Raw genomic sequence first — 144,179 nt, 5'->3', positions numbered from 1 at the left:
GCATATGACAACTGTTACACAAGGGACAGGAAGGAGGTGTAAATGGACTTATAAAGTTCTAAGATTTCCATATTTTATGTGAAGAGCTACAATATTAAATTTAAATAGATTATGAAAACACAAAGGTTGATATTATAATCCCTAGAATAGCCACTAAAAAATGATGCAAAGAGGTGTAACTGAATTTTTTTTTTGAGACAGGGTCTCACTCTGTCACCCAGGCTGGAATGCAGTGGCAGGATCTTGGCTCACTGCAACCTCTGCCTCCCAGGCTGAAGTGATCCTCCCACCTCAGCCTCCTGAGTAGCTGGGACTACAGGCACATGCCATCACCCCAGCTAATTTTTTGTATTTTTCGTAGAGACAGTGTCTCACCATGTTGCCCAGGCTGGTCTCAAACTCCTGAACTCAGATGATCCACCTACTTTGGCCTCCCAAAGTGCTGGGATTATAGGTGTGAGCCACCATGCCCAGCCAGAAAATAGAATTATAACAATATTCAAATAACCCAAAATAAGGCAGAAAGGGAAGAAAAAGAGGAACAAAATCACAGAGAACAAACAAAAATCAAATAATAAAATAGCAGACGTAACTACAAACATTATCAATAATTCCACTAGATGTTACTAGACTAAATGTCTTCCACTTCCACCTGTGATGGAGTGTCAGGACAGATTTTGCCTCCTGCTTTAAGCAACAACAATGAAAACCGAGACAAACTACAAGAAACATTGGTTTCCAGGCAGGGCGCAGTGGCTCATGCCTGTAATCCCAGCACTTTGGGAGGCGGAGGTGGGTGGATCACGAGGTCAGGAGATTGAGACCATCCTGGCCAACATGGTGAAACCTCGTCTCTACTAAAAATACAAAAATTACCTGGGCGTGGTTGCACGTGCCTGTAGTCCTAGCTACTCAGGAGGCTGAGGCGGGAGAATCGCTTGAACCCGGGAGGCGGAGCTTGCAGTGAGCAGAGATTGCGCCATTGCACTCCAGCCTGGCGACAGAGCGAGACTCTGTCTCAAAAAAAAAAAAAAAGAGAGAGAAACATTGGTTTCCAAACACCAGAAAACAGGAAGTGCAGAACCGTGATTTGAGTCCTGCAGCTCTCCAGCTGCTGCCTGGACAGAGCTTGCAGGCTGCAGTACGAGGCCAGGCAGCCCAGTGCAGGGCACCTGAGATTCCCCAGCTTTGACGCTGGTCCTGGGAACTCCTCAGTCCTGGTTAAACTGGGAAGGTTGGCCACTCTCCCAGACAGAGACCAACACGTTCCATGAGTTGAGAATGTAGGGAGGTAACGGTGGCTAGGATTCACAGGACAAATGACCAAAGAGAGCTGCACAGAGACTGCATTTCAGAAATCTGCCACTGATCCCCTCAAGGCTTTTTGCTTACAGGCCAGTGTAGGTTGACATGTCGTGGAGGCTGCAAGTTAAGTTTTTACTGAAACTACATGAGGCAGGGGAAATAACTGCCAGAAAAAAGCAGATGGAACAGTTCCTGGAGCTTGTAGGGCTAGAAATAGTTCACATTCCGAACAGCCAGAGTGGAGACACCTGGTGATACATATAGGTCATCAGGAAGGGGGCTCAGGAGGGTGTTGCCTTAGTAGTGGGAGCAAAGTAGCCCTAGAATAAGGCTGATCTACCTGGTCATTCCTTATAAAGCATAAAAGCTTAAAAGGAACAAACTGCTTCCAGTAACTTACCTGTGATCCAGAACAAAGCCTCTCAAACGTTTAAGGAACACAAAACCAAAATATTTTTCAAAGAGAAAGAAGGGGATGGGAAGGAGAAGCACCAAACAAGGTAAAAATTTCAGTGTCTAGCATCCAATCAAAACTTACCAAGCCTGCAAAGAAACAGAAATACGCAACCTATAAAGAAGAGAAAATTCAATCAGCAGAAACAGACCTCAAAGTGAAATGCGGGACACAGATTTAGTAGTCAAGGGCACTAAAATGGCTACTGTAAATACATTCTGTCTGTTCAAAAAGCTAGAGGAGAGATTGAACATGTTCAGTAGAAACATGGTAGATATAAAAAACAAACAAAAATGAACAGAGCTGAAGGACAACTTCAAGCAACCTAATTACATGGAATTACGGTCTCTGTAGGAGAACAAGTAGAGCCAAGTATCCAAGGCATTCCAAACATACAAGTTTTCCAAAACTGAATCAAGAATCAGTTTCTCAATTTCAATTTCAATTAACTAAAATTAAATAAAATTAAACATTCAGTTCCTCAATCATGCTAGTCAGATTTGAAGTGCTCAGCAGCCACATGTGGCTAGCAACTACTATATCAGACATGACAGATGTGAAAACATTTGCATATCTTTTTTTTTTTTTTTGAGATGGAGTTTCACTCTCGTTGCCCAGGCTGGAGTGCAGTGGTGCGATCTCGGTTCACCGCAACCTCTGCCTCCCGGATTCAAGCGAGTCTCCTGCCTCAGCCTCCCGAGTAGCTAGGATTATAGGCATGTGCCACCATGCCCGGCTAATTATGTATTTTTAGTAGAGACGAGGTTTCTCCATGTTGGTCAGGCAGGTCTCAAACTCCCAACCTTAGGTGATCCACCCACCTTGGCCTCCCAAAGTGCTGGGATTACAGGCGTGAGCCACCGTGCCTGGCCCCAAATATTTGCATTTTTTTTTTTTTTTTTTGAGACAGAGTCACACTCTGTCTCCCAGGCTGGAGTGCAGTGGCCCAATCTCGGCTCACTGCAAGCTCTGCCTCCCGGGTTCATGCCATTCTCCTGCCTCAGCGTCCCGAGTAGCTGGGACTACAGGCACCCACCACCACGCCTGGCTAATTTTTTTTTTTTTTGTATTTTTAGTAGAGACGGGGTTTCACCATGTTAGCCAGGATGGTCTGGATTTCCTGACCTCGTGATCCACCCGCCTCGGCCTCCCACAGTGCTGGGATTGCAGGTATGAGCCACCGCGCTGGGCCAACATTTGCATATCTTAAGAGCGTGTCAGCTTGGGTGGGTGGACAGAAGGGATAGGTCACATGCACGACTGATCCAGAGACCTGAGCCATGTGGCCACTCCCCACTTGAAGTTATGGGATCACTGACATAATAACCATAGCTAGTGGTCAGCTCAGTCCCTCTAGTTCTCAAAGCAGAACCCAGGCAGAGCTCAGTTCATAGTTGGGATCAACCTCAGCCACACAGACTGCAAACGGCCTGGGTCCTTCCAGTTGTCAGATGAAGATGTAAAGCAAAGTCACCGACTTTGGCTTTGGATCCCAGGCAGTCCTCTGCAGGGAGGCTGTGGGGCTTTCCATGCAGGTTCTGGGTGATCCTTCAAAACCTCTCTTCTGGCTGGGTGCGTTGGCTCACGCCTGTAATCCCAGCACTTTGGGAAGCCGAGGATGGCGGATCACTTGAGGTCAAGAGTTCAAGACCAGCCTGGCCAACCTGGTGAAACCCTGTCTCTACAAAAAAATTAGCTGGGTGTGGTGGCGGGCACCTGTAGTCCCAACTACTCGGGAGGCTGAGGTGGGAGAATCGCTTGAACTCAGGAGGCAGAGGCTGCAGTGAGCTGAGATCTTACCACTGCACTCCAGCCTGGGCGACAGAGTGAGACTCTAGCTCAAAACAAAACAAAACCTCTCTTCTAGTCCAATTTCTTTTCACGTTACTAAGGGCCTGCCAGGCCAACCCTGGATCCCACAGCAACACATCCTTTCCCATTGGAAATCCAGAGGACAGTGACTGCTTTCCACCACAAAGGCCAGCTGTGAAAATCCCTGGACCCCCCTTCACCATACAGTGCAACCTCACCATATGTGGGTTCGTGCAGCTCATTATGAGAATTACCCACTCATGGACACCCCATACAACCTCACCAACACTACCATCGCCATGGGAGAGCCTGGCTTGTCTATCAACACAGACACCACTTAAGATTGAGAGCCTTGAAGGGTAAACAGGGTACCCGGAGGCATCCAGACTGAAGGAGTGAGGGCCACACTGTGAAGGGAGGTGTGAGGATGACCCTAGGACCACAGCTTGAACTGGATCCCAAAATGCCCTGGGCACAGTGCCACCTACAGCTTCAGAACCATCTTTATCTTATCCTGTCCACCTGGGAGTCCTCCTTCCCCGTCTCACCGTGACGACCTGCAGGAGTGTCTCTTAGCCACAGTCCTCCTCTGTGATTGTCAACCTATAGAAACTGTAAACTATAGATTTTAGAGAACCTTGTTCTGTAAAATCACGGACTGTCAGAAACTTTGCTGTTTGAAACCATGTTAGTGAGACTGGAACATTCTTTGACACAAAGAAGCAGCCTCAATTTCCAGCTGAAACAGGATTTTTCTCTTCTTTCTTTCTTTTTTTTTTTTTTTTTTTTTTTTTTTTTTAGAAAAGAGCTTTTTAACTTTGGGAGGCTGAAGGGGGCGGATCACAAGGTCAGGAGATCAAGACCATTCCGGCTAACACGGTGAAACCCCTTCTCTACTAAAAATACAAAAAGTTAGCCAGGTGTGGTGGCGGGCGCCTGTAGTCCCAGCTACTCAGGAGGCTGAGGCAGGAGAATGGTGGGAACCCAGGAGGCGGAGCTGGTAGTGAGCTGAGATGGCACCACTGCACTCCAGCCTGGGCAACAGAGCAAGACTCCGTCTCAAAAACAAACAAACAAACAAACAAAGGAGCTTTTTAAGCACAACATCCTACATTTATTTTAACTTTGTAGTTTCTAAGGGAACAGGACCCTGGGTCGGCTTCTGATGTTAACCCCTTTATAGCTTTACACACATAATCCTGCTTGCTTCACGCCTATCCACAACACTGCTTCATTTATATTGTACCTAACCTCCACCCTCCTCCAGATCCTGTAAGAACCCTGCCTCTACGTGGCCAGGTGCAGTGGCTCATGCCTGTAATCCCAGCACTTTGGGAGGCTGAGGCGGGTGGATCATGAGGTCAGGAGATCGAGACCATCCTGGCTAACATGGTGAAACCCCTCTACTAAAATACAAAAAATTAGCCGGGAATGGTGGCGGGCGCCTGTAGTCCCAGCTACTCGGGAGGCTGAGGCAGGAGAATGGCGTGAGCCCAGGAGGCGAAGCTTGCAGTGAGCAGAGATCGTACCACTGCACTCCAGCCTGGGAGACAGAGCTAGACTCTGTCTCAAAAAAAAAAAAAAAAAAAAACAAACCCTTCCTCTACCTTTGTTTGAGGAGGACACCAGGTTCCTCAGGTAAGTGATCGCTCTTGCTGCAAGGATGCTAAGAAATCCATTGTTTTGGGACTACAGGTTTGTCCCTGTTAGGTTGTATTACCGTCCTGGAAATGGTACATTTATAGCCTAACAAATATACAGGAATGGATTTTTACATCCACAGAGTAGAGAACAAAGAGAAAAATTGCCCCTCTGTCATCACAGAACTTTACATCATGTATTCTAAAAGTTTAAAACTCAAAAATGTGGCCGGGCACGGTGGCTCACACCTGTAATCCTAGCACTTTGGGAGACTGAGGCAGGTGGATTGCCTGAGCTCAGGAGTTCGAGACCAGCCTGGACAACACAGTGAAATCCCACCTCTACTAAAAATACAAAAAAATTAGCCAGGCATGGTGGCGTGTGCTTGTAATCCCAGCTACTTGGGAGGCTGAGGCAGGAGAATTGCTTGAACCCGGAGGGCAGAGGCTGTAGTGAGCCGAGATCGTGCCACTGCACTCCAGCCTGTGTGACAGAGTGAAACACCATCTCCAAAAAAAAAAAAAACCTCAAAAATGTTCCCTAATGTGTTATTCCCGTGAATAACTCATGTGACTCCTGTAGAGACATTCAGTAACACCCTCCCCTTTGAACTTTTGAACTGATGCTGAAGGAGAGCCCCCTTATTATAAAAATGCACGTTTAGATCTCTTTTCAGATGTGCAGCCTTTTTTTTTTTTTTTTTTTGAGACGGAGTCTTGCTCTGTCGCCCAAGCTGGAGTGCAGTGGCGCGATCTTGGCTCACTGCAAGCTCTGCCTCCCGGGTTCACGCCAGTCTCCTGCCTCAGCCTCCCAAGTAGCTGGGACTACAGGCACCCGCCACCATGCCTGGCTAATTTTTTGTATATTTAGTAGAGACGGGGTTTCACCGTGTTAGCCAGGATGGTCTCGATCTCCTGACCTCGTGATCCGCCCACCTCGGCCTCCCAAAGTACTGGGATTACAGGCGTGAGCCACCGTGCCCAGCCCAGATGTGCAGCCTTTAAAAAACTGTTCTATGGAATGTTAGAATGAATATCACACTGAAGCCTCAAATAAGCACCAGCCACCCAACTGAAAGGGTGACCAACTTATGGTCATCTTGTCAGAAATTGCATCCTCTCAGCTGAACCCACAGCTAGGGTTGCGGCAAGGATGTTCCCTCAAGGGACTACCCCAGACCAGCCCTGGATGGGATTCCAGAGAAAGAAGCACTAAACGCCAGGGTGACCAGTGCAAAGCATGCATTAGGGCGCTTACATACATAGGGCTGTCACAGGCCTCAGGTGGCCTTCAGGGAAATGGGTGCCCCCCGGAGAGGAGCCCTTGGAGAGGGGCGTGGGGAAGGTGTCAGTTGCTACATGTTTAGCAAGATGTTTGATCTTGAAGTGTTTTGGACAACAACGTAAGCAAGTTTATCAGTGCCTGGGAATGTTCAGGGCCCCAGCTCAGGTTCCAGCCCACAGGGGAAGCATGCAGCCAGCCAGATCACAGAGTGGCCAAGGTGCTCTCTGTGTCTCAGAAAGAAAGTGGGAGAAACTGGGAGACCCTACACATATAAGCTTCTAACCAAACTCCCCAATTCTACTTTATTTTTGACTATTTTCTAACCTAAAGAAAAGTCATAAGAATTATGCAGTGAGCACCCATAGACACTTCATCTAGATTCTCTAGTTAGCGATACGTTTTTAATCCAGTTTTCTTACCACTTTACCTTATCTCTCCACATATATTTTTAATTTAAATTTTGTGTTTGAGTTACTTACAGACACACTTTGATTTACTTGCAGACAAGCTAGAAGAACTAGTTTCTTCTGCAAAACCATGGTGCAATGATCATATACTGGAAATTTAACTTCAATACAATACATTCCACTATACGCATTGCCTCATATACAATGCATTTCATAATCCATATTCAGATTTCCCCCTAATTGTACCAAAGGGTCGCCTATAGCTGTTATTAGTTTCCATTCAAAATCCAACCAAGGCTCTCACATTGCATTTGGTTTCGTGTCAATTGTGACAGCCTTGTGAAATTTCTTTATTATTTGTTTATTTATTTTTGAGACAAGATCTCACTCCTTCACCAAAGCTGGAGTGCAGTGGCGCAATCACAGCTCACTCCAGCCTCGACCTCCCAGGCTCAAGTGATCCTCTTGCCTCAGCCTCCTGAGTAGCTTGAACCACAAACCACAGCCACCACACCTGGCTTTTTTTGTTTGTTTTTTGAGAGACGAGACCTTGCTGTGTTGCCCATGCTATTCAAACACCAGGACTCAAGTTGAGCCATTGTGCCTGGCCTGAAATTTCTTTACTTTGTGTGCACAGGGCCCTCTCTTCCCTGCAGATCCCAAAGTGATTTCTGGTAGATATCTTGGGTATATTCAGATGTAAAAGAAAGTTTGTCATTTTGATGTGTTAAAGAACTTGCGGGGTCAAACAGTCCCAGACTGCCCAGTGAGCATTCTCTTTCTTCCTTCTTGCAATGCAGCAACAAAGTCTTGTTTTAAAATTATATACCTCTGGCTGTCTTTTTCCCACAAGGGGAGCTGCAGACAGAAGCTGAAGGAGCTGTGAGTCATGCGGTCAGGATAGGGCTCTCCAGGCCCCCAGGGAGGGAGGCAAAAGTGAGGAGATGCATGTTCTCTGCAGTTGCCAAGAACCTGGTGGACCAGGGTACCGAGAGGCAAGCCCTAAGCCACATGCCAGTCAAACACAGCAGAGAGGTGGCCCCCAGACCTCATTTCTACTAAAGCAGACATTGCTTAGACATGATATAATCCTTATTGCCTGACTGTCTTTCCACATAAATTATCCTGAATTTTGTAATGACATGCAGGAGAATGCCATATCAAGTAGATTCTTTTTTATTTGTATCGGTCAAAGTTTGCAGTAAGAAATAGTAAGAAATATGTTCTTGAGCCAAGCATGGTGGCTCATGTCTGTAATCCCAGCACTTTGGGAGGCCGAGGCGGGTGGATCACCTGAGGTTGGGAGTTCGAGACCAGCCTGGCCAACGTGGTGAAACCCCATCTCTACTAAAAATACAAAAATTAAGCCGGGCACAGTGGCTCATGCCTGTAATCCCAGCAGCTCACACCTGTAATCCCAGCACTTTGAGAGGTCGAGGCAGGCAGATCACGAGGTCAAGACCATCCTGGCCAACATGATGAAACCCCGTCTCTACTAAAAATACAAAAATTAGCTGAGCATGGCAGCACACACCTGTAGTCCCAGCTACTTGGGAGGCTGAGCCAGGCGAATTGCTTGAACCAGGGAGGCAGAGGTTGCAGTGAGCCGAGATTGTGCCACTGCACTCCAGCCTGGGCCACAGAGCAAGACTCCGTCTAAAAAAAAAAATTAGCTGGGCGTGGTGGTGGGCACCTATTATCCCAGCTACTCGGGAGGCTGAGGCAGGAGAATCACTTGAACCCAGGAGATGGAGGTTTCAGTGAGCCAAGATTGTGCCACTGTACTCTAGCCTGGGTGACAGAGTGAAACTCCATCTCAAAAAAAGAAAGAAGAAAGAAAGAAAGAAAGAAAGAAAGAAAGAAAGAAAGAAAGAAAGAAAGAAAAGAAAGAAAGAAATATGCTTTTGTTTAAGCAGAAAAGGACACCATTGCTGGGTGCAGTGACTCATGCCTATAATCCCAATATTACAGGATCCTTGAGTGTCACTTCAGCAGCCAGAAACCTCTGTGGCCAGTGGCACCTTTGTCCAAGTTTTGCTCTGGCCTGTTTGGGCTCATTCTGCCCACTCGGCCTGGCAGGCTGTGCTCATCTTGCGCTACTGGCTTAGATCTCATACTTGCCAAGGGTGAGCCAGGTGAGGAGCGGCAAGGGGTGTGTGAGCAAGCGTGGGGCCCGGCCACTGTGCACAGCCAGGCACGCCGGTTATGGCCAGGCAGGCAGTTCTAGGCATCTGTACAGGCACCAGCTTCCCACGAGGCCGTGGCTAGACCAGGCATACCATAAGCAACTTCCACAGCTGACACTGAGGAACACAGTGGTGCCTGGAAGCTTGGAGACACCAGGAACCACAGAGCCATAAAGGGGGAGGCACAACCCTGGCTCAGGGAGCTCCTAGGTCTGGGCTCCCCAAAGGGCCACAGCTCTTCTCTCCTCTCTTTTTTTCTCCTTGTCACCCATAACATGGCAAGCAAGGGGTGTGTTTCAGCCCTGTTTGTGTTACAGCTCTCTTAGCCCTGCAATTTAGCAGGTCCTGAGTTCTTGTCCTGTGTCCGGGAAGAATGAAGTACTCAGATAAGTGAAGGGTGAGCAAGATGAAGAGGAGCTTTATTGAGCAATGGAACAGCTCAGAGGAGAGCCACAGTGAGTAGCTCCTCTCCGTAGCCAGGGTGTCCCAATGAGAGTTCAGCCCTTAATAGAGAGGGTAGCTCCTCTCTGCTAGGCAGGTTGTCCCGATGAGTATTTAGCTCTCAGCAGAGAGGGTAGCTCCCCTGCAGAGAAGGTTGTCCTGTCATTTCCCTGCTCTCAGCAGAGAGGAGACATTAGAGTGGGTAGCTCCTCTCTGCTAGGCAGGTTGTCCCGATGAGTATTTAGCTCTCAGCAGAGAGGGTAGCTCCCCTGCAGAGAAGGTTGTCCTGTCATTTCCCTGCTCTCAGCAGAGAGGAGACCTTAGAGTGGGTAGCTCCTCTCCACAGCTGGCAGTCCCGACATCTCTTCTGGTCTGGCTAAGTCCAGGGTTTTTATGGGCCTCAGAAGGGAGGAAGCACATGCCAATTGGTCCATGGGCAGCCATGGGTAGGCCCAGAAAAAGCACCACAAGTTCCCATTCCAGTCCACAGGACCGGCAGCCCAGCCCCCCAGCTTCAGGCCCTCCCTAGCTTGAAGTTGGGGCTTCACTGGGGACCCGTCGCCTTCCACCCTGGGGCCTGTATGCCTCCTGCTGCCGTTCATGAAGCCTAGGCTGTTCATGCCAAAGGGTGCCTGCAGACCAGCACCAAGCTGCCCTCAGCCCACTGTCAGCCTCCTTCCCATGCTCATCAGTGCCCAAGTCCAGAGGGGGCTGAGGTGGCAGGGGGCTGGTATGTCAGTGCTGCCCTGAGTGTGTGCACACCTGGCTGGTCTGTGACAGTGCCCAGGCTCAGCCCCATCCTTGCTTCAAGATTGTAGTGGGTGCCAGGAGCAGGGAGAGGCCAGATAGTGGGAGCAGACCCTCCCAGCATGTGGGAGGAAGGGGGGCCATCCTGGCCCCCAAGAGTGCAGAGATGCCTGGGTCCTCAGCCACGGCTTGGGCAGCTGCAGCTGCCCCCAGGAGGGTAGGGCTCCTGCCTGCTTCCAGCCCCCAAGAGTACAGGGAGGCCAGGGTCCCTAGCTGTGACTTGGGCTGCTGCAGCTGTGCTTGGGAGGGTGGGGCTCTTCTGCTTCTGGCTCCTGCCAGTACCACGGAGCATGGCACTGCCCTGGGTCCAGCTCCGCCTAGGAGCCCCTTTGCCCGTCCCTCCGTGCTCTACCGTGCTGCTCCCCCACTGGCAGGCAACTCAGCCTGGCCCCATCTTGGTGGCTCCCAGGGTGGCCGGCTCTGGAGGGCTCCCAGGGGTGGGCTCCAAGGACTGCTCACCTCCTCTCTGTGTTTTCCCTGCAGTGGTGGCAGGTGAGGTGCAGGTGGCAGGGTGACCCTGGCCAACCCGCACAAATGAACCTGATGCTCTCAGGGCTGGCCCTGAAAGCCCCAGCTGTGCCTTTGGCTCGGTGCTCACGGGCTCCTGGGATGTGGTTGGGAGCGAGGTTGAAGCCACAGCAGAGGCTCTGGGCCTGGGAGAGCGTCCTGCCTGGCTATGTGAGGGTGGGGATGATGCCATTGGCTGCCTCTGAGATGGGGCACAGGGCACCCACCACTGCCACTGCTGCTCCTGCAGCCACTCCTGCCTCCTGCCACCACTGCCTGTACCTCCCTGCTGCAGCTGGCATGATGGCAGTGGCCACTCCGGATGTCCCACCGCTGCCATCAACAACACTTTGGGAGGCCAAGGCAGGAGGAGCACTTGAGGTCACGAGTTTGAGACCAGCCTGGGCAACACAACAAGACTTCATCTCTAAAATAAATAAATGAAAAGACAAAGAAACCACCCAAATTCTAGGAGGCCACAGAGTGAGAACCCCTCCAGTTACCTCCACCAGAAAATGGGCCTGGGAAGCATGTTTGCACTGTCTCCTGCGGTCCCTCCCAGGCACGCCCATGTGGTGGATCCTGATCATGTGTTGTACCCTTGAGGAAATGGAGTCTGCGAAAGTGAATTTCTGGCCTTCCCATCCTGAAGATGAGAGACCCTTGATGTGGAACGTTCCCCAAACAGAGGGTGGCTGTTCACTAGGTGCTGGGAGGCCACTGGAGTGTGACAGAGGCCCTGTCGGCAGCCACCAGGAAGCACAACCAGAAACAGAAACTCAGTGCATTTCCCTTAGTGTTGGTGTCAGAGTCTAATTTTCAAAATGTTAAAAACATAATTCTCATAAAAACGAGTAGTGAGCACGGCATGAAAATTGTGTTTAACTCATTAGTGAGGGAACCAGCAGGAAGACATAGACAAGACAAAAGATGATATGAGGAAAAGGGAATTTTATAATCAGTAATGGGAGACGGAATACTGAGATAATATTTGCTCATCAGCTGGAAAATGTTAATGCTCTACCGTGATCCTTCTCAAACCAGAGCACACAACAGAAGCAGCTTGGGGTGCCTGGCTGCACCCCGAGTTTGTGATTTTGTAGGTCCAGAGCGGGGCCTGAGAATCCACATTCCCAAGTGCTGCTGCTGGCCCAGCACCACGCTCTGAGAATCATATTCTCCAGGGAAATGCAGCTCTGGAGTGGGCTTTTCTGCTGGTGACAAAGGAAAATCACCACACCTTATTGGTTGTCTGCTCATTAATCTTTAAGTTTAGAGAGTTGTAAATGTCTGGGTTCTAATCAAGAGTAAATGGTAGGCTAGGCAGAGGCATATCCCTCAAAGCTGTAATGTCTAGCAGGAAATTAAAAATCAGTTTGCCTTATTTTCAAGCTTTGGATAAGTTTTCTTAACAGTGGTGCTGATGACACAAATGTCTTCCTTTTTTTCTTTGAGACGGAGTCCTGCTCTGTCACCCAGGCTGGAGTGCAATGGTGCAATCTTGGCTCACTGCAACCTCTGCCTCCTGGGTTCAAGTGATTCTCCTGCCTCAGCCTCCTGAGTAGCTGGAATTACAGGTGTGTGCCACCACACCTGGCTAATTTTGGTATTTTTAGTAGAGACGGGGTTTCACCATGTTGGCCAGGAAGCTCTCAAACTCCTGACGTCACGATCTGCCCACCTCGGCCTCCCAAAGTGCTGGGATTACAGGCGTGAGCCACTGTGCCCAGCCCACAAATGTCTTAATAGATTATTTATTTTGCATTAATTCCTCCAAACTGCCAAAGCAGAGATTGCCATATATCATGTTGGGTAATATTTTCCACTAAGAAGAAGAAAAAAAGAGTAGAGAAGAAAAATACCATTACCATCCATGTGCATGACTCTTTGTAGGTTTTTGTTGTTGCTGTTGTTGTTGTTGTTTCTGAGACGGAGTTTCACTCTTGCAGCCCAGGCTGGAGTGCAGTGGTGCAATCTCAGCTCACTGAAACCTCCGCCACCTGGGTTCAGGCAATTCTTCTGCCTCAGCCTTCCGAGCAGTTGAAACTACAGGTGTGCGCCACCACACCCGGCTAATTTTTGTATTTTCAGTAGAGACAGAGTTTCACCATTTTAATCAGGCTAGTCTCAAACTCTTGACTTCAGGTGATCTGCCTGCCTCAGCCTCCCAAAATGTGTGGATTACAGGCGTGAGCCACTGCGCCCGGCCTCTTTGTAGGTGTTAAAGGGCTTTTCCACATCTGATCTCTTGTGACCCTTGCCATAATCCTGTGAGGTGTGTGCTTTCATCCCATTCTTGTGGACAGGTAAACGGAGCCTCTGGGAACTCAAATCACCTCCCCAAGGTGACAGTGGATACAAGCATCAGAGGGTATCGTCCCCACAGAATGCAGGAGACTACATCCTGAAGTCAGTGGAATGTGGGCTTTGGCCACAGTCCTTGTCTCAGTCTCATTCATCTTCATCATTTGGTTGTTTTGCTCCTAATTCATCTTTACTTAATGAGAGAACCTTGCATATTCACTCAATGAAAGGCCCTAGCACACGAGGGCCTGTTGAAATAGTTTGGCTATTAGAATTCTCCTCTGTATAAAAAAGCACAGAAGACATAATTTCTAAAATAGCTAGGAATATGGAATACATGCCTCTAAGGGGACAAAGTAAAGCATCTTGTGTCACAATTAAAGTCAGAAAGTGGCTGGACATGGCTTCAGGCCCTGTAGTAATTATTAAAGGCTAATGCCTGTAATCCCAGCACTTTGGGAGGCTGAGGAGGGTGGATCACTTAAGGTCAGGAGTTCGAGACTAGCCTGGCCAACATGGCGAAACCCCATCTCTACTAAAAATACAAAAATTAGCCAGGCATGGTGGTGCATGTCTGTAATTCCAGCTATTCAGGAGGCTGAGGCACGAGAATAGTTTGAACCCAGTAAGCAGAGGTTGCAGTGAGCCAAGATCACGCCACTGCATCCCTGCTTGGGCAATAGAGCGAGACTTAGTCTCAAAATTGCGCCACTGCACCCCAGCCTGGGTGACAGAGCAAGACTTAATCAAAAAAAAAAAAAAAAAAGAGCCTAGGTCTGGGACCAGACTGCCTAGGTTCCAATTCTGTCTGCAGTGCTTACAGGCATGTGACTTTGAGCAAGTTGCTGCCTCAGTTTCCTAATTTGTAACATGGGGTAATGACAATATCCACATTATGGGGCTGTTATAAAGATTAAATGAGTTTCAAAGAGTAAAGAATTTAGGGCAGGCTGGGTGTGGTGGCTCATGCCTGTAATCCCAGCACTTTGGGAGGCTGAGGCGGGTGGATCACTTGAGCCTAGGAGTTTGAGACCAGCCTGAGCAAGATGGCGAAACCCATCTCTACAAAAATAAAAATTAATAAATTAGCCAGGCATGGTGGCATGCCCCTGTAGTCCCAGCTACTTGGGAGGCTGAGGCAGGAGAACAGCTTGAACCCAGAGGCAGAGGTTGCAGTGAGCCAACATCATGCCACTGCACTCCAGCCTAGACCATAGAGTGAGACTCTGCCTCCAAAAAACAAACAAACAAACAAAAAGAGAATTTAGGGCAATCTGGCACATGGTAACATGAGTCATACTGCAGCAGGAAGAGCCACAGACAAAACCCCTCAGACACCGAGTTAAAGAAGGAAGGGGTTTATTCAGCCAGGAGCATTGACAAGACTCCTATCTCAAGAGCTGAGCTCTCTGAGTGAGCAATTCCTGTCCCTTTTAAGGGCTCACAACTCTAAGGGGGTCCGCGTGAGAGGGTCGTGATCAATTGAGCAAGCAGGGGGTACGTGACTGGGGGTTGCATACACCGGTAATTAGAACAGAACAGAACAGGACAGGGGTCTTCACAGTGCTTTTCTTATGCAAATAACCGATTAGGTCAGGAGTCCATCTGTAACTACCAGGCCCACGGTGTGGCGCCGGGCTGTCTGCTTGTGGATTTCATTTTTGCCTTTCAGTTTTTACTTCTTTCTTTGGAGGCAAAAATTGGGCATAAGACAATATGAGGGGTGGTCTCCTCCCTTAATACATTTGTCCCAGTCATCACATGCACCACAAGATGCAGAAGTCCATGGACACAAGCTGGGAGGAATCCTATGGACACCAGCATCCAGGACCTCAGCACCGTGACAGCATGGACTGAGCGAGCACTGTGTGCCAGGCATCATGTCGGGCGTGCGAGATGCAGCATTCCACAGGGCGGGGGGCGGTCATTAACCCCACTTTACAGACGAGGAGATCTGGGCCAGGCAAATCAGACAACCTGTCCAAGCTCATACAATGTCACATCCCCAACACCAGTTCTTCCCAGTGTGCCTGCTGCTCTGCCACACAGTGGGCCAGAGATGGGTTCTTTCTGATTTTCATACTTCCTGTTAATGTCATATTTGTCTCATAATAAAGATAAACTGCCTATGGAAGGTAACCCCAAAAGCCTCAGGCAAGACAGGGAGGGGAGCTGAGTAGCTGCCTCCTAACCCAGGAGTAGGGAAAGCATCTGTCAAGGCCAAACTTGGCCAACTTCACACTTCCCGGGGCTCTAGCACCAGAGTTGTCCATACTGGGGCTTTGGAGGGGCCAAGAAGTCAGATCCCCAGAAATTTCCAGCCCCCTTCTGCCAGGCATTCTCAATATGTGCTTGACACTTGGCTATTCAGACACTGAAAGTCTTGCTCTGTGAGGAGCAAGAACCAGACAGCACGCCACTCCTTGGTGTTTCCAAGGCACCAGTGGCCTCAGATGTGCCACCAGGGTGAAGGGGCAGCTCTTACTCTCTTCTGCCAGGGAACCACAGAGGTAAAGCCCTACATTGGGTGCCTTGCTCTCTGGCATCAGGATGCCTGAGGCCCAAGGGTGATGGCAGCTGAACAGACGCATGCTGTGTCATGAGTTTCCAGGGTCTACCCAGCTCGGGGCAGCTTTGTGGTGCAGAGGAGAGAGGAGGGAGAGGTCTGGCCACCAGTCTTAGGCCAGACGACTCAGCTGATCTCCAGAATGGAGATGGAGCACTTGGCTTTCATTTCTATCCTCCGGATGTGCCTTGCAGGTCACAGATTTTTCCTGTTCACATGATAAAGGGCTCTGTTTTCCATTCTCCCTTGGTTGCACCCTCCTCTGCACCCAGATGGCACCCCAGCAGATTAAGGAGCTGGCAGGACAGTAAGCAGAGCCGGCCACAGAGTGGAGGGGCTGGCAGAGCATGCAGGAGGCTCTCCCTACAGGTGTCTGTGTTGCCCACCAGCTAATCCCAGTGCATCTTGAAATAGATCCAGCACCCTCGCTGCTGCCATGCTGGGCCAAGCCACCTTTATCTGTTACCTAGATGACTACTCTAAACCCTAACAGATCTCCTTCCCTTTCTCTTCTTCACTTCAGCCAGGTCCTGTCCCCTCCCTGTTCAGAACCCTGCAATGTCCCCTACCTCACTCAGCATCAAAGCAAAGTCCTTACAACAACCCAGGCCGGGTGCGGTGGCTCACGCCTGTAATCCCAGCACTTTGGGAGGCCAAGGTGGGCAGATCACCTGAGGTCCAGAGTTCCAGACCAGCCTGATCAACATGGAGAAACCCCGTCTCTACTAAAAATACAAAATTAGCCGGGCGTGGTGGCGCATGCCTGTAATCCCAGCTACTCCAGAGGCTGAGGCAGGAGAATTGCTTGAACCTGGGAGGGGGAGGTTGCAGTGAGCCAAGATCGCACCACTGCACTCCAGCCTGGGCAACAAGAGTGAAACGCCATCTAAAAAAAAAAAAAAAAACCAAACATCTGTCAACAGATGAATGGATCAGCAAAATGTGGTATATCCATAAAACAGAATATCATTCTGCCATAAAAAGGAATGAAGTACTGATGCCTGCTACGACATGGATGAACCTCGAAAACATGATGCTGAGTGAAAGAAGCCAGACAGAAGGCCACACATTGTACAATTCCACGTATATGACACGTCCAGAATAGGAAGTAAATTAGTAGTTGTCAGGGACCAGGGGGAGGAGCAAAGGGGCAGTCACTGCTTAATGGGAACAAGATTTCCTTATGGGGTGATGAAAGTGTCTGGATAGAGGTGGTGACTGCATAACATTATGGATGCACTTAATGTCGCTGAATTGTACACTTTAAAATGGTTAATTTTATATTCTGTGAATTTCACCTCAATAAAAAAAGTTTTAAAGTATTGCATTAAAATTATAAAAAGTGGGGCGGGGCGCAGTGGCTCACGCCTGTAATCCCAGCACTTTGGAAGGCTGAGGTGGGCAGATTACGAGGTCAGGAGTTCGAGACCAGCTTGGCCAACATGGTGAAACCCTGTCTCTACTAAAGATACAAAAAATTAGCCAGGCATGGTGGCACATGCCTGTAATCCCAGCTACTCAGGATGCTGAGGCAGGAGAAGCGCCTGAACGCGGGAGGTGGAGGTTGCAGTGAGCCAAGATCACACCATTGCACTCCAGACTGGGTGACAGGGTGAGACTCTGTCTCAAAAAAAAAAAATTATAAAAAGTGGTTTAAATGATAAACATATTATGTTTTGCATATTTTACCATACACACACACACACACACACACACACACACACACACACACACACAACCCAGGCCCTTACAACCAGCCATTCCTCCATGGCCATCTCCTCCACTGTCCCCTTTCTGGTCCACTCCAGCCACACTCCCACTCCTTCCAGCTCCTCCAAAACACCAGGAACATTCCTGCCCCAGGACCTTTGCACCTGATGCCTGTGGTCTGGAAGGCTCTTCCCTGGATACAGCATGCTCCCTTGCCAAGTTGCTCAAAGGTCCCTTTCTCGGTGAGCTCTTCTTGACCATCCTATTAAACTTGCACCACCTCCTCATTCAGCATTCAAATTCCCTTTAACCTGCTTTCTATTTGTCCACATCAAATTACTTTTATCATGTTTGTTTTCTCTCTCCCTTTATAGGCAGGTGCCTGCCCCTCAGTAAATACTTGTAACTGCTTCCCCTTTAGCCCCTCACACGGTTCTCTCTGCCCTAGGAGCTCTCCCGGCTTTCATACATTTATTTCTTCTTATCCATCACCAAGTCCTGATCATTCCTCCCCCAGAGAATATCTACTTCCTTTCCTCTCCACATCCATTGCCAGGTCCACAGACAGTGACCCTGCCTCCTCCTCTGGTCCCCTGAATCCAGAGTCATCTTTTCTCTTGTGGTTTTTTTTTTTTTTTTTTTTGAGGTAGGGTCTTGCTCTGTTGCCCAGGCTGGAATCAGTGGCCTTATCGCAGCTCACTGCAGTCTCAAACTCCCAGGTTCCAGTGGTCCTTCTACCTCAGCCTCCTAAGAATCTGGGACTACACAATGTGTGCCACCATGCCCAGCTAATCTTTTTTTTTTTTTTTTTTGGTAGAGTTCTAGAGATAGGGTCTTGTTATGTTACCCAGGCTAATCTCAAACTCCTGGCCTCAACGATCCTCCCGCCTCGGCCTCCCAAACCATTGGGATAACAGGTGTGAGCCACTGCCCCCAGCATCATTTCATTTCACTTAGTTAAATGATAGATGTTAATATTTCTGCTTCCTTTTTGAGGAAGGAGTTCAGACAGCAGGATTGGTAAGGGGCAGAGCAAAAGTTCTCCCCCAGTTCCTGGAATTCCAAAGCCCTCCAAAGTGGCAGGCTGAATAATGGTTACGGAAGGACCACATCCTAATCCCCAGGACCTGTGGATTACAGGCGTGAGCCACTGTGCCTGTATGGGAGATGACCCTGGACCAACCAGGTGGGTTCAGTGTAATCACAGGGCCTCATAAGAGGGGGGCAGAAGGAGCAGCAGCAGGAGACGTGACAACAGAGGGGATGTAGTGACGTGAGAATAGGGCTTGGTTAGGAACACAGGTGGCCACTGGAAGCTGAAAGACACAAGGACACTTGTTCTCCCCTCGAGCCTCTGGAAGGAACCAGCTCTGCCCACACCCTGACTTTTGCCCTGTGAAGCTGATTTCAGCTTCTGACTTCCAGAAAATTCTCCTGAGATTAAATGTGTTAAGCCACTAAGCTTGTGGTAGTTTGTTACAGCAGCCACAGGAAACGATCACATGTTCCTTCCGGACCAGCCAGCCAGCAGAAGGCCAGGTGGGACCCCGCAGAGACACTAGCCAGATGGACTAGCCACCAAATGCAAGGGAGCAAGGGCACCCGGCGGTTGTTCACCAACTCTTTGTCATTCTGTTCCCTCGAGAGTGACTGACTGCAAATGACCAAGAGAAGCAAACAGAATGAATGAATTCGGGAGGCTACGAGTGGGCCTGGGTGATGCTTTTGGGCAAGGCCCTGGAATAAGCCCCAAGGGCACAGACCGCCCACAGCCTGGTCATGGGGCCTCAGGAGGGGAGGAGGGAGTGGCTGTGTGCATGAGGACAGCAAATGCGCTGTGTTGCTAATGCCACAGGTCAGGACCAAGAACATGGACAGCAGCCACTGCAGGGCTGGAGTGGGAAAGGCCTCCAGAGAGGGCTTCGAGCAGGGCCTCAGGACACAGATCTCTTCTTGGCTGTGCTAGGCCCTCAACTCCTGGGCTGGGAAAATCTCTTCCCTTGTCTGGGCCTCCTATGAAACAAGGGGTTTGACGAGTGAGCCCTCTAAGCCTCCAGGTCAAACCCAAATTCAAAATGTTGCAGCAGAGGGCATTAGGTCAATTGGGTTAACATCAATACAAACCTTTGATCCCAAACCTAGAGTTGTAGTTTTAGATAAATGTATTTTGCATTCTTAGTCTCTAGAGGGGAAATGCTGTTCCCTATCTGCTTCAGGTGTAACTGACAATGATAATAATAATACTTCTTCCCCACAAGTTTTAAGTCCAATAAATGTAATACTAATTACTATTACTGTGATTGGTAATGATAATGAGAAGGAAGCAGAAGACAGGCTAACTATGTGCCACATCCCATGCTGAGCACTTTGCAGATTTTTTTGTTTTAAAAGGAGTCTCTCTCTGTTGCCCAGGCTGGATGGAGTGCAGTGGCAGTGATCTCAGCTCACTGCAAGCTCTGCCTCCCGGGTTCACACCATTCTCCTGCCTCAGCCTCCCAAGTAGCTGGGACTACAGGCACCCGCCACCACGCTGGGCTAACTTTTTGCATTTTTAGTAGAGATGGGGTTTCACCATGTTAGCCAGGATGGTCTCGATCTCCTGACCTCGTGATCCACCCACCCCAGCCTCCCAAAGTGCTGGGATTATAGGCATAAGCCACCATGCCCGGCCATTTTATTTATTTTTTATTATTGTTTTTTGTTTGAGATGGAGTCTCCCTCTGTTATCAGGCTGGACTGCAGTGGCACGATTTCGGCTCACTGCAACCTCCGACTCCCGGTTCAAGCAATTATCCTGCCTCAGCCTCCCAAATAGCTGTGATTACAGGCGCGCACTACCATGCCCAGCTAATTTTTGTATTTTTAGTAGAGACAGTGTTTCACCACGTTGGCCAGTATGGTCTCAATCTTTTCACCTCGTGATCCACCTGTCTCGGCTTCCCAAAGTGTTGGGATTACAGGCGTGAGCCACCGCCCCCCGATCTGCAGATGTTTTTTCATCCATTCCTCAGTAATTAATGCCACAAAGTAGGTACTCTGATTATCCCATGATGCAGACGAAGAAATCAAGACCTGGAGAGGTCCAATGCCGAAAACTGACAGGTGCAGTGCTGGGATTTGTATGCAGGAGGGCATGTCCTTACTCCTGTGAATACATCTGTTCTTTGATGAGGGCTACACTTCTGGGGAAGTCAAGCATTTGGTTTAGTTGCACATCAGTGGCTTCCACTGTTGGCCCAGATCTGTAGAAAGGAATACATTTTCTTTCTTTTTTTTTTTTTGAGACAGAGTTTCACTCTTGTTGCCCAGGCTGGAGTGCAATGGCATGATCTCAACTCACCACAAGCTCTGCCCCCCAAAGTTCAAGCGATTCTCCTGCCTCAGCCTCCCGAGTAGCTGGAATTATAGACATGTGCCACCACACCCGGCTAATTTTGTATTTTTAGTGGAGGCAGGGTTTCTCCATGTTGGTCAGGCTGGTTGCGAACTCCTGACCTCAGGTGAACCGCCCGCCTCGGCCTCCCAAGCTGGGATTACAGGCGTGACCCATCGTGCCTGGCCAGGAATACATTTTCTTAGCAACATGGTACACACATACGTGCACACACGTGCACACATTTACATGCACACATATACCCACATACACACACGAGTGTGCTGCTGTCCCTTGAAATCCGTTGGAAATTGGTTCCAGGACCCCTGCACATGCCTAAATCTGGGAGGCTCAAGTCCCTGATATAAAATGGCATAGTATTTGCATATAACTCATGCACATCCTTCTGTGTAGTTTTGTTTGTTTGTTTTGTTGTGTTTTGTTTTTGATATGGAGTCTCACTCTGTCCCCCAAGCTGGAGTACAGTGGCACAATCTCGGCTCACTGCAACCTCTGCCTCCTGGGTTCAAGCGATTCTCCTGCCTCAGCCTCCCGAGTAGCTGGGACTACAGGCTGCTCCACCATGCCTGGCTAATTTTTGTATTTTTAGTGGAGATGGGGTTTCGTGATGTTGGCCAGGCCGGTCTCGAATTCCTGACCTAAGGTGATTTGCCCACCTCGGCTTCCCAAAGTATTGGGATTACAAGTGTGAGCCACCATGCCCGGCTTCTCGTGTCCTTTAAATCATCTCTAGGTTACCTACAGTACCTCATACAGTGTAAATGATGTGGAAATAGTTGTTATACTGTATTTTTATTTGTATTATTTTTTATTGTTGAAATGTTATTTTTTATTATTGTCGTTTTCAAAGGTTTTCCATCTGCCCTTGGTTGAATCCGAGGATGTGGAAGTCATGGATAAAGAGGGCCGACTGCATACAACTGAAATAATGATGTCACCAAGCAATGCTTATGCCTGCTAGGTATAATACTCTCTGGTATCTTCTCCTCTATTTCACTAAAATTTGTCTCTAAATTCATTTCCTGACTCATTGCTGAGTGCTGACTTGTGGTTTGAAAAACAGGACCTCAGGACCTGTGGGGCCCTAGGACTGATGCAGGGTGGCAGGGCAACCTGAGATCCAGGCCCGAGGCACCCCTGCTCCCAGCTCCTGTCCCACTCAGCCCAAGAACTGTGTCTAGGCCCACAGCTAAGGCCACTCCGGCAGCTCCTGCGGCCGTCCCTTCCATGTGACCGATGCCTGGGCTCCAAGCCCGCCCTGCCTGCCCCGCCCACCTCAGCTGAGCTCCCCCACCCACCACACCCCCTACTCCCTAGGCCATCTGGCCTGGATTTCACACCCCAATTCCAGGTCTCTACATATGTTAGAATATAGCTTTGGCCACGTGTAATAGCAACACAAAACAAGAGAGCTTGAACAAGACAGATGCTTATTTCAGAGCCGCCTTGGGTATAAGAAGTCTGGCGTCAGGGAGGCAGCGCCGGTGCCCAGAACTCAGGCCGCCTCCATCATCCCTGCAGTACGGCCAGGTCGGCATGGTGTCCCTGCACACTGCCACCTCCAGCCACAGCCACCAGGAAGAGAGAAGGGGGAAGGGCAGGGAAGGTACCAACCTGCCCCTAAAAGGATATGCACTTAAAAGGAACACAGGATACTTGTGCTCAAATCTTCACTGGTCAGAATTTAGTCACGTGGCAGCATCCAGCCACAAGAGACACTGATAGTTACCTGGATTTTTTTTTTTTAGATGAGGTCTTGCTCTGTCACCCAGGCTGGAGTGCAGTGGTACAATCACAGCTCGCTGCAGCCTCAATCTCCAGGGCTTAAGTCATCCTCCCACCTCAGCCTCCCAAGTAGCTGGGACTGTAAGTGTGTAACACCATGCCCGGCTAATTTTTACAACTTTTTGTAGAGATGGGGTCTTGCTATTTTGCCCAGGCTGGTGTCAAACTTCTGGCCTCAATCAATCCTCCTACCTCGGCCTGTCAAAGTGCTGGGATTACAGGTGTGAGCCACCATGCCCGGCCTCATTTTCATCTGTGAGCCACAGCAGTTTGTGGCACCCCAGGACCAAGGCTCTTTAGGACTGAGACCTTTGCCTTGCCTTTTTTTTTTTTTGAGACGGAGTCCCCCTCTGTCGCCCAGGCTGGAGGGCAGTGGCGTGATCTCGGCTCTCGGCTCACCGCAACCTCTGCCTCCCAGGTTCAAGCAATTGTCCTGCCTCAGCCTCCTGAGTAGCTGGGATTACAGGTGTGCATCACCACGCCTGGCTAATTTTTTTGTACTTTTAGGAGAGACAGGGTTACACCATAATGGCCAGGCTGGTCCCAAACTCCTGACCTTGTGGTCTGCCCTCCTTGGCCTTCCAAAGTGCTGGGATTACAGGCGTGAGCCACCATGCCCGGCCTGCCTTGCTCTTATAAGTTCTTATCTAAGAACTTCCATCTGTGGGGTCAAGCATGACTCTTTTAAATACTAATCCACTATGCCACTTCTGACTAACTCTTGAGTCCAGGAATGCCTCCAAAATGTGGGGTTGACATATTGCTTTTTACGTAGAAACACCTAGTCACTGTAAGATTCACCTTTCTTCCAAAACAACCCTGGATGTTGTTGCATACATCATAGGCTGTGATGCCCATAGCCACCTACACACTCCTTCCAGAGCACTATGCTTCTTCCTCAAGACATAAGACCTGGATCTGGGGGATTGCAACGTGAGGATCTACCTGTCTTGTGGCCACCCAAGACCACGCTTCTGTCTATAAATGCCCCTAATAAATCACCCTATACCGACAACTGAATGTCTGCCCCATTCTTTGGTTTTTTGGCCCCTTTGGCATTTGGGGGCCACTTTGCACATACAGCCCTTTTGGGGAACAGCCTCCTGCATGCTGGCCCCTGCTGGAGCCTGGCCTCCCACTGACAACCCTTTCACACTGACCACTGGAGTAGTTTCCTGTGGCTGCCATAGCAAATCAACACAAAGTTGGTGGCTTAAAACAACAGGACTTCAACAGATCTTTTTGAGAGATATGAATCTACCCACAATAGTCTACCCTCTGGCTCCCATAAATTCATGTTCTTCCCACTTGCAATGTATAGTCACCCTATTCCAACACCCCTAAAAGTCTGAACCCATTCCATTATCAACTCGTTACAAAATCTCATCTAAATACTGCCAACCCCAAAAGTCCCAAATTTCTTTCTTTCTCTCTCTTTCTTTCTTTCCTCCCTCCTTCCCTCCCGGCTTTTCTTTCTTTCCTTCCTTCCTTCCTTCCTTCCTGCCTTCCTTCCTTCTTTCCTCCCTCCCTCCCTCTCTCTTTCTTTCTGATGAAGTTTCACTCTTGTTGCCCAGGCTGGAGTGCAATGGTGCAATCTTGGCTCACCACAACCTCTGCCTCCCAGATTCAAGCGATTCTCCTGCCTCAGCCTCCTAAATAGCTGGGATTACAGGTATGCGCCACCACACCTGGCTAATTCTGTATTTTTAGGAGGGATGGGGTTTCGCCATTTTCTCCACGTTGGTCAGGCTGGTCTCGAACTTCCGACCTCAGGTGATCCACTTGCCTCGGCCTCCCAAAGTGCTGGGATTACAGGCGTGAGGCACCGTGCCCGGCCGATGCAGTTCTTATAAACAGCAAAGTCTTGCTTTTGAATTACGAGTCTGTAGCCTCTTTTCTCCGCAACATTGAGCCTCTGCCAACCTTGTTAAAACTCAAGGATTCTTTTGTTATAACACTAAGAGTTGAAGGGGAGAATGGATATGGGCTACAGCTAGCCTTTTCTGCCACAATTCCACTTGTCACAGACATGTTAGTTCCCATTTGAAATCTTTCTGCACCATACAAAATTTCATCCTCAGGCCCATGTGGTCTGTGGGTGGGTCTTGTTCAGCCCCAACAAATGAAAGAAGATTAATTAACAGAAGCAGCTGCAGCTGGGCCTGGAGGCAGTGGCTCTACAGCAGCAGTGAGAGCCGAGCTGTGGCAGACACATGCTCTTCCCCTGACTCACGGCTGCCCAGTTCCCTCCAGCGAGGCTGCTGACCTATTTTTCTATTAGGAACAACCAGCCAATGTGATAACGAGGAAAATGTATACTGGCCCCTATGAAGTTTAGTGAAGCCCGAATGAAGTGGAGGAGGCCACGGAGATGCACGAGGAAGAGCATTCCAGGCAGAGGGAACAGCGAGGACAAAAGCCCCCGGGCAGGAATGGGTGTGCAAGCCTGAGATCCAACATGGCGGAGAGCAAGCCGGAAGTGCTGCGCGGGGATCCTAAGGGAGCACTGAACAGGACAAGCTCAGTTTTGTCTCTCAAACCTCCACAATCAGGTAAGTCAGTCGGCCTCGCATAAGATATATGTTTTCCCCACCAATCTCCATTCTGAGGAGTGGAGTAGAAACTCCCTCTCCTCTCATGAAATGTTGAGTATCAGGGAGTAAGTGTGTGCTAAAAAGGGTTACCTCGGTGGAACTGGGTTGCTCAAATCCTGAACATTCCGAAGGAAGGACTGGCCCCTGACCAGCTCTGGGGAGCTAACTTCTGGGTCTTTGGAATATGCCTGAGGAGAGCACCTTTGTGACCTGAGACTTCAGCCCTGCCTACACCTTATGCTAACAGTGTGGTTTATGGGGAAGACCTGTTTTTATTTGCTGGGAGCCCTGGGCCATGCTGTATCTCTTTGACTTCTGGATGGGTGGGGAACTGAGGAATAAATTGCTAAGGCCAGTCATGCAGATGCTCCATGCCTATATGACTGACCTCCAATAAAAATCCTGGCACCAAGACTTGGGTAAGCTTTCCTCATTGACAGTAATTGGTGTGTATTGTCACACGTTGTTGCTGGGAGGATTAAGTGTTGTCCATGTGACTCCGCAGAGAACTCCTGGAAGTTCACCCCTGGTTTCTCCTGAACTCTGCCCTATTGTCCCTTTTTCCTATGCTGATTTTAATCTGTATTCTTTTTATCCCCAAGTTCTGGCAAGTCTTTGATGTATTCTTTTCCCATAATAAACTGTAACTGTGAGCATAACAGTTTTTCCAAATTCTGTGAGCCCTCCTAGCGAATCATCAAACCTGAGAGTGGCCTGGGGGACCACAAAACAAAGTTGAATTCATCCCGTCTATTTTTCCATCATCTTGCTACTCTACCTAGGTGTCAAAGCCCTAGTAGGAAGAGTCTGATTGGCTAACTTGAGTCACCCAGCCCATCTTGGCCAGGGGAGGACAGGCACCTTGACAAGCAGGCCCCACACAGCTGCACTGAGTGGGAAGGAGGATGCCCAAAATTACTTGTATCAGGAAGAGAGAGTTGGGGCCAGTGTGGTGGCTTACACCTGTAATCCCAGTGCTTTGAGAGGCTGAGGCAAGAGGATTACTTGAGCCCAGGAGGTTGAGGTGGCAGTGAGCTGTGATCACTCTTCTACTCTCCAGCCTGGGTGACAAGACCCTGTCTCAACAAAAGCCAAAACAAAACAGGAGAGTTGGGAGCTGGGATTCTGGTCAGGTCAAATAGTTAATATATGCACCAGGCAGGGAAATGGGAGTCCACGTTAGCAGGAAAAAGTTGGAGTCTTCTGGAGATACTGACCAAAAAACCATGTGGTATCTGGGTTTGTATCCATCCAACTGTTGGCATCAAGAAATCACAACAGTCCTTGGAGAGTGTCAGCTGCAGGATGCAGCAGAATGTCAAAGATCCAGAGATTTTTGTTGTGGGTTGAATTATGTCCACTCCCGCCAAAATATGTTAAAGTCCTAACCTCTGGTACTTATTTGAAAATAGAGTCTTTGCAGATGTAATGAGGTTAAGATGAGGTCATACGGGATGAGGATGGGCCCTAAATCCAATGGCTGATTCCTCACAAAGAGAGATTCGATGACAAACAGGTGCACAGAAAGAAGGCCATGTAAAGACGGAGGCAGAGGTTGGGGTGATTCAACCCAAGGAACACCAAGGATTGCTGGCAGCCAGCAGAATCAGGAAGGGGCAACAGTGGATTCTTCATGGAGCTGTCAGAGCATAACCCTGCCAAAACCTTGATTTCAAACTTCTGGCCTCAAGGACCATGAGACAATCAATTTCTGTTGTTTTAAGCCACCAAGTGTGTGGCAATTTATTATGGAAGCCCTAGGAAACGTTACAGATTTTGCCACTGGAAAGGGAGTGCTGCTTCTAAAAATACGGGTTGAATTGTCCACGCGGACGGCCAGTGCTGTAGAAAAATGATTGAAATGTCCACTCCTGTATCTACCAATCCTTTACATTTCTTTCCCTGAATAGTTATTTCACAGGTAGGACGTTTATCAGTAATTTGATTTAGCCAATAAGCTGCTTTGCCTTGTTTATTTGTGCTTCCAAATCCTCCTGTTCATTTAATTTTACTTTTCCCCATTTCCATATACGGCACAACAAGGAGCTATGCTGTATGCTCTCCTGGCTCTGCTTTCCAGGGAACAGAAGTAGTTATAACAATTTGAATTTCCCCATTGTAATCTTAATGACTCCTATATGTACTTGCACTCCTTTTAAATTTAAACTAGACCTGCCTAGAAGTAATCCTACCATCCCTGCTGGCAAGGGTCCACAGACGCCTGTTAGCACTTTTTGCAGGGGTTCCCCAGGCAGAAGGCTCACAGCTTTTGTGCAGCATAAATCTACTGCGGCACTACCGGCTGTAGCAGGGGACAGACATTGTACAGGGGTGAGGGAATGGCCTGAGCTGGAAATGCCCTGGTTTAGAACGGGGCCCAGGACAGGCCCCTCATGGCATTTCCCGAAATCAGGTTCCCATCTTTATCAAACTTAGAGTGACATTTGTTAGCCCAGTGTTTTCCTTTTTTACATTTTGGACATATTTCAGGCTCAGCAGTTTTCTTTTTTCCTCCATCTGGCAGCCTGACTCGCTGATTCTTTCTACATTCATTTTAATATGACCATGCTTCCCATGGTTAAAACAAGCTCCAGGAAACAGAGTATTTCCTTTACCCACTCTCAGTCCTGCCATAGCTTGTGCCAACAAAGTAGCTTTATGCAGATTACCTCCAATACTGCCACAGGCCTTAATATAATCAACTAAATGTGCTTTCCCTCTAACAGGTCACAGAGCGGCTTGGCACTCAGGATTGGCATTGTTGAAAGCTAGTAACCGCAACACTATATCCTGAGCAGCCGAATCTGCAATCACCTTTTTAAGAGACTCCTGTAACCCAACTATAAAATCTGCATATGGTTCTTTTGGTCCCTATTTTATAGCACTAAAGGAAGGGTATTGTTCTCCTCCTGAAGTGATTTTTCCCATGCTCTAATGCACACTCCTCTAAGCTGCTCTATGGCATCATCCTGCATTACCACTTATGCATCTAAACCAACCCAGCTGCCGACCCCCAAAAGTTGGTCTGCAGTTATATTAATTTGAGGTTGGGCCTGGGCGTTGCAAGCAGCCTGAATGGAAGCTTCACCTGCCCACCAAGTTTTAAATCGTAAGAACTGAGCAGAGTCAGGCAAGCTCGAGTAAAAGCGTCCCAGTCAGTAGAAATCATCCCACTGGAGACAGCAACATTCTTTAACTGTCACATCACAAAAGGAGAAACTGGTCCATATTGATTAATAGCTTGTTAAATTATTTAAGTACTTTAAAAGGAAAAGGCCCAAATGTAGCTATAATATTCCCCTGTTGATCAGGTGGGTGTATTCTAACAGGGAACTGCCAAGCATTCATATCACCCTCTCGTCTAGCTTGCTGGATTCCTGCCTGAATAGAACTGAGAGTGGTCACTCGAGGCGCTGCTCGAACAGTCACTGGGGCAACTGCTTTTCGTCCAGTGTCCTCTGGAAAAGAAAGATCCGAGGGTCAGGCCACTCTTTTTCTTCAAAATAATGAGGTGGTGTAGAGGGGTAGGGACAAACCTCTCCCTCCTTTGCCGCTTTAGCTGGCAAGCAAACCTGCTCTGTCACCTCTTCTGTTACTTCCTTATACTCTCCTTCTTCCTCTGATTCCTCCTCCTTGTCATCTGTGTGAAAAGGCTCCAAGGTGGAACGAACCAGAGCCCACACTGACCAGACATTTATAGGAATATCCTCAGCACTATCCTTAGATGCCTTTTTCAGTGAGCTGCTACCTTCTCCCAGACCTCTACATTCATAGTTCCTCAGTCCAGAAACCAGGGGCAATATTTCTCTACTGCACTAAAAAGCTGCATAAGTCGGCTAGTGCTAACCTTCACTCCTCCTTTTCTGAGCAGCTGCCGAAACAGACTCATATAAGCCTCCTGCCTGCTGGACCCTTGTCCCATTGTTACCCGGATGCTTCCGAGCTCCCCTTACTCACCACAGGGATTGCTTAAGAGTACTCGGGTGTCCTCCAGTGTAGGTCCACATTCTCCAACCATTGCTCCGGCAGCCCTTCAACCCGGGTTCGAGCCTCACATTTGGGCGCCACTTACCAAGGCCAGCTCTGTTGTGGAGACCTCAACCCAGCAGTGCTAGAGGAATGAAGACAAAGACACAGAAATAGAGTGCAAAGTGGATGGGGGGCTGACAGCCTTCAGAGCTGAGAGCCACGAACAGAGTTTGACCCACATATTTATTGACAGCAAGACAGTGAAAAGGATTATTTCTATAGATTATAGATTAGCTAAAAGCATTCCTTATGGGAAACAAAGGGACAGACTCTGGCTTGTTATCTGCAGCAGGAACATATTCTTAAGGCACAGATCGCTCATGCTATTGTTTGTGGTTTAGGAACGCCTTGAGTGGTTTTCTGCCCTGGGCGGACCAGGTGTTCCTTGCCCTCATTCCAGTAAACCAACAACTTCCAGCGTGAGTGTCATAGCCATCACAAGCATGTCACAGTGCTGCAGAGATTTTGTTTATGGCCAGTTTCTCATGGCCTGTTTATGGCCAGATTTGGGGGGCCTGTTCCCAGCAACATTTTTCACAGGAATATAAAAAATGATGGTAAAATTCATATGGAACCAGATCGGGCACAGTGGCTCTCACCTGTAATCCCAGCACTTTGGGAGGCCAAGGCAGGTGGATCACCTGAGGTCAGGAGTTTGAGACCAGCCAGGTCAACATGGTGAAACCCTGTCTCTACTAAAAATACAAAAAATTAGTCAGGCATGGTGGCAGGTGCCTGTAGTCCCAGCTACTTGGGAGGTTGAGGCAGGCGAATCTCTTGAACCCAGGAGGCGGAGTGCAACCATTGCAGTGAGCCAAGATTGTGCCATTGCACTCCAGCCTGGGCAACAAGAGCGAAACTCCATCTTGAAAAAAAAAATTCATATGGAAACACAAAAGACACTGCATGGTCAAAACAATCTTGAGCAACAAAACCAAAGCTGGAGGCATCACACTAGTTGGCTTCAAAATATATCACAAAGCTTAGTAATCCAAATAGCATGGTACTGGCATAAAAACAGACACATAGACCAATGGAATGGATTAGAAAGCCGAGAAATAAATTCATGCAGTTATAACCAGTTGATTTTTGGTGAAGGTACCAAGAACACACAATGGAGAAAGGACATCTCTTCAACAAATGGTGTGGGGAAAACTGGATGTCCACAAGCAAAAGAATAAAATTAGATCTTTATTTCACTCCATATACAAAAATCAAAATGGATTAAAGACTTAAATATATCTGAAACTGTATAACTACTAGAAGAAAACAGAGGGGAAAAGCTCCATGAGCTCCACTGGTCTGGGCAATAACTTTTTGGCTATGACCCCAAAAACATAGGCAACAAAAGCAAAAGATGTAGATGAGATTACATGAAAATGAAACACTTCTGCACAGCAAAGGAAACAATCAACTGAGTGAAGTGACAACCTGTAGAATGGAGAAAATATTTTCAAACCATACATCTGATAATGGGTTAATATCCAAAATATATAAAGAACCCAACTCAATAGCAAGAAAACAACCCAATTAAAAAATAGGGGAAGGATATGAATAGACACTTCTTAAAGAAGACACACAAACGGCCAATGGGTAAATGAAAAAAAAATTATCATCACTAATCATGGGGAAAATACAAATTAAAATCACAATGAGATATCACCTCACACCTGTTAGAATGGCTGTTATCAGAAAGACAAGGGGTAACAGGTGTTGACAAGGATGTGGAGAAAAGGGAACCATTTTCCCTTTTGTTGGTGGGAATGTGAATTAGTACAGCATTATGGAAAACAGTATGGAGGTTCCTCAAAAAACTAAAAATAAACTAACATATAATCCAGCAATTCCACTACTGGGTATGAGGCAGGGGAATAGGGTCTGGAGGCAGGGAACCTAAGGCTGATTAGCACAGACTCCCTAGAGCTGAATCAAAAGGAAAATCCCACCTCTCCACACCAAAGTAACAGAAGGATCAGAGGCTACTCTGTTTGCACTACTTTGCAGATGAAAAATGGAAAGTACCTCTGATTGGTCGCCTCCCAAAACCAATCAAACTGGTCATGGGCCTAACCTTCATATGCACAGGGGTGTAACTTTGTTACTTCACCTCAGCCTCTGATTGGTAGCCTTCCCCAGACAATCAGACTGGTCGTGGGCCATTCCTTCATTTACATAGGGTGTAACCAGGTAACCAATGGGAAACCTCTAGAAGGTATTTAAACCCCAGAAAATTCTGTAACCAGTGCTCTTGAGCTGCTTGCTCAAGCCTGCTCCCAACTCTGTGGAGTGTACTTTCATTTCAATAAATCTGTGCCTTCGTTGCTTCATTCTTTCATTGCTTTGTTTGTGCATTTTGACCCAGTCTTGTTCAAAACATCAAGAACCTGGATGACTTGTAGTCAAGACCCTCGACTGGTAATACTAGTCCTTTTTCACACATGTTTTTTTGCATATTCCCCCCACCCCCGTGTGGCTTGCCGAATTATTTTCTTAATAGTTTTTGATGTGCAGTTTTAATTTAGTAAAGTTTATCAGAACTTACTTTATTATTATTTTCTGACCTAAGAAACTTTTGTCTACCACCCCCACACCCCGCTTCCACCAATTCCTGAAGGCATAATCCTGTTTTCACCCTTTTATGTTTAGGTCTATCGTTCATCTTGACTGAATTTTGAATTTTGTATGAGATTAACGTTCATTTATTACCCCATAATGACATATAGTAATTCCAGAGCCATGTATTGAAAAGACTTTTTTTTTTTTGAGACGGCATTTCACTCTTGTTGCTCAGGCTGGAGTGCAATGCTGCGATCTCGGCTCATCGCAACCTCCACCTTCTGGTTTCAAGTGATTTTCCTGCCTCAGTCTCCTGAGTAGCTGGGATTACAGGCGCCCACCAACACACCTAGCTAATTTTTGTATTTTTAGTAGAGATGGGGTTTCACCATGATGGCCAGGCTGGTCGAGAACTCCTGACCTCGTGATCCACCCGCCTCGGCCTCCCAAAGTGCTAGGATTACAGGAGTGAGCCACCGCACCCAGTATTTTTTTTCTTTTTAAAATTGATATGGGGTTGCCCAGGCTGGAGTGCAGTGGCTCAATCACAGCTTACGGCAGCCTCAATCTCCCAGGCTCAAGCTATCCTCCAACCACAGCAGGGACTACCAGTGCATGCCACCATGCCCAGCTAATTTTTGTACATATTTTTTGGTAGAAACAGGGTCTCACTATGTTGCCCAGGCTGGAATCAAACTCCTAGGCTCAAGTGATCCTCTCACCTCAGCCTCCCAAAGTGCTGGGATTAGAGGCATGAGCTGCCATGCCTGGCTGACTTTACTTTCTTCATTGGATTGCTTTGGGCCTTTGTCAAAAATTAAATAATATAAATATGGATTTATTTATTGGCTTTCTATTCTGTTCCATTGATCTGTTTATCCTTTTACCAGTACCATACTGGCTTGATTACTGTAGTTTTACAGTAAGCCCCTTTTTTTTTTGAGACAGGGTTTCACTCTGTCATCCAGGCTTGAGTGCAGTGGTGTAGTCATAGATCACTGCAGGCTTGACCCCCCAGGTTCAAGCAATTCTCCTGCCTCAGCTTCCTGGGTAGCTGTGACTACAGTCGTGCACCACCACACCCAGCTTTTTTTTTTTTTTTTTCTGTTTGTTGTAGAGATAGGGCCTCCCTATGTTCCCCAGGCTGGTCTCAAACTCCTGGATGCAAGTAATCCTCCCACCTCAGCCTCCCAAAGTGCTAGAATTACAGCCATGAGCCTCCATGCCTGGCCTTGACACTCTATTTTTTCCTAAAGTTCTGGTTTTCATCTAGTATTCTTTCCCCTTGGCTGAATAATTTCTTTTAGGATTTTTGCAGTGCAGGTATACTAGTGATGAATTCTTTTAATTTTTAAAAGTATAATTTTAATTTTTTATAGTATAATTTTCAATTTTTAAAATCTGTAAATCTATTTTTCTGTTTTTGAGATGGAGTCTCACTCTGTCACCCAGGCTGGAGTGCAGTGGGGTGATCTCAGCTCACTGCAACCTCTGCCTTCTGGGTTCAAGTGATTCTCCTTCCTCAGCCTCCTGAATAGCTGGGACTACAGGTGTGCACCACCACACCTGGCTAATTTTTGTATTTTTAGTAGAGATGGAGTTTCACCATGTTGGCCAGGTTAGTATTGAACTCGTGACCTCAGGTGATCAGCCTGCCTCAGCCTCCCAAAGTGCTGGGATTACAGACATGAACCACCACACCCGGCCTGTACATTCATTTAATGTTCATTCTTGAAAAATCTTCTGGCTGGGTGCAGTGGCTTACACCTGTAATCCCAGCATTTTGGGAGGCCAAGGCAGGCGGATTGCCCGAGGTCAGGAGTTTGAGACCAGTATGGCCAACATGGTCCAACCCTGTTTCTACTAAAAATACAAAAAAAAAATTAGCCTGGCTTGGTGGCATGCTCCTGTAATCCCAGCTACTTGGGAGGCTGAGGCAGGGGAATTGCTTGAACTAGGGAGGTGGAGGTTGCAGTGAGCCAAGGTTGCACCACTGCACTCCAGCCTGAGTGACAGAGCAAGACTCCCTCTCAAAAAAGAAAAAGAAAAACAAATCTTTTTTGTTGGAAATAGAATCTGGGTTAGAATTTTTTTCTTTTGGCACTTCAAAGATGTTTCCAGTGTCTTCAAGCCCCCTCATTTCTGATGAGAAGTTAGCAGCCATTCCAGGCTTTTCCTTCTGTGTCTGGAACTGGTGGGTTCTTGGTCTCATTGACTTCAAGAATGAAGCCGTGGACCCTTGCGGTGAGTGTTACAATTTTTAAAGATGGTGTGTCCGGAGTTTGTTCCTTATGTTCAGACACGTTCGGAGTTTGTTCCTTCTGGTGGGTTCGTGGTGTCGCTGGCTTCAGGTGTGAAGCTACAGACCTTGGCGGTGAGTGTTACAGCTCCTAAAGCTGCACATCTGGAGTTGTTCGTCCCTCCCGGTGGGTTCCTGGTCTCGCTGGCCTCAGAAATGAAGCTGCACACCTTCGCAGTAAGTGTTACAGGTCACAAAGGCAGCACAGACCCAAAGAGTGAGCAGCAGCAAAATTTATGGCAAAGAGGAAAAGAACACGGCTTCCACAGCATAGAAGGGAACCCCAGCAGGTCTTCCGTTGCTGGTTCGGGTGGCCTGCGTTTATTCCCTTATCTGGCCCCACCCGCATCCTGCTGATTGGTCCATTTTACAGAGAGCTGATTAGTCCATTTTACAGAGAGCTGATTGGTCCATTTTGACAGAGCGCTGATTGGTGCATTTACAAACCTTTAGTTAGACACAGAGCACTGATTGGTGCATTTACAATCCTTTAGCTAGACACAAAAAGTTCTCCAAGTCCCCTACCCTATTAGCTAGACACAGAGCGCTGATTGGTGTGTTTACAAACCTTTAGCTAGACACAGAGTGCTGATTGGTGTATTTACAAACCTTTAGCTAGACACAGAGTGCTGATTGGTACATTTACAAACCTTTAGCCAGACACAAAAGTTCTTCAGGTCCCCACCCAACCCAGAAGCCCAGCCGACTTCACCTCTCAATGGCACTCACCTCAGGACTTTGCAGCACCTAGCCCGTGCACTCCAGCATCCCAGAGGGAGCTTGTCCCCCGATCAAGCCTAGCAGGTGCCGGCCGGCCGCCCGCGGAGCCCACGCCCAACCGGAACCCGCGCCGTCCAGCGAGTACCGCTCGCAGCCCCGGCTCCCACCTGTGCCTGTACCTCCACATCTCCCCGCCAACAGAGGGAGCCGGCTCCGCCTCGACCAGCCCCAGAGAGGGGCCCCCACAGCGCAGCGGCAGGCTGAAGGGCTCCTCGAACGCCGAGGCCGAGGAGGCGCCGAGAGCGAGGGCTGCTAGCGAGATGTCACCTCTCACTTCCATGTGTGATAAACTGCTTTCCTCTTGCTGCTGTTGGGAGACAATTTTCCACGATTCTCCGTTTCCTCACATCTAGGCATTAACAGCAAATTTCCTCAGATATATTACATTCCAGGATAGTAAAAATAAAAGAAGGGTTTTTTTTTTTGAGACAAGGTCTCTCTCTGTTGCCCAGGCTAGAGTGCAGTGGCGCCATCTCGGCTCACTGCAACCTCCGCCTCCTGGGTTCATGTGATTCTACCACCTCAGCCTCCTGAGTAGCTGAGATTACAGGCACATGCCACCATAGCCTGGCTAATTTTTGTACTTTTAGGAGAGATGGATTTTCACCATATTGGTCCGGCTGGTCTTGAACTCCCGACCTCAGGTGATTCGTCTGCCTTGGCCTCCCAAAGTGTTGGGATCACAGGCGTGAGGCACCGTGCCTGGCCAGAGTTTCCACTCAGTCTCCGCAGAAAGGTCCATTCCCGTAGGTACTTACTCTGCCACACAGAACCAGAACCTCCATGAGTCTCTGCTAGTGGCGTTCACTCTGTTTTTTCCCTTCCTTGTAATTTATTTATTTTTTAAAAACTGGGTGCCTTCGTCCTGTAGGGGTTCCACCTTTGTGTATTTTGCTGTTGCATCCCCATTATGTCATTTTATTTTAAAAATATTTCACCATATTTGCTTCAGGTCTCTCTTTTTAAAGAAAATCTTACCAACAGTCCTGTGTTTGTTCCTTTTGTGTCTTTACAGTGAGTGGATGTTCTATAATGTATCTATCAGCCTGCTACTAATTGTTTCCATCTTTTGTTCTTGTAAACAATAGCAGGTGAAATTGACCTGTAATCTCTTCCTTTGTGCAAACTGTAACCAATTACAAATTGCCCTCCAAGAATGTATGCTAATTTACCCTGGCAGGGTCCTTCCTCCCCAAAGATTTTTGCTATATAATTATTTTTTAAAGTATGTGTATTCGTTTCCAAGGACTGCCATAACAAATGACCACAAATGGAGTATCTTGAAACAATATAAATCTGGCCAGGCGTGGTGTTGTGCACCTGTAATCCCAGCTACTCGGGAGGCTGAGGCATGAGAATCATGTGAACCTGGAAGGTGGAGGTTGCAGTGAGCTGAGATGGCACCACTGCATTCCAGCCTAGGTGACAGAGTGAAACTCTGTCTCAAAAAATAAATAAATAAATAAATAAATAAATAAATAAAAGAGAGAGAGAGAAAGAGAAAGAAAAGAAAAGACAATATAAATCTCAGTTCTGAAAACTGGAAGCCTGAAATCGAAGTGTCCCAGGGTTGGTTTCTCTCCCCAGTTCTGGAGGCTGCCATGCCCCTTGGTGTCCCTGGCTTGTAGGTAGCTCTCACCCTGTCTCTGCCTCCATCCTCATATGGCATTCTCCTTTGTCTGTCTCTGTGTCTCTAGGGCTGTTTTCTCCTCCAGCAAGGGCTGTTTTCTTATTCTATCCAAGCTGTTTCTGCTGAGATGGTTGGTTGGATCCCAGTGTTGGCAGGTCTCATCTCTCCAACAAGGGTTTGGCCACCACATCTTTGGTGGTTTATTTTATTTTTAAAAATTCCTATTTTGGCTGGGTGCAGTGACTCATGCCTGTAATCCCAGCACTTTGGGAGGCCGAGGCAGGCAGATTGCTTGAGGCCAGGAGTTCAGGACCAGCCTGGGCAACCTGACGAAACCCTGTCTCTACAAAAAACACAAAAACTAGCCAGAATATGGTCGTCTATACCTGTAGTCCCAGCTACCTGGGAGGCTGAGGTGGGAGGATCTCTTGAGTCTGGGGGGTTGGAAGCTGCAGTGAGCCAGGATTGTGCCACTGCACTCCAGTTTGGGTGACAGAGCAAAACGCTGCCTCAAAAAATAAATATTTCTTATTTATTTGTGGGAGGGAATCAATCAGAAGTACTTTCCATTTTTCATCTTCAAGGCAGTGCAAAGGGAGTAGCCTTTGATCCTTCTGTTACTTTGCTGTGGAGAGGTTTTCCTTTTGATTCAGTTCTAGGAAGTCAGTGCTAATTGCCTTTAGGTTCCTTGCCTCCAGACCCTATTCTCGTGCCTCACTAGTACCCATCGTGTACTTTTAAAGTTCCTGCAACTCAATAATAAAACCCCAATAACTAAATTTAAAAATGGGTAAAAGATTCCCATGGATGAACCTGGAGGATACATTATGTGAAAAACGTGAGGTACTGAAAGATAAATACTGCATAGTCTCACTTATGTGTGGAATCTAAAAAAGGTCGAACTTGGCCAGGTGCAGTGGCTCATGCCTGTAATCCTAGCACTTTGGGAGGCTGAGGCAAGGGGATCACTTGAGGCCACGAGTTAGAAACCAGCCTGGCCAATATGGCAAAACCCCCATCTCTACTAAAAATGCAAAAATTAGCCAGCGTGGTGGCATGTGCCTGTAGTCCCAGTTGCTCAGGAGGCTGAAGTGGGAGGATTGCTTGAGTCTGGGAGGTTGAGGCTGCAGTGAACAGAGATTATGCCACTACACTCCTGCCTGGGCGATAGGGTGAGACCCTGTCTCCAAAAAAAAAAAAATTGATGAAACTCATAGAAGCAGAGTCAGATATGGTTACCAGGGGCTGGAGAGATGGGGTGATGTTGATCAAAGGATACCAAATTTCAGTTAGACAGCAGGAATAAGTTCAAGAGGCCTATTGTAAAACATGGTGACTACAGTTAATTACAATGTATTGTATTCTTGATAAAAAAATAAGTAAAAGATTAGAACAGGCACTTTGTGAAGAAGACACATATGAGTAGCCAATTAACCCATGAAAATGTTCAATATTGTTAGTCATCAGGGAAATGTAAATTAAAAGTACATTTCACATCCATCACACACCATTTTATACCCTCAAAATTGCTAAAATTAAAATAACCCATAAAGTCAAATATTTGTGAGGATGTAGAACAACCAGAGCTCTCACACATTACTGGTCCAATCACTTTCGGAAAAGGCCTGGGAGTTTGTCTTTTCTTCCTCTTCTTTTTTTTTTTTTGAGATGGAGTCTCACTCTGTCACCCAGGCTGGAGTGGAGTGGTATGATCTTGGTTCACTGCAACCTAGGCCTGGGAGTTTCTTGTAAAACTAAACATGCATCTACTCTCTGACCCAGTGTCCCACCCTTTGGTGTGCACCAAGAGGAATGAAATATATTTTCACCAAAAGACTTGTACTATAATGTACGTTTCTGGTTTACTCACAGTAATCCCAAACAGGAAGCAGCCCTAGCAGCCATCCATAGGAAAATGCTCAACTGTAGTAAATTCATTCATTCGAACACTACTCAGTAATAAAAAGGAATGAGTCACTGCTACCCACAACATAGATGAATCTCAAAAGCATTTTGCTGAGTGACAGAAGCCTTAAAGGAAGCATGCTCTATGGTTCCATTTAAACAAAGTTCTAGAAGAGGCTAAATAAATCCATGTTGGAAAAAAATCAGGACAGTGAATTGCTTTGGGAGATTGTCAATGAAGACTGACCAGAAGGGGCATGAGGACACTTTCTGGGGTTATGGTAGTGTTCTGCAAGAACTCCATGAGCCAGTCTCTGGTAGCCTCTAATCTGCTTTCTGTCAAATTCACAGAGACAGAAAATCAGATTAGGATACAAATCTACAAATTTTGTAGAGTTCTTGCCATTTATCTATTTGTTTTCTGTATGTCTTATATGGTTTTTGGTTCCTCAATTCCTCCATTACTGCCTTTTTTGTATTTAGTTGATTTTTTGTAATGTTTCATTTTGATTTCTTTCTTCTTTCCTTTTCTGTCTTTTTTTAGTAATCGCCTAAGTGGTTGCCTTGTAAATTACATATAACATCTTAAACTTGTAACAACCTAGTTTGAAAAATACCACCTTAGTTTAAGTAGTACATAAACACTCTCGTCCTATGTCCAACAGTAAAAGTTAATGGAAGATTATAGCAACCCACTAAAAATGAGATCACTAAGGCCTCAGATCCTTCAGGAATAAAATTTTAGGTTATTCCTCCAGATACAGAACCCTGATCAGCTGAGAGGGTGGCTGAGGGCAAAGGTAGCAATGAAACAGTTAGTGAAAGAAGGAAGTTATAAATATTAATGATGGTCTCTGACTAGTTATAGTAAAGAAGACTGTAGTAAATATGCATACTTTAGTCTGTTCGTATTTGTATATATGAATCAATTTCAGTTTTATTTCTCTTTTCTCCAGCTATTTTACATAAGGAAAGTGGGTGGTGATTAACCTCAGAGTCTCCAGGGACAGACTATCCAGGACTGTGCCTGAAATAGAAGAGGAATTAACATCATACAGAACTGAATACGGTGACTGAGGGGAGTTTGTGTCTCCCCTTTTAGGAAAGAAGATGAGAATAAGTATGAAGGAGAGTCATGTACTGTACATTAAGCAAAAGCATGATGCTGTTATTTGAAATGTTAATTAGAGGTGCCCACTAAAAACTGCTCAGCAATTTTCTTGGAGACCTCAGTGCTCATGTTATTCTTTCCTCTATCTTATGTTTTCCTCTCTCCTGCCCTTTTCAGAAACAGTCTACAGCAGAAGCCATTGACCCTGTTCAAATTACAGAAGAGCCCTTTTTGAATTTATGAAAATCCTGAAATATTAAAATTTATTATTTTAATATTAATATATTAAATTAATATATTAATCTACCCGCCTCGGCCTCCCAAAGTGCTGGTATTACGGGCATGAGCCACCGAACCCAGCCTCATGTTATGACTTTCCAACCAGAATTTAGTGTTAACAAAGTAATCACAAAAGTAATATATTAGTTTGAAATTAGTAATGCCCACCAGATTCAATCACTAAAAAATGTGATGTCATTAAAAACCATTTTTCTACATGGTAACAAGAACCAACTTCTGTCCCAAGCAGGTTGAATTATCACAATTTCCTGATAAGCAGAGTCCAGCTTCCTAATTCAAACTCTCAAACTCATTGTTAAATAAGCCCAGAGGAGTTGGACATTTTCCATCACGCATGTGGGAAGAAAGAAGGCCAACGATGCTCTTCAGATTTAACAAGTAAACCTTAAAAGTATCTGTTAAGAATACAGAGATGCCCATGACAACTCTATCACCAGAGCAACAACTATCAACTAAGGTAACCATGTAGAAATAATGTCCTTTTCGTAGGTCTTCTTTTCTTCCTTTTTGTTTTTCTTCTTTTCCTTTTTTTTTGGTGCAAGACATGGCAACAATTTCTAAAGTCTATGTTCACATTATACTCGCAAGAAAAGGCTTATTTTAATCACAGCACAAGTGGGTAACTGTTACAGATATTCACATGACTCTGCACTTCCCATTTGACAGCAGAGGGCAGGATTGTGGTGACCGCTCTCAAGTTACCATCATCACAAATCAGCTTATTTAAAACAGTTTATTATGATTATAAATAATCTAAAATATTTTATTTAAAATAGATTATTTAGAATAAATTATTTTAAATACTTTGTGATGTGGAACATTCTCTCTGGCCGGGTGTGGTGGTTCACGCCTATAATCCCAGCACTTTGGGAGGCCAAGATGGGAGGATTGCTTGAGCCCAGGAGTTTGAGACCAGCCTAAACAACATAGCGAGACTCCGTCTCTACTGAAAATACATAAATGAGCTGGGTGTAGTAGCTTGCATCTGTAGCCCCAGCTACTCAGGAGGCTGAGGTGGGAGGATCACTCAAGCCCAGGAGGTTGAGGCTGCAGGGCTGTGATCGCACCACTGCATTCCAGCCTGGGTGACAGAATGAGACTGTCTCAAAAAAAAAAAAAAAAAAAAAAGGGCCAGGCGTAGTGGCTCACACCTGTAATCCCAGCACTTTGGGAGGCCGAGGCAGGCGGATCACTTGAGGTCAGGAGTTCAAGACCAGCCTGGCCAACATGTGAAACCCCGTCTCTACCAAAAAATACAAAAATTAGCTGGGTGTGGTGGCACGTGCCTGTGATCCCAGATACTTGGGAGGCTGAGGTGGGAGGATTGCTTAAACTAGAGGCGGAGGTTGCAATGAGATGAGATCACACCACTGCACTCCAGCCTGGGTGACAGAGTGAGACTGTCTCAAAAATAAAATAAATAAGTAACATTTTTTTCTGACCTTCCCTGTTCTTTCTGAGACCCCCTTGTTAAATTTTAAGACTTGCAGTTTCTGAGGCCTGGTTCTGAAGTGAACTACTCAGCATTACTTGCAAAGGACAGACCTGCAAAGTGACGTTTTGCTGGCAGAAATGGAGAAGGAGCTGAGTACAGATTTCATGTAATAAAAGTGAAATGAAAATGAAGTGCACGTGGAAATGTTCTCTGAAACGAATTAGGCTATCCTGTATTTAGCTGTTATGGGGAAAACATTCAATATTAATATCTCTTATGCTTCTTGAAACCACCCCCACCACCTTCTTCTTCTTTTTTTTTTTTTTGAGACAGAGTCTCTCTCTTGTCACCCAGGCTGGGATACAGTGGCATGATCGTGGCTCACTGCAACCTCCACCTCCCAGGTTCACGTGATTCTCCTGCCTCAGCCTCCCAAGTAGCTGAGATTACAGGCGTGTGCCACCACACCCAGCTAATTTTTTTTTTTTTTTTTTTGAGACAGAGTCTTGCTCTTGTTGCCCAGGCTGGAGTGCAGTGGCATGATCTTGGCTCACTGCAACCTCCGCCTCCCAGGTTCAAGCTATTCTCATGCCTCAGCATCCTGAGTAGCTGGGATTACAGGTGCCCGCCACCACGCCTGGCTAATTTTTGTACTTTTAGTAGAGACGGGGTTTCACCATGTTGGCCAGGCTGGTCTCAAACTCCTGACCCAGGTGATCCACCCACCTTGGCGTCCCAAAGTGCTGGGATTACAGGCTTGAGTCACTGCATCCAGCCTTTTTTTTTTTTTTTTTTTTTGTATTTTTTTAGTAGGGACGGGGTTTCACCATGTTGGCCAGGCTGGTTTCGAACTCCTGACCTCATGCAATCTGCCCGCCTTGGCCTCTCAAAGTGCTGGAAGTACAGGCATGAGCCACTGCACTCGGCCACCCCTTTTTCATCTATGTTTGTGTGGTCTTTACAACTGCCCCATGAAGCAGGCATCAATTTCCATTTCACCCACAAGGGACTGCGGCTCAGAGGCCCAAATTCACACAGTTTTAGTGGTGGCTGAGGATGTGAAGCTGGCTTTCTGAGGCCTTGATAAGCTTCAGCAATAACAAGGCTGACTGATACTTATTAAGTAGTTACTATGTACCAAGACCTGTTCTATTGCGATACATAGATCCATCCATCCACCCATCCATCCATCCATATACAGTTGACCTTGAACAATCGGTGGGCGGGGGGGTGGTGGGGTGTTAGGAACACCAACCCCCTACACAGTTGAAAAACTGCATATAACATTGGATTCCCCCAAAGCTTAACTACCAACAGCTTACTGTTGATGGGAAGCCTTACTGATAACATAAAGTTGATTAGCACATTTTTTTAATGTTATATATATTCTACTCTGTATTCTTAACAATAAAGTAAGCTAGAGAAAAGAAACCATTATTTAGAAAACCAGGCTGGGCATGCTGGTGCACACCTGTAGTCCCAGCTACTTGGGAAGCTGAAGCAGGATGATCGCTTGAGCCCAGGAGGTTGAGGTTGCAGTGAGCCGAGATCCCGCCACTGCACTCCAACCTGGGTGACAGAGAGAGACCCTATCTCAAAAAAAAGAAAGAAAAAAAAGGAAAAGAAAAGAAAAGAAAATCAGGCCGGGTGCAGTGGCTCACACCTGTAATCCCAGCACTTTGGGGGGCCAAGGCAGGAGGATCACTTGAGTCCATGAGTTTGAAACCAGCCTGGGCAACATAGTGAATTCCTGTCTCTACAAAAAATACAAAAATTAGCCAGGAGTAGTGGTGCACACCTGTGGTCCCAGATACTCAGAGGCCGAGGTGGGAGGATCACTTGAGCCTGGAGGTCAAGGCTGCAGTGAGCTGAGATTGTGCCACTGCACTCCAGCATGGGTGACAGAGCAAGACACTGTCTCAGAAAAAAAGAGAAAATAAAATTATAAGGAAGAAAATATATTTAGTGGATCGTCATAAAAGTCTTCATCCTCATCATCTTCATGTTGAGTAGGCTAAGGCAGAAGAGGATGAGGGGGAGAAAGAGGAGGAGGGAGAGGGGGAGGAGGGGTTGGTGTTGGTGTGTCAGGAGTGGTAAAGAAGTGGTGGAGGAGATGGAAGGGGAGACAGAAGAGGCAGGCACATTTTATTTTTTTTAATCCATTTATAAATAGACTCGTCCAGTTCAAACCTGTATTGTTCAAAGGTCAACTGTATGTATAATTTAAACCTCATAACAACCCAATGAGGTAGTTGAGACTGGCTCTGTCTGATGTTGATTCATTAGACTCTTCAACCCAGAACATATTTACACTTCAAAAAGTAAAAAGGAAGGCCAGCCGTGGTGGCTTACATTTGTAATCCCAGGGCTTTGGGAGGCCAAGATGGGAGGATTGCTTGAGGCTAGGAATTCAACATCAGCCTGGGCAACATAGCAAGACCCTGTCACCACCAAAAAAAAAAAATTAGCCAAGCATAGTGGTGCGCACCTGTAGTGCCAGCTACTCGGGAGGCTATGGCGGGGGGAACCCTTCAACTCAGGAGTTTGAGTCTGCAGTGAGCTATGATCACACCACTGCACTCCAGCACGGGTGACAGAGTGAAAGCCTGTCTCTCAAAATAAAATAAAATAAAAACAAAAAGCTTTCAATTTCTAAAAACCTTGCATTCTGAGACAGGTCATGAATATAGAAGCTTCCAGGAAGCCTTGAAATACACCAAAAGCTTAGCATCTTATATAAACCATATCTTGTTTTTAATTAATCAAAGACAGAAATTTCTGGTTTTTATCAAAAGAAGACAAGCAACCTCCAATGACAATTGATGACATCTATATAATAATTTGAACGATAAGCACCACCTTCTCTCTCTCTTTTTTTTTTTTTTTTTGAGACGGAGTCTTGCTCTGTCGCCCAGGCTGGAGTGCAGTGGTGTGATCTCAGCTCACTGCAAACTCCGCCTCCTGGGTTCATGCCATTCTCCCGCCTCAGCCTCCCAAGTAGCTCGTACTACAGGCGCCTGCCACCATGCCCAGCTAATTTTGTTTTTGTATTTTTAGTAGAGATGAGGTTTCACCATGTTAGCCAGGATGGTCTGGATCTCCTGACCTTGTGATCTGCCCATCTTGGCCTCCCAAAGTGCTGGGACTACAGGCGTAAGCCACCACGCTCGGCCACCACCTTCTCTTTTTATCCGTCTGTTGTTAGTTGGTTTTCTGAGAGCTAGAATCCTTTGTAATGAAACTTGTACATTAGACTTTTCTCTTTGGGAGTACCATTCTCATTCCCATTATTTCAGAAACTGGGACACAGAGAAGTTCAGTAACTTGTCTAATGATAGGGATAGAAGAGGTCAGAGAGAATGTTCGAGTCTCACAATGTTGCCCAGGCTGGAGTGAAGCTGGGATAGGGAACCAGGCAGCCTGTCCCCATAAGCCCTGCTCTGACTTGCCCAGCCAGTGCTTGACTTGTAAGCACCAGCTTTGCTGAAGTTGTTCCCTCCGTATACTTTACTAGCCCTTACTTTTTTTCTTTTTTTTTCTAGCTCTGTCCTAGCTACTGAGAATACAGATTTATTTTAAAAATGCAGTCACTGCTCACGGGAGTTTAAACTTTTAAATGAGGGCATCAGACAAGTAAACAGGCAGTGATAATAGGGCATGGTAGAGCCATGATAGAGGGATGCAAAGGACTGTGAGAGCCTGGAGGAAGCACCTCACTCAGCCCTAAAGGTCAGGGAAGGCCACCTACAGGTAGGACACTGGAGCAGTCTTGAACATCAGACTGTCTCAAAAAGAAAGAAAATCAAGTACGGGGCTGGGCGCAGTGGCTGATGCCTATAATCTCAGCTCTTTAGGAGGCTAAGGCAGGCAGACTGCTAGAGCTCAGGAGTTCAAGACCAACGTGGGTAACATAGCGAAACTCCATTTCTACAAAAATAAAAATTAGCCAGGCGTGGTGGTGTGTGGCTATGGTCCCAGCTACTTGGGAGGCAGAACGGGGAGGATGACTTGAGACCAGGAAGCAGTGGTTGCAATGAACCGTGACTGTGCCATTGCCACTGCACTCTAGCCTGGGCAACTGTCTCAAAAAAAAAAAAAAGAAAAGAAAAGAAAGGCCAGGTGCAGTGGCTCATGCTTGTAATCCCACCACTTTGGGAGGTTGAGGCAGGAGGATCACTTGAGGCCAGGAGTTTGAGACCAGCCTGGCCAACATGGTAAAACCCTGAATCTACTAAAAATGCAAAAATTAGCTGGGCGTGGTGGCACATGCCTGTAGTCCCAGCTACTCTGGAAGCTGAGGCATGAGAATCACTTGAACCTGGGAGGCAGAGGTTGCAGTGAGCCATGGCTGCGCCACTGCACTCCAGCCTGGGTGACAAAGCAAGACTGTCTTAAAAAATAATAAATAAAAAGAAAAGAAAAGAAAAATAGGATAAGTTGGGTGGGGAAGGAGAGGGCCCCATTACAACTGTTAATCACTCCAAAACTTAGTGGCTTAGCACAACGACATTTTGCTTTACTTTTTCGTGGTTTTGGAAATTGGTTGGTATAGTTCTCTCAGGATCTCTGATACAGTTGCAGGGAGATAGGGGCTGGTAGTTGATTCATCTTAAAGACTTCACTGAAATATCTACCGGTTGACACTAGTTGTTGGCTGGGCCCTCAGCTAGGGCTGTTGACCAGAACACTCCATGTTGCCTCTTCATGTAGCCCGGACTTCCTGATAGCACAGCAGCTGGGTTCCAACAGCAAGTCTGGGGCTACACTTCCTGGGAACAAGGAAGAAGCTATCTCACCTGGACTTGGAAGTGACATGGCCTCACTTTCACCATAGTCACAAGCCCTCCCAGATTGAAGTGGAGAGGTTCTACCTCTCAACAGAAGTGTCAAAGTCACCTTGCAGGAAAGAGGATGTGGGATGGGAGATATCACTGTGGCCATTTTGGAAAACACCATCTGCCACAAAGACCTGTAAGGGCCTAAGTACTGAAGAGATTACACTCATCCCACCACCCAAATGTATTTCAAATACAAACAACTCTAGACCATAAAATAGGGGCAATGCAGCCCAGTAAAGTATGAACTTCCCGTAACTCCTTCCGTGCTTTTTTTGCTGGTGGTGGAGGGGACAGGGTGTCAACCATCAAATACTGTAGCGATATATTCTTTTTTTTTTTTTTTTTTGAGACGGAGTCTCGCTCTGTAGCCCAGGCTGGAGTGCAGTGGCGTGATCTCGGCTCACTGCAAGCTCCGCCTTCTGGGTTCACGCCATTCTCCTGCCTCAGCCTCCCAAGTAGCTGGGACTATAGGAGCCCTCCACCACGCCCGGCTAATTTTTTTGTATATTTTTAGTAGAGACGGGGTTTCACCATGTTAGCCAGGATGGTCTCAATCTCCTGACCTCATGATCTGCCCGCCTCAGCCTCCCAAAGTTCTGGGATTACAGGCTTGAGCCACCGCGCCCGGCCATCAAATATTGTAGAGATATATTCTTTTTCTTCACTCTCTTTTTTTTCTTAGGGGGTTGCCTCTGCTTTGCTGGTGCCCTAAGTGTGTGCTCAAACTATATGATGGATGCTCCAGCCTGGGGTAAGGGTGTTTTGGGCAGAGGGAGGAGCACATGAAAATAAGTTAAACAGCAAGATTAGGTACACTTGGATGGGTAGAAACCAGAGGGAGAATGGTGAGACACGATGCTGGAAGGCTGATAAGAAACAGATCAGGAAGAGCCTTGTGGGCCAATCATAATACTGAGCACCAATAACAATAGCACGCATTCTTTTGTTCTTAGTATTCTAAACACTTTTCATAAGCACACATTTAACCACTCAACAACCCTGAGAGATAGGTAATATGATGGTTTTTTTTTTTTCTGAGACAGTCTTGCTCTGTCGCCCAGACTGGAGTGCAGTGGCGTGATCTTGGCTCACTGCTACCTCTCCTGGGTTCAAGCCATTCTCCTGTCTCAGCCTCCCAAGTAGCTGGGATTACAGGCGAGCGCCACCACTCCCGGCTAATTTTTTTTTTTTTTCAGTAGAGACGGAGTTTTGCCACATTGGCCAGGCTGCGATTATTTCATTTTATGGATGAGTTAAACTGGTTAAATACTTTCTTCAGGCTCACACTGCTAGTAAGAGGCAGAAATGTGATTTGTGCCCAGGAAGTCTGGCCCCAGAACCTGCTCCCTTAACTGCATATTACTAATCAAAGGAGTGTGCACTTCAGCCTGAAGGTGAAAGTGAGTGATTTCCTAGAATATGAAATTTGATTAAAACAAAAGTAGAGAATTTCACTAAAACCTTCTGGACTGATTTTGGATACCTTGGGAAATACAAACTCAAGAATGGAATGTTACATCCTTTTTTTTAGGTATACTATACATATGATTGTAACTCATGCCTGTAATCCCAACACTTTGGGAGGCCGTGGCGGGAGGATCACTTGAGGCCAGGAGTTTGAGACCAGCCTGGCCAACATAGTGAAACCCTGTCTCCACTAAAAATACAAAAGTTAGCCGGGAGCGGTGGCTCACGCCTGTAGTCCCAGCTACTCAGGAGGCTGAGGCAGGAGAATCGCTTGAACCCGGGAGGCAGAGATGGCAGTGAGCCGAGATCGCACCACTGCACTCCAGCCTGGGCGACGGAGCGAAACTCCATCTCAAAAAACAACAACGAAACATCAATCTTAAGAGTACAAACTTACCAGTTTTATACATGTGCACACCCATATAATCATCACTCGAATATCACAGACATGATGTTGGGTGAAAGAAGCCAGATGCAAAGCGTACCCCTTCATGAAGTCCAGGAACAGGTGATGGAGGTGCTAGAGGCCAGAAGAGTGGTTATCTGGGGCTAGGCATAGTGACTGGGAGAGGGGCATGAGAGAGCCTCGGGGTGTGGAAACCGGCTTTTCGGGTCTGCAAGGGTCGCTGGGAAGTGTAGTCTTTTGTTGGGGGCGGAATGATCTGCTAAAAGGCAGGGTCCTTTTACACCAACGTTGATAGAGATCGATATTTATTCCTGCTACACTGACAAAAAGGAATTGTACACGAAGAAAAAAGGCAGACATTTAGGGAAGAGGAATGAACGGGCAGGTCCATAGAAGGGCTGCTAGAATCTATCAATCTCACACTACCGTTTCCTTTTTCTTTTTTTTTTCTTTTTCTTTTTGGACCTTGCGTCTTTTCGCGCCAAAGTCCTAGAGACAGAGCCTGATTGGCCCAGCCACGACCTGTGCCCATCCATTGGTGGAGACCTCTTGATTAAGAATCTTTCAAATTTCCGGAGCGACCGAGGGACTGACTGACAGCCTCGGGAGCTTACGCGCATCCCTGAAGCGGGCGCCAGCAAGTCCTTGGGGAAAACGCTGCCTGTACCCAAACCATCACCACGCGCTTGTCCCCTGCGAAGTGCTTCCCGAAAGACCCCCAAGGCAATTTTAAAGTTGCGGACACCCGAACCTGCTCCAGAGCTGGCTGGAAGCAGGAGCTGCCTCCCCAGGATGGGGCAGAATTTGCATCTCTCCACTTTCAATTTAAGGTGAACAAAGGAGAAAAGCAAGTAACTTATCACGATCAAAATGCAACATCTGATTCCCTTACACCTACTAGGAGGACAGTGCCTATTCCACACAGAGCCAGAAACCTGGAGAGAGGAAACAAAGAATGTAAGTGAATTCTAGGCAGCAAGCATTTTTCCATCCCTCAGCTAAGAGCCCTGCCACCACCTGTCCGTCTTCAGTAATACACTGGTTGACATTTTTTGAGACCCCAATATAGCGCTGAGCACTGCCCAACCTCAAAATGACTATTATTTTCCAGAGTCACTTTTTTTTTTTTTTTTTTTTTTTTTGGCAGAGTCTTGCTCTGTTGTCCACGCTGGAGGGCAGTGGCGTGATCTCGGGATCTCGGCTCACTGCAACCTCCACCCCCCCGGGTTCAAGCGATTCTCCTGCCTCAGCCTCCCGAGTAGCTGGGATCACAAGCTCGCGCCACCACGCCTGGCTAATTTTTGTATTTTTAGTAGAGACGGGGTTTCACCATGTTGGTCAGGCTGGTCTCAAACTCATGACCTCATGATCCACCCGCCTGGGCCTCCCAAAGTGCTAGGATTACAGGCGTAAGCCACTGCGTCCGGCCTAATTTTTTGTATTTTTAGTAGAGGCAGAGTTTCACCATGTTGGCCAGGCTGGTCTCGAACTCCTCAGGTGAGCCGTCTGCCTCGGCCTCCCAAAGTGCTGGGATTACAAGCCTGAGCCACTGCGCCAGGCCCAGAGTCACTTTATAGATAAAAAGCCCTATAACTTCAAAGATCAGTACCTAAATTACAAGGGGAAATTAAGTATTCATAAACAGATTAAATATGCTTTAAAGTTCCATGTAACCATAACCTTTCTTCAAAAGGTTATTAATGCTTAATCTGTGCCAAAAAGTCACATTGAATATATATAGAATTTCTGTTCTTTGTAGCAAGATTCAGGGTGGTTTGGATAATTAAGACGAATATGTGAGTAATTGTTCCTGAAGGCTCCATGTGTTTGGAGCTATAAGAATATTCCACATTCTGAGAATGTGGAAATTACTTTCAGTCTGGGAAAGGAGGCAGGGTTAGGGAAGCCTTCATGCAGGAACTGGTATGACAATATCATCACTTCCTCAGCATTTCTGTATTGCAGTCAATAAATGCCTGTATGAAAAGCACATAGCACCGTGGCAGCAAACTAGATACAGCTCTTGCCCTCTAGAAAGAGGGGGAACATACTCCACCAAAGATGAGGTACGGTGTGCGCCAAACAATGTGCCTATACTTCCTGCTGAATTACAGTTATTTTATTTATTTATTTATTTTGAGATGGAGTTTTGCTCTTGTTGCCTAGGCTGGAGTGCAATGGCACGATCTTGGCTCACTGCAACCTCCGCCTCCCTGGTTCAAGTGATGCTCCTGCCTCAGCCTCCCAAGTAGCTGGGATTACAGGCATGCGCCACCACGCCCGGCTAATTCTGTATTTTTGGTAGAGATGGGGTTTCTCCATGTTAGTCAGGCTGGTCTCGAACTCCCAACCTCAGGTGATCTGCCCACCTCAGCCACCCAAAGTGCTGGGATTACAGGTGTGAGCCACCGCGCCCAGCCTACAGTTTTTTGTTGTTGTTGTTGTTGTTGTTGTTGTTTTTGGAGACAGAGTCTCGCGCTGTCCCAGGCTGGAGTGCAGTGGCGTCATCTCTGCAACCTGCACCTCCTGAGTTCAAGCAATTATCCTGCCTCCCAGATTCAAGCAGTTCTCCTGCCTCAGCCTCCCGAGTAGCTGGGACTACAGGTGCACGCCGCCAAGCCTGGCTTATTTTTTGTATTTTTTAGTGGAGACCGGGTTTCACCGTGTTGCCCAGGCTGTTCTCGAACTCCTGAGGTCAGGCAATCTGCCTGCCTTGGCCTCCCAAAGTGCTAGGATTACAGGTGTGAGACACCACGCCCGGCTCAGTTATTTTTTATTTATTTATTTTTTTGAGATGGAGTCTCACTCTGTCGCCCAGGCTGGAGTGCGGTGGCGCGATCTCGGCTCACTGCAGGCTCCGCCTGCCTGTTTGACGCCATTCTCCTGCCTCAGCCTCCCGAGTAGCTGGGACTACAGGCGCCCGCCACCACGCCCGGCTAATTTTTTGTATTTTTAGTAGAGACGGGGTTTCACCGTGTTAGCCAGGATGGTCTCCATCTCCTGACCTCGTGATCCGCCCGCCTGGGTCTCCCGAAGTGCTGGGTCAGTTCTTTTTAACCTGTGTATTTGACCTCACTCACTAGAGCCCTGACAAAATGGTTGCTTGGGGAAAGCTATTTTTGGAAAACTTCTCCAACTATAACTCATAAGGTGTAAAACTGTCACATTTGTCCAGAACATAATCTAAGGAAACTGTCATACAGTTCCCAAGGACATTTTCCTTTACCAGAGGCCCCTTTCAAGGTACGGCTATTGGATTACTCCAGTTGCCACCCTTGTCTTAAAGGAAAAACTCAGCTGAATGAAATTTAGCAGAGTTTATTTGAACAAGAACGATTGGCAAATCAGGTAGCCTCAGCCAGAGTAGGCTCAGGGACTCCAGTACAGCCATGTGGTGGAAGAAGATTTACAGACAGAAAAAGGAAAGTGAGGTATGGAAAATGGAAGTGAGGTACAGAAACAGCGGATTGGTTACAGCGCAGCATTTACCTTACTTGAACAGAGTTTGAACAGTAGGCCACCTTTGCATTGGCCAAAATGCGGTGACTGACACAAGAGTAGGCTACAGTCTGCTTACAACTTCATTTAGGTTGTAGTTCACAATGTGCAGAGAGACCTTTAGGCCAAACTTAAAATACGTAAGGAGGCAGCTTTAGGCTAAACTTGATTTAACACTTGCAAATATACAAATATGTTCTGGTAATGATTTGCATGTTTTCTCACAGAGTAAAAGGCATTTCCATGCAGAAAAGCAACAGCCTTAGAAGTAAGTAAAATTCCCTTAACCAATCAGTATGTAAAATGTGGCCCATTCTCCAACACTTACAATGTATTCATCATTTGTAGTTACCTGGGTTAATAAAACAGATAAATGCAGCCAGTTGTGATGGCTCACGCCTGTAATCCCAGCACTTTGGGAGGCCAAGGCAGGCAGATCACTTGAGGTCAGGAGTTTGAGACCACCCTGGCCAACATGGTGAAACCCCATCTATACTAAAAATACAAAAATTAGCTGGGAGTTGTGGTGCATGCCTGTAGCCCCAGCTAGTTGGTAGGCTGAGGCGGGAGGATAGCTTGAACCCAGGAAGCAGAGGTTGCAGCGAGCCGAGATCACTCCACTTCACTCCTGCCTGGGCGATAGAGCAAGACCCTGTCTCAAAACAAGACAAAACACAACAAAATAAAAACGCATAAATGGAATAATCAAAACTCAAGGCTGGGCAAGGTGGCACACACCTGTAATCCCAGCATTTTGGGAGGCCAAGGCAAAAGATCACTTGAGCCCAGGAGTTCGAGACCAGACCAGGCAACATAATGAGACCCCCATGTCTACAAATAATACAAAAAATTAGCTGGGCATGGTGGCATACACCTGTGGTCCCAGCTACTTGGGAGGCTGAGGTGGGAGGATTGCTCGAGCCCAGGAGTGAGCCATGATCATGCCACTGTGCTCCAGCCTAGGCAACAAGTTAAGACCCTGTGTCTTAAAAAAAAACAACAAAAATAAGCCGGGCGCGGTGGCTCATGCCTGTAATCCCAGCACTTTAGGAGGCCAAGGCGGGTGGATCACGAGATCAGGAGATCAAGACCATCCTGGCTAACACGGTGAAACTCCATCTCTACTAAAAATACAAAAAAAAAAAATTAGCCAGGTGTAGTGGCGGGCGCCTGTAGTCCCAGCTACTTGGGAGGCTGAGGCAGGAGAATGCCGTGAACCCAGGAGGTGGAGGTTGCAGTGAGCCAAGATTGTGCCACTGCACTCCAGCCTGGGCGACAGAACAAGACTCTGTCTCAAAAAAAAAAAAAAAAATGGTCGGGCAGGGTGGCTCACGCCTGTAATCCCAGCACTTTGGGAGGCCAAGGCGGGCAGATCATGAGGTCAGGAGATCGAGACCATCCTGGCTAACACAGTGAAACCCTGTCTCTACTAAAAATACAAAAAAATTAGCTGGGCATGGTGGCGGGCGCCTATAGTCCCAGCTACTCGGGAGGCTGAGGCAAGAGAATGGCGTGAACCTGGGAGGGGGAGCTTGCAGTGAGCCAAGATTGTGCCACTGCACTCTAGCTTGGGGGAAGAGCGAGACTCCATCCCCCCCCCAAAAAAAAACACCCACACAAAAGCTCAACTGGGAAAATTAACTGAGGCTTTTAAAATTCCTTAGCCAAAAGCTCTTCCTTCCACTGGTTCTGCTTCATCTAGGTTGACCCCCTTTTGGTAAGCACCAGCTGGGGATTTTGAATCTCCATTCAAAATCATAATCGCAGACCTATGAAATTATCTCCAGAAAACTGTACATCTGTAACAGTAAAGGGAGACAGATCCAGATATTACAATGGTCTTATGAAACAATTATAAATTACATATTAGTGAAAGAATCTTTTCATAGTGAGCTCCTGGGAAACTAAAACTGCAAGGACCACAGACTTCAACCAGCAGGTTTCGTCTATTGGAAATAACATTAAAAACAAAACTCAGTGGGGCGCAGTGGCTCATGCCTGTAATCCCAGCACTTTGGGAGGCCAAGGCAGGTGGATCACCTGAGGTCGGCAGTTTGAGACCAGCCTGACCAACATGATGAAACCCTGTCTCTACTAAAAATACAAAATTAGCTGGGCATGGTGGTGCATGCCTGTAATCCCAGCTACTCGGGAGGCTGAGGCAGGAGAATCGCTTGAACCCGGGAAGCGGAGGTTGCAGTGAGCCTAGATCACACCACTGCGCTCCAGCCTGGGTGACAGAGTGGGACTCCGTCTTAAAAATAAATAAATTAATTAATTTAATTAAATGAAAAACAAACACAAACAAGAAAACTCTCTTCAACCAAAACGGTATGGACCTTATCAGTTACTCCTTAGTAGCCCTTTGGGATAGTGACAGGAGGCAGTCAAATGCCTAGGCAGATAGGGGTGGGTCCCTGGTGAAACCCGACCTTTGAACTGAAGACAGTGCCGCGTAGATCCTTGGATAGGATCGAGAACCTGTCTTCCCGTTTGGCATGCTTTCCTCTGATTGATCCCCACTCTTCACCTATTTTACATATACCTACCCTTTCCTAATTGTTTTTTTAACACTGCCATGCTCATCCTTTAGTGGTGTCTTTGCTGTAGCCTTTCTTTGCATACTCACAAACCAATCGGTATCTACTCCCCTATTCTGAACCCATGAAAGCCCTGGACTAAGCTAGGGGGAACCACCCCCTGCATCTCCTCTCTGCTGAGAACTATTCCATCACTCAATAAAATTCTTCTCCACCCATTCTCACCCTTCAATTGTCAGCATATCCTCATTCTTCTTGGATGCAGGACAAGAGCTTGGGAGCTGCCAAACATGGGTACAAGCTATAGCACAGGCAGGCCGAGTGGGTGGGGCACCTCCAGTGGCTGGCCCAGGGCCAAGCAAGGCCCAGGCTGGGGGGCGTCACTGCCTGTGGAGGTCTCCAGTTGGCAAAGTGACTGAGAAAAATCCTGCGTCATTTGTGAACGCAAAATATCTGAGTGAGGTCTCAGTCAATTTAAGAAAGTTTATTTGCCAAGGTTAAGGATGAGCCTGTGACACAGCCTCAGGAAGTCCTGAGACGTGCCTAAGGTGGTCAGAGGTATAGTTTGCTTTTACGCATTATAGGGAGACAGGAGAAATCAATAACATATGTAAGATGTACATTGATTCCATCCAGTAGGGGAGGATAACTTAAAGTGGGGGCTTCCAGGATAGAAGTAGATAAGAGACAAAAGGTTGCATTCTTTTGAGTCCTTGATCAGCCTTCCACTGAATACACAATTTAGAATGGCTCAGTGAATATGCATTTTCACATAAGCAATAGGGCAGAGGAAGCAATCAGATATGCATTTGTCTCAGGGGAGCCTCAGAGGGATGACTTTGAATAGAATGGGAGGCAGGTTTGCCCTAAGCAGTTGCCAGCTTGACTTTTCCCTTTAGCTTAGTGATTCTGGCGTCCCAAGACTTATTTTTCTTTCATACCTTATACCACAAAATTAGAAGACAGAGACCCTTGGATTCACGTCTCAGAAGGCTGAGTCAACTAAATGTGGACTATTTCACCAGGTGATACCCTAGGATGGTTCTTTGGGTTATGCCTGGGCACAAGGTCAAAAAGTTCATAGCCTTTTTTTTTTTTTTTTTTTTTTGAGACGGAGTCTCGCTCTGTCACCCAGGCTGGAGTGCAGTGGCGTGATCTTGGCTAACTGCAAGCTCCGCCTTCCGGGTTCACGCCATTCTCCTGCCTCAGCCTCCCGAGTAGCTGGGACTACAGGTGCCTGCCACCATGCCTGGCTAATTTTTTTTGTATTTTTAGTAGATATGGGGTTTCACCCTATTAGCCAGGATGGTCTCGATCTCCTGACCTCGTGATCCACCCGCCTCAGCCTCCCAAAGTGCTGGGATTACAGGCGTGAGCCACCGCGCCCAGCCTACCCTTTCAAACTGTCAACAAAAAGAGTCAAACTCTGTAAAATATTTTAAGAGATTTATTCTAAGTCGTATATGAGTGACCAATGTTCCATGACAGAGCCCCAGGAGATCCTGAGAACATATGCCCAAGGTGATCAGGTTTTATACATTTTAGGGAGACAGAAGACACTAATCAATATATGTAAGATGTACATTGGTTCAAAGTTGGGGCAACCTGAAGCGGGGGTGGGGCTGGGATGCTTCCAGGTCATAGGCAGATTCAAAGATTTCTGGACTGGCAATCTGTTGAGAGTTAAGTTATTTTCTGAAGACCTAGGCTCAATAGGGAATGTGAGGGTTTAAGATAAGCAGTTGTGGAGACCAAGATTCCCATTGTGTAGAGGAAACCTCCAGGTAGCAGGCTTCAGAGAGAATAGATTGTAAATGTTTCTTATCAAAGTTAATTCTCTCCTGGATCAGGAAGAATGCCCAGAAAAGGAAAGAGATTCTCTTCAGAATGTAGATTTTACCCACAAGAGGCAGCTTTGCAGGAGTATTTCAAGATACGGCAAAGAAGCATAATTTGGGGTAAAATACTTTGATTTTTTTTTTTTTTCTTTGAGACAGAGTCTGGCTCTGTCACCCAGGCTGGAGTGCAGTGGCTCAATCTCGGCTCACTGCAACTTCCCCCTCCTGGGTTCAAGTGATTCTCCTGCCTCAGCTTCCGCAGTAGCTGGGATTATAGGGGCATACCACCACACCCAGCTAATTTTTGTATTTTTAGTAGAGACAGGGTTTCACCATGTTGAACTCCTGACCTCATGTGATCTGCCTGCCACAGCCTCTCAAAGTGCTGGGATTGCAGATGTGAGCCACCATGCCCGGCAAAATACATTGATTTCTTTCAGGGCCTGCTATCTGTCATGTGATGCCATACTAGAGTCAGGCTGGAATTTGGCATCTTATTGCTACAAAGAGTCCTCTTTGTCAGCCTTAAGATCTGTTTTAATGTTAATGCTGGTCAGCTGGGCCTGAATTCCAAAAGGGAGGAGGGTATAATGAAGCATGTCTGACCCTCCCTTCCCATCATGGCTTGAACTAGTTTTTCAGGTTGACCTTAGAATGCCCTTGGCCAAGAGGAGGGATCCATTCAGATGGTTGAGTGTAGGGACCAGCCCCACAGGGTCGGTGGGTTTCGCCCCGTGTGTGGAGACAAGAGTGTAGAAGTAAAGACACAAGACAAAGAGATAAAAGAAAAGACAGCTGGGCCCAGGGGATCACTACCACCAAGTCGTGGAGACTGGTAGTGGCCCCAAATGCCAGACTGCACTGATATTTATTGGATACAAGACAAAGGGGCAGGATAAGGAGAGTGAGCCATCTCCAATGATAGGTAAGGCCATGTGGGTCACGTGTCCACTGGACAGGGGGCCCTTCCCTGCCTGGCAGCCGAGGCAGAGAGAGAGAGAGAGAAAGGAGACAAAGAGAGAAACAACTTACACCATTATCACAGACTTTTAGTACTTTCACTAATTTGCTACTGCTATCTAGAAGGCAGAGCCAGGTGTACAGGTTGGAACATGAAGGCAGACTAGGAGCATGACCACTGAAGCACAGCATCGCAGGGAGACGGTTAGGCCTCCGGATAACTGCGGGCAAGCCTGACTAATGTCAGGCCCTCCACAAGAGGTGGAGGAGTAGAGTCTTCTCTAAACTCCCCCGGGGAAAGGGAGACTCCCTTTCCCGGTCTGCTAAGTAGCGGGTGTTTTTCCTTGACACTTACGCTGCCTCTAGACCACGGTCCGCTTGGCAACGGGCGTCTTCCCAGATGCTGGCGTTACCTCTAGACTAAGGAGCCCTCTGGTAGCCCTGTCTCGGCATGACAGAAGGCTCGCACTCTTGTCTTCTGGTCACTTCTCACTATGTCCCCTCAGCTCCTATCTCTGTATGGCCTGGTTTTTCCTAGGTTATGGTTATAGAGCGAGGATTACTATAATATTGGAATAAAGAGTAATTGCTACAAACTAATGATTAATGATATTAATATATAATCATATCCAAGATCTATATCTGGTATAACTATTCTTGTTTTATATTTTATTATACTGGAACAGCTCCTGTCCTCGGTCTCTTGCCTCAGCACCTGGGTGGCTTGCCGCCCACAGTTGAAGGGCTTAGAATTTTATTTTTGGTTTACAAAACTCACAGATCTCCCTCATTTACAATCTTGTTGGATTCCTTCTGTATTCCATTGGCATTGAGGACTAAGCTCTGATTTTTTTCTTATCTTGCCCAAATTTCTATTTAAGGGGTCTGGGGAGTCATGCCCTACAAACCATAAATTCTCACCAGATGGGTTTTATTTAACCCTATATATTGTCACTTACTTTCCAACCTGACTCCGGCATAACATTATGAGACAAAAAAGAAAATCAAAATATTTTACCCCAAAACATGTTTCTTTGCCACATCTTAAAATGGCCCTGCAAAACTGTCCTTTGTCGGGGAAAATTTGCATTTGTAAAGAATCTCTATTAACATAGCTAGATCTTTTTCTTCCAGGCCCTCCCAATCTAAAGAGATTAAGAGTCTAGCACCTTTTAAAGGTCTGAATAGGAAACATTTGTCATCTATTGTCTCACAGGGCAGCTACTATAAGACTTTAAAAGAACCTTGGTCTCCACAGTCTTTTATCTTAACCTGAACATTTCCTTTCTATGATCCCAGGTCTTTCGACAAACTCAACCAATTGTCAACCAGAAAATGTTTAAATTATCTATAGCCTGGAAACCCTAGCTTTGAGTTGTCCCACCTTTCTGGGCCAAACCAATGTATTTCTTAAATGTATTTGATTGATGTTTCATGCCTCCCTAAAATGTATAAAACCAAGCTGCACCCTGACCACCTTGGGCACGTGGTCTCAGGACCTCCTGAGTTACAGGCCATGGTCACTCATATTTGGCTCTAATAGATCTCTTCAAATATTTTTACAGAGCTTGACTCTTTTTGTTGACCATATGATCATTTAGCTTCTATCTTTGTGCCACAACTGGGTACTAAAGATGTTATTTGGCATGTAGAGGCCCTAAGCAATTATACACAGAAGGTCCTAAATATATCTACATGGTTATCTCATTATTGAATAATAAAGTTACTCTCATGAAAAAAGCTGTATTGCAAAACCATATGGCTTTAGCTATACTCACCATGGCCCAAGAAGAAACGGTTGTAAACCAAAAACAAAATCCTAAGCACCCCCAACTGAATTAATGGCCAAGGGGACCCTAGAGAAACCTGAAAAACTGAACTTCTGCCCATGATGGGAAGGGAGGTCAGACATGCCTTATCATACCTCCTCCCCTTTGGAGTTTAGGCACCACTGACCAATGTTAACATTAAAATAGAGATCATAAGTCTGACAAAACAGACTCTTTATGGCAAAAAGATACCAAATTCCAACCTGATTCTGATAGAGCATCACATGACAGATAGCAGACCCTTAAGGAAATCAAAATATTTTACTGCAAAATATACTTCTTTAACATGTTTTAAAATGGCCCTGCAAAGCCATCTTTTGTGGTAGAAATTTCTATCTGTAGAGAATCTCCATTAATGCAGCCAGGGCTTCCCTTTCCAGGCATTTCCCAGACATAGGAGAGATTAACTGAGTGTCTGCCATCTTTTAAGACCTGAAAAGAGACATTTATCATCTATTCTCTCTAAAGGCTGCTACCTGTGAGGCTTCATCTACATAACAAAGACCTTGGCCTCCACAATCCCCCTTTTCTGGATTAAAGCATTTCTTTCTACTGACTTCAAGTCTTTAAGCAAAGCTTAACTCTTTCAACCAGTTGCCAATAAGAAAATCTTTGAATCTACCTACAACCTGGAAGCCCATGCCCCTTTAAGATGTCCTGCCATTGCCGGGTGCAATGGCTCATGCCTGTAATCCCAGCACTTTGGGAGCCTGAGGCGGGCAGATCACGAGGTCAGGAGATCAAGACCATCTTGGCTACCACGGTGAAACCCCAGCTCTACTAAATATACAAAAAAAAATTAGCTGGGCGTGGTGGCAGGCGCCTGTAATCCCAGCTCCTCGGGAGGCTGAGGCAGGAGAATGGTGTGAACCCGGCAGGTGGAGCTTGCAGTTAGCCGAGATCGCGCCACTGCACTCCAGCCTGGGCGACAGAGCGAGACTTCATCTCAAAAAGAAAAAAAAAAAAAGATGTCCTGCCATTTTGATCTGACCCAAAGTATACCTTCCATGTATTGATTTATGTCTTTGCTTATGGCTCCTGTCTCTCTAAAATGTATAAAACCAAACTGTAATTCAACTACCTTGGGCATACTTTCTCAAGACCTCTTGAGACTGTTCCCTGGGCCAAGGTCATTCACATTGGCTCAGAATAAACCTCTTTAAATTGTTTACAGAGTTTTGTTTTTCCATTAATGCTGTGTTATTGTAAAACTAAATGCTGTGTCTATATCCCAGATAAATCAAATAATATCACTAAGGTAATGGCTAATATGAAAACCCAAATAACCAATCTTTCATATCCAAAACGTTCTCTAAGCAACTGGCTAAATAGCTGGTTTGGCTCTTGGGAAACTTGGTGGTAAAGTCATGACTTATTCTAGAAATTATAAACATTTGTTGTGTTTTGTCTTGTTTTTGTCTAAGTTGCTGTTATAACATTTGTTTACAACTGAGTCAGTGTGGCTTGGCACAGAGTTTCACACCTGTAATTCCAGCACTTTGGGAAGCTGAGGTGGGTGGATCACTTGAGGCCAGGAGTTCAAGACCAACCTGGCCAACGTGACGAAATCCCGTCTCTACTAAAAATACAAAAATTAGCCTGGCGTGGCACACACCTGTAATTCCAGCTACTCGGGAGGCTGAGGCAGGAGAATCACTTAAACCCAAGAGGCAGAGGTTTCACTGAGCCAAGATCATGTCACTGCACTCCAGCCTAGGCAACAGAGGAAGACTGTCTCAAAAACAAAACAAAACAAAACAAAAACAAAAAAAAGAAACCAGCTGGGCATGGTGGCTCACGCCTATAATCCCAGCACTTCGGGAGGCCGAGGCGGACAGATCGCCTGAGGTCAGGAGTTTGAGAACAGCCTGGCCAACATGGGGAAACCCCGCCTCTACTAAAAATACAAAAATAAGCTGGGCGTGGTGATGTGTGCCTGAAATCCCAGCTGCTCGAGAGGCTGAGGCAGGAGAATCACTCGAAACTGGGAGGCAGAGGTTGCAGTGAGCCGTGATCACGCCACTGCACTCCAGCAAGCGAGACTCTGTCTCGAAAAATATAAATAAATAAATAATTGAGTCAGCGTGACTCAAAAGACTAAAATAATGATCACTTGAATAAATCACATTAATTAAAAATGTAACCAAGTAACCTGGCTCAGGTCACAAAGTCACTTCCTTCGTGTTTTTTTTTAATTTGGCCTATACTGGCCGGGCACGGTGGCTCACGCCTGTAATCCCAGCACTTTGGGAGGCCAAGGCGGGCGGATCACAAGATCAGGAGATCGAGACCATCCTGGCTAACACGGTGAAACCCGTCTCTACTAAAAATACAAAAATTAGCCGGGCATGGTGGTGGCGGGCGCCTGTAGTCCCAGCTACTCGGGAGCCTGAGGCAGGAGAATGGCATGAACCCGGGAGGCGAAGCTTGCAGTGAGCCGAGATTGCGCCACTGCACTCCAGCCTGGGCGACAGAGCGAGACTCCGTCTCAAAAAAAAAAAAAAAATTTTGGCCTATACCTCATGAGTCTTATAGTTCATCCAATTCCACTTTCACCATAAGACATGGTATCTTAGGAATGAGTCTTCCTAGTGACATGGGACTAAACTCCCGGACATAAAAAGAGTCTGAGAAATCCCAGCTACTTGAGAGGCTGAAGCAGGAGGATCACTTGAGCCTAGGAGTTTAAGGCTGCAGTGAGCTGTGACTGAGCCACTGCACTGTGGCCTGGGTGAGAGTAAGACCCTGTCTCTAAAATAAATAAATAAATAAATAAATAAATAAATATTTTTAAAAAATTAAAAAGGAGTTAAAACTATTGAGTTCATCTACAATGCTTTCTTCAAAAGATCTTGATGAAAAGGGGAAAATGTGAAAATAAAACGTAAAAGCTGTTGGAACACCCAAAAAACACGTTAAGACTCGAGAGAGATGTGACTGTGATTTGAGTCACATGTGGTTACAATGTCTGCTCTCAGATTATAGATTAACTCACTTTCTTAGTTTTCTTGTCCTGTACAATGACTAGAGAGAACTAAAGGACATTAGGGACAAAACCCTCCTGCCTTCTTTTTTCTTTTTTTCTTTTTTTGAGACGGAGTTTTGCCCTTGTTGCCCAGCTGGAGTGCAGTGGCGTGATCTTGGCTCACTGCAACCTCTGCTTCCTGGGTTCAAGCGATTCTCTTGCCTCAGCCTCCCAAATCGCTGGGATTACAGGCATGCGCCACCACACCGGCTAATTTTGTATTTTTAGTAGAGACGGGGTTTCTCCATCTTGGTCAGGCTGGTCTCAAACTCCCGACCTCAGGTGATCTGCCTGCCTTGGCCTCCCAAAGTACTGGGATTACAGGCGTGAGCCACCATGTCTGGCCTTGCCTTCTTAATTAATGACCCTTGTTAAAGATTAACTTCCTGGCCAGGTGCAGTGGCTCACACCTGTAATCCCAGCAATTTGGAAGGCTGAGGCAGGCAGATCACCTGAGCCCAGGGTTTCAAGACCAGCATGGGCAACATGGCGAAACCCTGTCTCTACAAAAAACACAAAAATTAGCTGGGCATTGTGGCATGTGCCTGTAGCCCCAGCTACTCAGGAGGCTGAGACAGGAGGATCACTTGAGCACAGGAGGCAGGGGCTGCAGTGAGCCGAGATCATGCTATTGCACTCTAGCCTGGGTGACAGAGCAAAACCCTGTCTCAAAAAAAAAAAAAAAACAAAAAAAACCCTGTCTCAAAAAAAAAAAAAAAAACTTCTCTTTTTTGTCCTGCTGTGCTTAGACTGGAGGACAGAAACCTCATGATTATTATACCCTCTGCAAAAAAAAAAAAAAAAAAAAAATGTTAAATGTACCCTTCCCAAAAGAAGTACTACCTATAATTAATCAATTTGCTGTAACCATGTGCTATCCTTGTATGAATAATGTTGTAATCTTGCAAAACTCCTCTGTCTCTGCCTATACAAATGAAATCGCTAAACGTCCCTATTTTGAAATGCTGACCCCATTCCTTTGGAGTTGGTGTTGGTAGCCTAGCCTTACACTTTGTGACTGAATAAACTCTCTTTAAATTAGATTCTGACCCTTTTGATTATTTTACATTGATGGAGTTTACAAAGTATAATGCACATTGTTAATTTTTTCTCAGTTACTTAAATTTTATTCACATGGTTCAAAAGCATTAAGTTAATACATTAAAATAACAATAAATAAAAAGTAAAGAATTCACTTAGTGACCTGTTCCCTCATCCTCATCCCCCCATCCCAGTTTCCATGTCCCATCCTTTGTGTGGTTTCTGAGCCTAGCTCCTTATGGATCTGTGTTTTGATTGGGCTGCAAATATTCACTCCTGTCACCTCTCCCCATTGTGGTAGAGTTCACTTCTCTTTTTGGCTGACTTTGGGCTTTGCCATATATAGTGTACTTCGTTTGGGCACAAGTGAAAGTGTGTCATATCCAAGCAGAGGCTTTAGGAGGACTGATAAGTTCCCCCTAGACCTCTTGCACTCTTGCCATCTGCCATGACAAGGACTTGCCCCGGGTAGCCTCTGTACCTTCAGACTGGGTCCCAAAATGAGAGACATGTGGAGCACATGTGAACCTAATCGGCAGCCCAAACCACCTGACCTACAGATCTCTGAGCAAGAAAATGTTGGTCGCAAACCAGTTTTAACAATGGTGGGGGCAGTATTTGTTAATATTATCGCAGTAAAATCAAGACTCACTTTGCTTTTTTAAACTTTATATATGTCACTAAGATATGTAGTGACTTCTCCTGTTGGTGCATAGAGTTACTTCTTTGAGTTTCATGGTATTACAGTGTGTGGCTATACTCCGATGGATTTAACCAGGCTTCCATTAATGGATATTTGAGTTGGTTCAATCTTTTGCTATCAAAAATAAGGATGTATTACATAGTCTTGTACATACATCATTTTGCATATGTATTCGTCAGGGTTCTCTAGAGAGACAGGACTAATAGGATAGATGTGTATCTGAAAGGGAGTTTATTAAGGAGTATTGACTCACAGGATCACAAGGTGAAGTCCCACAATAGGCCATCTGCAAACTGAGGAACAAGGAAACCAGCCCAAGTCCTAAAACCTCAAAAACAGGGAAGCCGACAGTACAGCCTTCAGTCTGTGGCCAGAGGCCCAAAAACCCCTGGCAAACCACTGGCGTAGGTCCAAGAGTCCAAAAGCTGAAGAACTTGGAGTCCATTGTTCGAGGGCAGGAAACATCCAGCATAGCAGAAAGATGAAACCTGGAAGACTCAGCCAGTCTAGTCCTCCCGTGTTCCTCTGCCTGCTTTTATCCTAGCTGTGCTGGCAGCTAGTTAGATGGTGCCCACCCAGATTGAGGGTGGATCTGCCTCTCTTAGTCCACTGAATCGAATGTTAATCTCCTTTGACAACATCCTGATGGACACACACAGGAACAATACTTGGCATCCTTCAATCCAATCAAGTTGACACTCAGTATTAACCATCACAGCACATATGTAAATATATCTATAGAATCATGGAAGTGCTCAGATGGGAGGATACATGAAATTTGAAATATTGAAAGATGTTCCTCAATTGCCCTACTTAGGGATTGTGCTTAGAACAATGACACTGATCATCAATTAAGGCTGGATTAAATGAAGAAAACGCTTTAGTATTTCTGTCACTTGCATTCCTGTTCTCATCCTCTTCTCTGAGGATCATCTTCTACATCTTCTCTTCCTCTTTCTATGCCCTAAGTGATCACCAAGGATCTGTCCTTGACCTTGTATCAGTCAGTATAGGTTAGGTTATGCTGTGTGAAAAATGACCGTCCTCCCATCTCAGTGGCTTACAACGACAACAGTTCATTTCTTGCTCATGTTACATGTCCATCGTGGGCCTGCTACAGTACTACACATCACTTTTTTCACTCCGGGACCCAGTCTGTTGGAAAAGTCTCTGTTTGGGACATTGATGGTCTTAGGGCAGAAAGAAGAGAAAGAGACATGGTAAATCACACACAGTTTCTGCTCAGAGGTGACCCATGTCACTTCTGCTTACATGTGGCTGATTATGCAAGTCTCGTGGCTGCTCCTGGGTTCTACTGAGCAGGAATGTGTTTAATCCAGATGTGGGGGTGCCACATCTGGGTGAACAAAAATTCAACCTACCACAGTCCTATTCTCTTCTTACTCCACGGTGTAGATGTGGGGCCCACACCCATTCCTTAGGGAAATCTCATGTACCCCTGTGGTCTCTGCTCCGTCTTCAGGCCTGACAAACTCATAGAGCCAAGCTTGCTGAGCTGCCCTATTAAGCTCTCTTGCCAGAATGTCAAACCCAACATATCCAAAAAGGAGTTCATCCCATTTCCCCCTAAACCTGCTGCTTCTGTGAGATCTTCATCATCCTGCATCCTCCTTAAGTCCTTGCTGCTCTTCCCCCTTCCCTTGGCTTCCAGTCCACTGCCAAGTCATGTTTATCCTATGCCTACCATGTGTCTCGATTTCAGCCTCTCTCCTCTCCATTTGTGCCCTCAGGACCTTAATTTTGGAATTCACTTCCTTTATTCATCCCAAACTACCCAGCACATAGTAGGTATGCAAGAAATACAAATATTTAAAACCTGTGGGGCCAGGCGTGGTGGCTCATGCCTGCAATCCCAGCACTTTGGGAGGCCGAGGCGGGAGGATCACAAGCTCAGAAGATCGAGACCATCCTGGCTAACATGGTGAAACCCTGTCTCTACTAAAAATACAAAAAATTAGCTGGGCGTGGTGGCGGGCGCTTGTAGTCCCAGCTACTCGGGAGGCTGAGGCGGGAGAATGGCGTGAACCTGGGAGGTGGAGCTTGCAGTGAGCCGAGATGGTGCCGCTGCACTCCAGCCTGGGCAACAGAGCGACAGAGTGAGACTCCGTTTCAAAAAAAAACAAAAAAAAACAAACAAAACAAAACAAAAAAAAAACAACCCGTAATCTCCAACAACTATTTTGGAAAAACTTGCAACAAGCAAACTGCTAGGGATACATCTGCGAACCCAAGCTTCTGCCAACAGTATTGGCAACTGCCGCAGCTTCCCACTTGAACTATCTGCCTTGACCCTCTCCCTTCTTCCATCCACCTTTCAGAGGAGCAGCTGAGAGAGTTTTTCTCGTGCAACAGGATGATCTGGTGGATTTCCTGCTACAAAGCCCATCATGGCTTTCCTCTGCTGCCTTAATAGAGTCCAACCCCTCCCCAATCTGACCCTATCTTCTTTCCCAATTCTCATCTTCATCCTCCCTGCACAGCAGCCAAATAAAGGGACTAACCATTCTCTGAGTGTTCCTTTATGTCCTTGCTAATGTCAAAAAGGGTGAATTGGACATGTCCAAATTCTCCCATCCTTCAAGGTCCCACAGAAGTATCTACTCTTTGATGAAACCTTCCTGGATGCTCACCTTACTCCATCCCCACTTAAATTTCCACAGCTATGTATTTGAAACTCCACACGCCACGTTTTCCTGTGACAGCTAAGTGTGTACATATGTTCTCTTCCCCCAGCTCATGAGCTTCTTGAGAGCCGGAGCTGTGCCTGCTTAATCCTTGACTTGCCATAGTACCCTGAACGTAGTAAATGCTCTGTCAGCATTTATTGAATGAATGAATTTGTTATAAGCAAGGAGAAGTAACAAAATGAAGTGCATTGGGCTGGGCATAGTGGTTCATGCCTGTAATCCCAGCACTTTGGGAGGCCAAGGCGGGTGGATCACCTGAGGTCAGGAGTTCTAGACCAGCCTGACCAACATGGAGAAACCCCCATCTCTACTAAAAATACAAAAAATTAGCCAGGCATAGTGGCGCATGCCTGTAATCCCAGCTACTCAGGAGGCTGAGGCAGGAGAATCGCTTGAACCCAGGAGGTAGAGGTTGTGGTGAGCCGAGATCTTGCCATTACACTCCAGCCTGGGCAACAAAAGCGAAACTCCATCTCAAAAAGAAAAAGAAAGAAAATGAAGTGTGTTTCCCCATAAGACACCTGAACCACAGATCTAAAATAATGCCTTGCCAGTACTCTTCCGAGCACTTTGCAATATACTAAGCCAGGCCTGAAGTCCTTGACTGCAAGTAGCTGCACCCGTAGACTCCGTGGATCTCATTTTATGTCTCTCTACTCTCTGCAGTCACTAAGGATGGGAGCCTTTGCTTCCCATTTCATCTTACAGATCAGACAGTTTATTTTTATTATTCTTTTGAGACAGAGTCTCGCTCTGTTGCCCAGGCCAGAGTGCAGTGGTGCTATCTCAGCTCACTGCAACCTCTGCCTCCCAGGTTCAAGCAATTCTCCTGCCTCAGCCTTCCAAGTAGCTGGGATTACAGGTGTATGTCACCACGCTCAGCTAATTTTTGTATTTTTAGTAGAGACAGGGTTTTGCCACATTGGCCAGGTGATCTCGAACTCCTGGCCTCAAGTGATCCGCCTGCTTTGGCCTCACAAAGTTCTGAGATTACAGGCATGAGCTACCGTGCCCGGCCCAGGTCAGTTTAAATTAACACAGAAATGCCAAGGGTCTGCCGTGCTGTAGCTGATGGGGCTGTTTGTGGGCAACAGGGATACAAATAGGTTTTTATAGATCCTTAAGCAGAGTGTTTGAGAATCATATGTGTTTCTAAAAACCCAAAATACCTTCCTGGTGGCAGAAAGTCTCTCTGTTGCTAAACAGCAGATGCTGTTTAGCATCTTTTCAGCACTTTTTGAGCCTGGATAATTTAATTCTTTCATGGGAGAAATCTTAAGATCAAAGCTTATTTGGAGGCTGGGTACAGTAGCTTATACCTATAATCCCAGCACTTTGGGAAGCCGAAGTGGATGGATTGCTTGAGCCCAAGAGTTCAAGACCAGTCTGGGCCACATGGTGAGACCCCGTCTCTACAAAAAAAAAAAAAAAAAGTACAAAAATTAGCCAGGCTTCCTGGTGCACTCTGTAGTCCCACCAACACAGAAGTCAGAGGTAGGAGAATTGCTTGGGTCCAGAAGGTCAAGGCTGCAGTGAGCCTGTGATTGGGTCACTGTACTCCAGCCTGGGTGACAGAGAGAGACCCTGTTCCCAAAAAACAAAACAAAACAACAACAACAACACACACACACACACACACACACACACACACACACACACCTTATTTGGCTCAGAGGCAGATTTTCCCGGCCTCAAGGAGGGATGTGGTCACCTCTGGAATACAAAGATGCTTAGAAACCCATAGCCTCTTGTGTGGGTAAATCCATGCTAAAGGAATAGAGAAACACTGAACTGAACAACTCCTGAAATGTCCTGTGTTAGTATCACGGTGTTAACGGTGAGGGGTTAAGGAGCTGCTTCCCTAGGGGACTGGAACAGATGGAGGAAACCCACCTCATGACCAGTAGGCCATGCATGATTCTAGAAGGAGGAGCTTAAATGGTAGGGTAGGTGGTAGCTTATGCACCCCAATATTCTTCCTGGCAGGAAGGGGGGAAAGGGACAGTGAAGGTCAGTCACTTGCCTCGGGAACATCAATACAGATGCCTGCTGGGAAACGGAGAGAATGGGGCTGGAAGGGCCAGGGCAAGATGACTCCTGGGAGACGCACCCAGGCCCCACCGCCTGCTGGAGGAGGGAGGCTGGTAAGAGTGGGCCAGGCAGTGGTCCCCACTTCGTATTCAAAAAGGCCCTAGAGTTTAGGCTTTGGACCTTACTGCTGTATGAGGCCGCAGCATCACAGAGAAGACAGTGATGAGAAAAACGTCACTTGCACTCCCTCCAGCATCACTGCACAGCTTCTGAGGCACTACCAATTAGTAGATTTTTCCATGAATTCTGAAACTGTCTTATAAAAATCACAAATGCATTACATCGTATATTTGCATGTTAAAATTGTTTTATTAAATTGACTGCTTTAAAAATATTTCATAATTATCATAATCTCATTTTGGCTCTTTTTCCCCCCTTTCATTTATTAAATGTGTTCCCCAAAAAGTGGAAGCTCTGAAGTTGAATATACATGAGAAAAGCAAATAAAACTATCTCTCGTCAAGCCAGGATTAAGATGTGGCAACTGTTAAACTGACAGGCTGATTCAAACAAAACCCAGACAGCTCCTGGTGAGCATAAAATAGAATTGGTTTCTTATTTGGGATGCCAAAGTGGGTGGATTACCTGAGGTCAGGAGTTCGAGACCTGCCCAGCCAACATGGTGAAATCCCATCTCTAGTAAACATAGAAAAATTAGCAGAGCATGGTGGTATATGCCTGTAATCCCAGCTACTCAGGAGGCTGAGGTAGGAGAATCACTTGAATCTTGAACTCAGGAGGCAGAAGTTGCAGTGAGCTGAGATCATGCCACTGCACTCCAGTCTGGGCAACAGAGTAAGACCTGGTTCCTTAGGAGGGAGGTCTCCTACACATTCTGCACAATCTCTGAGGGAAGATGTGTGTGTGTGTGTGTGTGTGTGTGTGTGTGTGTGTGTGTGTGTGTGTGTATGTGTGTGTGTCAGTGGGGAGGCGGGTTCATGGGACTCCACTGTCAGAGAATTTCCTCCCTGGACTAGAACCGAGCCAGCCATGTCATTGTGCTGCAGAGCTGCACCCACTAACCCCACTCCTGTCTGGGAAATCCAGACAGTGTAACTGTTTGCAAGGGTGCTCTGGAGCCAGACTCTCCAGGTTCAATGCCAGTGTCTGAGGTTTTTTCCCATTTGACATCAGCTCATAGTCTGACACAGAGATGTCTTCAACAGGAGTAGAACTATTTAGTAGAAATAATTGAGTGCAGAAAGCCTGTTTTTTTAAGGTAAATGTGGCTTCTCTGCGACCCATATGCATGGTGGAAATGCTCTACATCTGTAACGAACATTGGACATTTGCTGTATTGGTCACTGTGTGATGGACATACTTGTCCAATCAGATGGACATACTTGTGTGGGGGCTATTTCTGGGCCCTCTATTCTTTCCCATTGACCTATGTATTCATCCTTCGATAATACCAAACAATCTTGAGCTATATAATTAGATTTGAAGCCAGGTGCGGTTGCTCTCGTCTGTAATCCCAGAACTTTGGGAGCCCACAGTGGGAGTTGAACACTTGAAATGTGGCTAGTGGGACTGAAGAACTGAATTTTAAACTTTACTGAATTTAAACATAAACAGCCACATGTAGCTAGTAGCCACCAGATGGGACAGCACTGGTCTAGCTCCCAAGTGCCAACAGCTTCCTGTGGAAAAATCAATTTTATTAAAATATGTGTCCTACCCTGCACTCAGCCTTTCTGGATGTCCCTCTTCAATATAATATCTGATTAAGGATTTGAAGAAAATACAGTATAGATATTGTTTGTAGAATAGACGTAAGACCCTAAAATACAGTTTTATACAAAATTTGATAAATCCTGGCCGGGCGCAATGGCTCCTGCTTGTAATCCTAGCACTTTGGGAGGCCAAGGCAGGCGGATCACTTGAGGTCAGGAGTTAGAAACCAGCCTTGCCAACATGGTGAAACCCCGTCTCTACTGAAAATACAAAACAATTAGACAGGCCTGGTGGTGGGCCCCTGTAATCCCAGCTACTCGGGAGGCTGAGGCAGAAAAACCACTTGAACCCGGGAGGCGGAGCTTGCAGTGAGCCGAGATTGCGCCACTGCACTCCAGCCTGGGTGACAGAGCGTGATGATTCCGTCTCAAAAAATAAATAAATAAAAATTATAAATCCTTTCTCTAAGAGAAGAAATATGGCTTTCTTATTTCTTTTTCTTTTCTTTTCTTTTTTCTTTCTCTTCTTTTTCTGAGACAGGGCCTTGCTCTGTCACCCAGGCTGGAGTGCAGTGGCGTGATCTCGACTCACTGCAACCTCTGCCTCCCTGCTTGGAACGATTCTCCTACCTTAGTTTCCCGAGTTGCTGGGACCACAGGCACGTGCCACCACGCCTGGCTAATTTTCGTATTTTTAGTAGAGACGGGGTTTCACCATGTTGCTCAGGCTGGTCTTGAACTCCTGGGCTCAAGCGATCCGCCTGTCGCCTGCCTCGGCTTCCCAAAGTGCTGGGATTACAGGCTGAGCCACCACGCCCGGTCTGGGCTTTCTTATCTCTGAGAGTCACAGTTTCTGTGAGGCAGCCACCAACACTAGCTTTTAAGTTTCAGGGAGTTGCAGTGAAACTTTCTTTCCTGCCAGGAAGCTGACATTTTCCAGAAACCGCAAATAACAGAACATTTTGTCTCTGTGTCAGCTTCATGCACCCTAGTCTTAAACCAACAATGTTCTTAAAAATGCATTGTTTTTCTTCTCTTATCGCTTCTCAGTTGTTCTAATAATTTGATAGCTTCAGTACACCATTAATGTTCACCTTGCACCTCCCGGAGGAGAGATGGCGTGATACTCGCAAACACGGGACTACAAACTATTGATTCCATTCCGCGTGCTTCAGGAAGGTGGCGCTGTTTCCGTGCAGCTCATCAGGTACCTCAGAAAAAGAAATTTGGTGGAGACGTTTCCGCAGCCTCCAAGCAGCATCATTCAAAGGACAGGTCAGCAGGAAACAGATTTTATTTTAAAATTCCCAGCAGCGGGAGGGACGGGGGGGGGCGGGGGAGGGACTTGTTAGAGTTCCTGTCACTAAAGGAAATTCTTCCTAGAGCTATACTAAACTTAGTTATTACTGAAACAGTTTTTTCTGGCTTCATCAGAGGAAAAATATAGTTATGCATCCCAGTATTTTTGCAACAATTCCACCACCAACAGCAATAAAAACGGCTGCAATTTATTGAGTACTATCTTCTGTGGCACTTTACAAGTGTTATCATCTTTGGCCTCACAATTTCTTTACTATCTTAAGGATGAGAGGCTAAGGTTTTGGGGTGTTAAGAAATTCAACATCTGTCTAGCTGTTCTAATAGGTGTGTAGTGATACCTCCACATGGTCTTGATTTGTATTTCCCTAATGGCTAGTAATGTTGATCATCTTTCTATGTGCTTATTTGCCGGTTGTATATTCTCTTCAATGAAGTGTTTCTTCATGTCTTTGTCCATTTTTTAAATTGAATTGCTCAATTTTTTCACGTTGAGTTTTGAGAGGTTTTTTTTTAATTTAAAAAAATAGAAACAGGATCTCACTATGTTGCCCAGGCTGGTCTCAAACTCCTGGGCTCAAGCAATTCTCCTACCTTGGCCTCCCAAAGTGTTAGCATTACAAGTGTGAGCCACTCAGTGCCTGGCTGAGAATTCTTTGTATATTCTAGATATGAGTCCTTTTTCAGATATATAGTTTGCATATATATTCTTCCAGTGTGTAGTTTGCCTTTAACAGTCTTTTGCAGAGCAAAACATTTTTAATTTTGATCAAGTCCACTTTATGAATTTTTTTCTTTTATGAATCGTACTTTCAGTGTCATTTTGAAGAAATCTCTACCAACTAGGTAGAGAACTAGGGTTCCCCCACATTTTCTCCTGTACTATCTTCTAAAATTTTTATGCTTTATGTTTAAATCTATTATTCATTTTGAGTTAATTTTCATAAATGGTGTGAGGTTTAGGTCAAGGTTCTTTATTTTTATTTTTAAATTTTTGCCTATTAACATTCAATTGCTCCAGCACCATTTATTGAAAAAGCCTATCATCTCATTGAATTGTTTTGAATCTTTCTTAAAAAATCAGATGGACATACTTGTGTGGGGCTATTTCTGGGTCCTCTATTCTTTCCCATTGACCTATGTATTCATCCTTCGATAATACCAAACAATCTTGAGCTATATAATTAGATTTGAAGCCAGGTGCGGTTGCTCTCGTCTGTAATCCCAGAACTTTGGGAGCCCACAGTGGGAGGATTGCTTGAGCCCAGGAGTTCGAGACCAGCCTGGTCAACATAGCAAGACCCTGTCTCTACAAAACATACAGAAAAAGTTAGCCGTGTGTGGTGACATGCACCTGTAGTCCCAGCTACCTGGGAGGCTGAAGTGGGAGGATCACCTGAGCCTGGGAGGTTGATGCTGCAATGAGCTGTGTTTGTGCCACTGCACTCCAGCCTGGACAGCAAAGTAAGACCCTGTCTCAAAAAAATAATAATAAAAATTGAAATCAGGTAGTTCCATTTTATTATTGTTTTCCAAAATTGTTTTAGCTATTTATTCTATTTATTCTAGTTCCTTTGCCTTTCCACATACATTAAAAAAAAAAAATCTTTTCTACATCTTCAAAAAATTTTGCTGGTATTTTGATAGGAATTTTGTTAAACCTGTATATCAATTAAAGGAGTATTGACATCATTACTATGTTGAGTCTTCAGTCCATGAGCTTGAAATGTCTGTTTCTTTAGATCTTTAATTTCCTTTCTTTTTTGAGACAGGGTCTCACTCGGTCGCCCAGGCTAGAGTGCAGTGGTGTGATTTTGGCTCACTACAACCTTTGCCTCCCAGACTCAAGTAATCCTCCCACCTCAGCCTCCCAAGTAGCTGGGACTACAGGCTACCGTGCCCAGTTAATTTTTTGTATTTTTTTTTTTTGTAGAGATGGGGTCTTGCCCAGGCTGTCTTGAACTCCTGGACTCAAGCCATCTGTCTGCCTCGGCCTCCCAAAGTACTAGGATTGTAGGCATGAGCCACTGTGCCCAGCTGATCTTTGATTTCTTACAACAATCTTTTGTAGCTTTTAGCTTATAAGTCCTGTACATGTTTTGTTAAACTTACACCTAAGTATTTTGATTTTTTGAGTGATTATAAATGGTACTGCATTTAAATTTTTGGTTTTCATGTTTGTTGCTAGTATATGGAAATACAATTGATTTTTCTTTTTTTAAAAAAAATTTTTTTTGAGACAGGGTCTCACTTTGTCACCCAGGCTGGAGTGCAGTGGTGCAATCATAGCTCACTGCAGCCTCAAACTCCTGTGCTCAAGTGATCCTCCCACCTCAGCCTCCCAGGTAGCTGGGACTACAGGCACATGTCACCAAGCCCCACTAATTTTTTAAAAAAATTTATTCGTAGAGATGGGGGTCTCACTATGTTGCCGAGGCTGGTTTTGAACTCCTGGATTTAAGGGATCCTTCCATCTTGGCCTCCCAAAGTGCTGCAGTTACAGGTGTGTGCCCCCTTGTTCGACTGTGTTGGCATCTGTTCATTGTGTTTTCTTTTCTTTTCTTTCTTTTTTTTTTTTTTTGAGATGAAGTTTTGCTCTTGTTGCCCCAGCTGGAGTGCAATGGCGTGATCTCAGCTCACCACAACCTCTGCCTCCCGGTTTCAAGCGATTCTCCTGCCTTAGCCTCCGAGTAGCTGGGATTATAGGCATGTGCCACCATGCCCGGCTAATTTTTGTATTTTTAATAGAGACGGGGTTTCACCATGTTGGTCAGGCTGGTCTTGAACTCCTGACCTCAGGTGATCCACCCACCTTGGCCTCCCAAAGTGCTGGGATTACAGGCGCGAGCCACCACGCCCGGCTGTTGATTGTGTTTTCTCATTGAAGTTTAGATTTTCCCATTTCTTGGTATAATGAGTGCTCTTTGGTGGAAACCTGGACTTTGGGGTGTCATAAGACTCTGGATCTTATTTAAATCTTGTGTTTTAGCAGGCTTCCTGACCCACTTTGGCAGGGGAAGGGGATGCCTCTTCATTATTGCCAAGTAGGGGTGGAAGTCCAGGTTTTCCCCTTGACCTTTGTTGACACGTGGAGGGAGGTTGTTTGGCACAAGTGGGAGTTCAGGCTCTCCAGTTGGCCTCCAGGGATACCACCCTTGCTGGGATGGGGAGGGGACCTCCACTGATATGTGGGGTGGGAGGTGGCTTTGTTGCAACTGAGTGACGTTGAAAGTCCTGACTCTCCACTTGGCTCCCTATGGGGACAAGAGTGACTTTATTTTCAATGCGAATCCGCTAACTCCAATTCCAGGAATGCCTCCAAAATGTCTAGTTGATGTATTACTCTTTATACAGGATCACCTATTCACTGTAACTTTTGCCTTTTTACAGAAACAACCCTTGATGCTGTTGCAGAAATCATAGGTTGTGACACCCACAGCATTCTCTCAACCATCTACATATTCCTCTGAGAGTAAGTATATTTTTTCCCCAAGATATAAGCCCTGGTTCTGGGGGGCTACTGTGTGGAGATCCACCTGCCTTGTGGACACCCAAGACCATGCTTCTGTCTGTAAACTCCCTCTAATAATTATCCTATATGGACAAACTGGATTTGTCTGCTTCCTACGTTTTCTCAGCTCCTTGGGCATTTGGGGGTGGCTTTGGGGGTGGCTTTCATGGAACACTCTCTCTGACACCACCCCAGGGAAGAGGATGAGTGCTTTCTTACAATTAAGTGGGGTAGAAGTCCAGGTTCTCCATATGGTTTCCACTGATACCATGCTGGGGGAGAGTCTCCTCACCTCTCAGTGGGAATTAAAATCCAGCCCTCGGGTGGCTCATGCCTATAATCCCAGCACTTTAGGAGGCCGAGGTGGGTGGATCACAGGGTCAAGAGATCAAGACCATCCTGGCCAATATGTTGAAACCCCGTCTCTGCTAAAAATACAAAAATTAGCCGGGCGTGGTGGCGTGAGCCTGTAATCCCAGCTACTCAGGAGGCTGAGGCAGGAGAATTGCTTGAGCCCAGGAGGCAGAGGTTGCAGTGAGCCGAGATTGTGCCACTGCACTCCAGCTTGGGTGAGAGAACGAGACTCCGTCTCAAAAAAAAAAGAAAAAAGAAAAAGAAAAAGAAAATCCAGCACTCCGCTTGGCCTTCTCTGACACCATGCCAGGGAGAGGGGACGGTGGTGCCTCTTTACAGCCTAGCATTGGTGGCAGTCTAGGCTTTCCAAGAGGCAAGCATGGGGATGGGGCTTTTTCTGTGGTTTGGGCTGGATTAGAGCCATTATTGTGTAAACGTTTTCTGTCCTCTGAGGCTGCCCATTTCCTGGTCCTGTGGCTAGAGAGAAAAGGCTTTTCTTAGGGCATTGTCTTTGCCTGTTGGCATTTCCAGGTTGCTTGCTTCCTAGCACCCAGTCTGGGATATATAAGGCAACACCCACCATGTTGTTCCTTGGGTCTCAGGGTGGCTAGCTGGTTTGCCTTCTCTCCAACTTTCGGAGTCTTAGATTGTTTTATATATAATGCCCACAATTTTTAGTTGTACTTAGTAAAAGGAATAGGGAAAATTGTGTCTAGTTCATCTTCCTGGAAACAAAAATCTTCCATCTTGTTTTCATAGAAGGCCATGGAACTGTGCTAACCACTGGAACCTATTTGTTTTGTTTGTTTGTTTGAGATGGAGTCTCGCTGTGTTGCCCAGGCTGGAGTGCAGTGGCATGGTCTCTGCTCACTGCAACCTCCACCTCCTGGTTTCAAGTGATTCTCCTGCCTCAGCCTCCTGAGTAGCTGGGACTACAGGTAAACGACACCATGCCTGGCTGATTTTTTTGTATTTTTAGTAGATGGGGTTTCCCCACGTTGGCCAGGCTGATCTCAAACTCCCGACCTCAGGTGATCCGCCTGCCTCAGCCTTCCAAAGTGCTGGATTACAGGTGTGAGCCACTGCACCCGGCCCACTGGAATCCTTTTTGTATAATATCCTGGCTGTGAAGTTAGAGTTCTTACACTTGCATTTGGCAGATGCAATTCAAATTGGTTACCAAAACTTTGAAATATATTGAGTTGCTTCTAAAACAAATTCCATGCAGGATTGAAGAGTGGGTAGGCTAAGAAGGTAGCAGGCCTGGGAAATGAACCCCAGGAAACTGACTTAGTCATGCAATGAAGACTCAGGTGTTACCAGTGGAGAGTGTCCAGGTTCTTGGCATTTTGAACAAACAATTGGACAAAACACACAAACAAAGCAAGGAAAGAATGATGCAACAAAAGCAGAGATTCATTGAAAACAAAAGCACACTCCACAGGGTGGGAGCCTGCCTAGCAGGTGGCTCAAGAGCCCGGTTACAGAATTTTCTGGAGTTTAAATACCCTCTAGAGGGTTCCCGTTGGTTACTTGGTGTACACTCTATGTAAAAGAAGTAGTGGCCTGTGATCAGCCTGATTGGTTGCAAGAGGGGACCAATCAGAGGTACCTTCAATTTTTCATCCGCCAGGCAGAAAAGCGGGGCAGGTTGCAAAGGGACTAGCTTCTGTTCCTTTTGTTACCTGGGCATGGAAAGTTCGGGTTTTCCTTTTGATTAGGTCTAGGAAGTCAGCGTGAATTGGCCTTAGGTTCCCTGCCTCCAGACTCTATTTTTCTGCCTTATGGTTCATATTGGGTTTGTTACAAGGATATTCAAACTTTGTGAATTGGCAAGCAGGAATCTAGAGTTTCCAGAACAATGGAGAGGGGCCAGGAAGGTATAAAAACTTTTGTGAAAACGTCAAAAAATAAATATTTAGTTAAAAATAAAATTTCCCATTTTCAGATTTTGTGAATATCTGTAAGAATTTCCAGGATATATTAATTCGCTAAAGTTAATAAAAGCAAGAAACAGAAGGACGTTTCAGAATGCTATTGTTTGTGTAACAAGGGGGTGCTGAATACATACATAATTGCTTGGTTATGAATAAACTGGCTCTGGAAGGACACACATAGCTAATAGCATCGTTACCTAGGGGAAGGTGAAGTGGGTCCTGGAGAACAGAAAGGGAGATTTTCCACCTTACACACATTTGCCATCTTATGAATTTGAACGATAAGAGTCCCCCCGCCCCTTCCTTCCTCTGCCCTGCCCCTTCCTTCCTCTGCCCTTTACTCTCTCAATATCCTCTTTTCATGCTTTTTTTTTTTTTTTAAATCACTTCAGGTCCTTTAAAAAAATTATTTGCAAGAAGTACGTATATATTCTGAATAAAATTCATTTTCAGATATATGTATTACAAATATCTTGTCTGTTCTATTGTCTTTCCCTTTTCTCAATGGGGTCTTTTCGGTGTCTTATAGTTACAGACACCCAATTTATCAGCTTTTTCCTTTAGGACTGGCACTTTTTGTGTTCTGCTAAAACGTTATTTTCCTCTCTTATGGTCATAATATTCTGCGATTTTATTGTCTAGAGTTGTATTGTTCACATTCAGGTCTACCATCCGTCTAGAATTATTTTACTTGAGATAGGAGTCAAGGTTCATCTCCCCCCAATCGACCTTCAATTGACCTAGCACTATATATTGAAAAAACTCTTCTTATTGCATTACAGTGGCTACTTGTAGGAGGAAAAAGTGACTACATAGCTGCAGGTCTGTTTCTGGCCTCTCTCTTTTTCATTCATTGTTTTTACCTTTGTGCCAGTTATCACACTGTTCTGATTACTGTGGCATTATAATCATCTTGATAACTGTATCGTGAATTCTCCAACTGTGTTCTTCGCCGGAAGTCCACGGAACACCAACCACGACCTTCGGAATTTCCCTCCGGAAGATGAAGGCACTGTGGTTATGCGGGTGGACCCTATCAGATCTCGGGTCCATCGGGTCCTGTGTACACCTTGAGGGACGCCCACCCAACGCGCATGCGCAGCCTCAATGCTGGGATTGGACGGAGCCTCGCTGGCTGCGTACACGTCACTTCCGAGGCGGGAGGATGAAGTTGATTGACTATGGTCTCTCCGGCAACCAGGTAGGGGCTGGGGAAGAAGGAACCTCCGAGATGAGGCGATAGGGTCTGACCTTGAGCTGAGGCGACGCCCCGGCCTGGGTGAGGGGAAGCGGTGTAGTGGTCGAGCTAAGGCTGCTGGCCCTGGGCGGCTTCCGGATCCCCGCGACGCCGAACTCTGAAGGAAGACTCAGCTCAGGCGCTGGGACCAGGGCCCTGGCTCCGGCGAGTGCGTGGCGGGGAAACCCACCTGTCGCCGAGGTGTCTTGAGTCCAGTTTCCGCTGCTGGGAATGGGTGTCGCGCCGGGCGCTGTGTGTGAAAGGCCTCTGCGCCCACAGGGCTCCTGGCTTCAGCCTGTTTATTCCCGCGTTTCTGCGCGACGTAGGGGAGGCTCCGCAGCGTCTGCGAGTGGCAGGACCGAGGGTTGAGCGCTGGGGGCCAGTGGCACCTTAGCCAGTGACGGCGAGTTAGGACTAGCAAAGAAAGTCCGGTTTTTCGGAAGGCAGGAGGTGGGTGCTGACTCGAGCGTCCACGGGAATGGCTGTTTGAGATATCTTGCTCTTCCATTACTTACTCTGCGGCTTCCTGGCTGTGCGGCTTTGGGCAAATGTTTTAAACTCTGAGTGTTTCTTCAGCTGTAACTTTGGGAGTAACAAGCCCACTCATAAGGTTGTTGTGAAGCGTAAATGAGACTGCGCGTGCAAGGTGCTCAGCTGGTGTCTGGCACATAGTAGGTATTCAACAAATGGTAGCCACATAATGCTCTTTTTTTCAGTTTCCAAACCTTCGATGTAGTGATTGGAGAATCGTGAAGTTACTTTTGAAGTAACGTTTGGGTTTCATACACTCATACATTTAGTAAGCAGAATTCTTGCTTACACTGTTGCCGATTGCAACGGTGTGTTTGCATAATGGAAGCTATGTTTGTGCCTTTGTCAAGGGTGTGGAATATGCCTTCCCTACCATGTACATGTCCCCTTTTCTCCATTCCTTAATAATAGTTGATATTTTTTGAGTGTTTGCTATGTTACAGGCACTGTACTAATCCCTTTACTGAATTATTCAATCCTGTAATAACCCTAATCATAGGAACTATAATTTTTATTTATGGAGGGAGAAATGGGCTTAGAGATGTTAAGAAATTTATCCAAAGGCATAGAGCTATTAGCCAGGCAAGGTGGCACACGCCTGTAGTCCCAGCTATTTGTTGGGGCTGAGGCAAGTGGATTGCTTGAACCTGGGAGACAGGCTGCAGTGAGCCGAGATCACGCCATTGCATTCAAGTCTGGGTGACAAAGTGAGACCCTGTCTTGGCTGGGCGCAGTGGCTCACACATGTAATCCCAGCACTTTAGGAGGCTGAGGCGGGCGGATCACCTGAGGTCAGGAGTTCGAGACCAGCCTGGCCAACGTGGTGAAACCCCGTCTCTACTAAAAAATACAAAAATTGGCTGGGCGCGGTGGCTCACGCCTGTATTTCCAGCACTTTGGGAGGCCAAGGCGGGCGGATCACGAGGTCAGGACATCGAGACCATCCTGGCTAACACGGTGAAACCCCGTCTCTACTAAAAGAATTCAAAAAAATTGGCTGGGCTTGGTGGTGGGCGTCTGTAGTCCCAGCTACTAGGGAGGCTGAGGCAGGAGAATGGCGTGCTCCGGATGGCGGAGCTTGCAGTGAGCCGAGATCCCGCCGCTGCACTCCAGCCTGGGCGACATAGTGAGACTCTGTCTCAAAACAAACAAACAAACAAACAAACAAAAATTAGCCGGGCGTGGTGGTGGGCGCCTGTAATCCCAGCTACTCGGGAGGCTTTGGCAGGAGAATCGCTTGAACCTGGGAGGCAGAGGTTGCAGTGAGCCGAGATGCCGCCACTGCATTCCAGCCTGGGCGACAAGAGCGAGACTCGGTCTTAAAAAAAAAAAAAAAAAAAAAAGTGACACCCTGTCTCAAACAACAACAACAACAACAACAAACAACAACAAAGGCATAGAGCTAGTAAAGGCCGATCCAATGCCATGTCACTCCAGAACCTAGCGCTTAGCTACAAATTTCATTCATTCCTTCAGATACTTATTGAACGTTTACAGTGTACCAGCATTGTGCTGGGTGTTGTGGATACAATGATGATCAAAACAGATAAAGCCCCTGTCTTTAAATTGCTTATAAATCTAGCAAGGGAGATAGTAAATATATAAATAAAACTAAATATTAAATACGATTTTGATGCATGCTGTGGAGGACAGTAGAGGGTGCTGTGAGGATACATAATGGAGTCACCGGCATGCGGGGGGGAAATGAGGAGAGACAGGGAAGGCTTTCCCAAGAAAATAATATTTAGCTGAGACTTCAAGGACTGAGTTGGAGTTAAATTGGACAAAGAGCTAACAGGAGGAGGGAAGGGCATGTGTGAAGTCTTGAGACTAGGAGGAGCTTGTATCTTGTTACTTAAAGACCCGTGTGAGGCTGAATGTGGTGGCGCACACCTATAATCCGAGCGCTTTGGGAGGCTGAGGTGGGAGGATCATGTGAGGCCAGGAGTTTGAGACTAGCCTGGGCAACATAGGGAGACCCCATTTCTACAAAAAATAAAAAATTATCTAGGCGTGCTGGTGTGTACCTGTTGACCCAGTTACTCAGAAGGCTGAGTCAGGAGGATCACTTGAGCCCAGGAGTTTGCAGCTGCAGTAAACTGTGATAATACTACGGCACTCCAGCCTGGGCAACAGAGTAAGACCCTGACTCAAAAAAAAAAAAAAAAAAAAAAGAAAAAAATAAGCATTAAACCAGACTGGGATGTATTATGGATAATATGCTAATGCAGTTTCTTTCAGAAAAGAAATCCCACCACTTATTTGTATGCAGCTGAGCAGATACAACCCATTATGTAGTCTCAAGATTAATGGTAATTTGTCCTCTTATAAGAAGACTTGACAGCACCATTTGCTGTACATGTTTTCATAGTTCATTCTAAATTCACCTGGTAATTGGGTTGGTCATCTGTGCTACCTAGTTACTTTTTTCCAAAGGAAAACATGAAACAGCTCTATGATAAAACAAGTAGTTGAGGTGCCTAGGCTAAACTTCCACAGTGATAGGGATAGGGCTGGGGCATTGTCTTCCTGGATATTTCCATTTAAAATAGGGGGTTTGGCTGAGCACGGTGGCTCACGCCTGTAATCCCAGTACTTTGGGAGGCTGAGGAGGGCAGATCACCTGAGGTCAGGAGTTCGAGACCAGCCTGGCCAACATGGCGAACCCCGTCTCTATTAAAAATACAAAAATGTGTGGTGGTGTGTGCCTGTAATCCCAGCTACTCAGGAGGCTGAGGCAGGAGAATCGCTTGAACTGGGAAGCAGAGGTTGCAATGAGTCGAGATTGTGTCACTGTACTCCAGCCTGGGCTACAGAGTGAGACTCCATCTCAAAAAATAAATAAATAAATAAATAAACGTATGTATGTATGTATGTATGTATGTACGTACGTACGTACGTGAAGGGGGGATTCCAGGCCCTTCAGAAAAACAGTCCTGGGTTTTACTGTATTTACTGGGTTTAAACAAGCTAAGCTAGGGGTAGTTTATTTAGCCTTTAAAAAGATTTGCATACATATCAAAGGGACAGAGGAATAATTTATAAATACTGGGTTTTTCAAAGAAATGCTGTGAGGAAAAGGAAGGAGAGAAGAACTCTTTCCCTTTGGAAACAGTGAAAATTCAGTTTTAAAATTTTTACTATATGTTTGCATGACAACTAAAAAAAAAATTACTTACAGTACAGTAAAATGTTGGACTAGAGCAACATCCATAATGTTGGATGGTGTAGGGATTATTCATTCCCACCCCATTATACACATAAGAAACCTTTCTTTGGTAGCCAATGTTATTTTAATGCAAAAATGAACTCTCTATTCTGGAAGACCATAAGCATGAGGGTGAAAATTGGGATTGAATGGTGTGTAAATTCAGTTTGAAAGCTTCTTGCCACCCACCCAGATAGGAAATACAACAAATTCCTTAGGATTTTACCTGAGCTCTCCCTCCTGTCTTCTAAAGTTCCCAGTAACATGAGGCTTGGCCATTTAAACTGCTTAGTGGAGGGAGAGGTCTGTGATGGCCACTGAATTTGCTACTGGAGAAGAGTCTTGATCCAGACCTCAAGAGAGGGTTCTAGGATCTTGTGTAAGAAATAATTTGAGGCCAATCCATAGAGAAAAGTGAAAGCAAGTTTATTAGAAAAGTAAAGAAACAAGAGAATGGCTACTCCATAGGCAAAGCAGCCCTGAGGGCTGCTGGCTGGCCACATTTATGGTCATTTCCTGATTATATGCTAAAGAAGAGGTGGATTATTCATGAATTTTCTAGGAAAGGGGTGGGTAATTCCCGGAACTGAGAGTTCCTCCCCTTCATAGACTATATAGGGTAACTTCTTGACATTGCCATGGCATTTGTAAACTGTTATGGTGCTGGTAGGAGTGTCTTTTAGCGTGCTAATGCCTTATAATTAGCATATAATGAGCAGTGAGGGTGACCAGAGGTCACTTTCATTGCCATTTTCCATTTGGTGGATTTTGGCCGGCTTCTTTACCTCAGCCTGCTTTATCAGCAAGGTCTTTGTGACCTGTATCTTATGTGACCTCCTATCTCATCTTGTGATTTAGAATGCCTAACCTGGGAATGCAGCCCAGTAGGTCTCAGCCTTATTTTACCCAGCCTCTATTCAAAATAGAGTTGCTCTGGTTCAGATGACTGATAAATTGATTGAATATTGCTTACCAGTGGTTTGAGCTTCCTTGCTGTACTTAGCTAGTGTTTTATTAAGTAAGGCTATGTTTGTACTAGGAACACTAAGTTCTGAAGGGGATATAAATTTTTCCAGTTTATATGAGCAGCACTTAGTGGTCATTAAATTGGATACTACTACATTAAGAAACTACCATTGCAGAATTCTCTATGAGTATGGCATTATAATCCAGATTGGTTTAAAATGTTAGCTAAACTGAATCAAAGAAACTGTACTGAGTTCCTGTTAAGCAGCTAACTTGTTTATGTTCAATTGTTGCTTAGAAGCCTTTGTATTCTGTTTGAGTTGTTAAAAGAAAAACTTCAGACAAACTAAATTCAACAGAGTTTAACTGAACAAAGAATGATTTGCAGATCAGCAGCCTCTGGAACTAGAATAGGTTCAGAGTGACTCTGGGGTAGCTACATGGTTGGATAGTATTTGTGGACAGAAACAGCAAAGTGACATACAGAAAATGGAAGTGAGGTACAGGCCAGGCTCAGTGGCTTACACCTATAATCCCAGCACTTTAGGAGGCCAAGGCAGGAGGATTGCTTGAGCCCAGGAGTTTGAGACCACCCTGGGCAACATAGGGAGACCCCATCTCTTAAAAAAAAATAGATAGATAGATAGATAGATAGATAGATAGATAGATAGATAGATAGCTATAGATATAGATATGCAGGTGTACCACTCATGCCTGTGGTCCTAGCTACTCAGGAGACTGAGGTGGGAGGATCGCTTGAACCTGGGAGGTTGAGGCTGCAGTGAGCTATGATCACACCACTGCACCCCAGCCTAGGTGGCAGAGGGAGACCTTGTCTCAAAAAACAAAACAAAACAAAACAAAAAAAACAGGGAAGTGAGGTGTAGAAAGAGCTAGATTGGTTGCAGCCTAGTGTTTGCCTTATTTGAGCAGTTGGCTGCCTATGACTGGCTGAAACTGGGCTGCTGTGATTGGCTGAGACTGGGCTACTTGTTACAAGAGTAGGTTAAAGTTTGTTTGCACATCCAGTTAGGTTACAGGCCACTAGCTATGGAGGAACATTTAGGCTAAACTTAAAATATGTAAGGAGGCAGCTTTAGGCTAAACTTCTTATAACAAGGTGATTAGAGCTAAGCTTAGGGATCTCTTCATCTCTTAGACAGTATTAGAATCCTTCCTGTTTAAAGTTCCAGCTAAAGGATTTTTTTTTTTACATGACCCCCTATTTGATGCACTTAAGAGTTAAGAATGTGGGCTTCAGAGTCTGAGTACATTGGTTGAAATCTCTTTTCCACCATTTGCTAGCCATGTGACTTCAGGTACTTTTCTTATTTAGCAAATGAAAATAACTGTCATACCTACCTCAGGATTGCTGTGAGGATGAAATGAGATCATGGGTATGGAGAATGTGTATTTCAGTGTCTGGCACATTGCAAATACTTAAAAAAGTTAGTAATTGTTATTAATATTTTTCCTTTTCAACAGCCATGTATGGTACTGTGAACCCAGAAAATCTGAGACAGGTCTTAGTTAATTCAGAGAGTTTATTTTGCCAAGGTTGAGGATGTGCCCATGACACAGCCTCAGGAGGTCCTGATGACATGTGCCCAGGGTGGTCAGGGCACAACTTGGTTTTATACATTTTAGGGAGACTTGAGACATCAATCAATATATGTAAGAAGTACTTTAATTCCATCTAGAAAGGCAGGACCACTCAAAGTAGGGCCCCCCCTCAGGGGCTTCCAGGTCACAGATAGGTGAGAGACAAATGGTTGCATTCTTTTGAGTTTCTGATGAGCCTTCCAAAAGGAGACAATCAGAATATGCATCTATCTCTGTGAGCAGAGGGATGACTTTGAATAGAATGGGAGGCAGGTTTGCCCTGAACAGTTCCCAGCTAGAAGGAGCCCAAGATATTTTCCTTTCACATTTCCCCACTTTTCTTTTTTAAAATCATTTGGAGAAAGCATTTTAGAAGAAAATGAATCTCTGGTCTCAAGTTTCATCTGATCTCTCATGGCTAGGATGGTTTATTCCTAGATAGTTAGGTCCTGAAAGCTCATTCTTAGCAGGTTGTGAAGTCTCATGTCCTGTGAAGAGAAAATGGGGGGAGGAAGGGAGAAAAACAACAACAAACAAAAGAACAATCCTGGAAAAATCGATATTGGCCACATTACTCTGAAGTCCACACATTAGTAGGCAGGTATGAAAGTGGCTTATGTATGTAAATAGGTTGCTATTATTTTCTTCTGAAGTGTAAGTTGTCTGGCTTCAGTTTGCAGGGCTTTAAGAAAGCACAGCTTAGTTTTCAGTGACTCCAAATTAGGAAAAATGGAAAAAAAAAAGGAAAAAAACTGAAAACATTATTTTGAAGACTTACAGCCAAGAAAAATTAGAATTCAGTTCAAACTGTAGAAAATAATAAAAATTGAAAAAACATTAGGCAACACTAGACTCCAACAACAGGTTAACTATAGTTTTGAAACATAATTTTTCTCTCTCTGGTTTCCCAATTTTGCCAAAGACAAGTCACGCTAGGACTGGTTTGCTTTATTATACTTGACCTAATTATTTGTATACAGTGCAGCAAGAATAATTTTTTTTTACATACACTTTTAAATTGCTTTGATGGAACTTATTCCATAGGAGGAATCTCAGATAAGACTTTCTAAAGCTGAGCCATGATTTGTGTCGTCAAATACCTATGAGCTGGGTGAATTTCCTCACCTCTTTAGGTTCCAAGATAAACCTGGGGCTTCTGGGACTGTCAGAAAGTGACATTCTTTACTTACCACAGGTCAGAAACCCTGTACATGGACTGTATACACAAAATATGAGGCCAGTTTTTCCAGGGGCTTTATTGGCTCTATATGTCATGTTTGATTCCTTAAAGGAAAGCACTCCATTCCAGTCAAAGCCTTGGTAAAATAACCAGTTTCTCCAATTGTGTCCTGCTACAAATGAAAACACAGTCTTACAGCACTGATGCAAATAACTGTATTGCCATAAGAATACTCATAAATAGTTTCCAGATTCTGGAGTAATCAGGTAGAGAGAAACAAATATGCTCCAAATTTTGTTCATAGGAGTATGCTGAATTGTTAAAAGCTGTCAGTAGCTCAAAAGAAAAGTTTTGAGACTCTGAAAAACAAAACAAAGGATCAGCAAACATTTTAAGCAAAAATTCAGTCCATGCAGTTAATTCCTGTTCTGCTTGATACTCATGAACATTTTAGCTCTCCGTGAGTCCTGGAAGTTTTTCCTCTATTCTGATATCACAATCTCTAAAGTTATGAGAAACCTGCATTCAAGAGCACCTGTTAGAGTTTTGTAGCTGATTATAAAATCACCTTCTAAAGAGGACCAAAACAAGACAACAGTTGTCTGTGGATGACAAAAAGTTTTAGGGCAGCCATAGTCAAAGACACAATTGACAAGGAAATTTGTTACCTCTGTGACACACAATAATTTTAACATAACAATTATGATTATTACTGATAATGTATACTAAGTTATATCAGAATTATAGGAGTTTCACATAATTTTGGAACACATACCAATAACATATTTATACAAATACAGCCCAAAGGAAACCAAACACCATTTCATATTTGACAATGCCTCCTGTATAATTTTTGGACCAGATAAGCCAAATTATGTTATTTTTTGGACTTTAGGGAACCTCTAATGTCTTAAAGGATTAATTAGGTCAGAAAAAGACATAATTTATGATTTGATTTGGGAAAGTTTGTCAAATATCAAAGGTTTTAAACACTTGGTATCACAAAATAGATCACAGGTCTTTGTAAAATAAGTCATCCATTTAACCAAAATGATAAGGATTTCAAAAACAAAAAGGTGAAAACCTTTATTTGTTGAGAGAGAAGAATTAATTTTGCAAACAATAAGCCTTAATAACACCAGCATGAAGCCAATTAAATTTGTTTTTCAAAATTTTCTAAATAATCTATAAGATTTTAATCTTGACCGTAAGATATAGCTTCCATAAGCCTTTTATAACCTTTATTAAGGAGTTGGTTAATGCTTCAAGAAAACCTAACTAATCTGACACAGGGGCCTATATGCTGGTCTTGCATCAGTGTGCCTTTGACATTAATAATTAATTTATGGAGAAATTGAACTTATTTTATCTTTCAAAATTGGCCGTTACAATCTTACGTGCCCACCTCTTCCACAATAGTCCCTGGGCTTTGAGGAGTTGAATAGCTTTTAACTTCTTGCCCTGTGTCTCAGGAATGCAGTTTATTTTGATGGGCATCTTCTATGGGGCCTGAAGACAAGGCTTTAATTGCAGTCAGTGTTTAAGATTTAGCAAGACTGGCCAGGGATGGTGACTCATGCCTATAATCCCAGCACTTTGGGAGGCTGAGGCGGGTGGATCACCTGAGGTCAGGAGTTCGAGACTAGCCTGGCCAACATGGTGAAACCCCGTCTCTACTAATAATACCAAAAAAATTAGCTGAATGTGGTGGTGCACACCTGTAATCTCAGCTACTCGAGAGGCTGAGGCAGGAGAATCACTTGAACCCAGGAGGTGGAGGTTGCAGTGAGCCGAGATCACACCATTGCACTCCAGCCTGGGCAACAAGAGCAAAACTCCATTAAAAAAAAAAGGAAAAGATTTAGCAAGACTTGGTGTCCTCTTTTAGATCCAGGACTCAAAGCCCTGTAACTCAATGTCACAAGGACTTTAAAAGCACATACAGGAAGATACACGGAGGCTGAATCGCTTGAACCTGGGAGGTGGAGGTTGTGGTGAGCCGAGATCACACCTTTGCACTCCAGCCTGGGCAATGAATGAAACTCCATCTCAAAAGAAAAAAAAAAGAAAAGGTTTTGTGGGGTTTTTTTGTTTGTTTGTTTGTTTTGAGATGGAGCCTTGCTCTGTTGCCCAGACTGAAGTGCAGTGGCCCAACCTTGGCTCACTGCAACTTCCGCCTCCCAGGTTCAAGCGATTCATTCTCCTGCCTCAGACTCCCGAGTAGCTGGGATTACAGGCGTGTGCCACCATGCCCAGCTAATTTTTGTATTTTTAGTAGAGACAGGGTTTCACTATGTTAGCCAGACTGGTCTTGAACTCCCGACTTCAGGTGATCTGCCTGTTTCAGCCTCCCAAAGTGCTGGGATTACAGGTGTGAGCCACCACACCCAGTCAAAAAAAGTTTTTTAATCTCAGTTTTTTTATTTCTAAGCAAACCAAAACTTAATAATAATATGGCAACTTGGTCATATTAAAGTTTTTTGGCTTTTAAAATTTTTTTTTATTTTTATTTCTTTTTTTTTTTTGTGAGACAGAGTCTCACTCTGTCACCCAGGCTGGAGTGCAGTGGTGTAATCTCAGCTTGCTGCAACCTCTGCCCCCAGGGTTCATGCAGTTCTCCTGTCTCAGTCTCCCGTGTAGCTGGGATTACAGGCGCCTGCCATCATGCCTGAGTAATTTGTGTATTTTTAGTAGAGACAGGGTTTCACTATTCTGGCCAGGCTGGTCTTGAACTCCTGACCTCAGGTGATCCACCTGCCTTGGCCTCCTAAACTGCTGGAATTATAGGAATTATAGGCATGAGCCACTGGGCCTGCCCATTTTTCTTTTTTGTCTTTTTTTTTTTTTTTTTTTGAGACAGAGTCTTGCTCTGTCACCCAGGCTGGAGTGCAGTGGCACAATCTCGGCTCACTGCAAGCTCCACTTACTGGGTTCACACCATCCTGCCTCAGCCTCCGAAGTAGCTGGGACAGGCACCTGCCACCACGCCTGGCTAATTTTTTTTTTTTTTTTGAGATGGAGTTTTGCTCTTGTTGCCCAGGCTGGAGTGTAATGGCGTAATATTGGCTCACCGCAACCTCCGCCTCCTGGGTTCAAGCGATTCTCCTGCCTGAGCCTCCCAAGTAGCTGGGATTAGAGGCATGTGCCACCACGCCAGGCTAGTTTTATATTTTTAGTAGAGACGGGGTTTCTCCATGTTGGTCAGGCTGGTCTCGAACTCCCAACCTCAGGTGATCCGCCTGCCTCGGCCTCCCAAAGTGCTGGGATTACAGATGTGAGCCACCGCACCCGGCCTCTGGCTAATTTTTTGTATTTTTAGTAGAGACGGCATTTCACCATGTTAGCCAGGATGGTCTCAATCTCCCAACCTCGTGATCTGCTTGCCTCGGCCTCCCGTAGTTCTGGGATTACAGCCACCACACCTGGCCTCTGGCTAATTTTTTGTATTTTTAGTAGAGACGGCATTTCACCATGTTAGCCAGGATGGTCTCGATCTCCCGACCTCGTGATCTGCTTGCCTCGGCCTCCCATACTTCTGGGATTACATAGTTCTGGGATTACAGGCCTCCCATAGTTCTGGGATTACAGGTGCCCGGCCTCTTTAAAAAAAAAAAAAAATATATATATATATACACACACACATATATTTATTGCGACTTATACTGACCATTCGTGACATGCTTGGACTTTCTCATTTGTCTTGAACATCCATCCCTCCTTCTTTTTTTTTTTTTTTTGAGATGGAGTCTCTCTCTGTTGCCTACACTGGAGTGCAGTGGCGCGATCTTGGCTCACTGCAAGCTCCAAGCTCCGCCTCCCGGGTTCACACCATTCTCCTGCCTCAGCCTCCTGAGTAGCCGGGACTGCAGGCTGCCACACCATGCCCTGCTAATTTTTTCTATTTTTAGTAGAGATGGGGTTTCGCCATGTTAGCCAGGATGGTCTTGATCTCCTGACCTTGTGATCCACCTGCCTCTGCCTCCCAAAGTGCTGGGATTACAGGTGTGAGCCACCGCGCCTGGCAACATCCCTCCTTCTTAACCAGTCATTTTATTTTAGGACTAAATTTACCATACAATATTCTTTCTCATAAAATTATTTTTCTTTAAGCTTTCTTACCACACATACAAAAATCCTATTTATTTTTAAAACTTTCTTTACATCTCTTTTTATTTTCTGGTTCCTTTTACCTTGTTTTATATGTAACCTTTAAGTAAGCTGTGAATTAGACAAAACTTGTTCACCTTTTTTTAAAAAGGACACATCCTTCTGTTTTTTTAGCAAGAGTGTTTTCCTACAATATATATTTATTGGAAAATACCCAAATAATTAAATACCTATTATTTAATTTAATATAACTTTATATTCTAAATTATGACCAGTTTATCTACAGGTATTTATCCCATTACATTTACCTAATTATTTTATTTTGTTTACGTACATTATTTATGAAAACTATGATAGTCGTAATTTAAAGTTATGAAACCACCATTGCAAAATTGTAACAGTGAAAAATGATTTGACCTAACTAAACTTCATCTTGCTCTTAACCTCCAATCTGTCCTTGTTCATTCCTGGGCATAGGCTAAACTAACTTTGGGAGGAACTTATAGTTTAGCTTTGAAACAAAGATGATAACAGTCCTTTCCCAAAAGAAACCTCCTTATTGCCTGTGGACTAGACTGCCTAAAGCCATGAGATTAGAAGTTATGGTAATTTTACCATATTTAAGATGCAGCTATTTTCATTAAACCAGTATTAATGTCTTATTTGTTAAAAATTACACAAGCAAAGATCATTCTGTTTTGGGCTGGGTTTAATGTTTTGTAACCCCCGTGCCGTATTTTGACACCTTAATGTATCTGGCAGAGAACTATGAAACTGCTTGATTAGGCCACGCATGGTGGCTCACGCCTGTAATCCCAGCACTTTGGGAGGCTGAGGCAGGCGGATCACAAGGTCAGGAGTTTGAGACCAGCCTGACCAATGTGGTTAAACCCTGTCTCTACTAAAAATACAAAAATTAGCCGGGCATGGTGGCACGTGCCTGTAATCCCAGCTACTCAGGAGGCTAAGGCAGGAGAATCACTTGAACCTGGGAGGCAGAGGTTGCAGTGAGCCAAGATCGTGCCACTGCACTTCAGCCCTGGGTGACAGAGTGAGACTCCATCTCAAAAAAAAAATAAATAAATAAAAGAAATTGCTTGATTAATAAATGCAAGCAAAAATGAATGCTGGCAATTGTTAAGACATTTCTGATGTTTCCCAATAATTTTAAAACTAGCTTTTTATTAAAGAGTCTACTTAAGTTACATGAACTTGAAAAAGCATTTGAGTAGTCTTTTTTAGTATCTGATTTAAGTGCTTTTTTTTAAAGCCAATTACCTAGAGCTCTTTTATATGTATTTTTAGTAGTGAAACATTGTGTACACAACACATACACAGACATATAGGCATGCCAATAGAAGTACATTTTGTAGATTCATAGAAACCTTTTTTTTCCTATCAGACTTTCAGATTCTTATTTTTTTTTTTTTTTTTTTGAGACAGAGTCTCACTCTGTCGCCCAGGCTGGAGTGCGGTGGCGTGATCTCTGCTCACTGCAAGCTCCGCCCCCTGGGTTCACGCCATTCTCTTGCCTCAGCCTCCCCCTAGCTGGGACTACAGGCGCCCACCACTACACCCAGCTAATTTTCTGTATATTTAGTAAGATGGGGTTTCAGCGTGTTAGCCAGGATGGTCTCGATCTCCTGACTTCGTGATCCACCCGCCTTGGCCTCCCAAAGTGCTGGAATTACAGCTGCACCCGGCCTCAGATTCTTGATAACCTGTTTTACAACCCTGGGCAGCTGTCAGCTACGTAGCCTTAAATTTGCATGTTAAAGGAACCAACTCAGGTGAAAGTCAAATAGCAAAGTTTACATTATAAGGTGCGGAGAGAAAAAGTTTGGGTTATAGAAATTTTAAAGGCCTTTTAAATACACACACACAACACACACACCCTGACACCCTATAGCTTTTACTTCAGAACTTTTTGCCACGAGATAAATAGAAATTTACTGGCTTGCAAAAATATCTTGTTGGATCTAAACAGTGGTTTTTATCTTAATAGAAAAATAACAGCAGATTGAGAGCAGGCAGAAAAGAAAAAATAGAGAAAAAGAGTACTTAGGAACTCTGTAGTTTGCAGGTCAACCTTAGGCCTCCTTTTCCTTAATGTGAATGTGCACAAAGACCATATTATTTCCATTTTACATAAACTTTGGCAAGTAGAGGTGCCATAAAACCTATGGAATGCTCAAAAGGGGATCATTCTCCTTTTCTCCTCATTCTTCGATTATTTGCTTCCTGCCCTTTTTTTTCTTAAAAGGGGGAACTGAGCTGTAGCCTAGGGTTTTTGTGTGGTGGATCAATATGTGCTCCTTGTGGGCAGGACTACACAGTATGTCACCACTGAGTCGCTTCCACCCTTTTACATGTCTCAGTTTCTCTCTCCAGAGGTCTGTGACCTCAGAGAGGGCTCAGAACGCTGGGTGATCAGTCCTTATATGCGATTCCTGGACGAGCCATTTTAAAAATTAATTTCTGTTGGGGATTTCCCTGCAAGGCTGCTGCATGTCATTGTCGGGGGCGGAACTTAACCCCCAGACACCCCCAGAAGGCCACCGGTCACCCAGGGGTGCCTTCTGGCTGGGAGGAGCAAAACACCCTTTTTCTTCTCAACTGACAAAACTCAGTCTCTCATTAACATATGAAAACAGCAGTTCAGTTCCTCACACAAATGCACACAGAAAAACTGAATTAAGATTAAATTTGAGAGAAAAAGCAATAGGGAAGAGCCTTTAGAATGCATCTCTGAACTAGAATTAGGATCCTTAACAACTTCAGACAGGAACAAATAGCAAAAACAAACACACACACAAAACAGCAGTAGGATCACTGAGCGCTCCAATGGTAAGGAGGAATTACGACCAGTTAGTTGTTAATATTAACTTTAACCAAGACAAACCCCAGTTCAGTTACTTACCTAGGGATGAGTCTCAGGCTGAAGACTGGTTTCTACCAGCAGGAAAGCAAAAAAAAAAAAAAAAAAAAAGCAACCTCATCTCAAACTCCACAAAGGAGTTACTGCCTTCCATCATTATGGAAACAGGAAAATCACTTGCCTTGTGCTGGAAGCAGGTAAAACTCCAAAACAAAAGAGGAGTTATACAGCAAAATAAACTTTAGATCTCGATCAAATTTTGGGAGATCAGGGATTCTCTGGAGGGAGTGCTCTCAGATCCCAGCAAATCGTCCTATTGGTTTGTGCCATAAAGGTAGCTGATGCTGGTACCAAGCACCAATAGGAAATTTGTCAAAGGTCAAGGGCATCTCCACTCAGAATACCCCCATGGTTACCAAAATGTGAACCCAGAAAATCTGAGACAGGTCTCAGTTAATTTAGAAAGTTTGTTTTGCCAAGGTTGAGGTGTAGCAGGACAAGCTGCGGACAAAACCCCTCAGACACCAAGATAGTGAAGGGAGTGGCTTTCATCAGCTGGGAGCATCGGCAGGCTAGTGTCTTAAAATCTGAGCTCTTCAGGTGCTCAACTTCTGTCCCTTTTAAGGACTCACAACTCTAAGGGGGTCCACGTGAGAGGGTCATGATCGATTGAGCAAGCCAGAGGGTACGTGACAGGGGCTGCAAGCACCGGTGGTCAGAGTGAAACAGAACAGAACGGGAGGTTTCACAATGTCTTTCCATACAGTGTCTGGAATCTATAGATAACATCAGTTGCTAGGTCAGGGGTCGAATTTTAACTACCAGGCTTAGGTCAGGCAGGCCCAGGCCTGGTTTCCGGTCTGGTTCCTAGGCGCTGGGCTACCTGTCTTTAGTTTCGCTTCTCTTTCCTTTTCTGAGTATAAAACAATATAAAACAATATGAGAGGGTCTCTCTCTTCCTTCAGAGGATGTGCCCATGACACAGCCTCAGAAAGTCCTGAAGACATGTTCCCAAGGTGGTTGGGGAACAGCTTAGTTTTATACATTTTAGGAAGACATGAGACATCAATCAGTATATGTAAGAAGTACGTTAGTTCCATCCAGAAATGCAGGGACAACTCAAAGCAAGCAAGTTCTCCCACCCCCTCACCCCCCTCCCCCGCCCCGCCGTTACCCTGGGGGCTTCCAGGTCACAGGTAGGTGAGAGACAATTGGTAACATTCTTTTGAGTTTCTGAAGTCTTCCAAAGGAGGCAATCAGAATATGCATCTATCTCTGTGAGCAAAGTGATGGCTATGAATAGAATAGGTAGATTTGTCTTGAGCAGTTCCTAGCTTGAAGGAGCCCAAGATATTTTCCTTTCACAGTAATAGGCTAAAAATTACTTGGGGTTTTGTTTGTATGTTTGTTTTGAGGTGGAGTCTTGCTATGTTGCCCAGACTGGAGTGCCGTGGCGCAATCTTGGCTCATCACAACCTCCACCTCCTGGGTTCAAGTGATTCTCTTGCCTCAGCCTCCTGAGCAGCTAGGATTACAGGCACCTGCCACCACGCCCAGCTAATTTTTGTATTTTTAGTAGAGACAGGGTTTCACCATCTTGGCCAGGCTAGTCTCGAACTCGACCTCAGGTGATCCGCCCACCTCGGCTTCCCAAAGTGCTGGGATTACAGGTGTGAGCCACCGCACCCAGCCTAATTTTTGTATTTTTAGTAGAGATGGGGTTTCACCATGTTGGCCAAGCTGGTCTTGAACTCCTGATCTCAAGTGATCTGCAGCCTTGGCCTCCCAAAATGCTGGGATTACAGGCGTGAGCCACTGTGTCTATCCAAAATTACTTGCTTTTAAAGTATGATTTGGACATCTGTGTAATATTGTTTCACTCAAAGCTGTCATGTGAGAAATAGCCACAGGATGGGCAAAATGTTAATTATATTAGAAATAAAAACGTACTTCAGATTTGTGAAGTTGGCATATATAGTGTTTTCTACAACATTTTCAAAGGAATGAAGGATTGTGACATTACAGCATTTTGTAATATATAAAAAGCACCTGAAAGGAGCATAGTTCCTCTCTCCCTATCAATTGTCAAGTATTTACAGAGGGTCAGCTTTTTTCCTCTCATTTTAACCCACGAGATTTACAAATTATGACAGTAAAATAGTGGTTCTCATATACCTGTGTGTGCCCCTTCTGAGGATCCAATCTGGCAGCTTGCACAAAAGAGTTGTAGTTATTGCTGACTGCTGACTCTTTGGGGTAGCAATTGGGGTGCTGAAATCCCAGTTACTGAAAACGAGAAGATTACAGTGAGGGAGCCTAACATGTTAAATGTTTGCTCTTTTTCACATCTGCTTTTCATTTGCTTATCATTTCAGATGTTTATTCAGCATCAAGCTTGTGCATGGCACAGGAAACAGAGAGATGAATCAAGTGGCCTTTCTTAGGCCACCAGAGAGAGACCACCTGTGGACAGGTCAAGTGCAACCAAGGGTTCTAGGAGCTATGGCAGGAGGCTCCAGACAATTCTGGGCTTTCTCATGATCTAATTTCTTACTATCAGGTTGAGAAACACTCACCTGATGTAGACATGCAGCAGTAGAGGATGCTTGTAGCAGCTGAGGACAGGTCTGAGGACAGATCATTCCAGCAGACTCCATTCAACATGTAATGCTTTATAGTGAATGAGGAACTGTTACCTCTTTAGGTCTTATCTTATAAGTGCCTAGAGATGCAGGTAGAATGAGAATCTACTCATTCTGGAGGTGAGAAAACTGGGGCCCAAAGGGGATAAGTTCCCAAATCAAACAGAGGAAGTAAATGGTGGCAACATTTTTACTCCAAATAAGTTGCTCCAACATGCAGTAACTATAAATCTAACAAGCATTTCATTTGTCATGCTGGACTACCTTAGTTTAAGGAATCTAGATTTATGAAAACCCAGGTTTACTGATTCACCCAAGTTTAAATGGTGAATATTTGCATTGCAGAAGGATTTTCCAGGCTGGGCATGGTGACTCAGGCCTGTAATCCCAGCACTCTGAGAGGCCAAAGTGGGTGGATCACCTAAGGTCAGGAGTTCAAGACCAGCCTGGCCAACATGGTGAAACGCTGTCTCTACTAAAAATACAAAAATTAGCCAGGCATAGTGGTGCGTGCCTATAATCCCAGCTACATGGGAAGCTGAGGCAGAGGAACCGCTTGAACCCAGGAGGCAGATGTTGCAGTGATCCCAGATTGCGCCACTGCCCTCCAGCCTGGGTGACAGAGTGAGACTCTTATCTCAAAAAATAATAATAATAATAAGATTTTCCAATAAAAGTAGGTATTGTAACTTGGAGTGTACAGATGCGCTTCAAGGGTTTTGTAGGTCTCCTGAAATCATTTCCACAATTTTGTATATACTTACCTTTTAGCAGACATAGTAATAATCAGATTTCCAAAGGAATCTATACAGAGAAATGGTAGAGACCCCCACCACTCTAGTGGATTAAAAAAAATCAACCTGTAGGCCATGCATGGTGGCTCACGCTTGTAATCCCAGCACTTTGGGAGGCCGAGGTGGGCAGATCACGAGGTCAGGAGATTGAGACCATCCTGGCTAACATGGTGAAACCCAATCTCTACTAAAAATACAAAAAATTAGCCAGGCATGGTGGCGGGTGCCTGTAGTCCCAGCTACTCAGGTGGCTGAGGCAGGAGAATGGCGTGAACCCAGGAGGTGGAGCTTGGAGTAAGCCGGGATCGCGCCACTGCATTCCAGCCTGGGCGACAGAGTGAGACACCGTCTCAAAAAAAAAAAAAAGAAAATCAACCTGTAAATTTTTAAATTATAGTACTTAATGGAGTGCTTCTCAGTAACTCTTCAGAAAACGTGTTTAAAAAGAAAACATTTAAATGCAGGTTTATGGGAAAATGTTACATTTCTTATTATGTTCCATGTGGTATAATATTGTACTGTGTAGAAGCATCTCAATTAATGAAAAGGGGAATTTTAAAAGGTCACTTCATTTTCCATTGCTGGATAAGGAGAGAGAAAGAAATTTAAACTACAGATGGTTCCCAACTTATGATGGTTCTACTCAACCATTTTTCAACTTTATGATGGTGCAAAAGTCATATGCATGTAGAAACTATACTCAAGTACCTATACACCCATTCTGTTTTTCACTTTCAGTACAGTATTAATAAATCACATGAAATAATCAACACTTTATTATAAAATATGTTTATCTGAGATGATTTTGCCTAACTGTAGGCTAATGTAAGCATTCTGAGCATGTTTAAGTTAGGTTAGGCTAAGGTATGATGTTTAGTAGGTTAGGTGTATTAAATGTATTTTTATTTATGGTATTTTCAACTTATGATGGGTTTATTGAGACAATCCCATGTAAATTGAGGAGCATCTGTAGTTGATTTGGTTGCCCATTAATGTTGGGCACAAGGAAGAATAATAATTTATCCATTTTCTTCGTTCGTTCTCTTTACTGTTTCTTATATTACCTAACACCCCCTCAGATAGATAACCCAGCAGTTGTGGTAATAATATCATTTAACTAGACCAAATAAAAGGCCTCCTAACCTACATATAAGCCTGGGCACTGTAGCATAGTACATGTTTGTAATCCCAGCACTTTGGGAGGCTGAGGCAGGCAGATTGCCTGAACTCAGGAGCTCAAGGCTCCTGAGCAACATGGCAAAACCAGATCTCTACAGAAAATTATCTGGGCACACTGGTGTGCACCTGTAGTCCCAGCTACTTGGGAGGTTGTGGTGAGAGGATCATTTGAGCCCCGGAGGTCAAGGCTGCAGTGAGCTGAGATCACAGTACTGCACTCCAGCCTGGGTGACAGAGTGAGACCTTGTCTCAGAAAACAAAAACAAAACAGAAAACAAAAAACATGCATATACCTATTTAATCCTTTCTGCAGTCTTATAAGGCAGATATTAGATACATTTTGCAGATGAGGAAACTGGCAGAAACATTAAGTAACTTGTTCAAAGGCACTCACTTAGTATGATGTTGGTATTTGATCCAAGGTCTGCATGGTTCCAACAATAGTTTGCTATATCAAGCATTTGAAATGGTCATTCACACCTCAAATTTATTTATATCTCAGTAGAAAAATGGCAGCTAGCAACTTGATCTTAAGCAAAAAGCAAGTCAGACTTGAATTTAAAGAGAAATTATTTTATGGAAAAAACAATGAATTGCAAGAAACAAAATGTGGTTTCTTACTGAATAAGAAGGAAGATGTGGTTGGACAACTATGGCAACTGACCCCAGGCCAAGGGTACTGGTTAAAGTGAGGAAACGTTAATTCTTACAACAAGAGGAAAGTTTTGCAATGATCTACTGTCTTTTTCTCATAAACTTGGAATTAAGGATATTTCCTTTTTCCCCAAACATTTTTTATTTAACTTGGCAAATATAATGTCTTAAAAGGCATCTCTTCTTGAAAGTTTCTAATTGACGTGCACTACTATGAAGACATTTGGATAGGATTATTTCAGAGACATAATTTCTGTGTGATTAGGGTTTTTTGTCTATTTTATCAAGATTTTAATTTCTAGCAGTGGGATAATTATATTAATAAGTTCTTGGGAAATTTGTGGCGCTTAGAGTCTGTTGAGGTGCTGAACAGAGCTGGGGGTCTTGCTGTAGCCAGTGATCTCAGGACATTTTAAACGCTGCCACTGTTGTAGGCCAAAACCAGTGTGCCTTATATCAGTGAAGACTCTGAAGCCTTGGGCTATGGCAGAACTTGGGGCCCTGAAGTACACATGGAAGTCAGCCCACTGAACATGGGCTGACAAAAAGAGTGGAGAAATAAGAATATATATTTGGACTACTTCTGGTTCCAAAGTAGCAACATAGAAGCAAGCTGACTTCACTCACCTCCACAGACAACCAAAAACAAATGTATAGTGCTGAGATTATCACGAGAAATGTCCCAGAACTCAAACATGAAGATGAGACAGTTCTCGAGGCCATGGAGAAATGAAAAAGCTCCGAGCAGATGGTAAGAGAATTGGACTTCCATATCCCTTCTGCCTGGCACCAAGTGTGAGGAAAATTTCCCTGCACGTCACCATTTTTGCACTGGAAAAAGTAAGACTGAGATGAACAACCAACATCCCCATCATCTTGGATTCCCTAGCAGGAGACTTGTCTCTGCCTTAACCCACAGGGAGCATCTCAAGTGCCTGAAGGGAGAAATCCCTGAGGACAGGCAGAGACAAAGGTGGGAGGCAGGATGCCATCCCCAGCCCTGGAAACTCTGCTCTGTAATTCAGCCAAAGGAGATGGCAAATCATAATGGCTGCTCAGCAACACAACACTGTAGGAGGTTTCACCTACAGGTCCCTTGGGCACAGTGTGGGAGGATCAAGAATTCAAAATAGGCCAGCACCATGGCTCAAGCCTGTAATCCCAGGACTCAGGGAGGCTAAGACAGGAGGACTGCATGAGCCCAGGAGTTTGAGACCAGCCTGGGCAACATGGTGAGATAGTGTCTCTATTTTAAAAAATAAAATAATTTTTGAAATTTATTTTATACTTTTTGTAGAGACAAGTTCTCACCATGTTGCTCAGACTGGTGTCAAACTCCTGGGCTCAAGCAATCCTCCCACCTAAGCCTCCCAAAACACTGGGATTACAGGGAGAAGCCACCATGCCCAGCCCTAAAAAATAATTTTTAAAAAAAGAATTCAAAATAGTAGTTTCAAGGAAACTCAATGATCTCCAAGATAACACACACAAAAAAAATTCAGAAATTTATCAGAGAAACTTAAGATATTGAAATAAGAAACAGAAGTCTCAGAACTGAGAAATACATTTGCTAACCTGAAAAATTCGTTAGTGGCTTTCAGCAGCAGAATGGATCAAGCAGAGGAAAGAATCAGTGAGCTGAGAGATGATTTGAAAATACATGGCTGGGCACAGTGGCTCATGCCTGTAATCCCAGCACTTTGGGAGGCCGAGGGTGGATCACTTTAAGTCAGGAGTTCGAGACCAGCCTGGCCAATGTGGTGAAACCCCGTTTCTACCAAAAAGTATAAAAAATTAGCCGAGTGTGGTGGTGTGCACCTGGAATCCCAGCTACTTGGGAGGCTGAGGCAGGAGAATCGCTTGAACCTAGGAGGCGGAGGTTGCAGTGAGCCAAGATCGTGCCACTGCACTCCAGCCTAGGCGACAGAGCGAGATTGTAAAAAACAAACAAACAAAACCAGAAAATACACAGAGGTTAAAAAAAAAATAATGAAAAGCCATGAAGATTGCCCATAAGACGTAGAAAACTACCTGAAAAGGCCCAAACTAAGAATTACTGGTGTTCAAGAGAGAGTTGAGCAAGAGCAAAGGGTAGAAAGCTTAGTCTAAGAAATAACAACAGAAAACTTTACACAACTTAAGAAAGATATAAATATTTGGGAACAGGAAAATCAGAGAACATCAGATTTGACCCAAATAAGACCCCAAGGCATATAATAATCAGACTCTTAAAGATCAACAAAGAGAGAATCCTAAGAGCAGCAAGAAAAAAGAAGCAAATAACATAAAGGAGCTCCAATTTGTCTGGCAACAGACTTCTCAATGAAGAAGCCTCATGGGAACCATGATGCAAAAAAAGCATGCAGGAAACCATACAGGCCAGGGAGGTATGGAACGATATTTTCAAAGTGCTGAAAGAAAAAAAAACCTGCCATTCAAAAATACTGTGTCCAGCAAAATTGTCCTTCAATATGAAGGAGAGGTAAAGTCTTTCCCACACAAACCAAAGTTGAGAGAATTTACCACCACTAAACCCATCTTACAAGAAATGCTAAAGAGAGTTCTTCAAACAGAAAGAAAACACTCATGGGCAAATAGGAAGACATTTGAATGTCTAAAACCCACTGATAAAGTTAAGTACATGGACAAACCCAGAATACTCTAATACTGTAATTGTGGTGTTCAATTCACTCATAAGTCTAGTATGGAGCCCAAAAGACAAATCTATCAAAACAAAAATAGGTATAGCAACCTGTTAAGAGGTAGATAATATAAAATTATGTAAATTAAGACAACTAAAAGTCAAAATGTGGGGGGACGAGGATAAAGTGTAGAGGGGGTTTTTTAAACATATTTTTCTTTGTTTCTTTGTTATTTAAGATAAGTTGTCATCTCTTTAAAATGACTTATTACATCTGTGAGATATTTTTTTGTAAGCCTTATGGGAACCACAATGCAAAACACTTGTAATAGGTTTACTAAAAATATAAAGCAACAAAACATTCTACCAGAGAAAATCACTTAACCACAAAGGAAGACCAGAAGAAAGGAAGAGAGGAGTTGCAAAACAACCAGAAAATAAGGAACAAAATGGCAGTAGTAAGTTCTTATCAATAATAACACTGAATGTTAATGAACTCAGTTCTCCAATTAAATAGCATAGAATTTTCTTTAGCCAGGCATGGTGGCTCATACTTGTAATTCCAGCACTTTGGGAGGCTGAGGTGGGAGGATCACTGGATCAATTGAGCCCAGGAGTTCAAGACCAGCCTGGGCAACATAACAAGGCTCCATCTCTATTTAAAAAAAAAAAACAAAAAAACTAAGGCATAGAGTATCTGAATGGATAAAAAGTCCTTGGAAAAGGGGCAAGGTGTCTGGTATGGCAGACGAGGAGGCTGGTAAATCTCCTAGAAAACCAACCTATTAAAAAAGTATGAAACAGGATGAAATTATTAAAAACAACCACTTCATGGGTGTAGAAATTGACCAAAGACATGCAACAAATCAAGAAGCATTTCTTTGTCCGGGCATGGTGGCTCATGCCTGTAATCCCATCACTTTGGGAGGCTGCGGCGGGTGGATCACCTGAGGTCAGGAGTTTGAGACCAGCCTGGCCAACTTGGTGAAACCCCGTCTCTACTACAAATACAAATATTATCCGGGCGTGGTGGTGCATGCCTGTAATCCCAGCTACTTGGGAGGCTGGGGCAGGAGAATGTCATGAACCCAGGAGGCGGAGGTTGCAATGAGCCGAGATTGCACCATTGCACTCCAGCCTGGGCAAAAGAGCAAAACTCTGTTTTTTAAAAAAGCATTTATTAATGAAAAAACATGGAACTTTGAGTAAGAGCAGTAGGAGTCTGTGACATACATGCCGAGAGCTATAATAAAATTACCACAAATTTAGTGGCTTAATAAACCACATATTTATTATTTTACAGTTCTAAAAGTTGGAAGTCCTAAAATTAAGCCATCAGCAGTGCTTGATTTCTTCTGGAGGGTCTAGGATAATCCCCCTATCTCGAGATTCTTAAATTAATCACAGCTGCAAAGTTTCTTTTTACCATATAACTGAAGTAACATGCCCACTGATTCTAGATATTAGGATTAGAATGTGGACATCTTTGAGAGGTATTATTTAGGCTACCACAAACATTAATATACATATCCAAGAAACTTTGTGAGCTCCAAGTAGGACAGACACAAAGAGATCCACCACATCTAGATACATCCTAGTCAAACTGTTGAAAGCCAAAGGCATAAGCTCAAAAGCAGCAAAAGAAAAATTACGCATCAGATACAAGGGAACAACAGTTATGTGATTAGTGTCTGGCTTCTCATTATAAGAAATGGCCGCAGGGCTTTGAATTTTCAGTCCAGCAGGTAGGTAGCTTAGAAGTTGCCACTTCTAGGCTGGGTGCAGTGGCTCACGCCTGTAATCCCAGCACTTTGGGAGGCCTAGGCAGGTGGATCATGAGGTTGGAGTTCAAGACCAGCCTGGCCAAGATGGTGAAACCCTGTCTCTACTGAAAATAAAAAATTTAAAAAAAATTAGCTGGGCGTGTTGGCAGGCACCTGTAATCCCAGCTATTTGGGAGGCTGAGGCAGAGAATTGCTTGAAGCTGGGAGGCGGAGTTGGCAGTGAGCCGAGATCACACCACTGCACTCCAGCCTGGATGACAGTGTGAGACTCTGTCTCAAAAAAAAAAAAAGAAGTTGCCACTTGTTCCTAACAAGTAAAAAGCTTAACAAACTGAAAAATCAACTCTTCTTTGATACATCAGAGACATGAAATCATACCGCACACTGTTGCCCCCAGAATAAAAGACAGATAGGTGGATACATGGAATCACACTTACTGGAGCAGAAACCTCTGTGGGAACCAGTCCTGTGGTAGGAAAACATGAAGTGTAATTGACAAATTGCTGGAGACTCAGTGTGGACAAGTCTGAGAGTGATTTAGTTGAATGTTGTTCCCACTAAAATCTCATGTTCAATTGTAATCCCCAACGTTGGAGATGGGGTATGGTGGAAGGTGATTGGATCATGAGGAATCTTATGAAATGGTTTAATGCCATCCTCCTGGTGCTGTCCTCGCAACAGTGAGTGAGTTTTCACAAGATCTGGCTGTGTAAAAGTTTGTGGCATCTTTCCCCCTTGTTCTCTCTCGCTCCCACTCACAACTACTCCCTGTTCACCATCCACCATGATTGTAAGCTTCTTGAGGCCTCCCCAAAAGCTGAGCAGATGCCAGCACCATGTTTGCTGCGAAGCCTGCAGAACCGTGAGCCAATTAAACCTCTTTTCTTTATGAATTACCTAGCTTTGGGTGTTGTTTTTTTATTTTTTGAGAAAGGGTCTCACTGTGTCACCCAGGCCAGAGTGTACTGTCCTGATCTCAGCTCACTGTAGCCTCAGCCTCCTGGACTCAAGTGATCCTCCTGCCTCAGCCTCCTGAGTACCTGAGACAACAAGCACATGCCACCACACCTGCCTTATTTTTGTATTTTTTGAAGAGACAGGATTTCACCACATTGCCCAGGCTAGTGTCGAACTCCTGGACTCAAGCAATATGCCTGCCTCAGCCTCCCAAAGTGTTGGGATTACAGGTGTGAACCACCACACCCAGCCCAGGTGTTTCTTTATAGCAATGCAAGAACAGTGTAACACAGAAAGTTAAAAACTTCAGTGGGACCCAGTCATGGGGGGTGCTCATGCTTTCCGTAAGTTTTACCTCCAAGAGTTCTACCAGCCCCTCACAATGAATATTGGAGAGACATCCCTTTGTGCTTCCAGCAGAGGGAGGGGAAAAAAAATCATCACTTTGAAATATGCCAGAGCATTCTGCTCATCTTAACAATGCCTGCCCTCAGGAGAAACTATTTTACCAGAGTCTAACTTACTTTGGGGAAGGGTAATACTCAACCTCAGCTCACTCTATTCTTTCATGTGGGGAAAATTAATACCCAACTCCAGCCCTCTCTAGCCATCCTGTCCCACCTGAAGGGGGAAAACTGAGAGGCACTGGTGAAATCTATAGTTCACAGGCTCACCAAAAAAACTGAGACCTAATAGGACTGTAGAACACTTCCCCTTCCTCCAGCACCTTACCACTACGTTACTAAAGGCCTTTTTACCACAGTTCTTTTTACCCAGTGCATCCTGTCCACCTTTTGATTAAAAAATTACAAGGCATACTAAAAGGGAAAATACACAGAAGAGACTGAAGAAGCATCAGAACCAGAGTTTGATATGGCAGGAATGCTGGATTTATCAGACCAAGAATTTTTAAAAATCATGATTAATATGCTAAGGACTTTAATGGAAAAGTAGACAACATGCAAGAACTGATGGGTAATGTAAACAGAAAGATGAAAAATCTAAGAAGAAAAACAAAATGCTAGAAATCAAAAGTGATATAACAGAAATGAAGAATGCCTCTGATGGGCTCAGTAGACGGGACATGGCAGAGGAGAGAATCTCTGAGCTTTGAGGATATGACAGTAGAAACTTCCAAAACTTAAAAGCAAAGAGAAAAAAGACTGAAAAAAACAGGAACAAAATATCCAAGAAATGTGAGATAACTACAAAAGATGTAACATACACATAATTGGAATGCCAGAAAGAAGAGAGAAAGGAATAGAAGCAATATTTTAAGGAATAACGTTGAGAATTTCCTCCAGAATTAATCTCAGACACCAAATCGCAGAACAAGGAAGTTCAGAGAACACCAAGCAGGATGTCTTAGTCCTGTAGACTGGGTAATTTATAAAAAAACAGAAATGTCTTTCTTACAGTTCCAGAGGCTAGGAAGTAGAAGATCAAAGCACTGGCAGGTTCACTGTCTGGTGAGGGCCTGTTCCTTATAGAAGGTGCCATCTAAGTGTCCTCACGTGGCAGATGGGATAGAATGGGTGAAAAAAAGGGGGAAGGGCATGTAATCCCATTCATGAGGGCAGAGCACTCATGACTCAATCACCTACAAAAGGTCACAACTCTTAATACTGTTGGATTGGGGATACAGTTTCAACATGAATTTTGAAAGGGACAAAAACATTCAAACCATAGCACAGGATAAAGGGAAAAAAGACTATACAGACATATCATAGTCAAACTACGGAAAATCAAAGATAAAGAAAAACATCTAGAAAAAAACCAGAGAGGAAAAATGCCACCTATAGAGGAGGAAAGATAAGAATTACATCTAGGTTGGGCACGGTCGCTCATGCCTGTAAATCCCAGCACTTTGGGAGGCTGAGGTGGGTAGATCACCTGAGATCAGGAGTTTGAGACCAGCCTGGCCAAACATGGTGAAACCCTGTCTCTACTAATAATACAAAAATTAACTGGGTATGGTGGCATGCACCTGTAATCCCAGCTACTCTGGAGGCTGAGGCAGGAGAATTGCTTGAATCCAGGAGGTGGAGGCTGCAGTGAGCCGAGATCGTGACATTGCATCCCAGCCTGGGAGACAAGAGCCAAGCTCTCTCTCCAAAAAAAAAAAAAAAAAATTACATCTGACTTCTCAGAAATTATGCAAATGAGAAGAGAATGGTGTGAAATATTTAAAGCGTTGAGAGAGAAAAAAAACCCACCAACCTGGAATTCTGTACCCTGCACAATTATCCTTCAAAAGCAAAGGAGAAATAGAGACTTTCTCAGACCAAAAATAAATAAATGAAATTGGAGGAATTTGTTGCTGGTAGACCTGCCTTGCAAGAAATGTAAAAAGTTTTTCAGAGAGAAAGAAAATGATATGAGTCAGAAACTCTGATCTACATAAAAGAACAACATTGGAAAAAGAATAAGTGAAGGTAAAAGAAAAGCATTATTTTTCTTATTCCTAATTGACCTAACAGATAAAAGTTTGTTCAAAATAATCATAGCAACAATGTATTTTATTATGTATGCTTTTATATACCAATACATTATGTATATAAATGAACATAAATATGTGTTTATGTATTTTTAGTTATAAGTGAAATGAATGACAGCAACAGTGTAAGGGAAGAGAGGGAAGAATCAGGAGTATTTTGTTATTATATGATACTTGCAATGCCTGTGGAGTGATATAGTGTTATTTGAAAGTGGACTTGGATTCATTGGAAATGTATACTGTAAACTCTAGGGCAACCACTAAAAAAAGTTTTTTTAAAAAAAGAAGCATAGTTGATAAGCTATGAAAGGAGAGAAAATAGAATCATATAAAATGCTCAGTTAACCACAGTGGGCAGAAGAACTGTGGAAGACAAAAAGAGGAGCAAAGAACAAGGGTAACAAATGAAAAAAAAATTAACGAATATGGTAGCTATTAATCCAGCTATGTCAATAATCACTTTAAATGTCAGTGGTTTTGTCAGTTACATCATTTAAAAGGCAGAGATTGTGAGAGTTTATCAAAGAATAAGACCCAAATATATGTTGTCTATAAGAAACCAACTTTAAGTATAAAGACACATATAGATTAAACATAAAGAGATGAAAAAAGATCCACCATACTAACACTAATTAAAGAAAGTGGGAATAGCTATATTTCTACACAGAGTAGACTACAGAGCAAGGAAAGTTATCAGGGTTAAAGAGCATTACATTATGACCGCAGATCAATCCTCCAATAAGACAATAATCTTTAATGTATATACACATAATAGAGCATCAAAATATGTGAGGCAAAAACTGATGGAACTGCAGGGAGAAAGAGATGAATCCACTATTGTATTTGGAGACTTCAATGCTCCTTTATCAGAAAGACAGATTTGGCATGCAGAAAATTAGTAAGAACATAGTTCAACTCAACAGCGGTCAATTGGATATAGTTAACATGTATAAACTACTTTGTCCAACAATAGCAGATTATACATTCTTCCCAAGTGAATGAAACATTCACTTAGACCACATTCTAGGCCACAAAACACACCTTAATAAATATAAAGGAACAGAAATACATTGTCTGCTTCCAGACCACGATGGAATTGAACTAGAAATCAGTAACAGAAAGATAACTGGAAATCCCCCAAATAGTTAGTGATTAAACAACATACTTGTAAATAACACATGGGTTAAAGAAGAAATCTCAAGAGAAAACTGAAAATATTTTGAAGTAAAAGAAAATGAAAACCTTACCAAATTTGTAGAATGCAGCAAAAGCAGTGCTTAGAGGGAAATTTATAGCATTGAATGTATGTATTAGAAAAGAAGAAAGATCTAAAATCAACAATCTAAGTTTATACTTTAGGCAACTAGAAAAAGAAGAGAAAATTAAATCCAAAGTAAGCAGAAGAAAAATAATAAAAATTAGAGCAGAAATCAATGAAATTGAGAATAGGAAATCAGTACAGAAAACCAACAAAACTAAAAGCTCGTTTTTTGAAAAGATCATAAATAAAATCAATAAGCCTCTAGTCCAGCTAAGAAAGTTAGCTAAAAAACTAAGGCACAAATGACTAATATCAGAAATGAAAGCAAGGACATCACCACAGAGCCCATGGACATCAAAAGAATAATAAATGTAGCCGGGCGTGGGGGCTCACGCCTGTAATCCTAGCACTTTGGGGGGCAGAGGCAGGTGGATTACCTAAGATCAGGAGATTGAGACCAGCCTGGCCAACATGGTGAAACCACATCTCTACAAAAATACAAAAGTTAGCCAGGCATGGTGTTGTGCACCTGTAATCCCAGCTATTTGGGAGGCTGAGGCAGGAGAATCGCTTGAACCTGGGAGGTAGAGGTTGCATTGAGCCAATATTGCACCACTGCACTCTATCCTGGGTAACAGAGCGAGACTCCATCTCAAAAAATAATTATAATAAAAAAAATAAGCCGGGTGTGGTGGCTCATGCCTGTAATCCCAGCACTTTAGGAGGCCAAGGCAGGTGGATCACCTGAGGTCAGGAGTTCGAGACTAGCCTGGCCAACGTGGTGAAACCCTGTCTCTACTGAAAATACAAAAATTAGTTGGACGTGGTGGCATGCACCTGTCATCCCAGCTATTCGGGGGGCTGAGGCAGGAGAATCGCTTGAACCTGGGAGGTGGAGGTTGCAGTGAACTGAGATCATCCCATTGCACCCCAGCTAGGGTGACAAGAACAAAATTCCGTCTCAAAAAAAAAAAAAAAAAAAAAAAGAATGCTATGAATAACTCTGTGCCCATTTCTTGATAACCTAGATGAAATAGACCAATTCCATGAAAAGACAATCTGCCAAAACTCACGCAATAAGAAATAGACACTCTGAACGGGCCTGTATCTATTAGAGAAATGGAATCAATAATAATAACTTTCCCAACAGAAAGCACCAAGCCCAGATAGATTCACTGATGAATTCTACCAAATAATTAAGAAAGAATTATACCAATTCTCTACAATCTCTCCCAGGAGATAGAAGCAGAGAGAATACTTTCTAACTCAACCTATGAGACTTCCATTACCCTAATACCAAAACCAAAGATACTACAAGAAAATAAAAATATGTACCAATGTCTCTCATGAGCATAGATGCAAATATCCTCAACAAAATATTAGCAAATTGAATGCAATAATGTATGAAAATGACCAAGACCATGACCAAGTGGGATTTATCCAAGATGTGTAAGTCTGGTTCAATATTCAAATCAGGCTAGGCACAGTGCTCATGCTTGTAATCCCAGCACGTTGGGAGGGCTGAGGTGGGAGAATTGCGTGAGGCCAGGAATTCAAGACCAGCTTGGGCAACAGAGCAAGACCTCATCTCTACAAATAATAAAATCAGCCAGGTGTGGTAGTGTACACCTGTGGTCTCAGCTACTTAGGAGGCTAAGGTGGGAGAACTGCTTGAGCCTGGGCAGTTGAGGGTGCAGTGAGTTGTGATCATACCACTGCACTCCAGTGTGGGCAAGAAAGTGAGACCCTGTCTCAAAACAAAACAAAACTAATGTAATCTGGCTGGAGGTGGTGGCTCATTCCTGTAGTCCCAGTACTTTGGGAGGCAAAATGGTGAAACCCCGTCTCTACAAAAATGACCCAGGTGTGGTGGCACACTACTGTAGTGCCAGCTACTCAGGAGGCTGAGGCAGAAAAATTACTTAAGCCTGGGAGGTAAGGGCTGCAATGAGCTGAGATTGCACCACTGCACTCCAGCTTGGTTGACAGAGTGAGACCCTGTCTGAAAATAATAATAATAATAATCCATCACATCAACAAACTAAAGAGGAAAAAAAGTCACATGATCATATCAGTAGCTGCAGAGAAAGTATTTGACAATATCTATCTCTGATTCATGATTAAAACTCTCAGCAAATCGGAGTAGAGGGGAACTCCCTCAACTTGATAAATACTTAAGAAAAACTACAGCCATCATACTTAATGGTGAAGAACTCAGCTTGCCCACTAAGATCAAGAACAAGGCAAGGATGTTCCCTCTCACCACTGCTTTAAAAAAAATTTTTCCCACCCAAATCTCATATTGAATCATTACTGTTTTTTAACATCATACTGGAAGTCCTATATAGTGCAGTAAGACAAGAAAATGAAATAAAAATTGTAGAGATTGGGAAGGAAGAAATGAAAATGTATTTGTTCACAGATGGCAATCATTTATGTAAAAACTCCAAAAAGTTGCAGGATACAAGGTTAATGTATAAACATGAATCACTTTTCTGTATACCAGCCGTGAACAAGTAGAATTTGAAATTAAAAAGACATTAAGTATGAACAAGTTTTTTAATGAGGCAGACTATAAAACTGTGATGAAATGTATCAACTAAATAGATATTCCATGTTCACAGATAGAACAACTCAATAATGTCAAGATATAATTTCTTCCTAACTTATCTATGGAGTCAATGCAATCCCAATCCAAATCCCAGCAAGTCATTTTATGGATATTGACAAACTGATTATAAAGTTTATGTGGAAAGGCAAAAGACCAAGAATAACCAACTCAATATTGTAGGAGAAACAAGTTAGAGGACTGACGCTACCTGACTCCAAGACTTAGTATAAAGCTACATTAATCAGGACAGTGATATTGGTGAAACAACAAGTAGATCAATGGAACAGAATAGAGAGCCCAGAAATAGACTCACATAAATAGAGCCAACTGATGTTTGACAATGGAGAAAAGATAGTCTTTTCAGCAGATTGAAACACTATCTGCATGCAAAAAAAAAAAAAAAAAAAAATCTAAACACAGACTTCACAACTTTCTCAAAAGTTAACTCAAAATGGATCATAGACCTAAATGTAAAATGCAAAACTATGAAACTGCTAGAAGATAACATAAGAGAAAATTTGATGACCTCGGGTATGGTGGTGACTTTTGGGCATGATCCAGGAAAGAAATAATTGATAAACTGGACTTCATTAAAATTAAAAACTTCTAGTCTGAGAAAGACTATGTCAAGAGAATGAGAAGACAAACCACAGACTAGTAGAAAATATTTTCTTTTTCTTTCTTTCTTTTTTTTTTTTTTTAAAGACGGAGTCTTGCTCTGTCGCCCAGGCTAGAGTGCAGTGGCGTGATCTTGGCTCATTGCAACCTCCGCCTCCCGGGTTCAAGTGATTCTCCTGCCTCAGCCTCCTGAGTATCTGGGATTACAGGAGTGCACCACCACGCCCGGCTAATTTTTTTTTTTTTTTTTGTATTTTTAGTAGAGACGGGGTTTCACTGTGTTGGTCAGGATGGTCTCAAGCTCCTGACCTCATGATCCTGCTGCCTTGGCCTCCCAAAATGTTGGGATTACAGGTGTGAGCCACCGCGCCTGGCCAATATTTTCGAAAGACACATTTTAAAGGACTGTTATCAGTTGGAATGGTGGCTCATGTCTATAATCCCAGCACTTTGGGAGGCCAAGATGAGAGGATCACTGAGCTCAGGAGTTTGAGACCAGCCTGGGCAAGATGGCAAGACCCTGTCTCTGCAAAATTTTTTTTAAAGTTAGCTAGTCACAGTGGTGTGTGCCTATAGTCCTAGCTACTTGGGAAGCTGAGGCAGGAGAATCCCTTGAGACCAGGAAGTTGAGGTGGCAGTGAGCCACTGCATTCCAGCCTGGGTCACAAAGCAAGACCCTGTCTCAAAAAAAAAAAAAAAAAAAAAAAAGGACTATTATCTAAATTATACAAAGAACTGTTAAAACTCATCAATGAAAAATAGGGCCAGGCATGGTAGTTCATGCCTGTAATCTCAGCACTTTGGGAGGCTGACGTGGTGGATCATTTGAGGTCAGGAGTTCAAGACCAGCCTGGCCAACATGGTGAAACCCTGTCTCTACTAAAAATACAAAAATTAGGCCTGGCATGTTGGCTCACGCCTGTATTCCCAGCATTTTGGGAGGCCGAGGTGGGTAGATCACAATGTCATGAGTTCGAGACCAGCTGGGCCAACATGGTGAAACCCTGTCTCTACTAAAAAAAATACAAAAATTAGCCGGGCATGGTGGTGTGGGCCTGTAATCCCAGCTACTCGGAAGGCTGAGGCAGGAGAATCGCTTGAACCCAGGAGGCGGAGGTTGCAATGATCCAAGATCATGCCAGTGCACTCTAGCCTGGGCGACAAAGTTAGACTCTGTCTCAAAAATAAAAAAATTTAAAAAATTAAAAATGAACAACACAATAAAAAAAAATGGACAAAATATCTGAAGAGACCTGAGTGAAGAAAATATACAAGTGGCAAATAAGCATATGAAAAGATGCTCTGCATCATATTTCATAAGGGAAATGCAAATTAAAATGACAGTGAGATACCACCACTAAATAGGATGGCCAAAATCCAGAACATTGACATCACCAAATGCTAGCAAGGAAGTGGAGCAATAGAAACTCTTATTCATTCCTAGTGGGAATGCAAAATGCTATACCCACTTTGGAAGACAGTTGGTAGTTTCTTACAAAATGAAATGTACTCTTAACATACACCACAGTAATCACACCCCTTGATATTTACCCAGATAAACTGAAAACGTATATCTACTCAAAAACCTGCACACACATGTTTATACCAGCTTTATTCATAATTGCCGAAACTTCGAAGCCACCAAGATGTCTTTGAATGTATAAACTCTGGTACATCCAGACAACTGAATATTATTCAGTACTAAAAAAAAATGAGCTATGAAGCTATGAAAAGACATGGAGGAAACTGAAATGTATATTACTAAGTGAAAGTAGTCAATCCAGAAAGGCTATGTACCATATGTTTCCAAGTATATGACATTCTGGAAAAGGCAAAACTGTGGAGATAGTTAAAGGTTCATGGGTTGGGGAGGAGGGAGAGATGAATAGGTGGAACACAGAGGATTTTTAGGGCAGTGAAACTATTCTGTATGAAACTACAATGATAGATATATGTCAGTATACATTTGTCCAAACCAAGAGAATGCATAGCACTGAGAGTGGGCACTAATGTAAACTTTGCCCTCTGGGTAACAATGATGTGACAGCATAGGCGCATGGGTTTTAACAGTGTAACATCGGTGGGGGATGTGGATAATGGGGGAGGCTGTACTTGTGTGGACACAGGGGTGTATGGGAACTCTACTTTCCGCTCAGTTTTCCTGTGAACCTAAAGTTTGTCTTAGAAATTTTATTAATAAAAAAATGGCAGCTATGAGGCAGTAGAACAGTATGTTCAAAGAATATACATGAAATTCTGAATCTAAAACTATCCTTCAAAATTGAAGGTAAGATAAAGACATTCCCATATAAACAAAGACTGAGATAATTGGTAGATTGTAGATTTGTCCTTCAAGAAATGCTGTATTAAAGGAAGTCCTTTAGGCTAAAAGGAAATGACTCCAGACATTATCTTGAATCCCCAGGAAGAGGGCCTTGTGAGAGAAATAAGAAGAGAAGACATGTATCTGTGAAGAAAAGTGGGAAATCTAACAGTGGGTGAAATAGATTGATTACTTACTGTATGACTGTCCGAAAGAGACACAGCCGTGTCCTCAGGAAATATTTGCTAGGACGCTTGGTAAAAGAAAGTGATAGGGCACCTGCTAGGCTATTTTTAAATGAAATCATAGATGTTGGGAGTGGCACAGCCTTCTCAGCTCATGACACTTTGCTTCCCAGTCAGTTCTTCCCGCATGTGCCCTTCCTCCTCTGTGTTTGCTGGCATTAAAAGTCAGTGTACTAAACGTTTTCAGGAGAGTTGTTATATAAACTTTCAAAACCTCCCTTAGAATAAAGAGCATTTTCTAGTTAAATTTCACAAAAATGTTTTTCACACAGCTCTAAAAATAACTTGGAATTCAGGGTGAGCCATCATCCTAGATAAATTACAGTAAGGCACATTTGTCTGAGAGAAAGGGAGCCAACAGAGACATGATGATTTATCTAACTTCGTGAGGAAACCAAGACAGGAATTTGTTAGAATTCAAAGTATTATGATTTCAACCATGAGACTACATGAAATTAAGCAACACTTAATGACATACTTTTGCTCTGGGATGTGATTTGTTTGCCGTAATTCGTTTTAGTGATATTTTGCTGAGATAAAGCTGCAGGAATGTTTGCTTTTCTTATGGCAACTGGCGAGTAGTTAAAATGGACTGTGAGAACATTTGTTCTTCAGGATTCTGTTTAATACTGAGTGTAGGCAAATAAAACAACACATCTGGGCTCTGTTTTTTTCTGTAATCTGATGGTATTGGATTAGATTATTTCCATGATACAATCTTATTCAACAAACATTTATGAAGTTCTCACCACATAGATGGTGTGGGAGTCAGAATAAAAGGCCAGACCCTCAGAGAACTGCTGTCTTGGGAGGCACGTGGCAGTGAAGGGAAATCATTGTGATGTTTTGTGAGATGCTATGGAGGCTACACTGAAAAGGAAGTGATTAACCCTGTCCAGATATGGAGGGCAGGGTTGCTGGGTGGCTTGAAAGGTTTCAGGGAGATGGTGCCCAAGCAGGACTTGAAGATTGGATAGGAGTTATCAAAGAGGACAGCAGGCAAGAACGAACTTCTAGAGACTCAATTTTTCTTCTGCTTTCTACTTATCAAAAAGTATTTAGCATTGAGAGTGTTTTCTATAATGAAGGCTCTTAAAATTGTTATTTAATATTTCTTGAACATGCTTGGTACCATTTAAAATACAGGTTTAGGCCGGGCACAGTGGCTCACGCCTGTAATCTCAGCACTTTGGGAGGCTGAGGTGAGTGGATCATCTGAGGTCAGGACTTCGAGACCAGCCTGGCCAGCATGGAGAAACCCCGTCTCTACTAAAAACACAAAAATTAGCTGGTTGTGGTGGCGGGCACTTGTAATCCCAGCTACTCAGAAGGCTGAGGCAGGAGAATCGCTTGAACCCGGGAGGCAGAGGTTGCAGTGAACCGAGATTGCGCCACTGCACTACAGCCTGGGTGACAGAGCGAGACTGTCTCAAAAAAAAAAAAAACAAAAAAAACAAAAAACACAGGTATAATCTAAATAATCAAGTTAAATTAGAAATGGCTTTGGTACGTTGTCAGGACACTAGGGGGACATTTACTTCTGGAGTTTTTGTCAGTTCTGTGTATTTTACTTCTTGAGTCTTTGTGCTGACCACTCTATTTCAGTGAATTGAGTTCCCTTTAAAAAGCATATCAGAAAGTAAAACTGCTTTTGTTGTGTTTCTATTCATGCTACAAATCTCCCAGAGTCTGCTTGCAGTGAAGTGTTAGTAATGAGGTCTCTTCTGTCCCCACTTCAATGCCGCCGTGAAGAAAATCCCATGAAATGTTATAAGGCATTTTAGTGGATGGAAAAGCAATATAAATGACCGGATTACCTAGGTGCTTAAAATTGCATCAGGTGGCCTCCTTGTAGCCCTTGCCACATGGTAATTAAATGTTTGTTACTGATTGTTCTCCTCACTGGCTTAGTCCACACACACAGTGGCATCAGGGGCTGGGTCTTGTTGATTCGCTGATATCCAAGCTCCACATCCTTAGGGTGTGATCACAGCTCACTGCAGCCTCTACTTCTGGGTCTCAAGTGATCCTCCCACTTCAGCCTCCCAAGTAGCTAGGACCACAGACATGTGCCAGTATGCCCTGCTAATTTTTGTATTTTTGGTAGAGACGGGGTTTTACCATGTTGCCCAGGCCGGTCTCAAGCTCCTGAGCTCAAGTGATCCTCCTGTCTTGGCCTCCTAAAGGGCTGAAATTATAGGCATGAGCCACAGCACCTGGCTATGCTGCTCAATCTTGAGTGCAGATATTGTCAATTGTTGTGCTTTTTTTTTTTTTTTTTTTTTTTTTTGAGACAGGGTGTCATTCTGTCTCCTAGGCTGGAGTGCAGTGGCATCATCATAGCTCACTATAACCTCAAACTCCTGGGCTCAGGCAATCCTCCCACCTCAGCCTCCTGAGTAGCTGGGACTACAGGTGCATGCCACCACACCTGGCTACTTTTTTCACTTTTTTTATACAGACGGGGTCTCACTCTGTTGCCCAGGCTGGTCTCAAACTCCTGGGCTCAAGCAGTCCTCCCGCCTCAGCCTCCTGAGTAGCTGGGGATTACAGGCATGAGCCACTGGGCCAGCCTTGCTTAATTAAGTTTCTGAAACTGATGCCTGTAGATAGTTCCTCTTAGATACTCTAGTTGACGCTGTAGCATCTCCTTTTAAACTAGATTTCTGAACTCCTAGATTTCTGACCTCATATTTATGTTGGCATCTTGTCTGTCTTGTTGCTGTTGTTATATGTAATTTTTAAAGACAATAATCTGATTTAGGAGTCACAAACCAGCAGTGGCCTCGGCCAGGTGCGGTGTTCGGCCAGCACAGCAGTTTGAATTGTTTTGACTTTGAATGAAGTCTTCAGGCAAGGCTTGTACTTTGGACAGCCCACTACTCTGTGTTGTTTCACATTGATTGTTTCTTTCATTATCACAATTATTTAATTTTTGTGTTTCTTTGTATATTGTCAGTCTTCCATAGGGGCTGCCTCCATGAGGTCAGACAGCTTTTCTCCTTCGTTCATTGCCCTCCACCCCAGCCCTAGCCCAGTGCCTGGTACCAGAGGGCACTTGAGAAGTGTAGTTGAGTGGATGAGTGCACAACATCCAGGATCTGAGGTGATCCCTGGTGTGGGTGTGAAGGAATACGGTTGGTCTTTCTACCAAACATACTCAAACATGATGAGCCCTTAAAGTTGCCAGCTTGGCTGCTATTGCTTGGAACGTTTCTGAAATCCTCTCTGGGAATTGCCTTTTTTCAGTCAGTTTATGATTCAACAGCACAGTTGTTCAAGATTTTCATATTTACAAAGTGCTTTCCTATGCATTTTCCTATTGGAGCGATCATCCCCATTCTGAGGTGAGTGTGCTTAGTTTCAAGTAGTGAATGAATCTGCCTGTGTTGCACAGCAAGTATGCAGCATGGTGGTCTTGTCCCCCTTCCCCATGCTGGCTTGGTGTTTTCTCTTCTTCACCACCACAGTCAGTGCCTTGTCCAGTTTCTGTCAGGGGTGGGTGCGGGAGGCCTGGGGCTCTGGTGTGTTTTCTAGGAAAGAGAGTGACATTATTCCAGTGTCTTCTGGTAACACTATATTCACTTTTTTTTTTCTTTTTTTTGGGACAGGGTCTCACTCTGTCACCCAGGCTGGAGTGCAATGGCACCATCTCCACCTCCTGCGTTCAAGCTGTCCTCCCACTTCAGCCTCCCAAGTAGCTGGGACTACAGGCGCGTGCCACCATGCCTGGCTAATTTTTAATTTTTGGTAAAGATGGGGTTTCACTGTTGCCCAGGCTGGTCCCAAACTTGTGAGCTCAAGCAGTCCACCCATCCTGGCCTCCCAAAATGGTGAGATTACAGGTGTGAGTCAACTGTGCCTGATCTAAATTCACTTTAAGAAGCATATTAAGGCCGGACGTGGTGGCTCAGCATTTTGGGAGGCTGAGGTGGGCAGATCACAAGGTCAGGAGTTCGAGACCAGCCTGGCCAGTATGGTGAAACCCCGTCTCTACTAAAAATACAAAAATTAGCCAGGTGTGGTGGCGTGTGCCTGTAGTCCCAGCTACGCGGGAGGCTGAGGCAGAAGAATTACTTGAACCCAGGAGGTGGAGGTTGCAGTGAGCAAAGATCGCGGCACTGCTCTCCAGCCTGGGCAACAGAGCAAGACTCCGTCTCCAAAAAAAAAAAAAAAAAAACCACATTAAAAACCAAAATTGTGTGTGTCCAAGTTCCTAGGTAGCCATAGTAAGTGCTATAATTGATAAGGAGGGCTTTAGGCCATAATGAACAGACAGACTTGGCGCAGGCTCTGCCTCCTGTTCGTTGTCACCGCACTCCTGTGCCATCATATTACAGGGCCCGGGGCTGGGCTTTGGCACCTTTCTCCGCCCCCCCTCACAGGATTGCCGGGAAGCATGTGCTTGGCATCTTTCTGGAGAGCAGAGCTCACTTCAATGTGGCTGCTTTTCCCAGGATTGAACACTCAGGAGCCTGGTCTGAAATCTCCAGCCTTCCTTCAGGTTTTATTTTTACTAAAGCCAGCCTGTACTCTTTTAAACCAGGGAGCTGAAGGCTGGCTTCTGAAAATACACCCCACAGGCCACTCTGCCGTGGCTTGTTCAGGCATTCCAGGGAGGGCTTGCTGACCTGAAGGTGTCCTCTGGCCCAGGTCAAAAGACCAGAGAAGACACTGGCGCCAGGAACCGCCACTGGCAAGGTAGCTGCCATCTGAGGTAGGATATTGTTCTTTTTTTTTTTTCCAGTCGAAGGCGGCCTTAATGTGGCTTCTCAGACATTTGAGATCAAAAAAAAAAAAAAAAAGGCAGTTTGACCCTGCCTTTACTTTCTGAAAATGACAGAAGCTTTCAGATATATTTCAAGATATGGGTCATAAGCATGACCCATAGTTTATGTCACCTTAAATAGAGCAGCTGATTAGAACTGGCCATTGGTTATAAAATAAAAGAGTACGTGTAGGTTTGTGGGAGCAGGATCCTGACTGCTTTAGCAATACTAAGCCACTCCTTGCCGTGTGATTTCAGTGTCTTTCCTTCCAGTTGGAACTCCTCTCTGCCCTTTAGCCTGATTTTCTTGTGTGTAACATGGCAAATTATTTCATGGTTAATCCTTCTTACAGACCTGAAATTGTTCTTTTTAAAAAAAACTTTGGTGGGTTTTGAGATCCCCTGCTTTGATTCTCAGATGTGGCTGTTAGTAGTTTAATTTCTATATGTGGTTTCTGAGTAGCTTCCAACAACCTATTTTTATTAACAGTTCTTTTAAAAAAAAATGCTTGAGAGAAAGGAATCTTAGGAACGGATTCCGTCTGTGAAATGCAAGGGAGAATTTTGGCCAAAGTAGAAGGAATGGAATGGATGACATAAAGGGTGACATTTGTGCTCAGAGTTGATTTCTTGGTGATAGTCTCATGTCTAATTTGAGGTTCCAGAAGCCCTTTAAAGGGTGGATGAGCTGCATAAATGGATGTGAGGGAGTTACACAGTGGTGGGTTCAGCAGAAAGTAAAGGAGCAGCAGAATCACAGAGAGAAGCCCCGAACTCTGGCTGCCCGGGCCCAAGGAACCCTCACCCTTAGCGGGACTTTGCTACCTTTGCACTCTTTTAACCTGGGTCTAGAGCTCATGGATCTGGCAAGGGATGAAAATATAAGCAGACAGTATTAATATGTGAGCCCCTGAGCTCTCTCCCTTCCTCACGCCAGTTCGTGAGTCTCATCAGTGTGAGACCGTGTTTCAGGTCTCTTGCCCAAGGACTAAGAGTGTGACTATGACTGCACACATTCCATGTGTAGGTGGTGCCCTCTGCTTCCAGATGCCGTGTGCACTATGGTTTCTATTTGAGGGGCTCTCACCTTCTTTTTCTGGCTTCACTCTCTCTCCCCATGTCTCTGTCCTGCTTTCCGCCATGGCTCACAGTGGTGCTAGACAGACTCTGTCCCTTCTTTCTACAAGCTGATCTCCAAATGCTGAAAATCGTGAGCCAGATATTTTTTCCCAGTCCCTTTTTATACCATCAATCTTGCCTTCTCAGTCCATGATCTGGCTATATATCTGAAACAAGCAGTTAATAAGGATTTTGGTATAAAATGCATGATTGATAAATATATTAAAGTTTATACATATATATAAATCCTTCTTGTATGCCATTTTCAAAGAAAACAGGCCTCCCTTTGACCTTGCTTTATGTAGATTTATTTCCTAATCTGGAAATGTGGCCAGCTAGAACACTGTTCCTTTCTTCCACTGTGAAGCTGTCCTTTTAGCTGGTAGAAAGCCCTGGACACCACAGCAAGGTGGTGGGGCTTTCCGTGGCTAGCTCTCATGGTCATCCTGACTTCCAAAGACAAGCTAGGAAAGTGTTGGCACAGCTGTCTCTAAGAACCCAAGAAGGCCCAGCAGTGTGGCCACATGCCCTGCATAGTGGAAGAACTATTAGGAGGGCTTTCAGAGTTTGAAAAACTCTGGAAAGAGTCGGGATTATCAATATGAACAACTTCATCTGGTCAGGAAAGTTATGCTGGAATTGAACCTGATTCTCAGATAAATGGCTCACTCTGGGGTGTCTTTTCCCACCATGGTCATTCTTTGTTAGCAGGGGAGAGTTGGCACTGGATTTTGTTTTTTGTTTGTTTTTGAGACAGGGCCTCACTTTGTCACCCAGGCTGGAGTGCAGTGGTGCAATCTTGGCTCACTGTAGCCTCAATTTCCTAGGCTCAAGCAATCCTCCCACCTCAGCCTCCCAAGAAGCTGGGACTACAGACGTGCACTACCATACCTGGTTAGTTTTTGTGTTTTTTGTAGAGACGGGATTTCACCATGTTGCCCGGGCTGGTCTTGAATTCCCAGGCTCAAGCGATCCCCCTACCTCAGCCTCCCAAAGTGCTGGAATTACAGGCGCGAGGCACTGCGTTTGGCCTTGGCACTGGCTTTTAATTTGCTTTGCATTCTGATTCGATAGCAACCTACCAGACTGAATGCAGACGTGCGCTCTCCCCACAGACAGCGGCCCGGGCCAAGGATGAATCCCATTCACCCGGCGCCATGTTTGCCTCAGGCAAAGTGGTCTCCAGGGCCAGGAGACCAAGGCTGGCCTGTGATGTTGTGTCAGGTGCTCAAGGAATCCCAGAAGTGTACAAGACGGTGTGTAGTTTTCTCTCTTTTCTTCATGTCATAGATTGCTGGCTTGAGTTTTAATTAGGTTGCATGAAAGTGCAATTTGTTGGGAACTTTAATCATCTTCCACTGGGGAGCCTTGCTGGGCTGGTTTATTTTCATCCTGCTCCTCCCTGGGTGTGAAAACGGGGTTGAGGGACATTTTAGTACCTGTCTGCTCTCTCCTGCTTTGCTGGCCTTGATAACCACATTTTCTAACACAAAACTTGGGATATGAGAGCCTGACTTCTGCCAATGTTGTGGAGTTTTTTCCTATTTGTTAATTTGATTAAACTGAAAGGTTTATGAAAATATAGAAGTTAAACAACATTGGACACTTAATACATTTAATGAGCTTCCTTTATTTGGAAAGAACCACTCTTCACAAGCCAGGGGTCCCTTCAGACAGTCTTGGGAGTCGGATTGCTGGGAGGTGAGGTCCTGATCCAGGAACTTTGAGTTAGTGGTGGTCATTATGATGCTGGTGGCATCTGTGTTCCCTCTGTGTACAGATGAATTCATTCAACCTCATAACAAACCCAGGAGGGAGGTCCTCTCACAACTTCAGCTCAGAGGCGAGGACACTGAGGCCCAGGGCAGTGAGGCCCCTTTGCCAGGCTGCCAAGTGACTGGGCCAGGGTGTCACCCAAGCCAGGCTGGCTTGAGGGTTCATCCTCATGACCCCTGCACTGCCGCTGTTGTGCTGCAGTTAGTGTTTTTCAAGTGGTCTCTGAGTTTTGGGAAGCGACAGGCTGCATACTTGGCTCTTGACCCCCATGACCTCGGTGGCACTGTGCCTCAGCCCCAGGTTGTCAATTTGAAATTGGGTGGACTTCACAGGCGCTGGCCTCCAGGGGCCCATGGAGGAGTGTTCGGAGGGGTTTCCACCCAACACGCCTAGTGGGGCTCTGGGTCCCGGCCCCAGAGGCTGAGCCCTACTATCCTTCCCTGAGCTGAGGCCCCCACCCCTTTCACACCTCAAGCTCATCCTGGGCAGTGGCTGGGCCCTGGGCCATTCTGGACAAGGCAGGGTGGTCCTACCCTGAGACCTACCTGGTACAAAGACCTGGGATTGCAGTGAGAAAAAAGCTTTTACCAAATAGCCATCCAGCCGGGTTGAACTCTTCCCAAGCCCCCACCCCTCAACCAGCTTATTACATGCAAGTTTTAAGCTATCCTTGCCTGGAACCTTCTCTTGCCTTTTGTCAATTGCTGTAATTTTCTGGTAAAGCTATATAAACAAAATGGCAACCATTCCTGCCTCCCACTGTTTATCCCTCCTTCCCCTAGGAAACCCTCCCACATTCCCTGTTTTCAGGATCTTGGTCCTGTGCAGGACTCCAGGCAGCACCCACAGAACCCTGGAGTGGCACAGGCCTCGGTGCCTACTCTACACCTTTCCTGAGCACTTCTCAGATTCCACACAAAGGGTCCTTGGGACCCAGCATAGCCTGCAGGCAAGAACACCTGGTCAGAACTTCCTCTTGGGGCAGGGATGGTACCAGTAGTGCCTGGGTGAAAAGCTTGGTGCTTTAGATACCACCTTAATCCCCAGTTCATATAATGGAGGCTTGGCATAGTGTAGGGCAAGAGGGAGCTTTATCCACGCAGCAGATAGTAGCTGAGGTGTTTTCAGAGGTGGATTAAGTGGCGGTTGATGGGAAACTGTCATTTTTACAGTCCAAGAATGTGGCTGTTTTTTATGGTGGTTAAGAATTCAGGTGTATCTGGAAAAGCAGGTGAAAAAGTAAATGCTAATCTAGTTCAGTTGACAGTTCCGTTGCAGTAGAATCCTCTTGTAGGGGGCAATTTAGCATAGATCGGGACAGCCACCCTGAACATGAACTTCAGGATCAAAGCGACTTGGTGCATAGATGGATGTGTGTTGGGAGTCCACAGTGTTCCTGGCTTCACTCTGGCATCCAGAGTTGATGTCCTCTTACGAAAGGAAGCAGAATTTTTTTTTTTATATGTGGGCTTGAGATGGGATATTAAGTAGGTGGGTGAGGGTTTTACATTATTGCTCCAAGCTTATGAATAATTTAGAGCTACAGTCAGGTTTGCCAGAACTCTTTTCTTGGATTCCAGCCTCTTCCTTCCTGAGAAGGATTCTGTGCTCGTAAACCACAGCCCTGGAGGTGGACTGTGGGGGGCCTTTTGTCTCATAGACTCTGGCTCGCTTGTCAAGTGGCCTTCCAGGGCATTGCTTCCCAGCAACAGCACATGGTGCTCACCTCGGTCCTCACCAGCTCCTCCTCAGCCTTCCTTTAACCCTGTGTCCCCTCTTATCTCCTGCTTTGGGCACAGGAGGACAGGTGAATGCGGAGGAATGGGGGAGGTTCAGGGGAAATAAGGGCAGGTGGGGAAAAACACACATTTTCTAAGAATCAACTGCACACTGTTGCACAGACACTCATACAGCCTCCAGATTTCATGGCTCACTGGGGAATGCTGGGCAGGAACATGCCACAGGCACAGCGGGGCAACACGCTCACCGGCCGGAGCCCATGCTGGTGCTTGGGGCAGGGCCCTGCACTGAATCCCCTTTGGGTGTCTGTGAGGCCTGTGGTCAGAAGTCCATCTGTGGCCCTCACTGTAACAATCTAGGGGCTGCTCCACCCAGAAATGTCCATCCTCTGAGTGTCTGCTCTGAAGAGGATAAGAATTGGTACGACTTCCTTTTTCCTTTCCTCAAAAAACCCCTTTCTAGTTTCACAAGTATTCAGGGATTGAAAATGAAAACAGGCGTTACTTGAGGTAAGGCCAACACAGGTTTCCGAAGGAGAGGCAGGTGAGTACTGACACGCCACCTCTTCCTGTAACACTGTGGGTGACTACATCCTAGGCTGAATGGCAATCTCCGCTTGTTCCCTGAGGGGCAGCATGAGGCCTGTGGCTTTTCTGTCTGCTCATGTCAGTACTGAGAGGAAGAAAGTTCTGCAATGCTGAACAGTCGGCCGAGGGTGCAGGGCCTGGGTCAATACTTGCTAGGGCTTAGAGCTGGAGTCCACAGAGGGAGATCTGGGATTCCTATCAGATGAGAGGAAGAGCCTAGGAAAGTCCCCTGAACTCTGCTACTTTGTCACTGGTGTGTTTGGTTTTGGTTCTTCCAGGAAGAGTCTGCCGAAGGTGAAGGCCATGGACTTCATCACCTCCACAGCCATCCTGCCCCTGCTGTTCGGCTGCCTGGGCGTCTTCGGCCTCTTCCGGCTGCTGCAGTGGGTGCGCGGGAAGGCCTACCTGCGGAATGCTGTGGTGGTGATCACAGGCGCCACCTCAGGGCTGGGCAAAGGTGGGTCCTGGAGGCAGTGCTGCCAGGGGGCAGGGGTAAGTCAGCCAGGGATGAGGAGCGGCCCAGCTGCACGGGGACCACCAGCGCAAATGCCTAAAGCGGCAGCAGAAGGCCAGATAAGGGAAGTGGGCCGGATGGCACTGTCCTTGGTACAAGTGGAAAAAGCAGGAGCCAAGGCACAGTGAGAAATGACTCAGCGTCAGGGTGGGAGGCAAGTGTGAGAGAAGCAGCCTGGCCCCGGGGGTGGGGTGGGGTGGGGTGGGGTGGGGTGGGGTGGGATGGGATACCTGCCCCTCACAGGGCAGTCCTGCTCAGCCTCAGCTGCTTGCTGAGGTAGGAATTTTATGTGAAATCTCCCAATTTCCAAATATGGACAGCTAACTTAAAACGTGTTTTTACCTCTATGAGGACCAAATGAAACATGTCCTTTCCTAGATTCAGCCGGGGCCTCTGGTTCACAGCTTTGGTGCATGCTTTCTCTGGGCCTTGCCATCCCAGGCCAGGCCCCCAGCTGTCCCCTCAGCATGGTCTAGACAAGGTCAAAGACAGGATAAATGGTGCCTCAGCTGTTCCAGGGTCTCCAATCTAGGTCCATTCCAACCCAGTGAACACCATGAGCTTCTAAGTCTCAGGAATGGTGTACCGGGACCCTGGCCTGGAGTGTCAAAACCTGGGTTCCCCCTTCTCCCATTTCTGGAAGCCTCTGAGTTACAGGGCTCCATTGTTTTCCTGCCACACACGTATATTGACTTGGCACATTGCACATGCACACACCATACCATCTGCCATCCACGCTTACTCTGAGTTCCATGGAAGAAAGCTGAGGAGTTCCCTGAATTGTGGTGACCCCACCCGCTGCTACATCTTCTGGTTGGTGATAGCTCAGCTGGAGCTGATGGAGCACCCACTAAAGTGGGAGGCTCTGGGTCAGGTTCTAGAACAAACAGATGAAAGACAGGGTCCCTTCCTTCAAGGAGGTCACAGTTGACTGTTGTAAGGAGAAAGGCAAGGACTTATCTCAATATATTGCCATTGCAGTAACATATGCTCTCAAACCAGCCTGGTGGCAACAAGGCACATGTATATGTGCTGACTTGTGCTAAGCACTTTTACATGCATTATCTCACTGACTTCTCACAGCTAAGATTCAGAGAAGGAATGACTAGGACTTCCAGCCAGAAGGTACAAAACCTAGAGTCAAACCCACATCTCTGTCTCTAGAACTCACAGTCTCAAAGCTTCAGCAGGGGAGATGGCCAGGTAGAAGGAATAGGTGGGCTAGTAGACAGAACATTCCAGACAGGCCCAGAGGTAGGGGAGAAGCACGGTCCTGCAGGGACTTATACAGTTGGGTGTTGCATGAACACAGAGAAGCAGGTGGGTCTTTGTGGTGGAAGTGGCTTGCAGTTGGCCAGGGGTGGCCTGGGAAAGCTTTAGGGAGTATGGATTCATTTGTGCACCACTGTGGATGTTAGGTGAGGTCTCCAGGGATGAACACCATGTCTGTCATTGGATATCCAGACCTTTGCAGGGACAGCTGTCTGCAGGCCCTTTGCCATCGTCAGTCCTCTGACCTTACTCAGTTACTATATATAGGGTGGTCAGCAGCCACTTCTCTTGAGCTCAAAGAGAAGCATTTTGTGAAAGTCCTTGAAGAGCATTTGAGGGCTGGCAGAGGTGGAGCTCTGAGTCGCACGTGCTCCCATCCGTGCATGTTTGAGAAGCATGCTGTCATCTTCATTCTGCATCTCCTCTCCTGACACCAAGACTATGAAGGGAACAGAAAATGTCACGGAGGTCACCAGACCTGTCTATGTATCATAAGATGTCAGGCCCTTCCTGGATTCCAGTCACTGCTTATATTCTGCCCCATTTAACTTTTTGGGAACAAGAGTCCCTCCATCCAGATAAAGTAGGGCAGGTTCTTAACTGGCCATGTCAAGTACAGCCACTGTTGATGCCACCAAGGACGTTCTGATGTTGCCTTGCTTCTGTGAGGAGGCAGAGCTATGCTGTCCTCAGTGGCTCTGCCTGCCGTGTCAGCCACCCGGAAGGTTTGGAGTTATGCAACGAGTCTTCAGTTTTCCGTGTTTCTCCTATCTTGTCTCTTGTTTTGTGTACTTAAGCCTCTTGAGCTTGTCCTTGTAGAATACTGTGGGACCACTGACTAAAGGAACAGAACGTTCTGGATATCTCCTTCCTCCAGCTTTAGCCACAGGGCTGTGCACAGCTCTGTTGATTTCCAGCCAGGCGTGCCAGCGGCACTGGACAGTCATCTGCAGCCCTTCACATATCGTACCTTGGAGTTGTTTTCCTTGGACCCTCCTACCTTCCAATATCAGCTTTTCAATAAATGAAAATGGAATCCTTCCAATCTGTTGTTTTCATTTCTGTCACTCCCTACACAAACTTTCATTTCCTCTCTTTTTAGCTTTGCTAGGAAGCAAAACTCAAACAGATTTGAGGCAGTCATCTCCCCAAAGCTGTTTAGACTCCAGCGGGACTCCCACCTTTGAAGGGTTCTGTGTCTGCACCCTTTGGTGGCACCTCACAAATGTCCTAGGTATTGGTCAGGACAAGACAAAATGGGGTGAGGAAGCCAGCAGGGCCCAAGGTTCCTAGCCTTTGGGAATGATTTATAAACCGGATGAGCAGTTCTAGCCTCAGGAATGCTGGCATCTGGCTTGGAGTGCAGCCATCACCCCCCTCATTCCTGTGGGGGCTCTACTGCTCTGCTGAGAAGCGCACCAGGGAGGCAGGGTTGGGGCGCTGGGACCAGGCCTCACTACCCAGGGTGGGTGCTCTCTCCGGGCTTTTGCCCTTTGTTGGGATGAGCCAACGAACACACCAACCTCATCTCCTTCAAAGAAGATAGTGTGTCTAGATTGAGTCTACTTAGCACCTCTTTCCCGAAGACTGTCGGGTGTATGGAGAGGCGCCTGGGGGATGAGCAAATGCTGTGTGGGGAGCTGAACAAGAAGCTGTGGAGCACACGGAGGCTTCACACCATGAGACAGACGTCAGGGAGCCTTCCCTCAGACCTCTCAGGACCCCTGGTGCTGAGGGAGTTTCTTCTCCTCCCATGTTTTGAACCCATCTAGCTTTAAGGAAGTTTGACACTTCTCTAAGGGCAGGCCTGTTCAGACCAGTACACACCGCCTGCCCCTCTGACCTTTCCTTCCCAGCTGAGGAGATGGCAGCCCTGATCCTCCGACCCTGCAGCATTGGCCCATCACCACGTGGCTCCCAGAGATGGAATTAGCCTGCAAAGGCCATTCCCTTCCATGAACCAGGAGCTAGGGTGCCACCTAATCACCTGGGCCTCTAAGATTCGGTCTGGAACCAAGTCAGTGGCTCACTGGTGTCAGGTCAGGGTCAGCCAGGGGCCAAGGTATCCTGTGCAGATCTGCTGGTGAGCACTTAAGGGAGACTATGCCTCAGGTGAGGACAGGAGTGCCTCTTTAAACCAGCATGTGGCCGGGTGCGGTGGCTCATGCCTGTAATCCCAGCACTTTTGGAGGCCCAGGCAGGAGGATCGCTTGAGTTCAGGAGTTCTAGACCAGCCTGGGCAACATGGCGAAACCTCATCTCTACAAAAGTTAGCCAAGCATGGTGGCATGTGCCTGTAGTCCCGGCAACTTGGAAGCCTGAGGTGGAGGCTCGCTTGAGCCTGGGAGGTTGAGGCTGCAGAGAGCCATGATGACACTACTGCATTCTAGCCTGGGTGCAGAGCGAGACCCTGTATCCAAAAAAAAAAGAAAAAGTAAAAAACTATGTTTCAGTTTTCATCATCAGTTTTTAGAACATTATTATTTACACATATTTTTATTTTTTGAGACAGGTCTTGCTCTGTCACCCAGGCTGGAGTACAGTGGTGTGATCATGGCTCACTTGACTTCCCAGGCTCAAGGGATCCTCCCACCTTAGCCTCCTGAGTAGCTGGGACTACAGGCATGCGCCACCACACCTGGCTAATTTTTTATTTTTTGTAGAGACAAGATTCCTATGTTGCCCAGGCTGGTCTCAAACTTCTGGGCTCAAGCAATCCTTCTGCCTCAGCTTCCCATAGTGCTGAGATTACAGGCATGAGCCACTGTGCCCGGCCAGAACATTTTTACAAAGTAGTTCAGAAATATGGCCAGGCACAGTGGCTCATGCCTGTAATCTCAGCATTTTGGGAAGTCATGGCAGGAAGATCGCTTGAGCCCAGGAATTTGACACCAGCCTGGGCAACATGGCAAAATCTCCATCTCTACAAAAATGCAAAAATTAGCCAGCCATGGTGGCGAGTATCTATGGTCCCACCTACTCTGGAGGCTGAGGTGGAAGGATCACTGGAACCCAGGAGTTCGAGGCTACAGTGAACTATAATTGTGCCACTGCACTCCAGCCTGAGCAACAGAGTAAGACCCTGTCTCTAAAAAAAAATTTTTAATAAATAGAAATACAAAAATGACAATTGACACTGCTGTAGTGCTGTTTATCAAACACTGTGGTAAGAGATTACCTACCTTAACTCATTCAATCTCACAGTCACACCCCGAGGGACTGTGAGTTAAGGTAGGTAATCTCTTACTACTGTGTTTGATAGATAAAAAGCATCCTAAATAAGAGGAAAGTCAGAAACAAAGAGGTTCTAACTTACTGGAGTTGGAAGTCTAGCTCAAGTCCACTCTCTTGGCTGCTGGGCTGTCCTGCTTTTCATAAGCTATATGTACATTTTTGGGGCACTGAACATTTACATAGGATATGTTGCAGGGGAGGGTAAGCAAGAAGCAACGACACCACCCTCTGCCTCCTCTCCTCCCATCACTCCGTTTCCTTTCTGACTCCCCATAGAGTAGTCCTCCACCCCCAGTTCTCATGGTTTACCCTGCTGCGTCCAGGGGGTTTCTTGTCAGGCCCTCCTGCTTAGCCACAGGAGAATTACCTGTGACCCTTGCTGGGCCCCCCACTTAAGGCTGATCACGGCCTTCCCTGGGATTTGATCAGAGCTGGGAAGAGACAAGACAAAACTGTGCATGTGAGCTCTGGGGCCTGCCCACGTGTGAGAGCACCCAGGCACGTGAGAGCACCCGGGCAGCCAGCACTTGGGTCCCTCCTAGGTTTCGGCCATCCGGCTCTCCTCTTCATTCTTGAACTTCCCCACAATCCCTCTGGCAAATTCTCTTTTTGCTTTGCCCCAGTGTGAGTTTAGTTTCTGTTTCTTGCCACCAAAAGAATATAGAACACGTGTCTGACTAGCTTTGGACTGTCCCTGCTGTGGTCGTAGTTGAAGTCCGCATCGATTGTCACCTGGAATAGTGTGGTGGGCTTGGTGGAGCCTGCTTTCCTCCAGTGTCCCCACTCCCTCCCGCCCAGCAGGACTGAGCCTTTTCAAAGGCAGGCACCCTTAATAGTCCTGCGTGTGGCAGGTGCTTGCGTGCACTGACTTGACCCCTCCCCAGCCAGTGAGGCTGTTAGACCCTCCACCTTCTGTCCCAGCTCTATCTGCCTGCGGCCCTTCAGGCACTCTGCTCCCTCTGCCTCAAGCACTCCCTGGGAAACAGCCCATCAGATCTGGGAAGGGCCTCGGTCCCCTGCCCCAGCTTTTCTGCAGGACTGTGTGAGTATTTCCAGGAGAGCTGTGCCTGGGTAGTGCCACCACACAGCCTTGGCAGGGCACAGCACCATAATAGCTGGCCCTCATTGACCTTGCCAATCAGGACAAGACCCTGCCTGAGTGACCTTGGTGAGCTCCCTCAGCTGTGAAGATAGGTGATGCTCACAGCTGATCCAGGTGAACAGGAACATCATGGGGTGTTCCGAGCATGATACTTAACACATCTGTCCACCTTGGCCCTCCTTTCTCTTTGCCCCGTGGATGTTTGTAGCACTGGGCGTGAGCCCGGCATTGGGCCCTAGCTCCCAGCTTCATGCTGGGCCACACAGCAGGTGCCAACACAGACCTGTCAAGGGTGTGAAGCAGCAAACAGCAATGCTGGGTGAATTTAAACTGAACGGCACTGAGGAAGAATGGCTGTCAAGGCTCTTTTCTCTTCCCTTAGAATGTGCAAAAGTCTTCTATGCTGCGGGTGCTAAGCTGGTGCTCTGTGGCCGGAATGGTGGGGCCCTAGAAGAGCTCATCAGAGAACTCACCGCTTCTCATGCCACCAAGGTGAGCCAGGGGCGTGCTTTCCATGGGGAAGGAGTGCAGGCTGTCTTCTGTAGGCACTGAGGAGATAGTGGCCCACTCCTGGACTGCTGAGCTGTAGGACATCCATGCGTCACACTGTCCCAGGGAAGGCAGCAGGTCTCCATAGCGAACTGGGCCCACTGCATGGGGAGAGAGAACTGTCCAGTGGTTTACATCCTGATGCCCCTACTGGCTAGCACTGTGAGTTGAGAAAGTTCTCTTTTCTCCCTTTCCTTTTACCTGGCTAAGCTCTACTTATTGGGTGGGAGTGGGGGATGGTGATAACTTTAAAAGGTGTTTTTTTTTTTTTTTTTTTTGGACACGGAGTCTCGCTCTGTCACCCAGGCTGGAGTGCAATGGCCCAATCTCGGCTCACTGCAATCTCCGCCCCCTGGGTTCAAGCGATTCTTCCACCTCAGCCTCCCGAGTAGCTGGGATTACAGGTGCACACCACCACGCTCAGCTGATTTTTGTATTTTTTGTAGAGACGTGGTTTCACCATGTTGACCAGGCTGGACTCCTGATCTCAGGTGATCTGCCCGCCTCAGCCTCCCAAAGTGCTGGGATTACAGGCGTGAGCCACCACAACAGCCCTTGTTTTATTTTCTTAGGCTCTTGCTCTGTCACCCAGGCTAGAGTGCAGTGGCACAGTCATAGCTCACTGCAGCCTTGAACTCCTGGGCTCAAGTGATCCTCCCACGTCAGCCTCTTGAGTAGCTAGGACTATAGGCATGTGCCACCACACCCAGCTAAATTTTTTTTTTTCTACTTTTATGTAGAGACACGGTCTCACTATGTTGCCCAGATTGGTCTTGGACTTGTGGCCTCAAGTGATCCTCCTACCTGAGCCTCCTTCTTGTGGTTTTGATTTGTATTTCCCTAATTGAAAATGATGTTGAGCATCTTTTCATGTGCTTATTGACCATTTATTAATCTTTGGAGAAATGTCTATTCAAGGCCAGGCACTGTGGCTCACGCCTGTAATTCCAGCACTTTGGGAGGCCGAGGTGAGTGGATGATCACTTGAGGCCTGGAGTTCGAGACCAGCCTGGCCAACATGACGAAACCCATCTCTACCAAAAAATACAAAACTTAGCTGGGTGTGGTGGTGCATGCCCGTAGTCCCAACTACTCAGAAGGCTGAGGCAGCAGAATCACTTGAACCCGGGAGGTGGAGGTTACAGTGAACCAAGATCGCACCACTGCACTCCACCCTGGGTGACAGAGCGAGACTCTGTCTCAAAAAAAAAGAAATGTCTATTCAAGTCCTTTGCTTGTTTTTTTAATCAGGTTGTTGTTTGTTGTTGTTGAGTTTAGGAGTTCTTTATGTATTCGGGATATTAATCCCTTATAAGATATGTGATTTGCAAATATTTTCTCTCACTCAGTATCTTTTCACTTTCTTTTTTTTTTCTTTTTGAGATGGAGTTTCACTCTTGTTGCCCAGGCTGGAGTGCAATGGTGCGATCTCAGCTCACCACAACCTCCGCCTCCTGGGTTCAAGCGATTCTCCTGCCTCAGCCTCCCAAGTAGCTGGGATGACTGGCACGCGCCACCACGCCCGGCTAATTTTGTATTTTTAGTAGAGACGGGGCTTCTCCATATTGGTCAGGCTGGTCTCTAACTCCCGACCTCAGGTGATCCACCCGCCTGGGCCTCCCAAAGTGCTGGGGTTACAGGCATGAGCCACCATGCCCAGCCCACTTTCTTTTTTTTTTTTTTTTTTGAGAGGGAGTCTCGCTCTGTCACCCAGGCTGGAATGCAGTGACACGATCTTGGCTCCCTGCAAGCTCCGCCTCCCAGGTTCAAGTGATTCTCCTGCCTCAGCCTCCCAAATATCTGGGACTACAGGCACGCACCACCACACCTAGCTAATTTTTGTATTTTTAGTAGAGATTGGGTTTCACCGTGTTGGCCAGAATGGTCTCAATCTCTTGACCTCATGATCCACCTGCCTCAGCCTCCCACAATGTTGGGATTACAGGTGTTAGCCACCACGCCTGGCCAAGTTTTATAATTTTAAATCTTACATTTAGGTGATTGATCCATTTGAGTTAATTTTTATACATGGTATTAGATAAGAGTCCAATTTCATTATTTTGCATGTGGTTATCTACTTTTCCCAGCACCATTTGTTGAAGACTGTCTTTCCTCATTGAATGGGCATCCTTACAAAAATCAATTGATTACATATTTGAAGTGTCTATGTCTAGGTTCCTTGTGCTATTCAGTTGGTCTATATGTCTGTCTTATGTCAGTACCGTACTGGATTTTCTCCCCCTTAGGGGGACGAGGTGGAGCATGAGGGTAGGCAGGGGGAGGCAAGGGGGAGGAGGAGGGGAAGGACCCATACTGTTTTAATTGCTGTAGCTTTGTACAAGTTTTGAAGTGAGGAAGTGTGAGTCCTCCATCTGTCCTTTTTCAGGAGTGTTTTGGCTATTCAAGGCCCATTGTAATCCCATATGAATTTTAGGATTATTTTTTTCTATTTCTGCAAAAACTGCCAGTGGGATTTTGATAGGAATACCATCGAATCTATTGGTCCCTTTGGGGAGTACTCTCACATCAACAACACGGTCTTCCAGTCCATGAATGCAGGATGTCTTTCCATGAACTTACATCTTCTTTAATGTCTGTCAGCAGTGTTTTACAGTCTTTCATCTCCTTAGATTTATTGCCAAGTGTTTGTCTTAGTCTGTTTTATGCTGCTGTAACAATAACAGAGACTGGGTGATTTTTATTTTTATTTTATTATTATTTTTAGAGACATAGTCTTGCTCGGTCATCTAGGCTAGAGTTCAGTAGTGCAATCATGGCTCACTGCAGCCTGAAAATCTCAGGCTCAAGCAATCCTCTGCCTCAGCCTCCTGAGTAGCTGGGACTACAGGCACACGCCACTGTATTGGGTTAATTTTTTCATTTTTTGTAGGGACAGGGTCCTGCTATGTTACCCAGGCTGGTCTCGAACTCCAGGCTTCAACTGAGTTGCCCACTTTCCCTCCCAAAATGCCAGGATTACAGGAGTGAGCCAGTGCGCCTCGCCGGACTGAGTAATTTTTAAAGAAATCTAGTTTTCAAAGTCTGGAGGCTGAGAAATCCAAGTTTGAGGGGCCAGCATCTGGCAAGGGTCTGGTGTCTGGCAGGGGCTTTCTTGCCACATCTTAACATGTAGGAAGGCATCACGTGGGCAAGAGAGAGGGAAAAGGGCTGATTTTATCCTTTGATAAGGAAGCTCCCACAATAACAGCATTAATCCATTCATGAAGTTCCCACCTTTCAACACTGTTGCATTGGGGATTAAGTTTCTAACACATAGGTTTTGGGAGACACATTCAAACCATAGCATATTTAATTTTTTTAACTGCTACTGTAAATAGAATTGCTTTCCTGATTCCCTTTTCAGATTATTCATTGTTTGTATATAGAAACACAGCTGATTTTTGGATGTTGCTCTTGTACCTTGCCACTTTGCTTAATTTGTTAATTAACTCTTATTAGCTTTTTGTGGGTTTATTGGAATTTCCTATATATAGAATCATGCCATCTGCAAACAGAGGTAGTTTTACTTTTTCCTTTCCAAATTGGGTCACTTTTTTCTTGTCTAATTGTTCTGGTTAGCACTTCCAGTACAATGTTGAGTAGCCGTTGTGAAAGCAGGCGTCCTTATCTTGTTCCTGATCTTAGAGGAAGGCTTTCCATCTTTTTCCACTGAGTATGTTATCTGTGGGTTTTTCATAAACACCCTTTGCTGTGTTGAGGAATTTCTGGTCTAGTCCTAGTTTATTGAGTATGTTTACCATGAAAGGGTGTTAGATTTTGTGAGATCTCTTTTCTGCATCAATTGAGATGATCAAGTGGGGTTTTTCCCTCATTCTATTAATGCAATATATTATAATGTTCAATTTTCTTTTTTTTCTTTCTTTTTTTGAGAAGGAGTTTTTGCTCTTGTTGCCCAGGCTGGAGTGCAATGGTGCGATCTCGGCTCACCACAACCTCCGCCTCCCAGGTTCAAGTGATTCTGCTGCCTCAGCCTCCCGAGTAGCTGGGATTACAGGCATATGCCTCCATGCCCGGCTAGTTTTGTATTTTTAGTAGAGACGGGGGTTTCTCCATGTTAGTCAGGCTAGTCTTGAACTCCTGACCTCAGGTGATCCACCCACCTCGGCCTCCCAAAGTGCTAGGATTATAGGCATGAGCCACTGCCCCCGGCCAATTTTCTTTTTTTTAATTTAAAGAGACAGGGTCTTGCCATGTTGCCCAGGCTGGCCTCGAACTCCTGGGCTCAAGCAAGCCTCCCTCCTCAGCCTCCCAAAGTGCTGGGGATTACAGGCGTGAGCCACTGTACCTGGCCATGATTGATTTTCCTATGTTGAACCAACTTTGCTTGCATTCCTAGGATAACTCCCACTTGGTCATGGTGAATAATCCTTTCAATACGCTGTTAAATTCAATTTGCTGGTACTTTGTTGAAGATTTTTGCATCTATATTCATAAGAGATATTGCTCTATAATTTTCTTGTGATATCTTTAATCTGGCTTTAGTATCAAAGTAATGTTGGCCTCAGACTGAATTAGGAAATGTTTTCTCCTCTTCAGTTTTCTAGAAGAGTACAAGAAGGACTGGTGTTAATTCTCCTTTAAATGTTTGGCAGAATTCACCAGTGAAGCCATCCGGTCCAGGACTTTTCTTTGTGGAAGGTTTTTGATTACTGATCCAATCTCTATCTGTTATAAGTCTCCTGAGATTTTTTATTTCTTCTTGAGTCAGTTTAGGTAATTTGTGTTTTTCAAGGAATGTATCCATTTATTCTAGTTTTTCTAACTTGTTGGCAAATAATTGTTCATAGTATTCTTTTATAATCATTTTTATAATCTTTATAATCTTTTTTATCATCTCATCATTTCTGTAAAGTCAGTGGTCCCACTTTCATTTCTGATTTTAGTTATTTGTGTCTTCTGTTTTTTCCTTGTCATTCTAGTTAATGCTTTCTCAATTTTGTTGATCTTTTCAAAGAACCAACTTTTGGTTTCATTGATTTTTATTGTTTTTCTGTATTCTGTTTGTTTTTCTCTGTTCTAATCTTTATTATAATGTTTCCTTCCTCTGCTGGTTTTGGGTTTAGTTTGCTATTCTTTTTCTAGTTCCTTAAAATATAAAGTTACATTATTGTTTTGAGCCTAAGTGATCCGTGGGACACATAGCCAGATGGCCTGCCACTCAGAAAGTGAATTTGTATCTGTTGTATTTGACCAGGTGCAGACACACAAGCCTTACTTGGTGACCTTCGACCTCACAGACTCTGGGGCCATAGTTGCAGCAGCAGCTGAGATCCTGCAGTGCTTTGGCTATGTCGACATACTTGTCAACAATGCTGGGATCAGCTACCGTGGTACCATCATGGACACCACAGTGGATGTGGACAAGAGGGTCATGGAGACAAACTACTTTGGCCCAGTTGCTCTAACGAAAGGTAACAGTCTTGAGAAAAGAGCAGTGATAAGTGATATGTTGGCATTCTTTTTACTTCACTTGGATCCTTTTCAGCTAAACGTTCCCCATCTCCATCCTCTCTGTTGCCCTGGAGTGGGTGTTAGGTGTTATCGTTAGAGTTTGGGTATTTGCTTTATAGCTTCCAATCAAGATGTTCTCTTTAGTGACAGCCACATTTGTGCAGCATTACCTACATGTCTTTTTCATGGTGACTGCAAACCCCTACAAGGTGGGGATATTTTTATGTCCCACCACGGATTTCAGTCCAGGGGAGAGGCTCCAGCAGGAAAAGGGAACTGAGCTAACCATTTGCAGTGACCTCTGTCCCTGTTTCCTTGCCTCTCTCCTCTGTCCTGCTGGCCTGCTGGCACTCTGCTGGCCATAGGAGGCTGGAAGTTCCAACATAGTCCTCTACCCTAAGGGGTTTTCACCATTCTCCCTCATTCTGACTAAATATCAAAAGCAAGGTCGCCTTCCATCAGCATCGGGTGCAATGACTGGAAGTAGGGCGCTTGCCTAAGCCTCTGCGTCTGTCCTCAGCACTCCTGCCCTCCATGATCAAGAGGAGGCAAGGCCACATTGTCGCCATCAGCAGCATCCAGGGCAAGATCAGCATTCCTTTTCGATCAGCATGTGAGTACTTCTCTCTCCCACAAAATGCTTGGCTTTATTGTTTTTTCCTGATTATAAAAATAACACATTTACTATCTAGAATTTAGACATTGTAGAAATAAACTATCCAGAATGCAAAGGCACTTTAGAATGTGTTCTCCAGAGCCACATGCCTGGGATCAAATCCCAGCTCCACTTTCTGTCCCCTGTGTGACCTTGGGCAAGTATCCCCACTTCTCTGTGCCCTGCCCTCAAGTGTAAATGGAGACAGCCTCAGTCTTAGCCCAGAGGACTGCTGTGAGCGCCGTGCTTGGAGCTGCCCCAGACACTAAGCACTAGGCATGTGCTAGCCACTCCTACTGTTAAGATTTTTAGCTCGTCCCACATATATAACCATGCCATCACTTTGGGGCATATGCTTCCACAGTTTTTTCTACATATAATTCAAACATGCAAAAATGGAATGGCATTATTCATATTGCTTTGTGGCTTGTTAATCTCACTTAATGTATCTTTCTACATCAGCGTGTATGGATTTACCTCATCCTTTCAATACAGTAATCCATTGAATGAGTGTGACATAATTGATTTAGCCATTTTCCTGGACACTTGAGGATATTTTTTCCCCCTCAGTCTTTGACCATTAGCAGCAGTGTGCTATGTAGAACATTCTCAAATATTTATATCTCTGGGCACTCAAATGGGAAGGTTTCAATAAAAAGGGTTTTAAGGTAATTTCACAAACTGTCCTTTCTTTGCATCACCTCCTGAAAGGAAATACTGCCTATACCAGCCTCATCTCCTCTCAGCCACCCAAGGGCTAGACCCAGCCACAGCCTGGTCAGCAAAGGCAGGGAAATCTGAGCTGCTGCAGCACTTTGCAAGGGCAGCCACAAACATCCAGTTCCATGACACTATAGGGCCAGCTGTGAACTGAGAGTGTAACACAGTTTATTCTTTCTTCCAAGATCTGGATCCCAGCTCTACCTTTTGGTTCTGGTTGTATTTTCTTGGACACATTACTTAACTATTCTGATCTTGTTTCCTTACATATTAGTGAGATTTACAATCATCATACATGCTTGTACATGCATGATTTCCCTGTTTGTTAATATTCTCTTTCAACTTTGGATAGGACAGCCATCTAAGGCTTCTCAAATGGTTCAGGAAAAAACAATTATATATAGAATCATCAATGATAAAGCAAATGAGTTAAAATGTTAATAATAGGTAAATCAGGATAAAGAGGTTTTTTTTTTTTTTTTTGGAAACAGAGTTTCGCTCTTCTCGCCCAGGCTAGAGTACAGTAGTGCAATCTCGGCTCACTACAACCTCTGCCTCCCGGGTTCAAGCGATTCTTCTGCCTCAGCCTCCTGAGTAGCTGAGATTATAGGCGTGTGCCACCACACCTGGCTAACTTTTGTATTTTTAGTAGACACAGGGTTTCACCATGTTGGCCAGGCTGGTCTCAAACTCCTGACCTCAAGTGATCCGCCCACCTCAGCCTCCCAAAGCGTTGAGATTACAGGCATGAGCCACCGTGCCCAGCTGGAGTTCTTTATACTAAATTATTTTCAAGTTTTACTTTGATTTATAATAATACCACTGATTTTTGTTGTCTGGCCTGCTGACTGCAGTAAGGCATACAATGGTTAGTCTCCGTATTCAGCTTTATAATGACCAGGCTGAATATGGAGTGCCTCTTGGGCAAGTTGGTTAACTCAGATAAGTAGCGGCCTTCTCACCTATAAAATGGGGAGAATGGCATTTTCTCTGTCACACTGCTAAAGTAAAGACCAAGTCACGTGATCCACAGTGTCCTTAGTACTGGGCCTCACACTGGCAGGGTAAGTGATGTGGCCAGCGGCGAGGTCAGCACAGCCTGGCTGAGAACTCACAGCCTGAGAGCTCTGGGGAGACCCAGCTGTCAGAGTGTATCCTTCTGTTTTGGGGACTTACATGATAACCCACTCTTCCCTGTCCCCAAGCCTGGGCTGTACTCTTGGAATCATGGCTGATAGGAGCAGTCCTCTCCATCCACCCACAGCCAACTCATCCAGACCCCAGAAACTGTGCCCCAAACCAATGGAGCAGGCCCAGCAAGGCACTGCAGCAAGCTCAGACACTGCTGAACTGCCTCATGTGACTTGCTGCGACACTTCCTTTCTTTCTGTCTTCCTGTTTCCTTAGCTGATGGATGCCCCTTCTTTCCTAAGGCTAAAACATTTACAATTCTGAATTGGAGGAAACTGATTTACTGTGAAGACGCTGGTGTGTTTCCCAGGAATGTCATTATAGGGTCACTGTGTTCCCATTCAGAGCACCTTTTACTGGGTTGTGAAGCCCTTGCTCGAGAGCAGGCACAGCTCTGTTTCTTGCAGGTGGAGTAAGCTCTATAGCTCTTCTAGATGAAAAGCCGCTGCCTGGACATTTGTCAAAATGAGACATAAGAAGGCAGGTTTGGATTTTTTACACCCATGAAGGCCCACTGATGGGGCCAGTTCTGTCACTTGGTAACTCACTGGGGAGGACTAGGCAGCCACAGCTACATGGCAGGTCTGCAGGGCCAGCATGGGAGCTGTCCAACCTGCCACCAGGTGAAGAAAGCTACTTGCAGGAACAGTAGAATAGGTAAGAGTTCATTTCTGTATTAAAAGATATATATATATATAAAATATAAAATGTGTAAAATCACATGAATATACGTAGAATATATTTTTAAAAAATCACTGGGCATGGCTGCTTACTCCTGTAATCCCAGCGCTTTGGGAGGGTGAGGTGGGAGGATTGCTTGAGGCCAAGAAGTCGAGGCTGCAAGGAGCTATGATCCTATGATCATAGCTCTACTCCAGCCTGGGTAACAGAGAAGATGCCTTCTCTAAAAAAACAAAACAGAAGGCCGGGTGCGGTGGCTCACGCCTGTGATCCCAGCACTCTGGGAGGCTGAGGTTGGTGCATCACGAGGTCAGTAGATCCAGACCATCCTGGCTAACATAGTGAAACCCCGTCTCTACTAAAAAATACAAAAAAGTAGCCGGGCGTGGTGGCAGGTGCCTGTAGTCCCAGCTACTCGGGAGGCTGAGGGAGAAGAACGGTGTGAACCTGGCAGGCGGAGTTTCAGTGAGCCGAGATCGTGCCACTGCACTCCAGCACTCCCGCCTGGGTGGCAGAGCAAGACTCTGTCTCAAAAAAAAAAAAAAAGAAAAAAAAAGAAAACCAAAATAGAATTAAACAAAAATTCTGGGAAACTGTTAGCACTGATTATCTCTAGGAATGGAATTTGGAAGACAGGAGGACTTTCTTTTTTTTAACTTTCTGTCCTTTTATGTACTATTTGAATGTTTTACCCAGTAGTCATTCAGTTTTTTTTGTTTTTAACTTTTATTTATTTATTTATTTATTTATTTTTGAGATGGAGTCTCGCTCTGTCGCCCAGGCTGGAGTGCAGTAGCGCGATCTCCGCTCACTGCAAGCTCCACCTCCCGGGTTCACACCATTCTCCTGCCGTGTAGCTGGGACTACAGGCACCCGCCACCAAGCCTGGCTAATTTTTTTTGCATATTTAGTAGAGACGGGGTTTCACCGTGTTAGCTAGGATGGTCTCGATCTCCTGACCTCGTGATCCGCCCACCTTGGCCTCCCAAAGTGCTGGGATTACAGGTGTGAGCCACCGTGCCCAGCTTAACTTTTAACTTGGAATAACTTCAGACTTAAAGTTGCAGGAACAGCACAAATCACTCCCCTGCACCCTTCATGCAGATTCCCTAACTGTTAACCTTTTACCTTATTTCCTTTATCTTATTCTCTCTCTCTGTGTATATGCATATATACCGTTTATAATATATATAAAACTATATGTGTATATAATTTATAATTTTTTTCCTGAACCATTTGAAAGGAAACTGGAGACATGATGCTCATTTATTCCTATTTCAGTTTGTTTCCTAAGAACAAGGGCACAGTACACTTCTCAAAGTCAGGAAATGAACATTGTTATAATACTGTAATCTTAAATAATAAAACCAGGTTTTAAAGCTGGGCACAGTGGCCCACGCTTGCAGTCCCAGCTGAGGCAGGAGGATCACTTGAGCTCAGGAGTTGGAGTCCAGCCTAAGCAACATAGCAAGACGATCACAAATAAAACCAGGTTTTCAAAACAGAGAGCGTGAATGGTAGTGAATAGTTGGGCACCAGGCCATGCCCACCCCAGCGCACTCACTCACCTGCCTCTCCGTCCACATGTGTAGATGCAGCCTCCAAGCACGCAACCCAGGCTTTCTTTGACTGTCTGCGTGCCGAGATGGAACAGTATGAAATTGAGGTGACCGTCATCAGCCCCGGCTACATCCACACCAACCTCTCTGTAAATGCCATCACCGCGGATGGATCTAGGTATGGAGGTGAGGCCCGGTTTCTCTTTTCTCCTATGAAAATCTGTCGGTCAGCCACAGTGAGACATGCTGCTCTTACTTCAGTGATTCTTTGGTCATTTTCATTTGGAATAGAACTTTTAAAGTGAAAAAAACTTGACAGAGTTGTTGGTTCTAGATATGGACTATTGAATAATCTTCTTTTACCCCACCATGGCCTACCCTTAGTGTGAACGTCACCATTGCAGCATTCAGAACAGGACCTCTGTGGGCAGGACTCAAGGGCTAAAAGGAAGTTGCCAAGCTGAAATGCCAACAGACTTCCAACTAACCCATTCGCAGATCCCGAGTCCAAGGAGTATTATCGGCATCGGGATGGAGTGAATTGACCTCATGGCAAGTGTAGGGTGTTTGATGGTCTGTCTCTGTCCCGTAGGCTTGAGAAATGACTGATTCAGGGCCAGTCTTCAGGGTGAGGCCGAGTGCAGCAGTCTCAGCACCTTCATCTTGTCTCATTTGGAGACAGTGCAGAGCTGACCTGCAGTCACCACTCGCGGGCAGAGCAGCTGGCCCCAGCATGCAGGCTCAGGCCAAGCAGAGACCAGTGTGCCCATGATCCCTGGAGCCCTTGGAGCTGGTGCTGCCTCCCCATGCTTGGAACAGGGCCTGCTCACCCCTCCAGTGCTGTCCTGCCATGTCCTCCTCCCTGAAGTGAGCTCTTGGGGTTTGTGCTGTGATGTCTGCCAGGGGCCTCATGGTCCTGCGCCCAGCCCAGCCAGGCCTGAACCAAGACTGCCCATGTCCTGGCAGCAGCTGCTCTCTCACACAGCAAGTCTTGTTTTCCCCACAGTAGACTCTATGCAGAGGCATGGGGCTTCATACAGCTTTACACCTGTTTATACCTAGAAGATACCACTTAAAAAATTATCTCTGCAGCATTTAAAAATAAGCTGTAATCCAAAACTTCCTACTTTTCTGCATTAACAAAAACACAGAACAGACATTGGTGAGGGAGCTCAGGCAATCTGGACAACTTAAGAGTGGTTTCATATGGCTAGGCACTGTGGTCAACACCTGAAATCTCAGCACTTTGGGAGGTCAAGTCAGGAGGATCACTTCAGCCTAGGAGTTTGAGACCAGTCTGGGCAATAGTGCAAGACCTAACCTCCACAAAAAATACGAAAATTAGCCAACCATGGTGGCACCACCTGTAGTCTAGCTACTCAGGAGGCTGAGGCAGGAGGATTGCTTGAGCCCAGGGGGTCGAGGCTGCAGTAAGCCATGATTGTGCCACTGCACTCCAGCCTGGGCAACAGAGCGAAACCCTGTCTTTAAAAAAAAAAAAAAAGTGGTTTCACATGGTCTGTGCTAGTGGCCGCTCCTGTGTGCCTGCCAGCTGGTCCTACTTTGCGGGCAAAATTGTCAAATTACTAGGGTAGAAGGAACATCAGTTGCCGTTAATCTAACACCGCCTCCTAATCTCTCCCAGCTGTCCCTTCTAACACCTAAAACAAACTAAGGACTTCTTCCTGTTTCTCATCCAATTAATACTTGACATCGAGAACAGGGACATCTGTCTGCTCCTGACTCAGTGAGCTTGTGCATATGGGGGTCAATAGTCCCCACCCACCTCTGTCTGGCCACCCTGAAGCCAAGCTACCCAAGATAAATGAGGTGGCACAACATCCCTTAGTCTTTGGTTGTTCTAATAGGCACACGTTTCCCAGGTCAGGAAGCTGCTTTTCAGGTGCGGTGTGAGGGGCTCACTCTGAAGCCCCCACCCCGGGCTGGCCCTGTGCCTTTGCTGTGGAGCACCAGGCAGACAGACTCACTTTGGTTCCAAGCCCTAACTGGGATCCTCAGTCTACCTTGTTTCCACATCCCACCCACCTCTCGCTTCCCCCACTAACCCACATCCAGCTGCAAAATGGTTCCCTCTTTCCTTGGAGCATGGAATCATCAGGGATGGTGGCACACCACTGGCTTCCTGGCCCTGGGAAGAGCTTCATGGTGGGAAAGGCAGCAGGCTGACCTGACGGCTCACATCAGCTCCACTCCTCAAGAGGGACCTCTGCTTCCAAGTTCATGTGTTTCTTTTGTTTTATTTATTTTAGTTATGGACACCACCACAGCCCAGGGCCGAAGCCCTGTGGAGGTGGCCCAGGATGTTCTTGCTGCTGTGGGGAAGAAGAAGAAAGATGTGATCCTGGCTGACTTACTGCCTTTCTTGGCTGTTTATCTTCGAACTCTGGCTCCTGGGCTCTTCTTCAGCCTCATGGCCTCCAGGGCCAGAAAAGAGCGGAAATCCAAGAACTCCTAGTACTCTGACCAGCCAGAGCCAGGGCAGAGAAGCAGCACTCTTAGGCTTGCTTACTCTACAAGGGACAGTTGCATTTGTTGAGGCTTTAATGGAGATTTGTCTCACAAGTGGGAAAGACTGAAGAAACACATTTCGTGCAGATCTGCTGGCAGAGGGCCATCAAAAACGACAACAAGCTTCTTCCCAGGGTGAGGGGAAACACTTAAGGAATAAATATGGAGCTGGGGTTTACCGCTAAAAACTAGAAATAAACATCTCAAACAGTAAGAGTTGTAGTCTTCCAGGACTAGAACCTTGTGTCCTTTGAATTCTCGCCCTGCCAGCTCCTAGAAATAGTTTCAATCTTGGAATCAGATGTTATGTCACCTGACCCAGTTGTTTCTGTATTTGACTTAAACCTCATTGTTGTGGCAGAAAGACCACCTCCAGTACTGAGGGGAGAAAGTTGTAGTTTCAAGAAGTCAGCAGTCACGCCCATTTCCAGGTCCCTATGATATCTCATCCAACTTAAAAAGTGGGCCAGTATGTAATGGCTTATTTGGTGTATCCCAAGGGATGCCTGCTTTAGCACCTCATAGGAATTCCTGTTTCTCTCTTAACTCTCACCACATCCCTGTAGGATGCCAGGCACCACTCCAAGCAGAAGGTGAACTTACTAAAGAGAGAGCAGCCAAAAGGGAGAGGAGGACCCTGCGTGGCCCCATGCATCCTCTAGAAGTGAAACCATTAAATTGGCCAGCTGGGCAGACTCTACAGCAGCCCCTGGTCTGGTGGAAGTGAGCCATTTGTTAGCTCTAACTAGTTGGATCATAGCCAGAAAGAATGCCTGTTTCTGCCTTTCTGATTTATTAAAAATACATTGTTGAGGCTCACTGAGTAGGTCAAGTTCATTTCTAGTGTTTAGGAGGAAACTTTTCCTATTATTGAAACTGAAAATTGAAATGTAGGTCCACTGTAGACTTCCCCAAATTGGATTACAAATCTCCTAGCACATCATACCGACATCTTGCACCACATCCCAACTCTGGCGTTGTTGAGCCTATATTTTATGACCATTATATAACATGGTCAGCAACATGTTATTTTTTTAAATTTTATTTATTTATTTATTTTGAGACGGAGTCTCGCTGTGTCACCCAGGCTGGAGTGCAGTGGCGCAATCTCGGCTCACTGCAACCTCCGCCTCCCGGGTTCAAGCAATTCTCCTGCCTCGGCCTCCCGAGTAGGTGGGACTACAGGCACGCGCCACCACACCCAGCTATTTTTTGTATTTTTAGTAGAGATGAGGTTTCACCATGTTGGCCAGGCTAGTCTCAATCTCTTGACCTCGTGATCTGCCTGTCTCGGCCTCCCAAAGCGCTGGGATTACAAGTGTGAGCCACCGTGCCTGGCCTGAGCTTGTATTTTAAACAGCTGCCCTAGACAGATGATAAAAATGGCCATAGCCAGCCTTTGGTTAGGGTGTCAGAGGGTTTCAGGTTTCCTGGTGGTAGGAGGACAAATGGGTGATTAGATCTGGTGACTTGTCCCAGCTCCTAACACTTCCTGGACGTTCCAGGAGCCTCTGGGTAAAATGTGGACACAGATGTGATGGGTCGTTCTTCATTTTCCAGGTAAATTGTCAACCTCCCTCCTGACATGGAAGAGAAGGGTCTCCTTAGTGTTCACACTGGAGACAGTAGACCCAGGCAAGAGCTGGAACTGAGACAGCAGCAGCACCTGTCTAAAGCTCAGCCCGAGTCTAAGGTTGAATGAAAGTGCCGAGCACACAGCAGGTTTCCAGGAAATGGCAGCAATGAAGGGCGCTCTCCCTTTAGATGGAAACGAGAGGACATTTCTCCTTGGATGCTGTTGGCTGCCACACTCAGAGA

General features: G+C 45.3%; 1 protein-coding gene and 1 long non-coding RNA gene across 8 annotated transcripts; one reads left to right on the top strand and one right to left on the bottom strand.

Annotated features, from left to right (window-relative positions):
- Positions 1-28,430: 28,430 nt before the first annotated feature.
- On the bottom strand, positions 28,431-53,352 carry LOC106633977 (uncharacterized). 2 transcript variants are annotated; one of them, XR_010110668.1, is made up of 2 exons: positions 47,945-53,352; positions 28,431-35,210 (listed from the first exon to the last, which is right to left on the bottom strand). It is a non-coding gene; the product is annotated as an uncharacterized LOC106633977 (long non-coding RNA). The 2 variants fall into 2 exon arrangements; XR_010110669.1 differs by having other exon boundaries at positions 28,431-29,308.
- A 21,273-nt stretch (positions 53,353-74,625) lies between these two features.
- On the top strand, positions 74,626-142,575 carry DHRS7B (dehydrogenase/reductase 7B). Of its 6 annotated transcripts, none has more exons than XM_057300365.2 (7): positions 74,626-74,648; positions 123,162-123,340; positions 129,388-129,497; positions 134,770-134,986; positions 135,547-135,639; positions 139,866-140,018; positions 142,103-142,575. In XM_057300365.2, the coding sequence occupies exons 2-7, from the start codon at positions 123,187-123,189 to the stop codon at positions 142,306-142,308; spliced, it is 933 nt and encodes a 310-aa protein (XP_057156348.1). In that variant the 5' UTR covers positions 74,626-74,648; positions 123,162-123,186; the 3' UTR covers positions 142,309-142,575. The 6 variants fall into 6 exon arrangements, with proteins under 6 accessions (XP_057156348.1, XP_054958136.1, XP_034798130.1 ...); XM_055102161.2 differs by lacking the exon at positions 74,626-74,648 and adding an exon at positions 78,031-78,179 and having other exon boundaries at positions 139,866-140,010; XM_034942239.3 differs by lacking the exon at positions 74,626-74,648 and adding an exon at positions 78,031-78,179.
- The last annotated feature ends 1,604 nt before the right edge of the window (positions 142,576-144,179 follow it).

The sequence above is a fragment of the Pan paniscus genome, chromosome 19 (assembly GCF_029289425.2).
Source record: "Pan paniscus chromosome 19, NHGRI_mPanPan1-v2.0_pri, whole genome shotgun sequence".
In the NCBI taxonomy this organism is placed as follows: domain Eukaryota; kingdom Metazoa; phylum Chordata; class Mammalia; order Primates; family Hominidae; genus Pan; species Pan paniscus.
This window is presented reverse-complemented; position numbering and strand designations above follow the sequence as displayed.

What these genes read in the sequence shown, in the direction of transcription:
- DHRS7B (XM_034942239.3), top strand. Translation starts at nt 78,160, where the DNA reads ATGGTCTCTCCGGCAACCAG. An exon ending in ATGGTCTCTCCGGCAACCAG is followed by an intron (nt 78,180 to 123,161) that starts GTAGGGGCTGGG and finishes TGGTTCTTCCAG; the next exon opens with GAAGAGTCTGCCGAAGGTGA. An exon ending in CCGCTTCTCATGCCACCAAG is followed by an intron (nt 129,498 to 134,769) that starts GTGAGCCAGGGG and finishes GTATTTGACCAG; the next exon opens with GTGCAGACACACAAGCCTTA.